At 53.3% G+C, this 108,345-nt stretch overlaps 1 protein-coding gene and 1 long non-coding RNA gene across 9 annotated transcripts; one reads left to right on the top strand and one right to left on the bottom strand.

The window, feature by feature from the left end:
- Positions 1-40,400: 40,400 nt before the first annotated feature.
- Ahdc1 (AT hook, DNA binding motif, containing 1) lies at positions 40,401-107,023 on the bottom strand. 8 transcript variants are annotated; one of them, XM_039110398.2, is made up of 7 exons: positions 107,006-107,023; positions 106,244-106,341; positions 63,617-63,798; positions 57,258-57,369; positions 57,087-57,124; positions 51,833-56,728; positions 40,401-41,782 (listed from the first exon to the last, which is right to left on the bottom strand). In XM_039110398.2, the coding sequence occupies exon 6, from the start codon at positions 56,652-56,654 to the stop codon at positions 51,876-51,878; it is 4,779 nt and encodes a 1,592-aa protein (XP_038966326.1). In that variant the 5' UTR covers positions 56,655-56,728; positions 57,087-57,124; positions 57,258-57,369; positions 63,617-63,798; positions 106,244-106,341; positions 107,006-107,023; the 3' UTR covers positions 40,401-41,782; positions 51,833-51,875. The 8 variants fall into 8 exon arrangements, with proteins under 8 accessions (XP_038966326.1, XP_038966325.1, XP_017449006.1 ...); XM_039110397.2 differs by lacking the exon at positions 107,006-107,023 and adding an exon at positions 106,573-106,704; XM_017593517.3 differs by lacking the exon at positions 107,006-107,023 and adding an exon at positions 106,573-106,704 and having other exon boundaries at positions 57,258-57,488; positions 106,244-106,338.
- LOC120102997 (uncharacterized) lies at positions 42,575-59,165 on the top strand. Its single transcript, XR_005505031.2, has 3 exons — positions 42,575-49,180; positions 56,828-56,899; positions 58,837-59,165. It is a non-coding gene; the product is annotated as an uncharacterized LOC120102997 (long non-coding RNA).
- Positions 107,024-108,345: the final 1,322 nt, after the last annotated feature.

Genomic DNA, 108,345 nt, shown 5'->3' with positions numbered 1-108,345 from the left:
TCCTAAGGATGCTGGGTAACTGTTTCTTTCACTCTGGTCACTGTGAACTTGAGTCTCCGGCTACCCACCAGCTAGACCAATATTCTTGTGGAAAAGTACCACCCGAGATATGGTCCACGTGTTCCTAGCATTCTAGAAATCAAGAGAAAAGAGATGACCAGCAGGTGAATTACCCAAACAGAAGCCAAATGAAGATCTCACTGGGGCCCTCTGTAGGCCAAGCTGGCCTGAAACTCCCAGGAATCCTCCTGCCTCCGCCTCCCCAGTGCTGGGATTAAAGGCGTTTACCAGCACACTGGGCATTTCCAGGTCTTTGATCAGGTCTGTCCACCGTTGGAACTGAGCTCTCACCATCAAAGACTGCTTTGGTGTGTATTTCCAAGTCTTTCCCCCTCCCTGAAGCTTAAGACTTCAAAAAGGCAGATACTGTCGTGTAAGCAGAGTCAACAGGACCCCGGTGACCACTGGATTGGAGTCTTCTGGGCTTGAATTGGGACACTCAGTCTGACGAGTGACTGTTTAAATCCCGGCGTGACTGTTAAGTGAAGGAGGGCAGCTGTGTAAATGACAGTGACTCTGGGATCAGACCGACCTAAGATGGAAACAGAACTCCAAACACTTTCAGTCTCTCTATGCCTCACTGACTCGTTCTCTAAAACGTGGACACCAGGGGCTAAGACATGGCCCCGGTGATTAAGAGCACTTCCCTCTCTTACAAACGTTCCAGGTTCGATTTCTGGCACCTCACAAAGTAGGTCACAACTGCCTGGTAACCCCGGTTCCTGGGACTATGACACCCTCTTCTGACCTCTAAGGGCACTGCATATACATGGTACACATGTATAGGTTGAAGCAAACATGCACATAAAATGAAACGGTTGAACGTAAAAACCACTGAGGGCAGTTGTGAGGGCTTGTTGAATTAATGGTGGGATGAATGGGTGGGCAAAGCTCCCAGCGGCCATTTATTCGTTAAAGGATTCACCCATCCAGTAGAAACTACGGAGACGGTTCAACGGGTAAAAGTGCTTGCTGCTGAGCCTGATAACTGAACTTTACTCCCCAGTTCCCTCCTGGTGGAAAGAGAGAATCAACATTCGTGCATAGGCCTTGGCGTGTTTACGCCATTACACATGTGTATACATGCACACACGTGCGCGCACACACACACACACACACACACACACACACACACACACACCAAATAAAAGTTTAAAAACTGGGGTTGGGGATTTAGCTCAGTGGTAGAGCGCTTGCCTAGGAAGCGCAAGGCCCTGGGTTCAGTCCCCAGCTCCGGAAAAAAAAAAAATAGGTTTTAAAAAATCTAAGCCTACAGATGTGGTGGTGCCTCTGTGATCCAAGTGCTCAGGAGGGGAAAATAAAAGGATTAGAAATTTAAGGTTGTCCTGGTGGTGCAGGCCTCTAATCCCAGAATCAGGAGGCAGAGGCAGGAGGGTCTCTGAGTTCTAGGCCAGCCTGATCTACAGAGCAAGTTCCAGGTCAGCCAGGGCTACACAGAGAAACTCTGTCATCATTGCCCCCCCCCCCCAAAATATAAGAAAGAAAAGAAAAGAAATTTAAGGCCATCCTCAGCTGCGTGGCAAATTTGACATCGCCCTGGACTACATGCGATCTTGTCTCAAAAACGTTTAAAATCACTTAGCACAGTGATTGGCATATGTCAGCAGCTATTGGGTGGGAATAATAGATCTGACAATGTTTATGGTTATTAAGCCCCATGTGGTGGTTCATGACCTTAATCCTTGTACTTGGAAGCTGAGGCAGGAGAATCATCTGGGTAATAATAAATTCAAGGACATCCTGGGAGAGCCTTTGTTTCAAAGCAACAGATCGAGCCTACTCTGGCATGCCTTAGATCCCACAACTTAGTCAGAGGCAGGCAGACAGATGTCTGTGAGTTCAAGGCCTGCCTGGTCTACATAGAGAGTTCCAGGACAGTCTGGGTTACACTGTGAGATGCTGCCTCAAACAGAAATAAAAATTGTTAAGATTTGTTTAAGGGATGGTGAGATGGCTTAGTGGTTAAGAGCACTGACTGCTCTTCCAGAGGTCCTGAGTTCAAATCCCAGCAGCCACATGGTGGCTCGCAACCATCTGTAATGAGATCTGATGCCCTCTTCTGGTGTGTCTGAAGACAGCTACAGTGTACTTGTATATAATAAATAAATAGGGGCTGGAGAGATGGCTCAGCAGTTAAGAGCACTGACTACTCTTCCAGAGGTCCTGAGTTCAATTCCCAGCAACCACATGGTGGCTCACAACCATCTGTAAAGAGATCTGATGCCCTCTTCTGGTGTGTGTCAGAAGACAGCTACAGTGTACTCATAAATGAATAAATCTTTAAAAAATAAATAAATAAATAAATTTTTGGGGCCAGAGAGATGGCTTAGCGGTTAAGAGCACTGTACTGCTCTTCCAGAGGTCCTGAGTTCAATTCCCAGAAACCACATGGTGGCTCACAGCCATCTATTCTGGTGTGTTTAGAGACAGCTACAGTGTACTCGTATCAGAAAATAAAGATAGGGGTTGGGGATTTAGCTCAGTGGTAGAGCGCTTGCCTTGGAAGCGCAAGGCCCTGGGTTCGGTCCCCAGCTCCGAAAAAAAAAAAGAAAAGAAAAGAAAAGAAAGATATAATTTAAAAAATTGTTAATATGCTGGTGTCCGCAGTGATGCCTCCTGCAGTAAAAATTAAGATTTGGGGCTTTAGTTTTTCCTGAGGAGATGACATAGCTAGCTAGGCAACTTGCTTTGTGAAAAGGTAATGTCACATATAGTAACAACATTAATAATGTCCAAGGTTTAATCAGCACTTCCTGTATGCTAGGCTTATGCTCGTGATGTTCATGTAGGCGTTACATCAGTCCTTACAAGTCTGTGGGCCTGTTTCTGTTTCCTCATGTTCCCCATGAGGCCAAGGAATAATGGAGGAGTTCAGTGCCTGGCTCTATCTAGGACATGCAGTCAGGAAGCACTAGCTAGGATTGAACCCAGCCTCCCTCTTCTACCCCAGGATTAAAAGATACCTAATGCTAGGAGCCGCATTCCAGGTGGCAAAGGTCACACCCAATGCCCCTCCCGGAGCTCTTAAAATGTCCTCAAACTAGCTGGGAGTGGTAGCATACCCTTAGATACCTAGTAAGAACCTGTCTCAAAAAAAAAAACAAAACAAAAACAAAAACAAAAAAACCCCCAGCAAAATGGAACCTCCCTTCCCTGAGAAGAGCAGGAAACAAACCCACCGAGGACTGGAAAAGAGCTCTAGTCACTGCACTCCCTTTGAATACTACCTTTGCTCCTCTGGGGCTCTAAAATCTCGGCCAGGTCATACCCATTCTTGGAGCCTCAGTTTCCTTATCTCTGAAATAGGGATGATTAAGCTTCAAGGCATTCAAGCAGTAAGGCAGGCACAAACTCTAAAGTGCGGTCCACCCGGGAGTTCCTGTCATCGTTGCTATGGGGACAGGAACCCTTTGGGAGAACAGCCCATCCGTCTGACAGGCAAAATTGCCACCTGTAGAAACAGACCAGAGATCAGTTCTTAGATGGGCCGCCTTTTACACAGTCTGGAGCTGGGTGCAGAACACCTAGGATCCCAGCACCTAGAGGCTGAGATAGGAGGCTGAGGTAAAAGGATAGAGTGTTGGAGGCCACTGGCTACTTTGTTAAGACTCTGTCTCAGAAAAGAACAAAACCACAAAACTAACCAGCCAGACAACCCAAACGTGCTTTCTGATTTTGGTCACCTGGGCAGAGCCTCAGTTTGCTTGTCTGTAAAATGGAGCGGTGCGTTAATATGGATCTTGTAGAGGGAGAGAAAATGCAGTGTGAGAATCCCTGAAGAGCCAGTGTGTCTGATGCAGAACTAGCACTGCCAGCTACAAAACAGAGGAGGGATCAAAAAGAATCACCTCTCTGCTTCCTGCATCACCAACCCTATCTGTAGGGAAGTGGGCGGAGAGCTCAATGCTCAGAGCCAGAAAGCCACTCCCCTTCCTCTGGCATCCTGGGCTCTTACTGGGTACACAGCGTCTGTCTGTCTGTCTATCTCTCTCTCTCCTCCTCTCTGTATCTCTGTATCTCTGTATCTCTGTGTCTCTGTCTCTGTCTCTCCTCTCTCTCTCTCTCTCTCTCTCTCTCTCTCTCTCTCTCTCTCTCTCTCTCTCTCTCTCTCTCTCTCTCTCTCTCTCTCTCCCCCTCCAGGCAAGTTCTTCTTCGCTGAGCAATCCCAGGGGGCCCCAAACCTCGGTTCCTGCCTGGCTCACAGGCTTCCCCCGCCTCCACAGCCTTAATCCGCAGCCTTTGCGCCTGCCGTTCCTTCCACCTGGAATGCTCTCGCCTCCCTGAGCGCCTTTGATGGGGAAGGGGGGTGCTAGAGGGGAAGGATCTGGAATGATGCACCCCTACCTACTCACTCTGCTCCCCCCTGCATCCCCAGCGGCATACCTGACCTCCCCCTCCCAGCGTGGGGGGAAGAGGCAGCTGGGAGGAGGAGGTGGGAAGGGGGGAATGAGAGAAGGGCCCTCCGTGGGGTTTTTCACCTGCTTGGAAGAGACAGACAGAAATGAAAGCTCTAGAAACTGCCTGCTGCTCTGCTTCGCTCGGAGGCCCCAGCTCAGCGGAGCCTCCCTGCCTTCCCACTATGCCTGTGTGCCACCCTCTTCTCTTCCTCCTCCTGCAGGCAGGTGCTCCAGGCAGGGAACAGGGGTGGGCGGGCGGCAGGATTAGAGAGACCGGGGTTCAAACCCCGTTCCTGCCACTTACCCAGCAAACAACCTTAGCCAACTGTTTGTCCTGCTTCCACATCGTTTCTTTAGAAAAAGGGACAACAGCCTGGCTCTTTGGGCTTTGGTAAGAACTAAGGAAGATGGCAGATTAAAAAAAAAAAGAAAAAAAAAGAAAAAGTCTATGACTATGACCGAAAGGCTCAAGGCAGAGATAATGTGACAGCAGTTGACATGACGCCCATATGTGCCTGGCACCGCTCAATGCCTTAAGGAGGAGGAGGGTCTGTGTCTGTCCTGACTCTGTTCCCTTGGTGAAAACATGTTATGTCTTCTCCTCCTGCCTTCAAAATCCTGCGTACAGCTAGGGTGTAACCCAGTACCGTAGCTTGTAGGAAAAGCATTTAGCTCCAGCAAGACCTGAGTTTACTCCCCAGCATCCATCCCCCCCAAATAAAAAGCCCAATCCTGAACTTGGCCTCCTTTACCGGTCTCTTCATTTAATAAGCATAGATTGCTGTCTGCTCCTGTAAAGGCTTACGCAGGGCACCGGTGACCCGGGATCAATCTACCCAGCCTCGGTCTGAAAGTGCCTCTTAATGAGAAAGAAGCCATAAGGAAGAGCTGACATGAAGCCGACTGGGCACGTAGCTTGTGCCTGTAATTCCTACACTTGGGGGTGGTGAAGGCAGGAAGATCAAGAGTTCAAGGTCATCTTCCTCGATTACATAGCAAGTCTGAGACCATCCTGGGCTACCTGAAACCTGCCTTGGAAGCAAGATGAGACAACTCCATGGTTAACAGTGCCTGCTGGCAAATCCGAGGGCCTGAGTTTGATCCCTAGGCTCAGCGTCGTCGTGGAAAGAGAGAGGTGATTCCTGCAAGTTATCTCCTGATCTCCAGAAACACACACACACACACACACACACACACACACACACACACACACACACACACTGAATAGGCAACATAATAAAGAATGCCTCAAATCCTAGCAGATTCCAGGCCAGCTGAAGTCTGAGGCAGGAGGATTGCAAATTGAAGGATAAGCTATAAAGTGAGTTCTCGATAACCTAGACAATATAATGAAATTTTACCTTAAAATGAAAAGTAAAAAGGGTGTGTGTTGGGGGGGGTGTCATTCAGTGGTGGAGTTTGCTTAGCCTACCTGAGTGCAGAATATATGCGCGTGCACACACACACACACACACACACACACAAGCAGAAAGAGAGAGATTTGAGAGAAGTATCCTTGCTTTGATGGCACTCTCTATGCACTCCTCGGGTAATGGGAGAGCCAAAAGCAAGTTAACGAGCATGCAGGCAGAGGGAATTTCCTCCACAGAGGTCTAAGGGCAAGAGGGAAAATGGTTTGCTGGGGAAAAGAAAGCCTCCACAGGAGCCTATGACTAGAGGGGGAGGAGCCGGAGGTTTGTGTGGACGAGAGTGCAGGGCATGGTGGAAGGTTTCTCTTTGCTTTTGTTTTGATTTACATGTATTTATCATAAATGGGCGTGGCCATAGCCTTCCGCCAGGTGGGAGTTGAACTCGGTCATCAGGCTTGGCAGAAGCAACCTTGCCCACTGTGCTAGATCCGTGGCCTAGCTGGCCTGATTTAGGTTTGTTTTTTGAGAAAGGGTTATAGTGTAGCCCTGGCTGGCCATGTAGTGGAGGCTGACCTTGAACTCTGGTCAGTCCCACCTCAGCGGCTTCCTGAATGCTGGGATTACATGCACGCACCACCTCCCTCGTTGGCACAAAAGGCCCTTAACAGGGATGGGCCATTGTCAAATGGCCCTTCATAAGATTTCTCTGAATATTTGGGGAGGATCTATTTATGGTAGGCATTCATTCATCCAGGACACTCATCAGGCACAGAAGCAGGCATGGGAAGTACACATAATTAAAGAGTCTTCAGCCGGAGCAAAGAGGACCGCATTGGAGGCCACCACTGCGGAGGCTTCTGATGAGCAAAGACTTAGAAAGTACCTGGCTCTCACCAAAAAGAAGGAGGATGAGGGGGAGGAGGAGGAAGAGGAGGAGGGGGAGGAGGAAGAAGAGGAGGAGGGGGAGGAGGAAGAGGAGGGGGAGGAGGAGGAAGGAGGAGGGGGAGGAGGAAGAGGGGGAGGGGGAGGAGGAGGAAGAGGAGGAGGGGGAAGAGGAGGAGGGGGAGGAGGAAGAGGGGGAGGAGGAAGAGGAGGGGGAAGAGGAGGAGGAGGGGGAAGAAGAGGAGGAGGAGGGGGAGGAGGAGGAGGAGGAGGAGCAGCAGCAGCCAAGTCCTGCACAAGGCAATAGCGCTGATATGAACATATGGGTGATGGCCCTGGGGGAACTTGCAGTGGAGAGACTAGTGATTCATAGAAAAGCAAGTGACAGCAGGAAGAGGAGGGATAGGCTAGGGTCAAACAATCCAGATCCTGTAACCTCTGGTCTGGAGAAAATGTCCAAGTGGGCAGGACAGTGAGGTCTCCCACCAGCCCCCTCTGCAGCTCCCACGTTTTTCTCAGCCCTGCTGAGCCCTGCAGGTTCCGAAAGACACACCAACCTCAGAAAGAATAGGAGGTGGTGAGGATGCGGGCGGGCAGGCGGGGGACAGGTCTAGGCCTCTTGCTGGAGCAGAGCCTTCTTTCCAGGGCCTAGAGCCAACAGGCTGGCTGGGAAGGCAGAGGTTGCAGGCGAGGATTAAGGAGCCGGTTGATTTTCTACCCAAACCAGAGCTTCTCTCTCTCTCTCTCTCTCTCTCTCTCTCTCTCTCTCTCTCTCTCTGAGGTTCCCCCCCAGCCCCTCCTCTTTTTTTTTTTTTTTTTTTTTAAAGAAGAATGTTCCTGTACAAGCACCCAGAGGCTTTTGCAGGAGGCAGCTTTTGGAGAGCTGGGAAAGCAAGCCAAGAAGCAAAAGGGAGGAAGAAGACCACGCCTCGCCTGGCAGATTCCTAATGGCCCAGGAGACCAGGGCTTTGCAGGGGGAGCTGCTGCGGGGGTGGGGGCTGGCTCCAGTAGGAGGGGAGGGAAGGGCAGGCAGAAGGACAGCCACTTGCTGGCCAGTGACCTTGGGTGGGATGTTGCTTGTTTCCCTCTGGTGTGGATGGAGGAGGAAGGCAGAGACAAGGCTGGCCGGCTGAGGTCACAGGAAGGCCCCTTCTTGCTTGAAACGTGATCTCTGGATACGGAGCCTGCCAACCTGCCCCCGACCCTGGGCCAGCAAGGATGAAAGGCTGCCTGTCTCCAACTTCCAGACACCCCCAGCAAGAGCAACCCCCACCAACTCCCCCCAAGTCCCCCCTCCCAAAACAGATCCAAGTGCCTCCAACTTGGAGGGGAACAAAGCTGCTGCAGCTGGCTGGAGCCAGTTGTTGGGCTCCCTGCCCCACTTATATCATCCCACCCTCCCTTCCTTCAGTTTGGTGGACCCAGAGAGGGCTGATGACCTGCATGAGGTCACACAGCAAGTTGGAGGAGCTGAGCCAAGACTCACCACAAAGTCTGGACTCCAGCTCCAGACTTCCTTGTCTTTCCCAGAAATCCCGCTGCTGGGAGGCTTATCCTGGGGACTTAGAAGGGTGAGGGGTGGGAATCTAGGGCCAGGAAGGGACAGTTCGGAGCCGGGTCTGTTTGAAGTCACAGCACAAGTTAATGTTGACTAAAGTACCTTGGTTTTGTTTGGGTTTCTTTCTTTCTTTCTTTCTTTTTTTCTTAAGACCAGAAGAAAATTCCAGGCCCCTGTTTAAGCCTGGACTTGCCCTGCTGCCAGGGAAGGAATGCAGTTCTGGCCACACAGCTGCTAGTGGCCATCTGCAGCCTCAGCTTTTGCTTTTCTCATCCCAGCAGGCACTGGGACAAAGGCCTCTTCTCAGGCCTGTCCCTTAAGCCCCCTAAGCCACCTCCTCACAGACAGACCTGCTAAGTCACTGTCCTCTCTGGGCCTTAGTGTCCTTTCTGTAAAATGGGGCAGTGTGTCTCCCTGACCCACTTCTCTGCTTTGAGGTTCGAAGAGGCCAAGTGCCAGAAACCCTGATTGTGCAGTTCCCTGACCCCCACCCCCATCCCGCCCTACCTCCTCTCTGTCCCTCTAGCCTCCAGACCTGTGCCCTCCTACCTTCCCTAGCAGCCTAGATCAGCTGACTCTCCCTCTGGGAAGCCTGTCCTTACCTCCAGTCCCTACCGGCTTCATTGGAATATTTATCACTGGAGTACTTAAATAGTTAAAGTGTGTCGTGGGATCTGCCTCCTTCCCTCCCCCGCAAAGGAAACAATGACAGTTAACACCCCGAGTGCTCACTCCATTCTAGGCATGTGTCAAGAATGTTCCCATCTTACAGATGACAAAAAAGAACCCAAACGGTCCCATCCCTGGCCTTAAGTCAGAGGAAGCTGAAGGTCAAGCCGGGACTCACCACAAGTCAGCTGCAAAGCCAGACTTCCAATCCATACCCGGGGCTGTAGCAATGTACCGCTAATGATGTCTCCCCAGCTCCCAGCCCAGCAGCCAGCATCCACTCAGTGATCCATTAAGTTGGCTGAACACATACACAAATGGCTGAGGAATGCACACGAATGTCTGGAGAATAAAGCAGCGGCTTCTTGGGTGAGCTAGGCAGGGTGGCAGGTGAGGGTCCCCACTCCGGAATATCGCAAAGAGCAATTGCCAGATTCTTTGTGCGGTACGGAAGCCACCTGGGATGTTACCTTTGACTCCCTCCCCCCACCCCCATTTCATCTGCCAGAGCCGACCGGTCCCCAATGGAACCCCAATGTTTGCTTGGTGTCTCCCCAGTGTACCCCTTCCCCTCCACTTCTTAACAAGCACAGGCTGGCCATGTGTAGCGAGGGAGGGTGACCTTGAACTTCTCTTCCTCCTCCCGCCACCTCCAAAGTACTGCAATTATACTCCATCAGTCCCTGCTTTTTTTTCTCTCTCTCTCCTGGAAGCCTGTGTGTTTGGAGAGTGGGGAGGGAGATGGAGGGGTGAGTATGGTTCCATACAGGTCCATAGCTAAGGGCTCAGGCCTTTATCCCTTAGCCCTAAACCCATTCACTTGATAAAACAGCTCATCGGCCTCAGGCAGGGCTCTTTCTCTTGGGTTTTTGTACCAAGTTCCTCCCAGCTGTCACTCTTTCTCTAAAGTGCACCCCTAAACTAGGCATAGCGGCACACGCCTTTTACCCCATGACTCTCAGGAGGCAGAGGCAGGAGGATCTGCATAGACCAGAGGAGCCTGGTCTACACATAGGGAGTTCCAGGACAGCCAGAGATACACAGTGAAACCCTGTCTTGAGACACACACAGACCCCCCCAAAATAAAATCAATAAAGTGCACTTCTGAATAGAGACTCGATCTCCACCTTACCCTGACTTAAGGCCAGTGATGGGACCGTTTGGGTTCTTTTTTGTCATCTGTAAGATGGGAACATTAATGACTCATTAATGGCTCTCCAGTGCCCTCTGGGTAAAACCATACTTCTCACCAAAGTAACCCATGCTGCCCATGACCTGGCCTTACCCCCTGCCCTCTCCTCAAGGCTCCACAAGTCCTCGGCTCAAACTCAGACAAGGTACCAAGAAGAGAGCGGATGACGAGGTCTTCCAGCCCCACCCCTGCCACCTGCCAGTGGTGGGAATTTGAAACAGGCTGGCTCCTCCTTTCTTAGTTTCTCCACCTCTGGACCTCGGACGAGGTTGGCACCTCACAGAGCTGGTGTGAGACATCAGTGACTGTTTTGGTCCCCAGCTGTCACTGTGTGCAATGCTTAGGGCTTCCCTCTGCCACCAAGAATATCCTTTCTTTAAAAACTACATGCGGGGTTGGGGATTTAGCTCAGTGGTAGAACGCTTGCCTAGCAAGCGCAAGGCCCTGGGTTCGGTCCCCAGCTCCGAAAAAAAGAAAAAATAAAATAAAATAAAATAAAAACTACATGCGATTTATTCAGTCTGTTTGTGCGGTGTGCGTCAGAGGACGTAAGTGGAGGTCAGAGAACACCCTGGAGTAGGCAGTTCTTTGTTTCTACCACGTGGGTCTCAAGTAGCCCAGGCTTTCCCTGAAACTTTAGGTCTAGAACCTAAAGATGACCACGAGTCTCTGAATCTTCTGCCTCCACCTCCCAAGTATGGGAGGCAGGATGGAGTTGAGTGTCGCCATGTCTAGTTCATGTGTTGCTGGAGAAAGAACCCAGGGCTATCCTAGGCAAGTGCTCTGCTCCTTGGTGTACATCTTCACTCTATTTCTTTCTCTTTTTTTTTCTTTTTCTTTCTCCCCTCCATCCCCTTTTGGTTTTTCGGGACAGTGTTTCTTTCTTTCTTTTTTTTTTTAAAAGATTTATTTATTTATTATATATAAGTACACTGTAGCTGTCTTCAGATACATCAGAAGAGGGCATCTGATCTCTTTACAGATGGTTGAGCCACCATGTGGTTGCTGGGAATTGAACTCATGACCTCTGGAAGAGCAGTCGGGTGCTCTTAACCGCTGAGCCATCTCTCCAGCCCCCGACAGTGTTTCTTTGTGTAGCCCTGTCTGTCCTGGAACTCCCTGTATATATCCGGCTGACCTTGAACTCACAGAGACCCATCTGCTTCTACCTCCTGGATGCTGGGACCACAGACATATGCCATTTCACCCAGTTCTGCCAGTGCCTTTCCTGAGTGCCTGGCAGAGGAGGGGATCCTGCAGGAACCCAGGTGCCTGTTGTCCTCTCGCTCTGGTGCAGGTTCTATTGTGTGGGAGTGGGTGGAGGAAACCCCTGGCTCCCATCTCTGCCAAGCTCTGCCAAGCTCTCTCTTCCCCTGAGAGGAAGACTGGGAAGAGGAGGGGGTGTCCAGGTGCCGAGCACAGCAAGTGGGGGCTGGAGCAGGGGCTGTGGCGTGGGTAGCAGCTGGCAGGCTGCGGCTCCTCTAAGACCAGGGCTAGGCCCCGAAGGACAGGTCTCACAGCCAGTCCCCACCTGTGTCGCTCCGCCTCATCCTGGCACCTGGATTAAATGACTTTTCAAGTGGTAAAACTGCATCTTGATTGCAAAGGGGGTAGAATCCAAGCCTGGCACTGTCTCTGCCGAGCAAGGAGAAGGGGGCGGGCTTTCTGATTCCTTTCGGTTGTGTTGTTAGATGTTGTGTTAGGCAATCCCTCGAGAAGGTAACTAGAAGTCATAAAGCCTGTCTTCCCCCTCACACCCCGATTTAAACCCCTTTCTGATGCCACACTACCCTTAGGAGATGAAGTGTCAGCTCCTATATACAGCAGGCTGAGCCCAGGGTGATCCTCTTGGCTTCGTCTGTTTTTGTTTGTTGTTGTTGGATTTTTGTTTGTTTTGAGACCAGGGTTTTACTGAATAGCCCTGGCTGGCCTGGAACTTGCTAATGAATGTAGCCCAGGTGGCCTGAAACTCAAGCACTTGTTGTTGTTGTTGTTGTTGTTGTTGTTGGTGGTGGTGGTGGTGGTGGTGGTGGTGGTGGTGGTGGTGGTTTTGAGACAGGGTTTCTGGCCCTGGCTGTCCTGGAACTCACTCTGTAGATTAGACTGGTCTTGAACTCAGAGATCAAACTGCCTCTGCCTCCTGAGCACTGGGAGCACAGGTAACCCCTGATTTGTTGTTTTGACAGAGGGTTTCTTGTAGGAGGACGAGGGCTTCAGGGCCATCCTGGGATCCCAAGTGCTAGAATTCCAGGTACTTGATACCATTCCTAGGTTCTTGCTTTTTTTTTTTTTTGTTTTTTGTTTTGTTTTGTTTTGTTTTGTTTTCTGAGACAGGATGCTGGTATGTAGCCCAGGCTAGGCTCAAACTCGTGATCCTTCTGTCATGGCCTCTGAGTGCTGAGGTGATAGTAGGCCTGTGCCTCAGGTCAGTGTGCTTGAAGCCTACAAGGAGCTTTGAGTCTCTCAGGTCACGAGAGTTCTTCCGAATGTCTTCTTTTTCTTTCTTTCTCTTCTTCCTGCCTCCCTCCAGCCCACCCCACCCTCTTACTTTCCTACCCTTTCACCAAGCCCTTAGGGTTTTGAGACAGAATCTGGCTATCTGGCCCTGGTTGGCCTCAACATTACAATCCTTCGGTCTCCCCCCTGAGAGCTGGGAGCGCAGGCATGCGCCACCTTTGCCTAACTCCATCTGCTGTGGGGTAGCAGCTGCACTACGTTTACACCCATGATTCACGGGGACTCACTATTGGTGCAGTGCGAGGCAGGGGCTGAGAATCTCTCCCGCTCTTCACACCTGTGCATTTCCTCCAAGTTTGGAATGTGCCTCACTTCCTCTAACAAGCCCCTCACACACATCACCACCACTCTCACGAGGATCAGGTCCTCAGTGCCCACAGCCCACACACTTTTACCCTAGGATTGTCCTTCTTCTGGTTGTGAGTGGACAGTTCTCAGTGTCTCATCCGTCCCCCCACTACCACCTCTGCAAGTTCAACTGCTCAGTTTCTATGGTTTTCCCCTCCCCTCCCCCTTCCCGTGTTGGAACTCAGGGCCTTATGCAAGCCAGGCAATCACTCTTATCAGACTGAGCAATATACCCTGGCCCCTGTAACTGTTTTTGCCAAAAAAAAGAAAAACAAACAAACAAACAAACAAAAAAAAACTGTTTTTAGAAATTACTTGGGCTTTTGTTTGCCTCCCCTCCACCACCCCACCCCCCCCACCCCCAGAGCTGAGGACCAAACCCAGGTCCTTCCGCTTGCTAGACAAGTGCTCTACCACTGAGCTAAATCCCCAACCCCTGCTGTTGTTGTTGTTGTTGGAGGTGGTGTTTTAATTTTGTTTTCTGAGACAGGGTTTCTCTGTGCATCCCTGGCTGTCCTGGAACTTGCTCTGTACCCTGGACGGCCTCGAACTCAGAAATCTGCCTACTTCTGCCTCCCAAGTGCTGGGATTAAAGGTCTGCACCACCTTGCCCTGCTTGATCTTATTTTATTTTTTAAAAGATTTATTTGGGGTTGGGGATTTAGCTCAGTGGTAGAGCACTTGCCTAGCAAGTGCAAGGCCCTAGGTTCGGTCCCCAGCTCCGAAAAAAAGAAAAAAGAAGAAAAAAAAAAAAGAAAGAAAAAATATTTATTTTATTTTATTTATTTATTTATTTTTATGGTTGTTTTATTCGGAGCTGGGGACCGAACCCAGGGCCATGCGCTTCCTAGGTAAGCGCTCTACCACTGAGCTAAATCCCCAGCCCCAATTTATTTTATTTATATGAGTACACTATCGCTGTCTTCAGACACACCAGAAGAGGGCATCAGATCTCATTACAGATGATTGGAATGGTTGTGAGCCACCATGTGGTTACTGGGATTTGAACTCAGGACTTCTGGAAGAGCAGTCAGTGCTCTTAACCGCTGAGCCGTCTCTCCAGCTCTTGATTTTATTTTTTATTTTTATTTATATGTGTGTATGCCATATGGGTGGATGCCTGTGGAGGCCAGAAGAGGGTGTCAGACGAGCTACAGGCATTTATGAGGCATCCAACATGGTGCTGAGAGCTAAATTTGGGTCCTCTGGAAGAGCAGGAAGTGCTCTTAACCACTAGGAGTGGTCTCTAGGCCTCAGAAACCCTTTTTAGGGAAAGATATGTACAGAAGAAAGTACACATTAAATACACATCTTGGGGTTGGGGATTTAGCTCAGCGGTAGAGCACTTGCCTAGCAAGCGCAAGGCCCTGGGTTTGGTCCCCAGCTCCGAAAAAAAGAAAAAAATAAATAAATAAATACACATCTTGATCAATTGTCACCCACTTAGCAGAAGCCAGACCAAGATACCTTTCCCTATTTCCTGTACCCAGAAGCCCCTTCCTGTCCCTTCCAGGTCTCATATAGCCTAGGCTGGCCTGGAACTGACTGGGACAGCTGAGAATGACCTTGAACTCCTGAGCCTGCCTGCCTCCACCTTCCAAGGGCTTGGGCCGACATAGTATGCCACCAGCATGGATTTATTGGTTGCTAGGCATTGAATCCAGGCATTTCTTCATGCTAGCCAAGTTCCCCACCAAAGAGAGGCATTGCCAGTCTGTATTCCAGTCTTTCATTCTTGTACTCCTCAGCACCAGCACAGAACCAGGAATTAGATGTCCTTGGGTTTATAGAATGAATAGATGGATGGATGGATAGATGTATGTATGTATGAATGAATGAATGAATGAATGAATGAGTGAGTTGGTGATACTGTTGTTTGGGGAGGTGTGTGTGTGTGTCTGTCTGTCTGTCTTGATTCTTTCTCTGACACTAAAAGTATTAAAAGGCACTGATACAGATGCTAAAGCCTGTTCTCTCCTTGAGGGTTTTGTTTGTTTGTTCTTGGTTTATGGTTCTTTGGAGACAGGGTTTCTCTGTGTAGCCCTGGCTGTTCTGGAAGTCTCTCTGTAGACCTGACTGGCCTTGAACTCAGAGATCTGCCTGCCTCTGTCTCCCGAGTGCTGGAGACGAATGATCTATCATACCTGTTAAGAGCTGGGGGCTTTTAGGAGTCTTCTTTCCCCCAATTTAGGGTTGGCCAGTTTGAAAAATAACACAGGTCAGGTAATAGGTCTGAAAGTTTTCGGTAAACAGGTCCTGATCTGGCCTTGAACTTGTCAGACTGACAAGAAGAGAGGCCCTACTGGGCAGAGAAAAAGCCCACTAAGCCTATCTGAGGTCAAGAAGCTGAAGGGAGCCATCTTGGAAATTCACCTAGTCATGCCCCTCTCCCTGTCTGTCTGCCTATCAGAGACGCCAGCTAACTCCTAGTCCCTCGAACCTTACTTCATCAAAGAAGGCCACATGGAATCCAATGCTCTTCACTTGTAGTCCCAGCTTGGTGTGGCCCCCCAAGGAGGTCTCTTCTGCTTTCTGGGTCTTAGTTTGTAGAAGGGAAGTTGGACTAATGATCTCCTTAGGGCTTTTCCAGATGCGGCCTCTGGAGCAAGACTAACCCCTGGGGTTCGGGCAGTACACCACTGGGAGTTACTCCAGTTTCCTGCTTGAAAATGAGGCCCTGAGGGGTTTGGAAACTTGATCTGTGAGCAGGGTCAGAACCTGGGCCTGAGAGTCAGGAGACTGGGGTTTGAGTCCTGGGTTGGTGTCTGGGTGATCTTAGCTCTGTGGCTTCCTTTCCTTGGCCTCTCAGACACAGAAGAGTCGGTGGGAGAATGGTTGAACCAGCTCCAGGCCTCTAAGTGTTAAGGTTTGGTTCCTGGGGAAGGGCAGTTAGCTGGCTCTGGGTTCAATTCTGCCAGGCACTGAGAGTTGGGGGGGAAACAAACACAGGGTGTGATACACCCAGGGGGAGGGAACTCAAAGTCTGGCCAGGGACCCAGTGTTCAGCCAGGAACCAAATGGAAACTGGATTGGTGATCCAAGTGATTCTCAATGGGGGGAGGGGGGCGCTGAAGGGAGGTGCTCTGGGGAGCTCTGAGTGGGGTAGAGAAGACCCCGGGGGAGATTTCAGAGGACACAGAAATGGCTTCCTGAGGGAGAAGATTTTTGAAATTGGCAGTGCAGCCTGTCCAATGCTGCTTCCCAGAGATGGGAGGAGGCAGGAAGAAGGAAATTGGGTCCAGGTGACCACAGAGCAGCAACTTGGCCTGGTGTAGGAGAGGTGGGGCTCGCCTGTGGGAGCTTGGACAACAGCCACAGCTGGGCCAAGGAGGGAAAGGGGGCAGGCCTAGCCTCAGCTCTGTAAAAGTACCATCTTCACAGGCCACAGATACAGTTACAAACGGAGGGACCTCTCCCTAAACAGCCTAGGGGCCTTGCCTGGCTGTCCTATGACTGTAGGACAGAGGTGAGGCGCAGACTTAAGCTCTGGTCCCTTGCCTCTTCTTAGCTCTGAGATAACTTCAGTTTGGAGGACTGACTCTTTCCAGCATTCCAAACCAGAGGCCACAAAGAGCACGTCTGTGTCTCATTTCTCAGGCAGATGACTGAGGCCAGGGGCTGCTGGCCAGATTAGGGGACGGACGTCTAACCAAGATAATGGTAACGTGCATGAAGCTAGAGCTAAAAGCTTGGCTGCCGAGGTTTGACTTTGGTCCGCATAAGCTGTGCAACTTCAGGCCAGTCTCTCGACTTGGCTGTGCCTCTGTTTCCTCGCCTGAAAAGTGGGACGACGATATTACTTCCAGGGAGTCGTTGTGAGAGTTAAATTAGGAACGAGCTGTGCGACTCTGGGATATGAAGAAACACTGCCAGCTCAGAGGCAGCCGAGTAAACAGAAGACTTTAAACGTCACTGTCGCTCTAGCCTGAGCACCGGTTCCTTTATCTCTAAAACGGAGCTGGTAGTTCCTGCCTTCTCAAGCACTCGTTACTCAGAAGGACACACTGTTCCTTACGAGAGCATGCTGGAGGCTCTTCTTCTCCTACACCCCCACTCCCTGCCCCATTGATTTCCTCAGCACCCCCTCCTGGTGAACAGCTGCCTTTGGCCACCCCTCAGGCCCTGGAATCTAGCTGGCAGTGTGGTTTGGACTAGGGAAGGGCACGCCCACGCCCCGTCAGCTGGCTCAAGGGCTCCAGGAGCCTTGGAATCCAGAGCTGTTTCAGAAGGGAGTGGGGTGGACTCCTGCTGCGCACCTCTTCCTAGCCTCTCAGATTCCTTATTCTGTGAGGGACAACCAGTGGAGATGGGTGGGAGTGAGGCCCCATGTCGCTCACTGCCTAGACTTAAGGCGCGATGTTAATTAAGAATAAATTAGGGCTGGAGAGATGGCTCAGGAGTTAGAGCACTGACTGGTCTTCCAGAGGCCCCAGGTACAATCGCTAACACCCACATGATGGCTTACAAGCGTCTGCAACTCCAATTCCAAGGGATCACACTCCCTCTTCTGGACTTGAGGCACCAGGGACTCAGTGGTATACAGACACACGGAGACAGAAACACCCGTATTCACATACAAATTAATAAACGTAAAATATTTTGTTCAAAAAAAATGGCTCTCTCCTCCTTTTCTTCTCTCTTTCTGTATGTTCTCGCTTTCTCTTCCTCCTCCCTCTCTCTCCCTTACCGTGGTGACCCCCCTGGTGTCCGTACTTGGGGCCAGTAAACTTGCCCAAGAGCAGCTTCACGATAAACCTGCACTTAATATATAAGTAGAGGACAAGGCTAGGAAGATGGCTCAGCAGGGAAGGGCTTGTATTGCTCTTACAGAGGACCTGAGTTCAGTTCCCAGCACCCACATCAGATGACACAACCTTTCTATAACTCCAGCTCTGGGGCATTGGACACACTGTCTTGGCCTTCATGGGTGCCTGCACCCAAACGCATACGGACACACACAATGCAGTTTAAAAAGGAAATAATCGAGACATGGGGCTCCACACATTTAAATCCCAGCACACAGGAGGCAGAGGCAGGCAGTCTCCGGGCCAGCCTGGTCTACAGAGTGGGAACCTCTTCTCTCACTCAAAATAAGTAAGCAGAGTGGTGGTGGTATATGCCTTAAATGCCAGCACTCAGGAGGCAGAGGCTGGTGGATTTTAGTGAGTTCCAGGACAGCCTGATCTATGGAGTGAGTTTCAGGACAGCCAGGGTTACACAGAGAAACCCTGTCTTGAAAAACCTATTAATTAATTATAATCCAATCAATACCTTTTGTTTGTTTGTTTGTTTTCTTTTTTTTCCGGAGCTGGGGACGGAACTCAGGGCCTTGCGCATGCTAGGCAAGCGCTCTACCACTGAGCTAAATCCCCAACCCCAATCAATAACCTTTTGAAGAAAGGACAAAGCTCAGCCCGGCACACAGGCACACAGACACTTGGAGACGTAAGGATATCTGCATTGTTTACCTATCTGGCAGTTCCGGAGGACAAATCCTTTACAGCTCATTTCGAAGGCGAAGAACTGGAGGCTCAGAGAGGTGAAGCTACTTACTCAGAGTCACACAGCCATACATACCTAAGAGCAGAACTAAAGTTCAAAATGAAATCTGTCTGATCCCAACTGAGCTGCTAGACAAGGGAGAGAAAAGCCGGTAGATCTCTGGTGGGGAGGCACTGATTCAGGAGTCAAGTACTGGGCTGGCTGTGGGGCCAATTTTAGGATGATGACTAGATCCACTCAGGGTGCAGTATGGAGGAGCCTGTCTGTGAACCCCTCTCCCAACCCTCTATGGCCTGAAGTTACTTATTCTGTGTACGTGTGCACACCAGCTTCTGGGTGCAGCCGTGTCCTAGGCTCTCAGAGCCCGAATGCCTGAGACTTGGACTGTGCCCTCCCAGGGGCTGCGAGTTTGGCGGAAGATAAAAGAAAACCTCACCACAGGTCTTAGTGGCAACCGCCAACCAGGGTTCGAGTCCCAGCTCTACCACTTAATACCGGCGGGAACCAGCACAGTCACTGTAGCCTCTCGAGGCTCCGTTTCATCTGAGTTAAGTAGGGATGATGCTAAAATGCTCGTGAGCTGAGAGGGCTCTGTTTTACTTTTGAGTATATGTGTATGGGTATATGCCCGCAGGACAGAAGAGGGTGTCAGATCCCCTGGAACCGGAGTTTGAGACCATCGTTAGCTGCCATGCGGGTGCTTGGAATTAAACCCACATCCTCTGGAAGGACAGCCAGTGTTCTTTTGTTTTGTTTTTGTTTTTTTCTTTTTTTCAGAGCTGGGGACCGAACCCAGGGCCTTGCGCTTCCTAGGCGACAGCCAGTGTTCTTAACTGCTGAGCCAGCTCCCCAGCCCCATGAGCTGAGCTGGAAGAATTAAATAAGACGATGGGGGAGGGGAACTGAAGAGATGGCTCAGTGGTTACGCATGGGCTGCTCTTTTAGAGGATCTGGGTTCAAGTCCCAGCACCCACATAGTAGCTCACATCTGTCTGTAACTTCAGTTCCAGGGGATCTGAGGCCTTCACACAGATGTATACGCAGGCAAAGCACCAATGACTACAAAATAAAAATAAATTTAAAAAAAATTTTTTTAAGATCATGACTGGACTGGAGAGATGGCTGAGCAGTTAGGAGCACTGACTGCTCTTCCAGAGGTCCTGAGTTCAATTCCCAGCAACCACATGGTGGCTCACAACCATCTGTAATGAGATCTGATGCCCTCTTCTGGTGTGTCTGAAGACAGCTACAGTGCACTCCCATACATATAATAAATACATCTTTTAAAAAAAAAGGAAAAGAAAAAAAAGATCATGACCGCAAAACAGACCTAAAGCAGCCGCCGAGAAGCAGCTATGCCCTATTCAGGGTTCATACCTGTAATTTGTTGTATGAAGGCAGAGAGGAGAAACCTACTGGGGTTGGAGAAATAGGATCAGGAAGGCTTCCTGGGGGAGGGGGCATCCTTGTTAGCCCTTTAAGTAAGTGGGGATGGGCATTCTGGGAGGAATGTACAACCTAGCTGGAGGCCCAGAGACAAAGAAAATGACCTGTTTGGGTGTGGCAGAGCGGAGCTGGCTGGGAGGAGCAAGTGGAGAGCCTGCGAGCTGGAAGGGCCTTTGGAGTGTTTCAAGGGCTGGGTTTCCAAGCTTGGACTTTGAAGGTAGAACTCTGCCAGTTTTAGAAAGCCAATGCTAACTGCAGCGTGGAGAGTGAACCGGAAGGGAGAGGCTGGAGGGCATGCTGGGGTCGAGATCGGAGCATACTCCCGGTGGGAACCCTCCCCCACCCCCCCATGCCAACCTCTGCCTCGGCTCTGACCTCTCCTACTTCCTGCTTTCTCAAGTGTGGACTTGTTCCTCAGCCTGGAACATCGCCCCCCCCCCCCCCATGTGCTTAGCTATCTCCTTGTCCTTCAGGTCCCCGCTGAGCAGCTTGTCCTCCTGGAATGCCGCCAGACACCCACCCCCATCTAGGTTAGCCGCCCCCACCCCCAGCTCTTACAGACTTGTCGCCTTCCTGACTGGACTCTGGCCTAGGGCAGGGACTATGCACCGGCCTTTTGTTGTATCCACCAAACCTGCTGTGGCTCAGTGCCTGGCACTCAGGGTACCTGATCTATGATTCAAGAAACGAGTGGTTGAGCCTGTTGGGGATAGGCGAGGTATCAGGAGTGCACGTGAGGAGGTCTGCAGCGGCTGCGGAGGTGAAGAGGCGTGCGCGCAGTAGAGAAGGGCAAGTGGATGATAACTCGGGTTTGGTTGCTTTCCCTCCTCACTTGGGTAAGCCCTGGCTTTAACCAAGATAGCAAGCGTGAAGGAGGGGTTGGCAAGAGGGAGAGGAAGTTGAGGAGGCCAGAAGGGCCTGGCACAGGCTCTCTCGAATGTTCCTGTCAGCCCTCTGGTGGGACCATATCAGGATCTGTCACTCAAAAGGTCCTCGGCATTGTGGGAACGGTCAATTGGTAGCACACTTCCCTAGCACGCATGAAGCTGGGTTCCATTCCCAGCACCACAGAAGTTGAGTGTGGTGGCGTTCACCTATAATTCCAGCCCAGGTTAGCCTCAGTTACATATATAATTAAAGTCAACACGGGATCCATAGCTCTAGGGGTAAGTGCAATCCTGTGTTCTTAAGAGGACCTGAGTTCAGTTCCTATATCAGGCATCTCACGGTGGAAGTGACTTCAGCTCCAAGGCATCTGACACCATTTCCTGGTCTCCTTGGGTACATGCACACGTGTGGTATATATTCACACACACACACACGCACGCACATTAATAAATCTAAAACAACAACCAACTTGCCGAGCCAGACACGGTAGCACAAGCTTTTAACTCCAGCATTGAGGAGGCAGAAGGAGGGGGATCACACACCTTTAAGTTCCTGTATCTGGGAGGCAGAGGCAAGGCAGACGTCTATAAATTTGAGGCAATCCCGGTCCACATAGGCAGCACCAGGCCTGCCAGGAATATATAATGAGAACGTGTCTAAATAAATAAACAGGTAAATAGAGACTGGAAAGATGGCTCGGCAGTTAGGAGAGTTGCGATGGACCCAGTTCAGTTCCCAGCACACATTTCGGGCAGCTCCCGCAACTCCAGCTATGAGGGATCTGATGCCCTCCTCCGGTATCTGTGGGCACCTCCATATAGGTGGTACACGCAAACTCATATAGGTGCACACACATATACATTAGAGAAATACATTTCAAAGTGGGATGTGGGGGAGATGGTTCAGTTGACGAAATGCTTGCCACACAAAAAGAGTCTACAATCTCAAGAAAAATGAACACGGGGTGGGGTACCCCAGGACTTGGCTGAATCTGTGAACTCCAGGCTCAGTGAGCAACCGACCCTGTGCCAAAAAAATAAGGTGCTGTTAGCGTCAGCAGCACACTAAAATTGGGGTGATATGGAGATTAGCATGGAACCCGGACAAGGGGGGGCAATATGAGGGGACAGAGATCGACAGCCACTTGAAGAGTAACCTCTGACCTCCATACATGTGAATACATACATGCACACGCCTGTGTACAAAATGGCCTCCTTCACAGCGGTGTCTCAAAAAAACAGCCTGCCTTCCTGCTCCTTTGTTTTCTTTTAAGGAAGATCTCACTCTATAGCCCAGACTGGTCTTGAATTCCTCCTCCTCCTGCCCCAGCTTTCCAAGAACTGAGGAGATGATAGGCCTGTGCCGGAAGCTCCCCACTTCTATTTATTTCATACTTCTGCCTCCCTCCCGAGATGAGAAGATTGGCAGGTTGCCTTCCTCCACGAAAAGGAGAGAACTTACTCGCCACCTTGACACTGGCAGGCTCCTTGACCCACAGTAGGATGCTCGAAGACCGTTTGTAGAAGACTTGTGGCTCGGTGAGTGGAGTGCTTGCCTACCACGCACAAAGCCCATAGTTCAGTCCCCAGCACCATGGAAACCTGGCGTGCCTGTGCCTCTGTTCTTGTTCGGGCTAGGGCCTTTAGTCTAAAGAGGCCAGAGGCTCCGTTCAGGATCATCCCCAGGTGCATTCCCAGTTCAAGGACAGTGTGGGATACTCTGGGATTCGTGAGCTCAACCCCCCACCCCCACCCCCTTTGTTTCAGAGAGAAAAAAGGAAAGAACGAGAAAAGAAAAGGCAATGAACTCAGCCTCCAGGGTGTCAGGAGCCATGGAATGCTCTCAAGGAAGGCAGTGTCAGGATTCAGCTCGTGTTTTAGAAAGCTCACCCTGGTGGCTGTGCGTAAGATGGATTATGGATTGAGGAGGGAAGGCAGGCGACAAGAGGAGGGGGAACTGAGGAGCCACCGGGGGAGACAAAGACACAGCACCTGAGGCTGGGCCTGAATGCCCCCTGCCTGTGAGGTTCTGAACCCCCTCCCAATCCTCCCCTCCACCTTCCAGGCCTGTTGTCTTGAGCAGCGGTGGGAAGGACAGGGCTGGCAAAACTGACACTCACTAATCACGGCCCTCACCCCAGAGCTGCACTGACTGTCTGGTCTCCATGGAGACACGGCAACCTCCGGCCACTTGTTAATGGCAACTCAACAATGCTGCAGCAATGAGGCCGTGTCTGACCGGTGTGCCCAACTCTGCACCATTCATCCCAGTTTGGGCCTCTGCAGAAGACCCCGGGGGTGCGGGAGTTGGGGCACAGGAAGAAGGACTGGTTGGCTGCACCCCTCTGCAGCCCCGCCTCCCTTGGCACTGCCAAGCAGCGAGGGCAGAGGCAGTCTCTGCCCTGGCTGACTCCTCCGCAGGGCTGCTGGGAAGCTGAGCTCATGCAGGTCACCCAGGCAAGGCCAAAGGGCTGGCGGGGGATGGTGAGGAGTCCGGAGGGGACCTGCCTGCATCCCACACACAGCAGAACGGAGGGGGTTGAGCCTCTCCTGCACCAACAGCCCTCTGCTCTGCTAGCCTGAGGCAGGGGCCCAATTGGGAACCATCTGTCCAGAACCTCTTCCCAGAGCACTGTCGCTCCATCGGAAATGCCACCATTAGCAATTCGTTCCATCAGGAGGCAGCATGGCTTAGCACACAAAACACTGGCTTTGCAGTCAGGCCAGCCTGGGTATAAAAACTTGGCTTTGTCTTTACCATTGAGCATTGATTTCTCCATCTGTAGGATGGGAACGATAATTGCGCATGTGTGTACATGCGCGGGAGGAAGTGCTACGAATGTTTCCTGGAGACTGATCTCCGATCTCAATACCTGTGCTTTCCATTACAGAAGCCGTCTGTCTTCCTTCCTTCCTTCCTTCCTTCCTTCCTTCCTTCCTTCCTTCCTTCCTTCCTTCCTTTCTTCCTTCCTTTCCCCCCAGAAGCCATTTCTTTTTGCTTCTTTTCTTCCCTTCCTCTATTTAAAAAAAAAAAAAAAACGTTTATGGGCAGGGTGCTAGCAGCCCACGCCTTTAATTCTAGCACTCTGGAGGCAGAAGCAGGTGGATCTCTGTGATTTGGAGGTCTACAGAGCACGGCACAGCCAGGGCTACATAGAGGAAACCCCTTCTGTGGTGGGTGGGGGAAACCCGAAAGCAAATGAACAAACAAACAAAAGGTTTTTTTTGTTTTTTTTTTTTTTAAGACCGGTGCGTTACCCAAGCCGATCTAGAACTAGCTTTGAGGCTAAGAATGACCTTGAACTCTTTCCTTCACTTCCTAAGTGCTGGGATTGCAGGCTTGTGCTACTGCGCCTGGCAACTCCGAGGCCTTTCTTTACCACCACAGACCATCTGGGTCCTCTTCCGTGCTTCCCAGGATGGTCTGTCCCACAGATGTTCCCTCCTCCTGTAGCTGTCCCACATTTGTGGTCCCCATGGACTGGGCTGGACACAAAACTGATGAAATAAAAAGGGAGGAAAAGGGGGGAGTCTCTCTGCCTTGTTTTCTCCTCCTCTTCCTCTCCCTCCTCTTTCTCTTCTTCCTCCTCTTCCTCCTCCCCCTCCTCCTCTCCCCCTTCTTTTCTTCCTCTTCCTCCTCCACCTCCTCTTCCTCCTCTCCCCCTCCTTTCCTTCCTCCTCCTCCCCCCCTTCCTTCTCCTCTTCCTTCCTTTTTCTTGTTAAGCACTCCATGGAGATGGAGGCCTCTTTCCCCCTCCCTTCCCACGGTTGTCCATCTGTCTATCCATCCCTCCCACAAACAAGAGCTGAGCCCCTCCTTTACACCGGGTCCTCGGAGATGCAGAGTCTACCTTAGCCTGCAGATAATGCAGGAGCCAGGCTCCCAGATATCAGGCACCCCACAGTTGGCTGGGGGCCCAGATACAGCCACCTCTCTGCACCACGTTTTCCCTCGAGCATTCCCTAGGCAATGCTGCAAGCAAAAGGGTCCTGGGAACTCATCTATGGCAGCTATCAGGATGAAAAACCGGAGGCCCAGGGCAGCCCAGGATCCCACAGCAGCTCTATTTTGAAGCTGACAATGTGGGCCTGCTTAGGGGGTGGCTTTTTGGCTCTCTGGATCCTGCTGACAGCTGTGTTCTCAGAGGCAGCTGGAATGCTGGTAGGAGGCCTGTCTGGCCTTTGCACCCTGACTCCCCAGGGCAGAACCAGGTGGCCCTGGTGGGGGCCCAGGGTGAAGAGGTAGGGAATGGGGATAGCTTTGAGTGCGTGGTGAGGGCGTGGGATAGCTGGGAGAAGACAAGGGAGGCAGTGCTGAGTCTAAAGACTGAATCAGGAGCTCTGATCCTATCTCAGCTCTGCTGTGCACTGACTGGCTAAACCTGCCTTTTCTTTTCTTTCTTTTTAACTCCTTAAAAAAAGGTGTTATTTGGTGTATATGTGTTTTCCTATACGTATGTCTGTGTACCATATGCATGTCCAGAGGTTAGGAGAGAACATGGACTCCTGGGACCTGGAGTGACAGACAGTTCTGAGCTGCCACATTAGTGCTAGGAACTGAATCCCAGTTCTACAAAAACAGAAGGTATCTCTCCAGCGTCCCCTTTTCCTTCTTATTTAACAAAGGTGGGCCTTGAACTCCTTGCAATCCTCCTGCCTCGGCCTCCTAAATCCTGGCATTACAGGCATGAGTCAACATGCCAGTTTGGATTTGTTTTCTTCTTAATGAAATGCCACTACCAGTGTGGAATGAAAAAGATTTGCCGACGGAGAGAGCTGTGCAAAGGTGAGAAATACGTATTTGGGGGCCGAAAGAGCTGGAGTCCACAGAGCGAGCCTATAGGTCCCTCTAGTTGCCTTCGTTGAATTGGAGACAAAGATTTGTCTGGTCCAGACTGTTCATTTGCTAAAGGAGGAACCGAGACCAGAGATGGGGAACAAGTCGCTCAAGGTCACACAGCCATTGTGGGACTAATGTGGGCCCAGAGCCCAAGCCCTACACAAGGTCCCCTGCCCAGCTGCACGGCTTGCTCATTCAGCCCCTCAGCGAGTGGGCGCAGAATGGGCCCAGCTTCCTTCCTGCCGCTCTGCCCGCCGTCTGCCACGTTGGCAGCCGCCTGAAGCCTTCTCGCCCCTGCTGCTGCCGCCGCTGCTGCTGATGCGGCATCAACGACCGAGACCAACCAGCCGCGAGTTTGCCCAGAGCAGCCAGGGCTGCCTGAGTCTGAGCTGGGGCAGGGCTGGCTGATTCTGCCAGATGGGAGGGAGAGAGGCAGCCAGTGGAGGGAGGGAACAAGAGCTGAGAGCTCTTCTCTACTCTCACCAGCCAAGGGAGGGAGGTAGACGGCTGCAGTTGGGGGCTAGGAGGCCGCAGTATGTGACAGTGAGGTTCAGACATCTGTCCGGTCCCTGCAGGAGCATGTACACACACAGACAGGACACGTGCGCGACTGCGCGCGCGCGCACACACACACACACACACACACACACACACACACACACACACGCCCCTGAAGAAGTGTATGGGGATGGGGGTTGAATCAATTTGCTTCAAGTGTGCAAATTCTCCTCCCACTCTTTGTCCTCCCCTTCCTCCTCCTCCTCCTTCCTCTTCCTCCTCCTCCCATTCCTCCTCCTCCCTCTTCCTCCTCCTCCCCTTCCTCCTCCTCCCATTCCTCCTCCTCCTTCCTCTTCTTCCTCCTCCCCTTCTCCTCCTTTTTCTTCTTTTTCTTTTGTTTTTTCAAGACAGGGTCTCTCTGTGTACTCGGAGATCTGCCTGCCTCTGCCTCCTGAGTGCTGGGATTAAAGGTGTGCACCACCACCGCCCAGCTCAAGTGGGCAAGTTCTGCTGTGTGGGCATTTGTGCAGCTCGGAGAGCTACTGTGCGTTTGAATAAGCCACGAGAGCTTATTCACACAGCTGTGTGTGTCCTGAGTTTGAATCCTGGCTATGGACACAGAAGTGCTGTGTCTAACCGTGCGTGCACCCGCAAACCCGTGTGTACTGTATCACTGACAAGGAATCCAGGCATATACAAAGGGGTCACAGTACATGAGCCTGATTATGTGTGTGTCATGTCAGGGTGTGTCAGGCATGGCTATGAACTTGTTCTGGTCAACAGGAGACTAGTGAAGTGATTATGAACAAGGCATAGCAGGGCTGTCTGCCTTAAGAGATGCTGTGTGAGGCTGTGGCTTGGTAATCTGTGTCTGGGGAAATACTGGGTAGCTGTGTGGGCTGGACCAAATGTCCAGGGGTAGGCATGTAGCATCTTTGTGGCTATTGATGGCGGTGGCACAGGGGAACAGCATGTGTCTGTGTATATTTGGCTGTGCTGTATGAGAGAATAGGAGACGGGATAGTAGTGATCGCAGCAGTGGGGATGATCGGTGGTGCAGTGCGGGGCGACACTGCTTGGGGCTTGCACTTCTTCCTCTGGATGGCAGGGCCTGTGTGTGCCTGTATGTGTGAGTCTGTATGTACTGTGTGATGGAAACCACGTGGGTCTGTGGTGAGCTAAGCTTAGATGGGGAGGGAGTCCATGCCTAGGTTTGTATTTGTCTGGGAGCCCGAGGTCCCCTGAGCTTCTACCTCCCGTGTACATAGGTGATCACTGTGTCCAACCCTGTCTTTGTGTGCTTCAGGTTGCCTGAATGTGCACACGGGAGGAGGACAGGATGGGAGGACTTGAGTGTGTGCCTGTGTGGGCCCCTTTAACGTGGCAAGTCTAAGAAATGTCGGCCTTCTTGGCAGCAGATCTGGGCTTGGTTCCACTGGGGGTGTCTGCAGAGAGGGGCTTAGAAGGGACGTGCTTGAGCGAGAGAGACAGGAAGGGAGGGGGGGCAGCCCAGCTTGGGGTTTCCAGGAGGGAAAGCCAGACATTGGAACTTGTCAACGCTACCTCCTTCCCAGCCCCCACCTCCTTGCTGCTGCCTCCCCTCCTGGCGCCTGAAGGCTGTTGGCAGAGGGACAGACAGACAGACAGTGCACACATAGACTGGCTCCATGGCACAGAGCCCAAACCCGAGCCCCTAAATACACAAGCCTGGATATGGAGGTCCAGAGAGGGCAGAGGAAGTGGCTAAATCTTGGAAGAGTATATGTGTTTATGTGTGTCGGGGACCAGGGGTTGCTGTTGGCCTCTGGCGCTTTAACCTAAACCAGCAGGCCTTGGAGGTGGGGGATGCTAGGGAAAGCCTCTGGGGAGGGGGCTTTTATGGCTCAAGCCAGGCTCTCAGCCCCGCTCCCTGCTCACACAACTGCCACAGTGTCTGAGAACGCCATTGCCTCAGGAATCACTCTGTGGCGCTGTCTGTTTTACTGAGGCAGAAGAGGCCCAGGGAAGGTCAGGGACTGACCCCAGGGTCATAGGACAGGATCAGGATGGGAACGTAGAGCTCCTTCTCGCAAGGAGCTGTGAGCATGGTCCACGAGCCAGATAGCCTTCAGGTTGTGACAAAGGAGGCTTTGTTGTTCCTGTTGTCCCGAGCGATGTGTCTATCTGCCGGTCGTCCATCTGCCGATCATACAAAGGCTGTAAAACCTTCTACCGGAGAGCCTGGTTCTGTACCAAAGGCTTCTAGAGAGGGAGGGTGGGATAGGGAAGATGCAGGAATTCAAGAAGAGAGGAAGGAGGGTGGAACAGAGAAGGAGCAGGAGGTTGACCTGAGCAGCAGGGCTCTCCCACACCACCATTAGCTACTAGATCACACTGTGTTTTGAGAGCATCCTGTTTTTCAATGGTGGGGGGGGGCGGGGGTGTCTTCTCCCTGAGCCCAATCCCTAAATCCTAAGGGCAGAAGGGTTGGCATCTTAGGGCAGCATTCCAGGTGTACACTATACCGCCCGTGTGCCGACCATGCTTGCTATGAGGCAGGGGAGGAGCTGTGGTGGGCAGTATAGGTGTGAACTTGGGCGTGTGCTGAATCAGGGCGTGTGGCTTCTTGGAACCTGGTTGTGGGTAGATGCATGTGAGGTCGTGAGATTATAAGAACTCTGTGTGCATGCGAGAGCATGTGACTATCAGGACTTGGTAGGAGGGAGGAAGACTTCAGGAGTGTTTGTGACAGGCTGGGAATGGCCGTGTGAGAATCGGCATGTTTCGTACCGTGTGTAGACAGACAATTTGGAAAGGTATCCACAAAAGTGTGGGTGCGGCTGGGTCTGCATGTCTCCTGAACGGCACGAGTGCGTGTGAAGCGTACAGTCGTGTGTACGGTGGTACACATGAGTCTGAGGTACACATGTGTTGTCTATGTGAGTCATTACATTTCTTTCTCAAGTACGTTATTTATTACCGAGTGTTTTGGGCGTGTGCCTGTGTCACTGCATACCATATGGAGGTCAGAGGATAACTTTGGGAGTTGGTTCTCTCCCTTCGAGGGATACGATGATCCAACGCAAGCACTCAGGTTTCCTCAGAGGCGCTTTTCCTCTCTAGCTGTCTCACCAGCTCCTCTAGAATTCTTAATTATGGGGAATGGATGCAGTTCAGGCAGATTTATGGGGTACTGAATATCAGGGAGTCGCTTACCCACAGCTCTGTATCTGGGGAGTCTGTTACCTGTGGATTCCCTATAGCACCTTGGGCAAGCTAAGTAAAGCACTCTATACTGAGCTACACCCCAGCAGTCGTTTTTTTTTTTTAGTTAGGCAAGGCCTGGACCACGCCTTTAGTCCTAGCACTGTGAGAGGCAGAGGCAGGAGGGTCTCTGAGTTCAAGGCCAGCCTGGTCTACGTAGAGAGACCCTGTCTCAGAAACAAAGAGACAAAAAGGTAATTACATTATTTTAGCATGTGTGCTCTGTGACATCAGGAACTGTCAGAGGTCAAATGTTGGGAGTCTCCCTTGCTGTGTGGATTCTGGGGTCCCTCAGGCTAGGTGGTAAATTCCTTTACTGCTGAGTCACCTCACTAGCTCTTCCGCACTCTTTAACTTTTTGAGACTAGGTCTCACTAAATTGCCTAGGCTAGTGAGGAACACCCTCTGTAGCTTAGGCAGGCCTTCAACTTGCAGTCCTCCTGCCTCAGCTTCCCCAGGATAACAGGTCTGCATTGCCAGGTCTGACATACGAATGGCTCTTTTGTTCTCTTCCTTCCGGACAGGGTTTCTCTGTGTAGCCCTGGCTGTCCTGGAACTCGCTCTGTAGACCAGGCTGGCCTCAAACGCAGATCCACCTGCTTCTGCCTCCCGAGTGCTGACTGACTTATGTATGGCTTTTTGAAACTTAACTTATTTTATATATTTATTTTCCCGTGTCAACCTCCCACGATCACCGACTCAGACTGCGAGGACGACAATTTTAATGGTTCGCTCGGTCTCCGGAATGAGTAGAATAAACAATACCCAGTTCACAGTAGGCACGGAGGGCTCACTTCTTGAATGGGTGGTGACTGAGTGTGCGCTTAGCTAGGTGTGAGAAATGTATGCGCGCTGTGCCTCCTTGGGTGTGTGAATGGGTGTGTGTCCAGATACGTGAGGTTTGTGTCACATGTGACATGTGAACTGAGTCGGCGCTCCGGTGCCTGTGTGTGTCTCAGCACGGAACTGTACACCTGGAGCTATGCCGTGACGTGGCATTGCCAGTGTTGGAGACACGGCTGCGTGTGCATAGTTCTGTGTGCATGTGTGTGGGGGCGGGAAGGCGCTGTCGGCTTCTCCCAGCCTTCAGCACTCACTCAGCTTCACCCCAGGTCGCCTGCTGCGAAATGTCAGTGGCAGAGAAGCTAAAAATATCCTCTCTCCTCCTTCAGCTCAGGCTGGGGCTGATGGAATTGTGGGGCCCCAGCCGGCCCCTTGGGCCCTGGGGGAGGAGGAACTGCTGGATGAGAGGATGGGACAGGGAGGGAGAGGAAGCTCTTTTCAATGTTTTCATCCTTCCCTCTTCTAGTTTTTCTAGACTCTAAAGCCAGGTTCCACATTCACCTCTTTCAAGAAGCCCTCCAGGCCGTGCCCCGCCCCAATCCTGTCACATGCTCATACGTGTCTCTATATGAATGTTCCTGAAGTATCCTCGAAGAAGATATGGGTCCATCATACTTGAGGTTTCTGGGGCAGGACCTCGCTTCCTTTGTCAGTCCAGAGACTTCAGAAGTTAGGGGGTCCTAACTGCATTCAGATAGGGGATCCCCAAGGGAACTGATAACACTGTCTGGGTACTATCTGCTTCCTAGGGCTGAGGATTAGGGATGCAGCTGGCAACATGTGAGTTCACTCAGCCCTGTTCCTGGGACTAGGACCTTCAGACTTCAAGGCAGATGTGCCACTATGGAGAGCTTGTGGGGCAGGGCGGGGAGGAGCCTCAACTCTGTCCTCACCACACCCTGGGCCGCCACATGTTTGTGTCTTGAGTACATGGGTAGGCTCGGGGACATGTCAGGGCCTGCGGTCCTTCGGGGATCATGTCTTCTCATCCGTTGGGCTCCTGGGTGTGTCTTCCTGTGCTGGTGGTTTCAGCCACTATCTGCCTGGGGCACTGTGGGCACTCAGTCGAAGGGCTGAGTGTGTTCTTGTGTGCTACTGTGTGCACGTGGCTATGTATGTGGGCTTTTTTTTTTTTTTCGTGTTCTTTTTTTTTAAGGATTTATTTATTATATGAGTACACTGTAGCTGTCTTCAGACACACCAGAAGAGGGCGTCAGATCCCACTACAGATGGTTGTGAGCCACCATGTGGTTGCTGGGATTTGAACTCAGGACCTCGGGAAGAGCAGTCAGTGCTCTTAACCACTGAGCCATCTCTCCAGCCCGTATGTGGGCTTTTTGTTTTTTGTCACACAGCCCTGTAAACACTGTATGAGCTGGGTGTATGTGGGAGTTGCTGGTATTAGCATTGGATACCTTCGATTTGAGTGTCCCTGGCCTTGAGTGTGCCTGTTGGATGGTCAATGCCTGTGTTTGGTGTCCATGTTTCTGTGTATACCTGTGTCTGTGTCTCAAACATTTGATGACTATGTTCCTGGGGGTGGGGGAAGAGAATGTGTGTCTGTGTTTACGCCTACAGGCATCTCTGTGATGGGTTGGATTGGATTTCTTCCCTTTTCTTTCTCTTTTCTTTTTTTTTTCCGGAGCTGGGGACCGAACCCAGGGCCTTGTGCTTGCTAGGCAAGTGCTCTACCACTGAGCTAAATCCCCAACCCCCTGGATTGGATTTCTATGTCACTATTTCTTCATTTTGTTTTGTGACAGGGTCTCATGTAGACCAGGCTAGCCTTGAATCCTCCATGAAGCAAAGGCTGACCACGTACTCCTCATCTTACAGCCTCCACCTCCTAAATGCCAGGACTTACAGGCGTGTACCTCTACCACTTTGATTTGTGACCAAGTGTCCCTCTGTTGCTGTTCTCTGTGGCACTGGCGTGTGGTAGCCTTCGGTTTTTTCATGTCTAAAGCTATATATTTTGAAATGTGTGTGTGTTTGCCTGCTTGTGCGTATGTGCACCGTGTGCATTATCTGCACCCACGTGTGTATACACGCGCCTTTCTATCTCTGTCACAGGTAGACACGCCCACAAAGGCCAAAAGAGGGCGTCCAATCTCCTGGAACTGAAATTACAGGCAGTTGTGAGCTGCCACGCGGGTACTAGGAACCATGCCTCTTGTGTCCACTGGCAGAACATCAAGAGCTCTTCACTGCTGAGTCGTGCCTCAAGCCGCCGTTTGCTTGTCTTATTTCTTAGTCTCTCCCTATTCTGTGTTGAAGGTCTTAGGGTTGTGTTTGACCCGGTACCTTTGCCCTTCCCAAAGCCTCCAGTCCCTCGGGTCTGCTTTCTTCTGCTCTTTCTCTGTGGACTGGAGATGGGAGAGATGTAAACAGGGCAGGCAGGCATGGAGCCGACGACAGGCCGGGTTGGGGCCAGGCTGCCGTGAGGGCCCTGCCTCAGCTTTGCTCCAAGCAAGCACTAAGCCAGAGCCTCGGTTACATGTAAACACCAGCTGTGTCAAGACAGCGCAGCTTCTTCTAGGTCAACAGACAGCTGTGGGGTTGCTAGGCAACCGCCTGCCCCCCCCCCATCAGGCTCCCCTCTCACTGCCTCTACCTGCAAAACCTCTGCTGGCACCCCAGTTCTACGGGGCCTTCTTTCACCCCCACGGCAGTTAGTATAGTTTGGACAGAGAGTCAGGGCAGCTCTGGGACTGAAAGCCAGCAGGAGGTGTGATTCCTTCCAGTGTGCCCACTACCCAGGTCTCAGCAGTCTTCAGTTCCCACCTCATCCTATTAGGGCCCAACTGGAGGGTCAAGGAGCAGGTCCTGAGAGATGGAAGGCCTATCTAGCTGTGGTGGTAATGAAGTACTCCAGCCCCAAAGTCACACGAGGCTTGGAGAGGAGCTGGAAGCAGGGGAAGGGTTCCACTATGTTGGCCTCTGACGAGATCACATGGAAAGACAGGAACTGCAGGGCCTGGGTCTCCCTTTCTTTTGCCCTGACCCGCCTAAGGGTGGTCGCCTTCTTTCCAAGGCTGACTTGTGCTTCCTGTTGCAAAGCCTGCTTGGCGCCTGCGCCCGCCCGCCCAGGCAGGTAGCCCCAAAGGACCAGGCGGTCACCATTGGGCTTGACTGGACCTCGAGGAGGGAAAGATGAAGCAATAGCGTCCCGGGACCAAGGACTCAGGATCTGAGTGGAGCGCGTGGGCCGAGGGCGCGCGACCGAGTGGCGACGGAAGCTGGAGGAAGGAGTGGGAGGAGTGGCCAGTGGGGGGCAGCTGTGGGGGGCAGTGCCCATGGCCGCCCATTAGTATGCGGCCGCGCTCGGCGCACCATGGCAACCGCTCCCCCCACCGCGCAGCCCGCAGCCTGGGGCGCAGTGCACACCTCTCCTCCCACAGGTGGTGGCGCGCACGGGTGGGCACGCACGCACGCACGGGCACGCACGCTCGGCCCTCCTGGCGCCTAGGGGCGCGCCCAGGGCGCCAGGTGCGCTAGAGCCCCTGTCACCCACTGTCACCTTATGGGCGTGTCTCCAAGTGAGCCCTGAGGGAGGAGTGTGTACCTGAGGCTGTTCTGCCTAAGTCCCTTGTGGGTTCCTCCGTGTGCCTCTGTCTCTGACTGCCCTTGAGGGTTGATGCTTCTGTGTGCTTCTCCCTCCTTACATCCTGTGTGTGATTTCTGAGTGTGCGAAGTGGACCTGTGTCCCTGCATCTGCTATCTTTGTGTCTGTAGGTCTGTGTCCCTGTGCATTTGTGGCTCTGGGGTTTTCTGTGTTTGGATGAGGATTTGTCTGAGGCTTTTTTCATGAAGCCTGTCTGTGTGAGCCACAGTATCTGGCATCCTTGTGTGCTTCTGGGAGTGAGTGTGCTGTGCGTTTAGTTTTGTACCTGTGTGTGTTCTTGTGAAAGTCCTCGGGAACCATTCCTGTACTTACAGTCCATTGTGTGTTCCTGTGAGCACTTGGAATGTGTATCTTGGAGTGTGCTCGTGTCCAGGGCTGCTGGCTCTTGGCCCTCCTGGGCTTCACTCCCTGCTGCCTGAGTGAGCCCACACCTGCTCTCTGAGTACTGGGCCCCTCCCCCCACCTGGCAAGGACAAGGAAGGACAGAGGCAGACATGGAGGCAGAGACAGAGACATAGAGGGGGACACAGAGCCAAGTAGGCTGGAGAGGTGGAGACCCAGAGTCACATGATCAGCCTCCTAACCCAAGACCCAGAAGAGAAACAGATGCCAAGATCCTGACATTACAGAGAGGGACACCCAGAGCCACACAGAGACCCAGAGCACCAAGTCCGGAATTACTGAAACAGAACAGAGATCAAGGATGTGGCTCCCCAGCCTCCCTCTCTCCCTCCCTCCTACTCTCCAGTTCCAGCCCCAGCTGTGCCTCCCCCACATACCCAAAGCATAGCTCTCCTGGCTCTGACTAGAACCCAGTCTCCTTCACAGTGCTCTCTCTCTCTCTCTCTCTCTCTCTCTCTCTCTCTCTCTCTCTCTCTCTGTGATCTGGTGTGATCTGTGCTGTTCTGAGCTAGTGCCTACCTCATGCACAGCCCTTCTCTATTACCCCTCCCCCCTCACCACATTTTTCTTTTTTTTTTTTTCTTTTTCTTTTTTTTTCGGAGCTGGGGACCGAACCCAGGGCCTTGTGCTTGCTAGGCAAGCGCTCTACCACTGAGCTAAATCCCCAACCCCCCTCACCACATTTTTATAGGGTTCAGATCAAACACACCTTCACACACATACCACATAGGCCGTCTCAAACTCAGGCACACACTCTTTTTTTTTTTTTTTTGGTTCTTTTTTTCGGAGCTGGGGACCGAACCCAGGGCCTTGCGCTTCCTAGGTAAGCGCTCTACCACTGAGCTAAATCCCCAGCCCCTAGGCACACACTCTTAAGAGTCCCTCTCTTTATTACATCTGTTTGCTTTGTGACAGCGTCCTCGTAGCATTGGCTGGCCTGGAGCTCAGGATAAAGCTCAGGCTGAGGCTGGCTTTGAACTCAGACAGATCCACCTGCCTCTGTACTATTAACGTCATGTTGGTCACATCTGTACAGTGGATTAGAACAGAGCCACAAGAGCAAGTCTCAAAGCTCTGCCAATCAATCCTTACAGGGTTCCAATCCCCTGCCATTCACGGGAAGAGACAAGACCAAACAGACTGTATATTTAAAGGAACACAATCCATTTGTCTCATTCACCATTGTGTCTTGTGTCCTTAGGTGTGCCTGGGCCAGTGTCTGGAAGCTCAAGAGTAAAGGATGATACGTGTATACACAGGAAAGCGCCACAGGCACACCTGAGAGGACATTTTTTTTTTTTTTTTGGTTCTTTTTTTTCGGAGCTGGGGACCGAACCCAGGGCCTTGCGCTTCCTAGGTAAGCGCTCTACCACTGAGCTAAATCCCCAGCCCCTTGAGAGGACATTTTAAATATGGGATGTGTGCACAAGTAGATGCTTGTGCAAATGCTTAGGACAATAGCTAGACTAGAGGTGACCAACTGTGGCTGCACACTGAAAATACTCCAGGATCTGGAGAACACATGCCCAGACTACACCACTACACCAGGCAAATAAATCCAGTGTCCCTTACTTTTGACGACAAGCAGCATTTTGTCATTTATTTAAAAAAAGGGGGGGGGCTGGGGACTTAGCTGGGGGCTGGGGACTTAGCTCAGTGGTAGAGCGCTTACCTAGGAAGCGCAAGGCCCTGGGTTCGGTCCCCAGCTCCGAAAAAAAGAACCAAAAAAAAAAAAAAAAAAGTTCTGTTAAAAAAAAAGGGGGGGGGGTTGGGGATTTAGCACAGTGGTAGAGCACTTGCCTAGGGAGCGCAAGGCCCTGGGTTCGGTCCCCAGCTCCGAAAAAAAGAACAAAAAAAAAAAAAAAAAAAAAAAAAAAAAAAAAAGAACCAAAAATCAGGGTCTCATAAGTGGCCCAGGCTGGCCTTGAACTTTCTTCATCCTGCCTCTGACTTCCTGAATGCTAGTATTACAGGCCAGCTTCTTGCTGAAGGACCACAGGCACTGCCATTTTGACAGTCTCCAGGTGGCTTCTCTCACAGGTGGCTAAGGACCACTGAACCGAATGGTCTGGAGAACTGAGATACAGGGCATAGAGGTACCAATCCAGCATTTTGGGGGGCCCTTTGTGATATAAACTTGGGGACTTGCTTATGCTAGGTTAGCACTACTGAGTAAGACCCCAACTTCTTGGTTTTCACACTTCTTTAACCAACATCACAGTGGACTGTAGACTCCCGAACCAGATGGTCAAGTCTGGTGTTACCATTTACTGGCTCGGCTGGTCTTTACAAATTACCTCTCTGCGCTTGAGGGTTTCTCGGGTATGTACTTCCTGCCAAGGTATTGGAGGACAACTTGCAGGAGTTAGTTTTCCATCCACTTCGTGGATCCGGGATCAAGCTTAGCTGTCGGGCTGGGTGCCAGAAGCCTTGACCTGAGTCACCTCCCTGGCCCAGGTTTCTTTTGTCTCTTCCATATATTTCTTTCTCATGACTACATTGCTTGGGTTGATCTTGAACACCCTACGTAGCTAAGAATCACCTGGAACCTCTGATCCTACTGCCTAAACCTTCTTAAGGTCTGAGGTTTCAGGCCACGCCTCTTTTGTGCATCGTTCAGGATTATACGGTGGCTTCACGCACACCAGCGAAGTACTATGCCTACCCCCGAAATGGTTTTAAAATATTCATTGAATCCAGGGCCGTGTACATGCTACTAGGCAAGTACTCTATCGCAGAGGTACACACTACTCTGTACTCGAGTTTCCTGTATGAATGATGGGATACTGTTGCAGTGAAACCCATGGTACTGTTGTGGAAATTATATATGCGTGTGTGTGTGTGTGTGTAATATGCTCAGGAAAGCTGATCCACACACACATACACACCTTATTTTGTAGTACTGGAGAATGAACCCAGGGCCTCGAGCTTGCTTAGCACGCTCTCATCACCGAGCTGTATCTTGGCTTAATTTTATTATAGGATGAACTAATTTGTAGATTTTGTTTTTCTTTTTTCTTTTTTTCGGAGCTGGGGACCAAACCCAGGGCCTTGCGCTTGCTAGGCAAGCGCTCTACCACTGAGCTAAATCCCCAACCCCTCAGATGTAATGTCTTTACATTGTCTAGGCAATGTCTTTACTGTTCTATTTGGGCTAGTGGCTGAATTTAGGGTATCTTGCCAGGCATCCCACAGAGTTCTACGCTATCTCCAACCCTTTTGTGTGTTCACATGGGCACACATTTGTGTTTGTGCTTCTAGGGGTCATCCATCTTGTTTTTGAGCTAGCATCTCTTACTGGTCTAGAAATCACTACGTAGGCTTGACTGGTTGTCCGGTCAGCCCCAAGAATGGACCTGTGTTCCCCATCTTCCCAATGCTAGGATTATGGGCATATACTACCAATTTATTTTTTCCTGTCCACATGTGTTCTGGGTGGGGATGAAACAGATTTTAGACTGAGTTATTTCCCCAGTCGCCATTTAAAAAAAATGTATGAAGGGGTTGGGGATTTAGCTCAGTGGTAGAGCGCTTGCCTAGGAAGCACAAGGCCCTGGGTTCGGTCCCCAGCTCCGAAAAAAAGAACCAAAAAAAAATGTATGTGTGTATGTATGTATGTGTGTGTGTGTTGTACATTGGTGTTTTGTCTGGAGGTAGATCTGTGTGAGGGTGTCAGAATTATAGACAGCTGTGACCTACCATATGGGTGTTGAAAATTGAACCAGGGTCCTCTGGAAGAGCAATCAGTGTTCTCAACCTCAACCATTTTGCCATCTCTCCAGCCACCACAGTCCCTAATTAATTAATACCATGGTATGTTTGTGGCAGCCAGAGGACAACTTACGGGAATAAATTCTTTTTCCCACGTGGGTTTCAGGGATAGAACTGAGGTTGTCCCGCTTGCCATCAACCACCCCTTTACCTGGTAAATCATCTAGCCAACATTGCTTCCTCCATTTTGTTTTTTTCTTTTTTTTTCTTTCCCCTTTTTTTCGGAGCTGGGGACCGAACCCAGGGCCTTGCACTTGCTAGGCAAGCGCTCTACCACTGAGCTAAATCCCTGTTTTTTTCAAGACAAGGGTTTCTCTGCGTAGCCCTGGCTGTCCTTGAACTGATCTGCCGGTCTCTGACTCCTCAGGGCTGGACTTAAGGGTGTGTACCACCACCACTTGGCTGTTTTAAAGACAGCCGTTGCTAAACTGCCTATCCGGCTCTGAATTTATTGCTTAGGCCATAAACCTGAGATCCTCCTGCCTCAGCCTCCCAAGTAGCGGAAAAGGTCTGAGTCACCAGGCCAAGCTAGGAACCAGGTAGTTTTGATGCATTCTGAAACCTAGGTTGTTGTACCATGGTTTTGGTGATGCCCCAACCTCTGAAAATAGAACAAACCTAATGACTTCTATCACTGGCTCACTTACCTGGGGAGAGTTTCTTTCAGCTCTTTCCTCAGGGGTTTTAGGGTCTGACAAACTCCATCCCCAAAGCTATAACCTCTGGTCCCTGACATACCTTGGAGTCCTCACCCATTACTAGGCAGTAAGCCTACCCCTCCACCCCACCCTATGTCCTTTTGTTCCACTGAGGATCAAAGCTTGCAAGAGCCAGGCAGGAGCTCTGCCTCTGAGTAACATCCTCAGCCCAGCACCTTCCCCTCTCATCTCTCAGGGCATTAGATTCTCACCAAGCCCCTCCCGTGCCCTCTGGCCTCCAAGCCAGAGTGCTGTTATCACTTCTCTAAGTTCCTACTTCCTCCACCCTAGTTCCTTTACTGTATACAGTCCCTTCACTGTCCTTCCTCTCCTTAAGATCCATCTATGCCGAGCAGCAACCCTTTCTACCACGTAATTCCCCCTTCCGGCACCCCCAGCACGTCTCCTCTGAGCCCTTAAGAGACCCCGTGAACTGAACCCTGACTACCTGAGATGCCAGCTCAGCCCCCCTCATCTGCCAGCTCCACCTGGCCAAGACTCCCCAGCCAGAACATGTGCAGCTCCTCTCTTCAGGCTGCAAACAGGCTTCTTTTGGGTTGGTCTATCCCGGCTATCCTGGGGTGTTTGTTTTTTGTTGTGGTGTGGACATCTGAACCTGGGGCCTATGCCTGCTAGGCAAGCATCATCACTGAACTACTACACCCAGCGCCCCCACTCCACAGCTCCCCCACATTTTCTGATGCTCAACCCTTTTCTACTCTGTTTTCCTCTCCACCCCACAGTTAACCTTGATCCACTCTGCTCTCCCAAACCCACGTGTATCTACTGAAGTTAGACCTACCTGGGCTTTCTCCTCCTGCCTCCTCTCCCACCTCTGGCCTTTGCACACGTCTTTCCTGCTTCAGAAATCACTCACAGTTCTGTTACCACCCTAGGCGTGGCTTTTTAAAAAGCTTTCTCCTCTGGAAAGCCCCTTCCCTGGCCTGACCTCTCAGCGGGTCTCGCTGCTTCCTGCCCCCACTTGCAGCTCCACAGGAGTCTGTCAGCTTGAGAGTGGTGTCCTCTCCCCACAGCAGGCAGGATGAGTAGGCAGGCCAGGGCCTACATGGTGAGGCTGTGTGGAGGGGCTGTGTAGCAGATGGCTTTCCCATCCAGCAGAAGATGGGGGCACGTTTGCTTCTCAGCGGGTTCCCCCTAGCACGGGCCTTGTTGCTAGGGGCAGGGAAGCTAAGCCACACGGGACATGGTCTGGTATCATTCTGAGTGTCACTGAGGAAGAGGAGCAGGGAAGTCACGCTCAGCAGAGCTTCATCATGAAGTGGGTCGTGGGAAAACATGCTTGTGAAAACCTACAGGAAACTCTGTAGAGTGAAGGAAATTGAGAGCTAGGCCTGCCATGCTCAGGGAGTGAGAAGTAACTGCCTCTCCTGACCAGGAGGTTTAGGCTTAGCTCTCCCTGTTCATCTAAGCTGGGAGGAAATGGGTAGCATTCGCAGTTATACACTTAGGGACACTTAAGTTATACAAAAGCAGATGGCTATGTCCCAATGAATGAGCAGACCAGGGCTGGGGACCTGGCGGGGACAGAAGAAGCAGGGACTACTCAAGTTGTACCAGGAAGTCAACTCACTCCGGTCCCAGAGATTTTTGGATTGTGTCAAAGATTGACGTTGCTGGGTGCAGTGGCACATGTGTAATCCCAGTTCTCGGAAGATGAGGCAGGCAGGTCTGAGTCTGGTCAGCCTGGTTTACATACTACATACAAGTTCTAGGATAGCTGGGGCCACACAGAGACACTCTGCCTCAGTAAAATGAAGATCGGCCTCTTAGGACCATGATAGAAGTCTGGAGCCTTAATGGTCAGGGAGACAGGACAAACAGACGTCGGGGTGGTGCTCTGGGACCTGAGGTGGACTGAGGGCATCGAGAGGAAGAAGATGGTGACCAAACTTACCATGGGACTCTTCAGGCAAAAGAAAGCATCTGTGGGAGCCACGGGATGTAGGACAGGAGCGGGGACGAGTCAACGCAATGTTTCTGATGTTGAGAACACTCACTGTTCTTGCATAGGACATGGATTTGAGTCCCAGCATCGGAATGACAGCTTATAGCTGTCTGTAACGGGGATTCCATGCCCTTTTCTGACCTTCAAGGGCACCAACTCACACATGCTGTGCACAAACATACATGTGGGCAAAACACTCGGAGTCTGGTGGGGGACGGAGATGACACCGAGACACTAGGCAGATGAGAGGACTCAGAGGTAGGGAAACCAGGAACATCCTGAGGTACTTCAACTCCCAGAAGGACCAGAGGCTGACATCACCAGTACAGTCCCACCCACCCTCATGTACCCTGTTTTACAGACACAAGTTGGTTTTTTTTTTTTTTTTTTTTTTTTTTTGCTTTTCTTCATTTCTTTTTAATACAAACTTGGATCTTTGGGTGTGTCCTGCCAACAAAAAACAACAACAGCAACAGAAGAGAAAACCCAAGAGTGAAAAAGGAAAAAAAAAAAAAAGAAAAAAAAAAAAAAAGCCCCCAAAAGAGGTTCTCCCTCCCCCCCCACCATGCGAATTTGCACACCACGGGACCACAGCAGGTTTACAGAATGCAATATACAATCCACAATTTATAATAAAACAGTATATACAATAAATAGGATATTGTTCATTTTTGTCAAACGACCTGTAGATAAATTTCTCAGTGCACACTTGCAGGGGCTCTGGACACCTCGAAGCCCCACTCACAACCTCTTGCACACGCTCTCTCTCTCGCTCTCGCTCTCTCTCTCTTTTTTTTTTTTGTCTTTTTCTAAAACTGTGTTTTGTTTTTAAGTTTTGTACATTTTAAAAAGTATTTACAATTGCTGGTTTTGTGCAGAAAGGGCTCACCTTCGGCTTCTGCGTGGAGGAGATGGGCAAGGAGGGGTCATGGGTGGGATATGGGGCTGCAAGGGGTGCAAGGGGCAGGTGGGAGGCAGAGGGGCAGGCGCTCCTGCCAGAGGATGCTGTGGACGCTGGGAGGGGTCTTGGCATTGGTCTTCTGAAAGCTGCAAAGAAGCACAGGAGAAGAGGCGGAAGTCAGCAGCAGACAGACACTCAACTCCAAGACCAGGGGGCTGAAAAGGCTTGGCTCAATTCCTACTAAACCTCGGGAGATGCTAACCACCATTGTTCCTTCTCAAGACAGGCCCCATGTGACTTTGGGCCTGTCTTGTGCTCTCCAAGCTCAGTTTCCTAATTTGGTGGTGCTTTTGTTTAGTCTCATGTAGTCCAGGTTAGCCTCAAACTTGCTGTGTACCAAGAGTAGCTCTGAGCTACTGATTATCCTGACTTAGCTTTCTGAGAATTGCAATTACAGGTAGTCTCTCCATCTGTAAATGCCCAAGAGATGCAAGAGGGACTAGAGAAGCTGGTCAGCCTGATCTACAAAGTCCCAGAGCTACATAGAGAAACCCTGTCTCAAAAAACAAAAACAAAACCATATACACAATAATGACAGGCTACATGAGGGTGTCAGGGTCCCATAGGAGTGACTAGAGTCCAGACTCTGGAGTCAGGGATAGCTAAGTTCACATGCCAGCGTCACTACTTAAAAGTTCTGTGACGTTAGGCAGGAGCTGCTTACCCACTGAAAGAATTTTGTTTTTGCCCATTAGACAGGGCCTCACCACAGACCTCTGGCTGGTCTTTAACTTGTTGAGATCCCACTTGCCTTTGACTACTACGATTTAAAGGTACCTGACACTGTGCCTAGCTTACTTTACTCATCAGCGAAGAGAGGATACTAGAAAGGCAGACACGGAGGCCCACACCTATAATCCCAAACACTAAGACAGGAAGATCCTAAGAGTTTGAGGTCAGCCTGGGCTGCAGTCAGACTGCCTCAAAGCACCAAACGGGCTGGGGACAGATTTCATTTAGGAGAGTGCTTGACTAACACGTGTGAGCCCTGGATTTGACTGACAGCATGGAATAACCAGGTGTGCCGTAGCCTGAGTGCCAACCTATTACCAAAATCAAACCAAGTATCAGAGGACGATAAAATAGGGTAATAGGGCCACCCCCGCCTAGGTTTTGTTGCTGGACTCAGTGGTTTAGGACAGAGAGGGATTCAACACAGATGTGTAATACATTGAAATTAACATATTAACTATCACTTTTATTATTGTCCTGGTGCCGGATGGGCTTTCTGAATCTGTTTGTGAGTATTATAATAATGCGTTTGTGTGGGGCTTGCTAGGCGAGCACCACAGGTGTGGAAGCTCGCTCCTATTTATTTGCAAACCACCTCTCTTCCTAGACCCTCATCACTGTGTCCCCAGGAGAGAGGAGATGAATGAAGGAAGAAAGAACTCATCCAACACAATACCATCTGTGTTGGTGGAGACACTGCCTTCCTGAAGCTTGCAAACTCCCCAGTCCCCACAGCCACTGAGGTACCTCTTTTCCATAGATAGTTCTGATCACGTGTGTGCAACTTATCTTCCCTACACAGACCACCAGCCTGGCCCAACCCCCCTCCTCCAGATCTACAGCTGTTGCTGTAAGGGATGAGATAGCTGGACAGCCAGCTTGGTCATTCCCAGAGCCCTGGGCCGTTAGACTGCCTGCCTTTCAGAGGTATGGGACTCTGGCTTCCCACCCCCAAATGTGAGACCATTTTCCCCAGAATCAGGAGCAGGGCTGGGGTGCTACTGCCTAAGTCTCCTTTGTGAGCCACCTGTCCTCCCCCACAGCCGCAGGAGCCAGGCAGCAGCCTCTCCCTGTACTTTCTTGGCTTGCCTCTCCGACAGGGCCACATTGGCATTCCGCTCAGCCTCAGCTGCTGTCTGCTGGGCAATCAGCCCCAGGGGTGACTTTTGTCCTCTGGTTGGACTAGCCAGGACACCCCTGAGAGCCAGGGGCACCAGGTGGGCTCCTGCAGGGAAGGAGAAGCACCCCATTTCGGTGATGAGGCCAGGCAGAGAGAAGCAAAAGGGAGGGTGAGGCTGAGGGTTAGGGCAGTAGATCTGTACCTCAGTGAGGGGTAGTGGGGGAGGACAAGCTAGTGTCTGTAAGGTGACAGATGTATCACAATTGGGGCAGTAAGCAGAAAAGCAGCTCTTGGAAGCAGGGGTGCTGCAGGGATGAATGTCAGCTCTCTGCAGTTAGGGTGACAAGCCCGACCAACCGATTGCAGAGATGAAGGGAAAGGACCATGACATGTGGGGTGCCAGGTTCAGCAAGCACTGGGGGCCTCAATCCAGAGGCTGACTTCTCTGCAGTTGAAGGACAGTTGCCAAGATGAAGAATCTTCTGGGTAACTAATGGGGACAGAAGGTGGGCTGCTGCAAACTACTTGGCACACCGAGAGTGATGAACCCCTGGCTTTGCCTGTTCCCCCAAGGGCCCAGAGTAAAAATTCTGCATAAATCCCCTTGGCTCCCACCCCCACCAGCCCTCAGCCATTGCCAGTGACCCTCTGCAAGCCAGGTCTCCATGGTGATCTCAGCCCAGCAGGCGGTTCCTGCCAGAACCTTCCCATGGTGCCTGTGGCCAGGCAGCAGAAGGCTTTCTCACCCTCAGCTAAGCTGCCCAGAGCACCTTACCCTTCCCTCCCACGGCCTTCCCAGCTTCTAGGACTTGGCCAGCCAGAGGCACAAGCAGAATCTGGGGGAGGGTAGTGGGTGGGGAAGAATCAAAGGCTAGGGCGGGGGTGTTCTTCATGCAGGGAGAGTGTTATGCTGGGCGGAACACAGACCTAGCTAGACTCAAGACCTGAAAATGGAACCAAATACTAAGTGCCAGGCAGCCCAGCTGAGGAGTTAGGAACAGGCAGAGGCCATAATAGCTCTGGCTCCACCCTAAAAAGCCTGCTGGGATGGAGGGACAGCAAAGCAGGCAGGCCCTGACCCGGGTAATCTGCAGGTAGATGGTGGTGCCAAGGCAAGTCCCGTGGGGCTCAGAAAGAGGCGGCACACTAAAGCCAGTCTGGGAAGGAAGACTGTAGCTCTCAACTTACTGCTGAGGACAGCGCTCAGCATGCTGGGACGGAACATGCATGCGGACCAATGGCGGTACCATGACTGATCTAAGGCTGGTCAGCATGTCAGCGTCCAGCTCCGCTCTCACATGCCTCTAGGATGCCTCCTTAGAACGCCTTGTTACCATAGCTACCAGAGCACTTGCCATTCCCCATTCTGCACTGCTCTCTCGGACCTGTGTGTGGTACCTCTCTCTGAACCCTCAGTTCCAGGATGCACCCGGCTCCAGGACACAAGCCACATCAGCAAGACTTAACCTTCTAGGGCGCCCACAAGGAAGCTTAGAACCACACCCACCGAACCCTCGCTCTAACAGCTCTAGCAGTTTTAGCGACCTCAGTGGTCTTTGCCTGGGGGTAGAGACTCAAAGTGCTAGGGATTATAAAGAAATCAAGCTTCCCGGAGAGCATTCTCTCCACTCCTGCCTCCTAATAAGCAACCCTGTACCACACCCACTTCCTGCTAGGGCATGTGCTAAGGCTTGACCTCCACTCCCTGGTCTATGCCTCCAGAAGCGGATTTCAATGTCAGACACAGAAGAGAGAGGCCCTTCCCCCTCTGAGCTTCCTTTCTCTTTCGGAAAAGCAAAGGGCTTGGACAAGTAAGTGATGAGACAGACCTTTAGGTGCTGCAGACACAAGGGTCAAAGGACAAATCGGTCTCCTGAAGACTAAGCTACTTCATTGGCATTTTCATGTCATTGCAGGCCTGAGGTACCTCAAGTGTGCTAGACATTTCTGTGGGGCTCAAACTACATCTGACAGGCAGCAATAACACAAGGGGTTCAGTGAAGGGTCATAGGAGGCTTCTAACTGAGACCAAAGGGGTCAGGGGTACAGAGGGTGTGTGTCTTCCTTCACTTTTTTTTTTCTTTTTTTTCAGAGCTGGGGACCGAACCCAGGGCCTTGAGCTTCCTAGGCAAGCACTCTACCACTGAGCTAAATCCCCAACCCCCTTCCTTCACTTTTTAAAATCTGTGCCTTGAACTCTGGCTCTGAGAACCTTCCTTTGCTGTAGGACACAGAGACCCACAGAACTTTCGGGTGGGACTAGACAGGCTTCTTACCTGCAGGCACCCAGCCTCCCCAGCAACTGCTGTGTGCACACATCTGGTCCTGAGGTAGAAGTCCTCATCCCCACACTTACTTACATCTGTACACCTTTACCCATATAGATGTCTCTCTGTGTGCCTCCCTCCCCGGAAGAGGCCTCCCCCTCTGAAAGCCACCTGGTCCTGACAACAGGCTCGCTGACACCCCCCCCCCCCACACACACTGTCCTGCTTTTAGGATTACTTCCTAAAGATTTAGGCACTGAGCCCTCACCCCTCTTTCTTTTTTTGGAGACAGGGTCTCTCTCTATGTATCCTCTGCTGGCCTGGAACTCAGAGCGCACATACTTCTGTCTCTAGCATTCTGGGATTAAAGGGGGCACTGAGCACCACGTTCAGGAAACCGCCCTTTCCTCTCTGATCTCCCAGTCTATTTCTTGTTCTTCACATAGACACACGTGTGTACATGTGTGCGCACACACACTTGACATATCCCCTAAATGATGAGACAGATGTGAGCAGGCTAAAGAAACTGATGGTGTGCTGGGGACATCTTAGAAAGGGCAGAGACAGGCGGGAGAACACGGTGGGTAAGAGAGGGCAACCCAAGCTAGGGCACATTCTGTAAAGACTTCTCTTGTACTCCCTTCCTGACTCGGCTGTGTGTGCGTGTGCACATGCGTGTGTGTGCACAGGGCTGAGACAGAGGTAGATGCTGGCACAGAAGCCCAGATACCCTCTGCACCATGGCAGGCATTCAGGTCTGTGTTCTGTAGACAGGAAGGCTGGAGAGGAAGGATGCAATCAAAAGGTGTGAAGCAAGCGCAGATGTGCGTCAATCAATTCATCCAATAAATATTTTAGGGGCTCCAAACACTGAGCATCTAAAAACGCTGAGCAGCAAGCACTTTGGTGGCCACCGCGGGCAGAATGGACTGGGGTGGGGTGGGCCGGAGACGGAGTGGGGCTCTAGCTGCTGAATCTCCAATCTCTCATTTGTTAGGCTCCATTTCCAGCCTCAAGGAAGTCCCTGCTGCCTGCCCTCCCTCCTCAGGTGGCTCACAAGGGCTGGTGAGGAGGGTCCAGTACCTCCCTAGAGGGTACTCGGGCAGGGTTTGGAACAAACACATTAGGCTGCTGAGCAGTGCTGTTTGGGCATGGGATACTGGCCAGGGCACGGTGGGCTGCCAGTTCACGGGGGCTGGACAAAGACTTCATCTGCTTCTCCAGCGCAGGCATTGCAGCACCAAAGGTGACAGTGACCGAGCTATCCAGGGAGACCCATATGCACTATAAAGTTATAAAGAAGGTTTTCAGATGCTTTGGGTGTGGGGAAGAAGACTCTGAACTGTGTGGACAGGGACCTAGCTGACCCAGGTAACTTCTGGAGGTGCCTAGGAGTAGGGCTGACCTCATCTCCACATCCCTACCTCTTCCCAGGAGGACTTGGTCCAGTGGCTAATATAAAAACACTGTGATCACTCTGTCCACCATTTCCCCAGGTGTGGGAATGGAATCCAGGGCCTTTTGTGTGAACAGTAGGCAAACACTTTAACAATCTGCTTTATCTCCAGCCCCAAGAAGAATCTCGAGCTTTCCAAATGCTTGAGGGCCACACCAGAACACAAGGCTCTTGTAGCAGGGAGCAGGCAACAGACACAGGAGGGCTAGCTTTGGTCAAGCAAAGGTCAGGGACGAGGGTTGGAGATGTGTGACTCACACTGCTTGAATTAGGGACCCAGAACTCAGACCGTGGGAAGGTATTCATCCACCCATCTACCATCCACCAACTAGATGCTTTCCCGTGAGCCAGGATGGGGTAAGGGCTTTACATGTCAATCCCCTTAATTCTTACAAGAGATAGAGATGCGGTGAATCACCAGGTTATGTGAGTCACCAGATCACCTAGTTGGTAAGGGGTGGAACCAAGTTGCGCATAGGGGCCTGTGTGTAGCCACAGACATGCACTCCTAGCCACTGCCTGCCAGTTTTAGAGGTCTGCTTTTACCAGGAATGTGGGGTGCAGAGAGAGGAGCAGCAGCGGAAGGTATGTTCATAGAGAGATGGCATTTCCAAGAAGCGGGGGCCTTAAACAAGAAGGCCTAGCCTAAATATGGCTACAGGGAAGGCAAGCAGTAGAACTAGAGGGTGACCTCAGAAAAGGGAGAAAAACCTGGTGCCTGGAGGAAGCAGGGCAAGGCCGGCTGAGGCCTGACATGAGACCTCTTGCTCAGAGCCAGAGGCAAGATCAAGTGACCTCTTAAGGATTCAAAACTCAGAGAGACAAAGCCCAGAGCAGCCAGGCCTGGGCATGCCTGCTGACCCTGCTGGATGGTGGCCTTGGAAACTGCCTACTGTTCCGGTCCAGCCCCAGCTGGTGTAACCTGGGAGGACCTGTGACATTTCTCTTGGCCTCACGTCTACAGCCAAGACCTAATAGGGAAGAGAGGCGGATTAGAGATTCCTGAATGTATCTGGTCCCTTTCCACCTTCTCATCTCTACTCCTGGGGTCTGCTGTGGCTGGTCTTTGGTTCAAGGGTCCCAGTATGGAGCTAAGTCTGTGTGGGTCTGCTTTTCATTTAGGGGATCCAAAAAGATGCCTGTATGGGCCCAAGACCCCCTTCCTTTCACCTATCTCTAACTGTCCTATCAGGTACAGTTCTCAGCAGAGGCAGGACACACATTCCCAACTGCCTGATCTTTCACCTCCCAACTCTCCGGGGACAGAACTTGCTTTTGCCCTTAGTTCCCCTGCGCAGTGCCTTTCCCTGGCTTCACAATCTCCCCTCTTCAAGCTCAGCTTCTTACCCCAAACCCACATAAGTCATTTAACTTTCTGGTACATGCCTGGAAGACCAGCACTCAGCAGGCTGAGGCAGGAGGAAGCAAGTTCCAGGTTAGCCAGGGCTAAAACATAGCCAGATGTCTCACAAAAACAACTCCCAGGGTTTGCCTTACGTGAGCTATCATTTTGCAGACAGGGAGCTGGGGATGTGGGTGAAGAGCAGCCCTGCCTCCCTGTTTCCTTAGCTCTCCAATGAAAGCTTAGAACATATTCTCTGCCCAGGATGTTGTGAGGACCCTGGGGCAGTGTCACACACAGGGACAACACACACGTGTACAGGACTTCTCAGCATAATGCCTGGTACCTGGGGTGCAATCCTTGCTTCTTTCCACCTCTGGGCACCCGCCATCTCCTACCAGCTGTTTACAGGTTCCCTGTGTTCTTGTTTTAAAGTTCCCAGGTCAGTGCTGAACTCCCGACAAGAGTCTTGTCTATTTTGTCTCCTCAGAACCTGCCACAGAATGAGCTCGAAAGAGCTGGAGTGCTGCTTCCCCAATGCCTGTTAGAGCTGCTCACTACGTGTGGGTGAGTGAGCATGTCCCTGCCCTCTCTGCTTAAGTCCTCTGTGGTTCCCTCTACTCTCCCCTCCTTGCCACTTTCCCCTCCGCATCTTCCAACCTCTCTCTCACAGGGTCTTAACTAGTCCTTGGCACCCAAAGGGGTGCCCTACAAGGAGGTGCTCATGTGGTATCCTAACTAAGGAAGGGAAACGGTCTCAGACCGTTTTAGTGTGAGCCACCATCGTAGCTGGCTGTCTGATCTCCTCTTCTGATGCTTGTCCTGTCCCACTGTGACTCTGCAATGGCTCCCTGTACATCTCACAGTGTCTTACGGGCCAGGCCTCTGCCAATCTGGCCCAGCTTAGCTTTCCTGCCTTTCTGTCCATCAGTTCTTCAGAGCCAACCCCATTCCCACCTCGCAACTCTACACAGCGCTTGCCGTGCCCTCTGCCCACAATGGTCCATCTTACCTACCACGCAGCTACTGTATTGTGATGGCAGCTGGAAGGTCTGGGCATCCTGTTGCAAACTACCACAACGTCCTAGTGGGCCCTGCACTATTCTCTTCCACACCTCTACCCAACGAGTGCTCTGTGCCATCCCGTGTTTCCTGCCTTTCCCTCTGAGGATCAAGCATCTCATCTTCGGTGCTTCCAATGGCTGATATGTGCAGGGGGAGGGCTGCACAGACGGCTCTGGGACTGCACACGTCCCTGTGAGGACAGCCCTGCTATCTCCCAGTGCTGGGTGGGGAACAGGCTAGAATGTGGGGCTGGAAGGCGTCCCAACTCCTCCTGCATTCAGGCCTAGCTGGGTGGTTCTATTATGCACTGTGCTGAGCTGTGACCTGCCCAAACGCCCAGCCCCCACACCCATTCATTTTCCATCCCAGAGTCTGGGAGGAACAGTTTTGGGATTATTTCATTTCTGGATTATCCATGAGACATCTCCCCTCCGGTGAGAAGGATCAAGGGTTTGACATTTTAAACCCTAAGCAGCTTCTCCCTTTGCCTGCCTCAGATCTGCAGCCCTGCTGCTTGCAGGGAGATGCATGGAGAATGCAAGGCCATTTTAATCTTGGCTTAGCTTCATTAGGAAGGAAGGAAAAAACACTGCTAAAAAAAAAAGGGGGGGTTGGGGATTTAGCTCAGCGGTAGAGCGCTTGCCTAGCAAGCGCAAGGCCCTGGGTTCGGTCCCCAGCTCCGGAAAAAAGAAAAAAAAAAAAATGCTTGAGCCATTGTCTTTGCCATGCAGACCTGTGAGAGACTCAGTATTAAAGCCAATTTTCTCAAACAGACGGGGAAACAGAGGCCAGGGAAGGGCAAGAGCTTAAAAGACATGTAGCAAGCTAGTGGCCACACAGAGAACTAGTATTCCCCAGAGCCTCTTGGCTCTCAGCAATGGCTCTTTGCTACCCTCAGGCACCAGGGCATCTGGGGTCTGGTAAAGCGGGGGTCATAAGTTTCCACTGACTTTTACTTCATCCAGGACCCTGAGTCACTCTGACCTCAAATGGCCTTTCGAGAGCAGGAATGACAAGCTAGTCCACCAAGAAGCAAGACACCCAGGAGGCTTTGGGGCAGCAAGAGTAATGAGTAAAGGTTTTAGTAAAGCTCTCAGTGACTCCTCTGCCAATGGGCTCATGGGGCCCACTATGTGAGAGGCCTCTTGCCCCAAAGTGGGACTAGCTGTGGCTGGACTCTGAAACAGGATGTTCTTCAAGAAGATAGTTCTTTCAACCCTACTATTCTCTTCACAGTTATTTGGGAACATTTTTCGACTTTTCAACACAGGGTTTTTGTGTAGCCCTGGCTGTCCTGGAACTCTCTCTGTAGACCAGGCTGGACTCCAGAGATTCACCTGCCTCTGCCACCTGAGTGCTGGGATTAAAGGTGTGAGCCACCAATGGCCCGGCTCATTTTCTGCCCTTTATTTTCCTAAAAATCAGACTTCAAACATGAAGGCATAGTACCCAAAAGCAAGTGTTTCTGAACAGGCAACTGGACTCTGGAGAAGCCCTGGCTTGAGGAAAGGGACTGGTTTTCTATCTGGATAGGCCCCATGGGTTGTATTTTCCCAGGGTGTAGATGGCAATGCTTATAGAATCTGGATTTTGCCCCACAGGGGTCTGACTAGCAGGCTGAAGACGTTTTTCTAAAGCATTGAGGGGCTGGGGGTTGGTGGGTGGTATACACCTTTAATTCCATCACTCAGGGGACATAGACAGGTTGAGTATGAAGCCTGCTAGGGCTCTGTAGTGAGACACCTGCCCCCCACAAAAAGCTTTTGAGAATAGGAGGTCAAGAAAGAATCCTATGGTTCATTCTGTAAAGTTCTTGCAAAGTAGCCACAACACAGGAGCCTGTAGAAGCCTGGGCGAACGACTGGCCCACTCCTTTCTTCGTCCAAGCACAAGACAAACGTCCTCCCTCCTAAGAGATAAGTGGTTTTGTGGTGTTTCTTGCCTAGGCCTAGAAAGAATGGGAATGAATGCTCGGTCTGGTCCAATCTCTGGCTCTACCGTTCAGTTTCTAATCTTGAGCCCTTTCTTCTTGATGGTAAAAATCTTATACCCTCCCTCGAATCTTTGTAGCTCTCCTCCTCATCCATCGATAAGCATTCTCACCCTCCCTAACCTCCAGGCTTCTGCCCGCCACACCCACATCCCCAGACTTACCCAGGAACAAAACCTCGTGGTCCAGTCGGCACTTCAGTTGGTACTACAGGGAGGTGACGGTAAATGTGTCCTCAGGGTGAGGTTCCGCCATGGGCCCCAGGAAGCCACTCTTAGGACCCCCACCCAGGCCAGGGTGTGTCTGCGGCATAAAGCCTGGATACCTGTAGGCAGTGTCCTGCAGGGGCAGCAGCGAGTCCCTCGGCACAGGGGACAGAGTTAAGTCACTAAGGAGTGGGCAGCCATAGCCAGCAGTGGCTGCAGCAGGGCCACGGGGTGGACCTGGGGGCCGGGTCATCTCCAATGGCTCCTTGTCGGCCTTGGGCGTGGCTGGTGGGCTAGCCAGGTGAGGGGCACTGAGGCAGACAGCCTCCGTCCTGCCCAGGAAGTCAGCCAGCAGCCCTGAACCCACCTTGCCTTCATAAGGTGGGCTGCGGGCAGCTGAACCTGGTGGGTACCAATAGGCTGTACCCTTGCAACTAGGGGACTCATAGTGAGGCTGGCCTAGCGGTAGGTCCCGGCAGCTCAGGTGGGCCTGGGCTGCATGACTCAGGCTAGCCCCCTGAAGACCATGCTTGAGGGGCTCACAGGCAGTCAGCTTTGAAGGTGGTGGCCGCAACTCTTCCTTGAAGCCTAGTGTCGGTGAACAGGTGGGTGAGTAGGCCTTCTGCAGGCCAGCATCAAACACTGTGGGTGGGTGGGCCAGTGGTGGGAAATGCTTGCTGTCAAGGTCAGGAGCACCCAGGCTGGGAGAGTCACAGTGGAAGCCTTGGCCAAAAGTGCCATCAGAAGGTGTGGATGGATTCATGGAGTAAGGTCCCATGAAGTCACAGGGATCTCGTTCTCCCACACCAAAGGCTCTCGACTGGGAGGGCAGTGGTGACATGCTGCTGTCCCCACTATAGTAGTCCAGGCCAAGGTCTGGGCTGTCCTGGAACAGTGGATTCACTGGTTGTGGCTTGGGGATGAACTTGGCTTTGGCCGCTGTACCACCTCTCTCCTTCTTGGCTGAGCAGGCCCCACTACCCCGGCCACCCCGAGGCTGCCGGGGTCCGGTGCTCCGTTTGGACGGATACCCAGAGGCAGTGGCTGAGGTGGATGTTGAAAAGCCCAAATGTGAGGCCTCAAACAGGTCCACCTTCTTCCGCCGGCCACGGCCAGGCTTTGAGCTACTCTGAAAGAGGACGCTCTGGTTCCAGTTGTAGCCGGGAGCAGATGATGCTTCATTCCAGTCCATCATGAGCTTCTCCAGGCTGGACAGGCTTGACTGGCCCTCACTGCTTGAGGCCTCACTGTTGGCACGCCTAAAACCACCACCAACTGGCTGATTGAACTGGGTGCTGTCAGAGGATGACTCGGAGAAGGTCTCGGACACAGCAGTCTGCTGCTTCACCTTCTGTGGCGTGTAGTTCGAGATGTCCAAGATCACATTGGGTTCACTGACGTGGCAGTCAAAGTTGGGATTGTAGAGCTGACTAAAGGCCTCCGAGGCCCAGTCCAGGCCTCCATACCCCTGCCGGAAAGGCCACTGAGAAGCCCCCACAAACTGCCGACAGTTCTCAGGTGAGGGCTGAAAGGAAGAGGAAGAGGAGGAGGCCGCAGAGGCAGCAGAAGCTGTGGTGCCCTTGGGTACCATGTAGCCACCGGGTGAGACAGTACTGGCTCGACTGTCACAGCGCAAGGGTGTGGGAGCTGACCCAGAGAAGGGGCCCCCCTCAGAGCTGTTGAAGAAGGAGGCCTTGCTGGGCGGTAGACAGGGACCCCCAGTAGGCGGCGGGGCATAGCCAGCACTGTGGGCGCTGCTGGGTGAGGCAGGAAGGCTATTGCCGCTGCCATAGGCAAAGCTGCAGTCCTTACTATTAGCACAGTCCTGGCCTGAAAAGGGCTTTGCTGGGGCAAACACACTTTGTCCTGCCCCATAGCCACCATACTGAGGTGGGTAGGTGTTGGCAGGAGGGTGGGTTGTAGGCGAGCGGGCCACAGCTGAAGGAGGGGGAGCCAGCTTTGGGAAGGTCTCAGCTGCTCGGCAGTCTGAAGTGGCTGGGGTTATCCCATAGCTTGTTGCCCGGCCTGGTGGAAAGGTCTGACGGGAAGGCAGGACAGGCTGGAAGGAGGGGTCTGTCCCAGCTCCACTGTTGCCCACTGCCACTGGGCTACCCTTGGCTCCCCGGCTTGGGAAGGTGGCAAGCCCCCGCTGAGCAGGCAGCGCACTGGAGGGAGGCCCTGCATAGTTGCCCGATGCCTTCCGGGACTCTGGGCGAGAGGCCGATAGGGCAAAGTCCAAGAGGTCAGAGGAGTCATCTGAATCAAGCAGGGACCGAAAATAGCCAGTGAAGAGGTTTTGGCGTTCCTGGCTGAGCTCCGTCTGGCCTGAGGGTGCACCAGCATAGTAGCTGCCACGGCCTGAAGCCCCACTCTCCAGCCCAGTGGAGGCAAAAGCCCTGGCCTCCGTCCCCTGGAAACCACAGTTTCGGCCAGCTTGCCCTCCTGGGTGCCCATGGTGAGGGGCCCAGCCACCACCCTTGTCCCCAGCCCACTCAGCACCGGCCTCCCCAAAGCCTGGGCCACTGGGCACCTGCTCTGGGAACAGAGTCCCATTCTTCCGGGACCGCCTCTTGCGCTTGGGTTTCCCAGTTACAGCATCTACCTCGCCTCGGCCCCTTTTGCGTGGATGCCCCAGCTCAGTGAGACCAGGACCCACAACCCCAGTAGCTGCCACTGCTACCACCTTCTTTTTCTTGCCAATGCCCTCAAAAAAGTCACTAAAGGAACAGCGGGCTGCCTTGGCTGCATGGCCTCCGCCCCTACCTCCAAAGCCTCCTGTCTTGCCTCCACGCCTCCGGAAGCCCTGCACCCGGTGCAGGAATTGAGAGATGCTCTGAGTGTCCGGGGCTTGGTGCACTGACTCAGGCTCACTGGGTGTCCAGCATCGGGGTGGCGAGCATCTCCCAGCACACTGGCTCTGGCGGTTCAAAAAGGCCAGCTTGGCAAGGACATCGGAATACTCAGCCTTACTGTCATTGGCGTCTGCTGCGTAGGACGGCTGCGGGGATGCCAGCTTTTGTTTCCTCCGCCGCCGTTTCTTCACCTCCGGCATGGCCATGGTGGCCGCTGTCACAGCGGCAGCCTCGGCAGCTACCACTGTTGGCTCTTTGGGTTTGCCAGGACCCAGCAGCAGGTTCTTAGGAGGGCGGCCACGCTTTCGCTTGAGAATAATAGGCATCTCACCTGGCGGGAAGACCACCACCACATTCCGGCCATTGTTTTTCATCTTCAGCAATGGGGTGGGCTCCGACGACACCCTCAGGCCCAGCTCCTTGCCCTCCACACTCAGACTGCTGCTCAAGGATGAAACTTTGTACGTGGTCTTGTTCCTCCGCCCTAGTGACACAGGGATCTTTGCCATCTTCACCACCATCCGCCGCACTCCCCTGCACTTGCCTTTGCGGGTGGGGACCATTGGAGTTTGAGAGGACTCTGGCTCCAGTTCAGGAACTGGGCCTGACAGAGCAGGAGGTGGTGGTGGTGGGGGCAGCGGTGGGGGTTCAGCCAGGGCAGCTGCCAGCCCTGTAGGCATGGGAAGAGGCAGCAGACGACCTTCAGGTCCTGAATCCACCTTCCGTCCCCTTCCAGCTTTCCGCCTGCGACACAGGATCTTTGGCCTATCAGTGCGCCTCAAGGCGTACTTGGGGTGGCCCTCAGGCCCAGGGGGACCATGAGGTGAGCACAAGTCCAGGCGTAAGGGCTCAGCCAGTTGGCAGTGTCCCAAGGATTGCTGGGGCTCTAGACGTCGACCAGGGACATCCAACAACTTGGGCAGGGGGTCGAGGGCCTGAGGGTCAAGGAGCTGGGATTCCAAGGAGTCAGGTAGGGTGTCTAGGGCCTGCAGAGTCAAGCTCGGCAGTCCCAGAGGATCCGCAAGAGGCTGCAGGGGTGGTAGTTCCAAACCTTCTCCTAGAGGCTCTAGTGCTTGTGGGTCTAGGAAGCGGGGCTGGGGGTCCAGGAGCTGCGGCTCAGGCTGTGGTGAAGGAGGCTCAAGGGCTTGAGCCTCCAGGAGCTGGGCCTCAGGGCAAGTAAGGGAGGCAAGTTCACTGAGGATGTCAGCGTCTGCCAGCTCAGGGTAGTCAGGCCCATCTGGCTCAGGCTCTGGGGGCAGACCAGTGGCCGTGGCTGTGGCTCCAGGACCATGGCCTTGGCCAGGCTGGGGACTATCCCTGGGCTCGGGCTCAGGTTCATAGAGGGGGTGGTTGGGCCGCTCTGGCTTGGCGTGAGGGGTCGCACGCTCCTCAGGGCTGCGGATGCTATTGGCCAGGCTGGGTGAAGAGAAGAAGCTGTACTGCAGGTCGCCGGGCGGTGGAGCGGGTGGGCGGCTCAGTCGCAGCCCGCCGCAGTCTAGATGCACACCACTGTGCTGCAGGTCCTGGGACAGCCGTGTCAGGTCCTTCATGATGTCAATCAGCTGCACCACCGGATGCAGGTTCACACGCCCGTTGTCCCAGTGACGGAGGGAGTTGTTGTCTGGGGCCGGTGTGGGACAGTGGGCCTGGGAGACAGGCCGGGCTGCCCGAGGGGGTAGCAGGTCGTCTCCCTTGGCAAGGACTGGTGGACGCCGGGAGCTGGGGTCCCGACGTGGGGGTGGGCGTGGGTTCTCGGAGAAGGTATGGGTGGAAAAGGCCTTGTCAGGTGGGCTGGCAGGGGGGCGGGTGGGAAGCAAGGGCCGGGGGGTTGGGGGGCCGCCGGGGTAGTACTTGGGCTCTCGGAGGTAGTCAGGAGAGCTGCACACGGCACTGGAAGTCACAACCAGGCCCTGGGGCTTCACACGCATCCTGACCTTGTCCTCCTCGGGCCGCCGGGCGGGGCCGGGGCTGACATGAGGGTGAGAGAGGCCGGGACCAGAACCTGCCGGGGAAGGAAAGGCAAGAGGTTCTTCACTGAGCATCTATATCCTAATATCGTGCCCCTGAACCTTATTGATCCTATTTCCCCTCTATGTTCCAGCCATGGCCCAAATTGCTTGCAGGTCTTCTGTCCTGTGTACATACTCAACTCTTCCTGGGCCCCGGCATCCAGGTACGTGACCCACTCCTACAACTATTAGAGATGGATGACAAGATCCCCGTATCTTGGAGAGGGAGGACTAGTAGCAGAGCAAGATGGCCACACTACATAACACTAGACCGAAAACTAAAGAAGGCTGGAAAGACCCATTCACCACAGCGACTCTCCTCCTCACCCTTGGTCCTCAGGCTGCACTCACCCTCGGCTCTGCCGCCTGGGCTGTCACACTGGATATCTCTGTGGGCAACAAGACACGATCAGAGTTGACTTCCCCCAAGATTATTCAGGGTCCACACTTAACCCCCGCTATCCATACTCGCCCTGCCCCTTTCTAGATGCCACCCAGCTCCCTCAAGGCTCCCCATCTGACCTGGTAAACAGAGGGCCCCCGTGCTTGGGGACTCTGCCAGTCGCTGGCTGTCAGCTGAGGGTATTGTGGAGCAACTTCGGCCTGAGCCCAGGCCTTGGGGTGTGGACAGCGCCTGGAAAGGACCACCGTAGCTCAGGTTTAGTGAGCACCTACTGCACGCCAGGCACTGGGCTGGAAGCTGTCCAGGCATTGCTTCATTTGATTCTTCATACCGATCCTGTGAGGTAGGGGCTATTAATAACCCCATTTTGCAGATGAAGAAATGGAGGCTCAGACATGAACCAACTTCATTCATTCATTCATATGCTCATTATTTATGGGATTTCTACTTTGTACAAGGCCTGGGCAGTCAGACATTTGAACAGGTAAAGCCCTACGTGACTTAAGAATCAGTGGATGGATTAAGAGCTGCAAAGACAAGTGAGGAAAGTGCCTGGGGACAAGGATCTGGAAGTCACCAGGAAGGTGGCTATAAAGACCCTGGCACCTTTTACTGCCACCACCACCACCAAGCACTTTAATAGACTTATCTCATCTAACCTCCCTGCCATACACAGGTCAATCGCTATCCTGCCCACTTTTGAAGAAACCATCCAGTAAGGGCTCCAAGTACCACGAAGATAAGCCCATCTGCCCTGTCCCCTGCCGAGTAAAAAAAGAAAGCTCTGTGAATCCACAACAGTTCTGTTCCACACAAGTGTCCAAAAAGACGGGTTTTGTTGTTGTTTGCGCCTTGGAGTTTTTGTTTGTGACATTTAAAAAAAAAACAAAACAACTTTTTTGTTTTTTGAGGGTTTCTCTGTATAGTTCTGGCTATCCTGAAATATGCTCTGTAGACCGGGCTGGCCTTGAACTCACAAAGAGCCACCTGCCTCTGCCTCCTGAGTGCTGGGACTAAAGGCATGTGCCGCCACCACCCGTCTTTTGTATTTTTTTTTTTCTTTTTTTCGGAGCTGGGGACCGAACCCAGGGCCTTGCGCTTGCTAGGCACTGAGCTAAATCCCCAACCCCGTCTTTTGTATTTTTTTAAGCTTATTTTCATTTCATGTGTCTGAGTGCTTTGCCTCACACGGCTGCGTGTATACACCATGTACATGCCCTGGTACCCACAGAGGACAAAAGAGGACACTGATCTCCTGATTTGGAGTTACAGATGGTTGTTAAGCCATCATTCGGGTGCTGGGAACTGAACCTGGATCCTCTGCAAGAGCAGCCAGTGCTCTCGACTGCTAACCATTTCCTGAGCTCCTATCTTATTACAGCTGTGTGAGCGTGCACACACACACACACACGTGCTTGTGGACTAAATGCAGGTTGCTGCCAGGTTTGATGATCAGCACCTGCACGCACCGAGCTTTCTCAGCCCCGTTTTCTTTTTTTTGGTTCTTTTTTTTGGTTCTTTTTTTTCGGAGCTGGGGACCGAACCCAGGGCCTTGGGCTTCCTAGGTAAGCGCTCTACCACTGAGCTAAATCCCCAGCCTCTCAGCCCCGTTTTCAAAACAAGGTAGTGGACAGGGGCTGCTCCAGGCATGTGCCACTATGTCCGGCTCTCATGCAGTTTTTTCTTATTCTTTTCTAGGTCCAAGAATGATGCTGAGGGAGAAACAGTGTCAAGAATGTGGAAAGGGACATTCTCTTGCACCCCTCACCTTCCTCAGTCTCTGAAGTTCCCGTCTCTCCTCTTGGAGCCCTGTCCACTTCACCTTCCTAGGATTTATCACAACTGTAATCAATTACTTGTGTGACTGGCCATTTAGTGTGTGTGTCTCCCTTGAGACTGTGGGCTCTTCAGGGGCAGGGATCGCATCTGTCTTGTTTACTGCTGTATCCTCTGACCCCAGAGCCTGGGCTATGGATGCTACGTAAATATTTACAGAGTGACTCTGAGCTGGTGGGGGGAGCTGGGACTTAGATCTAGGTATGTTTGACTCCCAAAGGAGCCTGAAGACTCAGAGCTGAGCAGGGACCAGGACCTCAGCGAGCCACATGAGCCCCAACTTTGGAAGGAAGGTCTTAGGAAGCAGCCACTGATCACTGCCTATTGTTTGGTCCTGACTTAGAAACTCTATGGACAGGTTGCCATATTGCCCAGTGCTAGCCCACGGGGAGAATGGAAAGCTGAATGAGGGAGAAGACACTGGGAAAGTACATTCTTGTGGGCCCCTGTGGTAGGCAGCAATCAGCAAGTCACTGATGGTTCTAAGCACCACCAGGGAGGGCAAGGCTGTCTGTTCTGCTGGCGGCACCTCTCAACATCTGGAAAGGAATGTAGCCCATAGGAAGAGTGTGCAGAACTTTGCAGCCCACACGCATGACCCACTGAGTCCTCAGAGCAACCCAGGAGGCGGCCATGGTTTATTATCCTGGAGCTGCAGAGCAAACGGGCCCAGAGCCCTTTGAACCTTGCCTGAAGCCACACAGCTGTTCAGAGGCAGAGATCTTACTTCTTTTAAGGCCAAACCCCCTTTCTCCTCTCAGCTCCTGCAACAATTCTTTAGCCACTTCTGGAAAGGCTCCTTCTAGAGCTGTGGTCTAATTTAAGGCTGGGAGGAACACTGAAATTATCTAAGCCATTGGCTTCCAAACCCTGAGCTCGGGGGAGCGGAGGAGCTGTTTAACACTCCAGATACCCAGGCCCTAGTCCAGGAGGGCCTGACTCACACATCTGAGGGACATCTGGGAAGCTGTCCTTTTAATCTGCACCCCCATGCTCCCCACCCCCCGCCATGAGTACCCTGTGCTCTCTTCCATTTTACAGGAGAGGGAACTGAAATGGAGCGACTAGGAGACTTCACTTGAGGCCACAAATGGCATATGAAGGGACCTTCTGCTGTCCATTCATCCAGGTTGGTCTTTATTTCTGTCCACTGTCCCAGGTTGTATCCTTTCCCCTCCTCTGTACCTGCTAACTCAAGGCTGGCGCGCGCGTGAGCGCTCTCTCTCTCTCTCTCTCTCTCTCTCTCATGCCTAAGCTGTGGACATGCACCTCCTTTAGCTCAGCACTGCTCCCCCTCCCCCAAACACACATATGCACATATACACCCATGAGATCTCTCAGCGTAACCTGGAACTCTCTGTGTGCACCATGCTGGCCCAACAGCAGCTGGGCAACGAAGGATAACCTTGAACTTCTAATTCTCCTCACTCTGCCTACCTACACCATGTACCTACCACACTACCACACCCAGTTTTTGTGGTGCTAGAAACTGAACCCAGAGTTTTGTGCACAACAGGCAAATACTCTACCAACATGGTTACATCTCCAGCCCCCCTACCTTCTTCCTGGGAGTCAAGATTTTACTTGTAGTTGTGGTTGGCCTGGAAATTACTATGTAGACCACACTGACCTCAAACTTGCAGCTATCCCCCCCTCCTGCCTCTGCCTGTGCTAACGACACACGCATGTACCACCACACCAAATGAACCTAGCTAGCACTGTTGTTCTTGAAGAGAGAACACCTTCATAGTGTGGAAGCAGCCAGGCAAAGGTATACATTTGGGAGGCAGAGGCAGGCGGCTCTCTGAGTTGCAGCTGAGCCTGGTCTACGGTTCTAGGACGACCAAGGCTACATAGTAAGATCCTGCCTCAGAGCTCAGAGTCTAGTGAGTGAGTGGCTTGACCTAGCTATTGGAGATACCTACCAGGAGCCCCACTCCTTTCTTGCTGTGGGTGGGGCTGGCCAGGCCTTCCTGCTTTAGAGACCTCCCACTTGGGGCCCAAGGGCGTAATCTTGGCAGAAGAGACAAACCTCCTCTCCAGTGGTTGCTTCTGCTCCACCCACCCATGAAGACCTTTGGCCACATCCTCCTCACTGTCCACTGCTCTTTTGCAGCCTTCAGGATCTGAGGGAAGCAGTTGGCTCCCTTCCCCACCACACCCCAACAGGCAGCCATTCTCTTGGCCTCTTCTCAAAGGTACCATCTAGCCCAAGTCTGTGAATGAAAAGTCAAAGGGTCCTCTGTCTGCTTGTCTGCTTCTGGGTCAGTGTCTGAGCTTGCCCACAGGGACACCAGCTGGCTAGGAGGGGGGCCCCAACCTGCAGAGCACAGTGCCGGGAAGCGCCAGCCCACATCCTTGATCCCCAGCCCCACCCTCCCCCACTGTGGCTCTGACCACCCCACCCCTTCCCCAGCCCTCCTCCCCTCTCACCCACCCCTAACCTCCCCTGGGGAGCCAAGCTGCCAGCCCCAGCTCTCACTTCCGGCCTCATGACCCTCTCTCCAGCCTGCACGCACTCCCCCTCCCATTTCCCTCAGCGGGTTTGAAGGCCCACGGATGTCCTTAGTCTCTTAGCAGTGGGAAACATGGCTGTTCTGAAACCTCCCTCAGGACCTCTGTTCTCCACTGAGGCTTTACCTCCCAGGATTGCCAGCCCCCTTTCTCTCAGGAACTTCATATATCATCCTCTTGGTCTTCCCTTCCTTTTAGCCCCTAGTGCCCACCTAATATGCAGATCTTCTAGCAAGTAGAAACTTGCCCCAGATCATAACAAGGAACCAGTCACTTACTTTGCATTTAAACGTGAGCACAGAGAGGCTTAGTCATGCCCGTAAGGACACACAGCCATGCCAATCAGTTTGGCTGTTGTGTAAGTTTGGTTCTGCCAGGATCCTCTAAAGCAAACTGTTTCACCATCCAGAGAGTCAGCCTAGCCTGGCTCCTCTAACTGTCTCAACTATCACTTCTAACCTCTTTCCCCCTAGCTTGTCATCAAGATGCACTACCTCCCCTGACCACTAGGTGTCCCCTTGGAGCCACTGATGCCCCAAGGGGAACTGGTACTGCCCCGCCCCCCGGCCATCATCTCCCCCCACCCCAGAACTGTACAGCACAGCACTGCATACCCCACCCTACCCTATCCCCAGTCACACAGAGCTTCTTTGTACAGCCCCCGCCCACCCTCTTCCTGTCCAGAGTGGGGCACCTGGCAAGCAGGTCTGTTCCTGAACCGCCCCCTGCCAGCCCCTTGCCCCGGGTGCCAGGTGTGTAGGCGCCACTGCCAGCTCGCACTGAACCCGAGGGTCACCCCATTGGCAGCCCTCCCTTCCTCCCTCCGAGGTCACCCAGGGACTGTGCTTTCCGCCCCACTCCACCCCCATCCCCTCCTGCCCTTGGCCCTTCCAGACTCCTGTCCTTGTCTTTCCTTCTGTCTCCCAGAGGACTCCCTCTTCCAGTACCACTAGCACCTCCTCCCACCTCTCTCCCGCCCCCGCCCACGTCCCTCCCCAGAGAGAGAGAGCCAGTTCTGCCCCGCCCCTCGCTGCCGACCAGGTCGGAAGAACTCCTCCCCCTGGAAAGTCACTGTTGAAAAGGAAGTGACTTCAGCAGTTTGGCCACAAAGCTGGGCATTGCTGAGCTTGGCTCAGCCCAAATCCTGCCCAGCCCACCTCCAAAGCACAAAGGGAGCCATGTGCACATGCCACCTCACCTTGTGCCCAGGACCCTGAGCACACACCAGACCCACCCAAGGGTATTTGAATCTTGGTCCACTAGCAGCACCCTGTGTGATAGACAGCCCACACCTGCACAGGACCCATATCCTGCAGTCCCCACTACAGCACACAGGTGAAGCTCTTAACTATTCCCCCGCCTAGGCCACTTATGTAACTCTTGCATACATAGCCCTGTGCACTAAGGACAGAGAGCGCTACACACCTGCTTGCACACAAACCCAGCACCAGTACATTTACAGCCTCACATCCTCCCACAGCCCTGCCTTCCCCACCCTTCCCATCCCTGGAGGCCCAACCCCCATGCAGACCTCAGGAATGCTCCTTTGGAAGCTGGGTGGGGTTCCCAGCAGGCTAAACTCTAAGGAGCTTCCTGGAGCCTGAGGCTTCATGTGTCAGTTCAGGGAGTTGCCTATATAGGGCAGGGCAGCCCCACCTGGCCTCCGAGGCTGGGAGCCTGGGTGGGCTAAACCTGGGCCATGAGAAAGATGGGTCCTACCATGCTCCGCCCTCTTGCCAGCTGCTGGGCATGCATCACACCTGGGATACCAAGCCTCCTAGTACCTCACCTTGGCCTTCCAGCTCTCTAACTCCAGATAGGTGTCCTGGGGAGGTCAGCTGCACATATCAGACATGCTGGCTTCCACCTCTGCCCTGAATCCTGGTCACTGTCACAGCCCATCTCTCCGCCCAGTTCTCCAGGTCATCGAGGCATAGGGAAGAGTCCTTAGGCTAGGAGGCAGGATGCTAAGGGACTCACTGTATACTACACGAGCCTCTATTTCCCTCTCTGGATAATGGGGAATTCAAATAGGCTAGCCAGATTAATGTTTCTTCCTTCCTTATTTTTTGCCTAAGCTAAGAGGAGATCCCTGTCACACTGGCCCAGGCCCGACTTTCTCAGTTACCTGAGCAGGGACTGTAGAGGCCCAACTCAGCAGGAACGGTCTGTCTCCACCACCATCAGCTTCTCCAGGGCAGTCGCTGCCCAGGCCTGAGCAGTGCCCCTCACCTGGGACCCTCTGCACTCACTCAGCTGGGTTGGCTCTGGGGTCCAGGCCGATGAGTAGACAATCAGACAAGCTCCCATCTGTAGACACAAACACAGCACACCAAGGATAAGCACGGATACAGGATGAGCTGAGGCAGAGAACGACTGAGCCAAGCAAGCATGTTCTGCAAATGCCAGTCCAGTCCAGCCCTGACTTCATCCCTACCTACAACCTACCTGCTTTAGTTCTTTAAAAATTCAATGACTTGGAATGGAGAGAGAGTTCATGGGCTAAGAGCACTGGCTGCTCTTGCAGAGAGGACGACACCGGTCCCGTTCCTAGCGCCCACACGGCAGCTCACAGCTGTCTGTAACTCCATTCCAGGAGATCTGACATCCTCGCCCAGACACACACTAATGTCCATGAAATATAAATAATTTTAAAAAATATTTAATTATTATATTTTAAATGTTTTGCATGCCTAGTGCCCACAGGTCAGGAGAGGGTGTCAGGTCCCCATGGAATTGGAGTTATGAGATGTTGGTAAGCTACCCCATAGGTACTGTGAACAGAGCCTAGATCCTTGGGAAGAGCAACAAGTGATCTTAAACCCTGAGCCATTTCTCCAGCCCCTGGTCCCTGTTCTCACAGCCCCAGGCTCTTGCTGAGAAGCAGTACCTTTGCATGTCTAGATACTCACACGTGTGCACAACTGTACACCACAGAGACTCGATTCCTTATGCTGTATACATCCTGAATGACTCCCCATTTTCCCATCCCTAAAAATGGGGACCTACATCTCATGAACGAGAGGGAAGGTTCTAGAGAAGCTGGGGGCTGGTGCACACTTGAGTTGCTGTCCCTAGAGGTAAGTGTGCTCATTACCATGAAGGTGCACATGAAGCTGGCGCCTGCCCAACTCCAGCAGCAACTGGATAGGCCTCTTGTTCTTGTTTTTCTGAGACAGGGTTTCTCGGTGTAGCCCTAGCTAGCCTGGAACTCAATTCTGTAGACCAGGCTGGCCTGGAACTCCTTGCCTCTACCTCCCGAGAGCCAGGCTTTAAGTGTGCACCACCACTGCCACCGCCACCACCCTACTTGTTTTAATAACCATGGCTTTCCTCACCACTCCAGTTTCCTACCCAGTTGTCTGCATTAAGGCCTGGGAGAGCCGGGGGAGAGGAGGGGATTTAAGAACCAAGCCTCATGGGGCTGGGGATTTAGCTCAGTGGTAGAGCGCTTGCCTAGGAAGCGCAAGGCCCTGGGTTCAGTCCCCAGCTCCAAAAAAAAAAAAAAAAAAAAAAAAAAAAAAAGAACCCAAAAAAAAAAAAAAAAAAAAAGAACCAAGCCTCATAGAAGTTTACAGGTTCTGGTTACCTGGGAATGTGCATCCGTGAGACTCAGTCAGCTGAGTAAATACACACGTCTGTCTGTGGGTTGCTGGGTCTACTCTGTCCATCAGTGTGGTCTCTGTGTTTCAGTGTGGATAGCTGAATGCTTAGGACTGTACATGGGAGAGGGCTCTGGTGTAGCTCAAAGGTACAGCCCTTGCTAGAGTACAAGATCCTAGGTTCCACTGCCAGCACCACAAAAAAATACATACAGTTCACACGCATGGGATCATGAGTTTGATCAGTGGTGGTTGGTGTGTCAGCTGAATCTATGTATCTATCAGAATTAAGTGTCTTCACTTTATACTTATGGCTATGCCCACCATCTAAATTTCTATTCTGCTCATGTCTCTGTGTATTTAGCTGAGCCTGTGACAGGTGTGCCCAGCTGTGAGTGTGTCTGTGTGTACATCGTGCCTGGCTCACTGAATCTCAGTGTGTCAGGAGCCAGACTGGCTCCTGCCTGCCTCAGAGCTCTTTGGATGTGTTCGGCAGTAGGGTGGGGGCGGGTGGCTTATCCTCTGCTGTCCCTGCAGGTTTCCAATCTCCAGGCCTGTGACTGTAGGCGCTGGTGTCACTGCAGATCAGCACTGCCTACCTCCTACCTCTGCCTTTCCTTTCTGTGGGCTTTCAGGGTCACGGCATAATGGCGTGACTGGTCACAGTGTCCCTGTAGGTTTGTTTTGCCATGGTCAGCATGTGCTTGCGGGTGTGTTTGCATGTGCAGATTTCTATGACCTTATCATTGTGAGTATGTGCACACCGTGTATTTGTGTATGTTGGAGGGTCCTTGTGTTATCCCATTATGTATCTGTGCCAGGATAGCTGAGTGTCAGTGTCAACACGTGTGAGAGCTCTGTGTGCCTGTCAGCACAGTGGTACCTCGGCGTTTGTGTGCTACCTTTGTGAGGCTCTGTGTCACTGTGTTTGTGTGTTGTATGTGCCATTCTCTCCTCCCTCCCTCCATCCCTCTCTCTAGAGTGACTTGAGTGTTCGTGCGCTCTCTCTCTCCCTCTCTCTGTCCCTCTGAGCAGACAACTCCCCAAGCCTGGGTTAGGGACAATTTATCCACAGGCAGAGGAGAATTCCAACCTGCCAGAGCCTCCCTCTGATCCATCCGTTCCCTGCTTCCCTGTGGTTGGGTGGGCATGGTGGAAACACAGCCTAGCTGCTCTGAGGCCTTCAGGGAGCACACCCACTTCCACAGTGTCCTGAGCCCCTGCCTCACCCCAGTAACTAACTGGTCCCCTTGGCTCAGCTAACCTTCCACCCTCTTCTCCTTCATAAGGTGGGTGGGTGAGGGAAGAGTTTATATGAGGTCTGCCAGGCTCTGGGGGCTTAGAAAGCTAAGGAGCAGCTCTGCCCTCAGAGCCCCCATATCCTGATAGTCCCCAGTTGATAAATGCCATCCCCCAATAAATAACTAGGGAGCATTCAGCTATGCCCATTGCCATTGCAGGGAGAGGATTGTGGTGGGGGAATGTGGCAAGGGGGGAGCAGGGTTGGGCTGGGACTAAGGCTCCCTTCACGGTGCTCCAGGCACAAGGCAGAATCACATGTTTCCCATTAGCTGCTTTGGCCTCCTTGTTCGGGGGTGTTGGCTGGGGGAGATTTGTTCTGGTTGCAGACACCAGCAGAGACCACACAAGAGAGAGAAGGAAGGGGGGTTCTTTAGCAAACACCAGAGGCACAGAGGAAGAGAGAAAGAGACAAGGACAGAAGACAGAGGCCGGTAAAGAGAAAGGTGAACAGAGACTGTGGGGACAGGGACAAGGAAGGAGGCAGGTTGGGTTAGGCAGGCCCCAGACAGAGACTGAGTTCAAGCCAAGAAGGAACCAGTGAGAGAGGCAGAGAAGACAGCAGTCTGACAGAGACTAGGCTGATGAAGGAGAGCCTAAGGAAATGGTGGAGTGGACAGAGTGGGACGTTAAGTGAGGGCCTCATGGGCTGGGAAGTGGATGCCCAGGCGGGTGGCTGGTGAGGGCAGCCAGTGCCTGAGCCTCCCGCTTGCTGACCCTCAAGCCTCCGAGATAACAGACCCGAATAGTGCTGACTTGCGGTTCAGAAATCCAATATCCTCCGCGGCGCACTAATCGACTACCTGAGCCCCAGCCCGCGTGAGCTGCCCCGATTAATCCTGCGGCTCCACAGCCTTAATTAGTTTAACAGTTTCAGGGGCAGAAGAGGCAGGCAATAGGGTCCTTAGGCCCATCGGGACACAGCCCTCATGCAAACCCTGTCGGGTGCACTACCTCCTCAGACACACACCTGCCTAGGCCCCAGAGGCCCCTTTCTCACACTACTTGAAAAACACTGGGTCCTTTCTCCTGGGGCACAGTTCCAAAGGCTGGTACTTGGGTCAGAAGGTAGGTCATGCAGCACTAAGACACCCTTCCCCCAACCTCCCACTTGTCTGTGCTTAGGGCCACAAGTGTTTCCTCTGGCCAGCCTTTTGGGGGCCCTGTGGCCCACATGGGGAAGCCCCACCAACTGCTAGCCACACACCACAGGGTAGTATGTAGTCTCTTTAGGGTGAGAGACGGGCTCCTACCTCACTGACAACATCCCAACAGCATGAGATACTTATGCATGCCACCCTCAAAACAGAAGACAGGCACACAGTCACCGAGAATCCTCCCAACACCAAGAGCTGAGCACACAACCTGTTGCTTCCTTCAAAGTGTGAGATGGTCATATCCGATACCCCCAGATGGCACAAGGCAGGTATCCAGTCGTCACTCCTCACAACAGTGTGACTACCTAACCAGGCACCTCTTACCCATTGACAGGATGTGGGATGCAGAGAAAACCTGTCACACACAGTGAACCAAAATAGTTCCCGCCATGGGACACAACTGTGTCCTTCTCAGAGTCCCCTATCTAGACAAGACATCCACCTCTGCCTGCTCTGGACAGGTGACAGCCCACCCACATCCCTATTCCAGCACTGTCGACAGCATGGGTGGCACTGTCTGTCCTCTGCCTGCAGGAGCGTCACAGCTCACAGGGCATGAATGTCACCCCAGCAAGAACCGGGCACAGCCACACCACGTTGCCTCAGTGACAAATGCTTCTGGCCCCAGGAGGAGGTGGAGACACTCAGGGATCTGGGTGTGACCTTGCTCCCTGGACACCAGGAGGGGAGGTACTGTGGCCTCCTTCCTGCCTGGGTAACCAGCAGTCAGGTACTGAGAAGAGACTAGGAGAGGAGCTGCCAGGGCACACAGAAACTGGGAAATGTCACCTTCCCAAGCTCCCATTCCATTTCTAATCAACTCAAGGGTCCCATAGTGTCTGAACTCCCTTTGCTAGAAAGGTTGTCCCTCTCCACAGTTCAGGCCATAGAAGTGGGGATAGGGACAGCAGGACAGAGTCCAGGAGCATGACTCACTAAGGAACAGGCCCAACCTGCTGGCCAGAGTGGTGTGGAAGGCTGGGAGCCAAGAGGCCTGGGTTCAAGTCTATGCTCCTCCCAGGCCAAGTTGGGTGACCTTGCAGCAGCAGCCCAGCCTCTTTGGCTGGGGAAGAGAGAAGGGGCGGGCAGCAGGTTCCACTCCCCGGTTTCTTCAAGGACCCTCATCTCTTGACTCCCAGTTCCCCATCTGTAAAGCTGGCCTCAGAAGACCACAGAAGCCAAGCAGAACAGGAAGAGGAAAAAATAACGGAGGCGCTGGGGCTCCCACAGATATCGGCTAAACTAGTGCTAGCAGTGGAACCCTGTTTCCACTGCCCGGCTTCCCACATGGACTGTTTCTTTAAGGCAGCCTGAGATGTGGGGTGGGGGTGTTGAGGTGTTGCTGGATATAGGACAGAGTGCCTTAAGCTAAAACCATGGAGTCGGATACAAGTCTGCCCAGCCCCCTCACCTTTACCCTCAACCTAACTTGGACTACCTTAGAAACTTGGACTGGAGCAACAGCTCAAAGGGAGGGAGGACACACTCAATTCCCCTCCCGTCCCCATGACCCACAAGAGCACCTGCTGCACAGGACTAAAGGATCCCAGACTACAGTGTTCAAGGCCCCCTTACTGTAGGAAAGTCCAGAGAGGGACAGACCTAGCCTGAGGTCACACAGCCAGAACTTTCCTCAGCAACATTCTCAGAACAGAGTCCTTCTAGCCCCTGGGGGTGGCTAGAGCTAGGGGGCCCTGGGGGACTTAGCAAAAAAACGTGGCGACAGATGGCCTGCCAAGGCAGCGGCGATCTGGGCGGCTGGCAGGCATGCTCGCTCCCGCGCAGGGAAGCAGCTAATTTTAGCTGAGGCCTCCATGCCAGCTTTGTTCCCCCCCACCCACCCGCCAAGGGGGCCCAGCATGCTTTGCGTGCAACCCGCCTCCCCTGGCACCCCGACCCCCCCTACCTGACCCCCTGGTGAGTAGTGTCCAGACCCCAGGGTTCTAGAACTGTCTGCTAGACTAGGCCTCACCACACCCTGAGGCCAGGGCTTCACCCCAGGGCCTGGCTCCCTACCCTACTTGCCCAACTCGTAAGCTCATTCATTGGAGGAAGATGACAAGAGGAAGGCCAGAGGCCCTTGTCCAGCCTGGGAGGGCTGGACAACAGGGGCTGCCAGCCTTGTGGAGAGGTGGACATCGCCTCCCACTCGGCACTGGAGGAGACAGGACCTTGATTTCTCCAAGACTCTGGCTCTGGACTGCAGTCTTCCTGGTGCTGTGAGCAGTGAGTTGCTTGAACCTTTCCTCATTCCTCATAACTCTTTGTTCCAGGAACTCAGAGTACTTTACAGTCACGGAGTATCAGGTTTGGAAACTGAGGCATAGCCTGAGAGAGCCATCATATCGGGAGCAAAGGACAAATCTTAGGAATCAGTGTGGCCCAGGTACCCTACAAGACAGCAGGGTTCTTGTCTAGCTCAGCCCCTGGAGTGTTCCTTTGGGCCACTTAGGATGCTAGAAGGTGACCAAGTAGGGAAGGTCACTTTGTAACTGCAAAGGGGGCCTCAAACTCTTCATCTGGGACCCCATTTTCCGCAGGCTCTTTAGTCTTAGACTCTGCCCATTTCACGTTCAATTACATGTGCCCAGTGGGGCACCCAGGCATAGAGTTCCTTCTAGAAAGGAGCTTTTCTTTGGGGTGACCCTGAAGGGCTACCCTCAGCTCCCTGGCTGTTTATTACGAGTGAGATGACCAAATAGGGCTCAGAAAAGAGTCTTGAAAGAAATCTGAATTTAGAGAGAACCGGTGAGGACAGAAAGGAGGAGATAAAGGCAGAGAATCAGAGGAAGATCTTGGGGGCAAGAAAAACAGCCTAAGGAGAAAGGAAGAAGGGAAGGGATGGGGAACAACTGGGGAGAGAGGTAGGGAGAACATGACAGGGGAGACGGCAAGAAAAAGACTCAGGAAGAGTGTGAAGAGGAGGGAGAAAAAGACAAAGAGAGAGAGAGAGAGAGAGAGAGAGAGAGAGAGAGAGAGAGAGAGGGAGAGGGGCAGGATGATGCAGAGACAAAGACGCACACAGAGGGAGAGAGATGGAGGAGCTTGCCACAGACAGGCCTAGGCACAGCAACCCAGGGAGCAGGAGACAGAGGGACTGACACACCCAGAGAGACAAGGGGAGACAGTCAAGAGGGTGAGATGCGCTCAGAGAATGGGGTAGAAAGAAGGGGGAGACACTAAGTGATGGATAGAGTGTGGGGGAACAGCAGGAGCAGGCAGGGGTAGAGGGAGGGGCGTGAGCAGGAGGGGAGATGTCGCCAGAACTGGGGGGGACAGAGGACAGAAATGGAATGTGGGTCTGGGCATGAGGCTCACAGATGCATCGGCTCTGGTTTCAGCTGGGGCAGTTGGCTGCTTTGGGGGGTGGGCAGGGCTGTCAAGGGAGGGGGGCCTGTTGCCATGGAGGCGGGCACGGCAGGGGCACAGTCTGCTGGCACTTGGAGCTCTGGGCATGGTAGGGGGCTGACTAAGGGGGAAGGGGTGTGTGTGATGAAGAAGCCTCGCCCCTACCCTCAGGGCTCTACCAGGAAGGAAGTTTCCAGAGAGCAACTGGAAGATGCTGGAGTGGAATGGGACTCTGGGGCCTTGCCCAACCCCAGGGAGGCACCCTTCCCCAGGTCACATGTGCCATCCCAGGGTTCCACCTGTGTATCTCAGGATGTCCCCTGGGGAATCTTCCTCTTCTGTCCCCTCCAGTCTGGCTGAAGATCCCACATGCTGCTGCTGCTGCTTTTGCTTGCAGGGAAGCAAGATTGTGAATTCAGGATCTGTAATCCTAACGCAGAGCCCAGGCCTACCGGGCTCCAGTTGCCAAGGCGACGGTGGGTCAGAGGGCAGTGCAGGGCGCCCGTTCCTCCAAGTCAGAATCCCAATTGTTAAAGCCCAAGAATAAACAGCTGAAGCTGCTGTGGGGGGGCCGTGAGGGGGGGGTGCTGAGGTCTGCATCGGCTCAGTGTGGTGTTGTCAAGCGAGATGTCACTAATTGTCTGAAGAAACTGGCTGAGGCAGCTCTTAACTGCTTCCGTGCCACCGGAGACACCTTGGCTGCTTGGCCTCCTCCCTGGGGCTTCCCAGCATTCCACTAGGCCAGCCTGTGGGTGTGTGTAGGGAGAGTGCTGGGCCAGCATAATCTCCACCTCCCTTGCACTGAACCCCCACAGACTGGCTCCCAACACTCCTCTTTGCCCAACTTGGTACCTCCCACCTGCGAGCTACATCTTTATGTCCCCAATCACTGGGCTCACAGTATTTCATGAAGTCCAGAATTGCTTCCCTTGGCAAATGTTCTCTTAGCTGCCCCCCAACATGGTCTCCTCTTCCCCTAGTCAGAGGGTCTGGTACAGATGTGTGGAAGGCAGAGAAAGACACACCCAGTGCTCTTCTGAGGAGGGGTGGGGTGGAGCTGTCTCCCTGTAGCTTTGGCTGTTCTGTTCCCTGTGTGGCTCTGGGCATCTTTCTTTCCTCAGTGGCCTGACCCATCCCACGTCTGTAAACCTATTCAGGAGTTCCCAACCCAGGTGTGAAAAGATCACACACACAGAAGGGGCAGTGTCTAGTACACAGCAAACTGCCTCATGGTTAGCTGGGATTATCAGTACCTTAGCGGCTATCCCTCTGTAGATGTGGTGCTAAGAGCGAAGGTAACGGGAGGGGGTGTGGACAGAGGTGAGGACAGAGTCCGGGATGATTTTCTGCAGAAAGTAGTATCTGGTAAAATGAAGATAGGAACTAGAAAAAACAGAGACTCCCAGAAGAAGTCTTGTTAGGATTGTTAAGCTGGGCCTACCTGTGGTCCCAGGATCCCTGTTCAGCCTCTCCCATCATAGGAAGTGGGGGATGCCTCTGAGGTCTCCCCACTCCTAGTCAGTCTAGCCTGTTCTAGCATCTCCTGCTGACTCCACCCGCTGCACTCCGGAACTCAGGAGATCAGGCAAGGCTCCAAGAGGATAGTGGCTCACACCTGGAGCGATGTCTCAAGGAGGGGGGCAGGGCTTTGGGCGCTCCAGCTCTTTCTGGGGACTTCAGTGCAAGTCTCCCCCTGCCCAGAATGGAGAGGGAACTCAGAACACCCACATCACTCAGATGGATACCTGTGGGCAGAGTCACAGTCCGTGGGCTGGGATCTGGGCTCAGAAACAGGGGATCCCCTAGAGAGAGCCCAGCCCAGCTCGGGGCTGAGAACGGACAAAAGGTTACTTGTTCCCAGGATGCCTGAGCCTTCTCAGACATCCCTACAGCCACACTCTGGGGACACTTACACCCACAGAGACACACAAAGCCTGCCAGGGTGGAGTTGGAGGGAGGTCAACAATAGGTACAGCCAGCCCTAAACCAAACCAACCCTTACCTCACCGAAGGCCTCACCTCACTGTATTCCAACCAAGTCTGGTAGCTGCGGCCCCATAGCCTGAGGTGCCTGACAGAGACAGACCCAGCCAGTCTCAAAGCTACCCTCTCCTTCCTGTGTCTCTAGCTTACCAACTTATCTCCGGCTAGTCTGGCAGCTAGTGAGATCTGTTATCATTCCTTTTATTTTTGGTAGTGCTTGGAATTGAACCCAGGGTGTCAAGCATGTTAAGTGTCCTTGGTTCCGAGCACCACCACAGCCCTGCTCACATTACATCTGACTGACTCTGCAGACAGGTAAAGGGTCAGGCTAAAAGCTTGTTTTGGTGTCATGAGTCCCGATCTCAATACTAAGAGGCAAAGATTTGAACTAAAGCCAGACTTGATTTAAGAGCCCAAGTTCTTGCATGTGTTCTCTCTGACCCCTGTCTATCACACTGTCTTACAACCCCAGCACTCCACCACATATACGACCAGACAGCAGAGACATGTCTGATGGAGGTGTAATTCCCCATCCCACACACATCTCAATGCCAGTCTAGCACCGAGCTGGTAATTCTAAGCCATCGGTGTCTGTGCTGTCCCTCTCTATGCTGGCCTGAGGAATCACATCACAGAGAGCCAGAGCATGACCACCTTTAACATTTCCAGCAGGGTCACCTCTAACTCTAACCCCAGAATGACAAAGCACTCTACCCAGGCTCTGGTGCCTGACCCCATGGATCTGGACACCCTCCCTCGTCCCCCCAGCCCCTGATGAGAACAAGTCTAAACAAACTCCTTCCTGGGGATGTGAAAGCACCTTTCCTGAGGGAGGTGATGCTGTGATCCCAGAGCCTAACTAGGGAGAAGGATCGGGTTACTCTCTCCCTAGCTGGGCCCTGGACTCCTTGGGGCTGACCTTTCACCTCAGCCAGTCCTGGACCCAAAGGGGGGAGCCCAGGACTCACCTCCTTTTAACCCTCTGCATTCCTTATATGGGCTCCTGTCAGGGAGGGGGGAGTCTATAGAAGCCTAGGCCGGCATGCCAACCTTTCTCTAGCCTCCCGCCCTCAGCTTCCAGTTTTTTAAGGAGCTTTACAGAAGGCGCATCCCTGCCCCCTGACCATGCTGCCCTGCTGGGATCAGATACCTCAGCCCAAGCAGCTGAAAATGACCTGGGCTATTTTTCGCTCCAGGATCATGTTGCAACTCCCCCTTGAGCTGGCTGCTTCCCACACCTCTCCAGACCATCACTGCCCACCCTCATCTCTTGCTCAGAATCACTGACTAACAGGATAGGAGGACTCTTAACTGGCCTAAGCTCTTCAAGGCAGAGGCCATGAGGAGCCAGTCATGGGGCTGGGCATAGAACCAGGCTCCCTGGGTTCCCGCCCAGGTCTCTTTCTAACTGTTCAGCACAGCCTGCTCTGTACCCTAGATGCCAAAGCCTCTGACCCAGCCAACCTCCCCCAAGTACCAGAAAGTCACTGTGGAGACTCTGCAGGCTACCCACAAGTCCCTGGGCCACGCTGCATGTCAGAAACTGCCTCTGCCCCCCTCTTCTTCGTTTAGAATTGGTTATCAGGTCTGTATACCTATGCCACAGACTCTCCGACCTCCCTGGAAGGTCTGAGGTATATAAAGTGGGAGAAAAGACAGGGAGACTGAAGCTTGGAAAATGAGAGGGGAATTCGAACGTTAGTCCCAGCTGCGCCGTGTCCCCAGCTTCTCGGTGGGGTTCACCCCCACCCCCATTCCCACCAACTCCCTCCAGGCCTCTGCCCCTGCCCCCTCATCTTTAAGCTCCAACCCTCCTGGGAAGGAATGTGACTGGTCAGGTCTGAGCTGACCACAGTGGTTATAAGGCAATAGACACCCCTCATACTCCCATCCCCCCCACCTAGGGGAGCTCACATACCAAGGTGGGGGGCAGTTTAACCCTTTGCAGCCTGGTTTACAAGAAGATAGGTACCATCCTTTGGCCAGCCCTAGATATAATGGCTTCCTGGAGGGTAGAATGTGTTCAAGCAATAGGATGGGGTCATCTGCCCGCCTGGCTGGCCCTCATTAAGAAATCCCTTGCTACCCTAAATGTTTAATCTCATCTCACGTGATATGGGAAAACAGCCAGAAGCTGGTGCTGAGGGCAGAGAGGAATCTTCACGAACCCCAACCTCAGGAGTCCCTAGTCTGATGGGAGAAATACAACCCCGCCCTGGGGAGTCTGTTGGGGGAGACCAGGCACAGAAGCTGGGACAAAGAGCTGAGAGCAAGAGAGAGCCCTGAGCTGCTACACCAGTGGGAGGAAGCCAAGGCAGGCAGGAGAACAAGCCAGGTGGGGTCAGACGGGGCAGGCCTCCCGGAGGCCCCTAGCCCTACACCCCTCCCCCCAGGCTCTGGAATCTCGGGGGTCAGGGCTCAGGGACAGCTCCACCCCCTGCTCCCCTCAGGCTCAGGAATTCCACCAGCAAATGGGGGGGGGGAGCGCTTCGGACTCCATCCAAGTTGGCTCCCGCTGGATTGGGAACTGCAGCTCCTCCTAGCCCCCACCTCCACCCAAGCCCCTAAGGCTGGCCCCCAGCCCTCTTCTCTCCCCCTGCCTGGGCTGGCATAGTGTGTGCCAGGCGCTGGCAGAAAACAAACCCGCCGGGGTGGGTTTGCAGGGAGCGGGGTAACCTTGACACAGTTGCAGCCGTCGCTAATGGCAGACACACACTCCGCCTGTTCTGGGGGGACTGTTGCCGTTGCTAGGAAACCGGCAGCCGCGTGAATGGAAATGGGTCAGTAAACCTGGGGAGAGATAGTGTGACACTCGAACCACTGCAGCTGCTCCAGCCCACACCGAAATCCCTCCTCTTCAATATTTATCACTCCTGCCTGGGCCCTCAGCTCCTGCCAGACTGGCACCAGCCTGGCCCTCAGGTTCCCCCCAAGGCCTGATAAGGACGGAGGGAGAAAAAGCGATGGTTGGGGTTGCTTATCCACTGTTGGGGTGGGAGGTGCCTCGGGATGGAACTAGTTCTGGAGAAGACTGAACAGGAAACAGAATCTAATCCCACGGTGGGGAAGGGGTTAAAAGGTCAATTCACGCCTGTTCCTGACTTAGGCACTGTGGTAAAATTACAGTGAGTGAGCGGCCTAGGCCTGCCTGTTACCTACACTGGCACTAGGAAGGGCAGATTTCCATCCTCTCTTACCCAGTTTTGGGACCTCCCTCTGGGTAGGAGTAGAAGCACCCAAAACATGAGTCAGACTGATTGGCAGCCTGAAAATACCAACCGATAGCCTCATGCGATCAGGTGGCATCCCAGCAGACCAGGGGCTGCCTACTCTCTTACCACACACACCTCCATCCATCGACACACCCTCCAGATAGTCACTGTTCAGGAAACCTTGACAACAACCCCACACAGGATCCCTCACAATAGAACTACCGCAATTCAGAATAGTAGCCTTCAGCTCAACTCCCACCAAAAGTGGGCGAACCTATGGGTAGGCCAGACTCTCCCCCTACCCGTGAGGCTGGAGCCTGTTCAGCACAGACCCAAAAGCCAACTCCTCTAGCTTAAGTGTGTTTTGTTTTTCTTCCTCCCCCATGGCCAGCCTCCTTGTCTAGAGCACACCCTGATCCAGCCACTGGGACGACTCTCTTGGACATACATCCCGCAAGTTAGCAGCCCCATGCCCAACACCCCATCCCTCTGGTCCCTGACACATTCCTTTCTTCCGGAAGCATGCAGCCTCACAGCCCTGACTGACACAGGCACTTATTCTAGAGCACAGCCCTCCCCTCCAGAAAACAGGAACACAGAAACCCTGGGAGTCAACAACGCTGCTCATTTGGGTAACATGTCCCCTCCACCCACCATGACTTCCATCAGAATCCCTATAGGGTGTGTTTCTGTAAGGAAGGCACTCTAGCTTTCTGGGAGGTGTGGGGGATACCTTGACAGGGATCTCCCAGTCGGCTTGGTTCTCCGTGTGCTATCTCCTAGGATACATCAGTCAACACAGGCTTGGAGCCTGTCAGAGCTAGAAGGTGCCTGAGGGAGTAACTTATCCAGTCTGTGTCAGGAAGAAGGGAACAGAGACACAGAGGAGAAACTGCCTGCTCAAAGTCACACAGCCTAATGGTCTTTTTCAGACCGTTACTGTGAGCCTCTGTGGGTAGGATAAACTAGCTGGATATGTGCACGTCTACTTTTTTTTTTTTTTTTTAGATACAGGGATTCCATAGCCCTGGCCATCCTGGAACTTACTCGGTAGACAAGACTGGCTTCGAACTCGCAGGAATCTGCTTGCCTCCGCCTCCGGAGTGCTGGGGACTAAAGTTGTGTACCATAACTGCCGTGCTTGCATGTCAACTTCTGATGGGACCTGTTTTACAACCTTGTCGCCTACTCCATGACCCTGTTCAGAGTGGGCTGTGCTGGACTTCCTGGTCCAGCCATAGGGCAAGTTCCTGAACTTTGTAACAAGAACCCCAGTGCGCTCAGCTAGAACCCAAAGAATTCTCTAGGCCCTACACCTAGCATTCAAGCGAAATCTCTTAATTTCCAGGGCATCCATGTCTTGTATTATTTACCTCTGGGATGATGAGTTAGATGAACTCAAGAGTTAGGTGTTCAAGGTAGATTTATCCATGCCTAGTATTTGGTGGTGTTGGGGATTTAAACGCAAGGCCTTGGGTTTGGTAGGCAGTTCCATCTCTAGCCTATTCTGCAGAAAGGCTCACTTGAGGTTCAAATCCTCAAGTTGACAGTCAAACGGAACCTTTGTTGTTTGAGATAGGGCCGGCCTCGCTGTGTAACCCTAGCAGGCTTCAACCACTCGGAGATCCACCCGCCTCTGCCTCCTAAATGCTAGGATTAAAGTCCTTCAACACCAGGCTCTACTGAAAGGAATCCTGAGCTCCTTCCGGTATGCTACTCTTTCTCAGAGAAGGCCAATCAAACGGAAAACAGAACCGGGGTGGATGGGGGTGGGGAGGTGTGAACAACAGGTCCAGGTGTACTTCCTGAGCTGAAGTGGAGCCTAGGGGAATTTGAATTTGAATCTGCGCATCTGGCGGTGGCAGGGTGGAAAGAGCAAGGAGTCCCAAAGGAAGAATCCTACTGACCTTAAGCCTGCCTGGGCTACACCTGGAGAAGCCACGCTTTGTGCTCTGCCAGCCCCACCCCCCCAACGGAACAGTGGGAGCATCCGGAGACCAGCCCCCACCTTGGGCATCAGTTTCCAGTCCAGACTTAGAGCAGGCTGGGGAGGAAGGGCTTTAATTTAATACATTGTGTCCAGAACTGGTTTCCAGCTCCCAGCACTTAAAAGGTCTCTTGCCCTAGTGTATATCTACCCGAGCCTAACAGTAAGCATGGGTTTAATGAATGAACACTCAATGAAGCCAACGGCGTTCCCTCTCCATCCTTCCCACGAGACACTGATTACCTTGGGAAGCCACTTTAGGCAGGTCCGGTGGAAGGTAGATGGGATAAGTGCTCTAAGAGCGGCCTCTATTCTCCTCAAAGGGACTGCCGTTACTCAGGTGTCCTTACTGTGCGCAGGCACCGCACTAAACACGTGCAACTCCAAGCCCCACAAGGCCTAGTTTTTCAGAACAGGGAGAAGGAAGCTCAGGAGTAAAGAGACTTGCCCAAGGTCACTGAATAAATAGTGCAGGACAGTGAAAGACTCAAACCATGCCTACCACTGCTTCGGTTTAACGTGGTGCGGTGAGTTCGGTGGGGGCGGGAGTTGTAACTGGCCAAACGGTTCATCCGCGCTTTACCAAACGGTACTGGAATTAGGCAAAGTGGTGGGGAAACTAGTCTCTTAACACAAACGCGCAGCGCACACACACCCAACAGTCCAAAAAAAAAAAAAAAAAAAAAAAAAAAAAAGCGCCCTGAGAGGTCACTTACCAACTCCCCTGGCTTTCAGAGCTCCGGCAGACGGGAGGCCCTCCCTCCCGGGTCCCTTTTCTGGACTCCCTGACCTGCAAGGTGCAGAGTCACGCCCCAAAGCAAGCTGCTGCCGGAGTTGGGGAACTCATCCAGGATGTTCCCAGCCGTCCGCGGTCCACCGGCTCGGGAGGTGCAAGAGGAGGGGGGTCTTGAGAGAGAACCGCCTCGTCTGCCTCCAGCCGAGAAGAAGTCCTTCGACGCCTCAGCTCGAGCAGGAGGCGCGGGTCTGCCGGCCGAAGGAATCCGCTCCCGAGTTTTCCCGCCGCCGCCCCTCGAGCTACCTGGCCGCCCCGGTGGCTGCGCCTGCGCCCCCGCCCCCTCCCCAGGAGGCCGCAGGGCTTCTGACTCCGGCGGAGGTGACGGGCCGAGAGGGAAACCAGGCGGCTGGGGGAGGGGCGTTGCCTGCACCTGGCCCCTGTCCGCCGCCCAGGCCCGGGAAGGGCGGGCCTGGACCCCCGCCAGCCCCGAAGGAGCGGCGGGGGAGGGGAGCCTCCCGCCTTGCCCGGGGGAGGTCCGGGACCGGGGCGGGGAAACCTCCCACACCACCGGAGCGGCGGAGACGCGTGCGAGGGTTCGGCCGGCTCGGCGCCCCCTTCCCGAGCCGCGCTGGGCCGGCTCCCCCGGCCGGTCGCGCTCTCCAGCTGCAGGAAATTCCAGAAGCTCTCCATCATCCGGCACTGTGCGCCGCCCGGGCTGCCAAGGCTCCCCGAAGGAGAGCCACATGCCGGCCGGCCGACCGACCGCGCGGCCCGCCCTCGCCCCCACCCAGTCCCACTCGGCGAGGCAGCCACGTAGCCCGGCCCGCCACCCCTTCCCGCGCCCCGGGAACCGCGGAATGCGTGGCAGCCCCGGCCGGGGGCTATTTTGAGCGGGAGGGGAGCGGCCCGGCCGCGGTGTTTTCGGCTTTTTCCTGGCCCCGGTCCCGCTATCCGGGGCCCTCGGCTACCCGCGGAGGAGGGACACGTGGAAGGGGAGGGGAGGGCCGCTTCGATCCGGCTCCGGGCTGGGGCGGGCCCGGGAGACACCCGGTCGGACTCGCTTGCTCTGCGGGCCGAGCGGCGGGATTACTAATAGCGCCTGACACAGCCGGTGGCTCCAAGGCGCCCGCTACCTGCACGCCCCTCCTCCGGTGAGCGCCCGCGGCCCGGGCACTCCCTCCCCAGCGGCGGACTCAGGCCTCACTGGATAGCGCCACCAAGCACCAGTGGCCAATCACCGGCCTCGATTTCCTTACCTGTGAGTTAGGATGAGCTACCCGGCTTTATTTGGAGGGTACCTCATTCACTTTTAGTGTGCGCCTTTTCCTGAGCAAAACTTTCACTTTTGGGGGGGGGGCGCTTATTTTTTTCCATTTATTGAGAGGGATTAAAGAGCCCCCGTTTTCAGGGGAAAAGTCTCTTACACCAAAACTGTGTTTTCATACAATACATTCACGTCTAGCGCCTACTCAATATTAGAGGCCAACAGCATGCGCACTGGCTCTGCATTACCAAAAAACATTAGCTCCATTAAGGCCCCAATAAAGATAGTGTTTTTGCTGGAGGAAACTGAGGTTCAGTTAAGTGACCTGCCAGAGGTTAGACAGTGGCACAGCCCAAACTCAGACAAACTAGCTTCGGAATATTAATTACTGACACGAGACAAACCCTTAAACAGAGGTGGAAACTAAGGCCCAATGTGTCACTCAAAGTTCTTTTGACTAGTGGCAGAGTAGGCACTCAATAGAAATCTTCCAACTCTTTAGTACCCTGCTGCGACTCTTGAATCTATTCAGCACCTGCTGTGGGACGGCTAGGGGCTCCCCAGATAGTGTCTAAAAATGGGTACCAGGGGTTGCGGATTTAGCTCAGTGGTAGAGCGCTTGCCTAGGAAGCGCAAGGCCCTGGGTTCGGTCCCCAGCTCCGAAAAAAGGAAAAAAAAAAAAATGGGTACCAAACTGGATGTCCAAGAGCCCAAAGACTGCAGTCTGCTTTCAAATGCTTGTCTCAGACTTCTAGGCCTCTGAAGTTAACTCATTTATCAAATTCTAGACTCAACCCAGCCTCGAGGTAAGGGGTGCACTGCGGGGGGGTGGGGAGGGGCATCCTTACAGAGCCTAGAGCTGCTTCCTGCTCCCTACACACACACAACACATACACCCCAAGCAAGGAAACACAAAAGGTTGGCAGTCACATATCACCCCCCCCCTCCCGCCCCGGAAACCTGGCAGTTTATTTCTGTCCCCGGGTCCCCTGTTTCCATAGAGTCAGTCCAGGAAGGCTGGCAGCAGCTGGCTTAGAGGGGCAGAGTTTCTGCTCCAAGGGTCCAGCTGCCATCCTGCCCTCCCCCACCTACCAGGCCAGAACGGACTCCAGAGTCAGAGGTGACATTGGGATGAAAGGAAGGAGCTGAGAACCAGTGCTCAGAGGTGGTGCCAAAAAGCCCAGAGAGGCCTGGAGCCACAGGAGAGGTTCCACATGGGGCCAGTCAGTCAGAACTCTGAGGGAGGGAATCCTTTCTCCTCAGCCCACAGCCCAGGTGCTGTCTCCTGCTGGGCCAGTCTATACCGGTGCAAATTGGTTAAGGGTGTCACCTAGCACTTCAACCCTATTTATTCCAGATTACTCTGGCTCATGACTCCTGGACCCTAGGTCCCCAAGAAAAGGCTGCCACCTGTCACACGTGGCTTTGGAGTATTGAGAACACTGTTATTCTGAAGTGAGAAATGCTGTTAAGTATAAAATACACAGCGGATACTTTAGTCCTACTATTAAGAAAAGGAAGATACGGGGATTGGGGATTTAGCTCAGTGGTAGAGCGCTTGCCTAGCAAGCTCAAGGCCCTGGGTTCGATCCCCAGCTCCGAAAAAAAGAAAGAGAAAAAAAAAAAAAAAAAAAGAAAAGGAAGATACCTCAGCAATTCTGTAACGATTACAGGTTGAGATGATCCTGTCTTTGATGTGCTTAGTTAGATATGATACATTAGTAAATGGGTTTTGCTTCTCTTTTCCTTCTTAGAGCCCAGTGGCACATGTCTGTAATTCCAGCATGTGGGAGTCTAAGAAAGGGCCTTACGCTGGAGATGAGGCAAACCTGGACTACATAATGGGTTCCAAGCCTCCTTTGCGACAGTGACACCCTGTCTTGGAAAAAAAAAAAAGTGGGTGCATGCTTTTAATCTCAGCACCAGGGAGGCAGAGGCAGGTGGGTGATCCCTGGTGAGTTCCAGGCTAGATAGAGCAGTGCAGTAAGACCCTGCCTCAAAAAAAGAAAAGAAAAAAAAAAGAGAGATGAAAGACAAAAAAAAAAAAAAGACAGATATTAGAGAATTTTTAGTTCTCGCCACTGTGCTTTATTAGACTGCCCTGTTCTAGATCGGATGGTGTTCTGGCTTATGACCAAAATTCCGCCAGCTCCAGATCATTATCTGTGGGTGATCACCCACTTCCCCAATCCAGACCACAGCCTTATGCAAGGGGTCTAAATCTCAACGCCCCATGCTCCCCCATGAATTTAGACGAAGCCAGAGATTTTTAAGTATTTTCAGCCACTGCTAATGTTTGGTTGTTCTTGCTTCTTTTTGAGACATGACTCTATTCTGTAGCCCAGGCTGGTGTGGAACTCACTGCGTAGCCCAGGCTGACCTCAAACCTGACATTTCGTGCCTGGACTTTCCTAGTGCTGGGAAAACACACTTGCCTCTAGTCCAAGGTCACCTTCCAGGTCGACCTGCCCGGTACATCACACTTACTTACTTGCTCGGAGATCACTAATATTAGTTTAAAACCTGCACATCCTTCAGAAAGAATAAGGCTTTTCACCAGGAGGCGGCAAATCACAGCCCATGGGCCAAATCCAACCTGTTGTCTATTTTATAAGTGAAGTTGACTGGCGCACAGCATAGTCACCTGTTTATGCGGTGTCCCAGACTACCTTCAAAGTACCACGACAGAACGAATGGCCTGACTCTTTACAAATAGACCTGTTCTTGACAACCAAGTACATTTCCCCACAAACCCATAATTCAGCCTGCCTAGCCTAAGCTCTCTCACTCCTCACTGTGCTTCTAGGCGGAGACAATGAGAACCTCGTGTGGGTCCCAAGCAGCTTGGGTTCCAGAGCCCACTGCGATCTCATCAGATGACCCCGGGTGTCTTCTCTGGAATGGAGTCTCTCTACTTCTACATTCCCCTGGAGAGTTCAAGGCCCGTTGGCCGTTCTCAGTGGCCTTGGCACAGGGAGGGCGGGAGGGTAGATTCCAGAGACAGCACTGGAACTGAGTCAAAGGGTCAGGGATAAGGCCGTCTCTGCCAGCCAGCTGAATATAATCAGGTCATGAAGTTAGAGTAGCCTACACAGCACCCTTTTCCCAGCAGACTTCCATTAGCTGTAGGCCTCTACAAGGCAGACTCCAGAAGCCAGGCCAGAGGGCTTAAAAACTCTAACTCCCATTCTCCACCTCAGATCCCCTGATGCCTCTCATGCCTCAGGGCTAAGCTGCCACTGATGCTGCCCTTTTCCCTACCCCTGGCTCCAACTTCTCCATGGCTTTAAGAATCCTCCAGGCCTGTCCTGGGCCCTGCCATTCCTCCCCACTTGGTCCTAGAATCCTGAGCGTTACAACCTTAATGTCCGGGCTGACAGACTCAGTCTTACCTTCCAGCTGTGACCCTGAGCAGTCACTCGGCCTCCTCGGCCTCCTCAGCCACAAATCAGAACAAATAGGCTTCACGAAGCACCAGGCCCAGAATAAGCACTTAGTGCTTGGTGCCGCTCTTACTCACGCTGACCCTCCAGCTTAATGCACGGATTTTGTCACAAAATGTTAGCCAAATCATTCTTATATTTATCCGGAGAGAAGGCCCTAGCTCTGTCATCTTCTCAAAATGGATCCGTATCCCCAAAAGTTAAAAATCTAAAATGAGAAAAGAGGTACAGACAAGAAAAGAAGGGGCCAGTGTTAGGAAGGACCCAAGGCCAATGTCCAAGAGTACGAAATCTCAGGTCTTATTTTTTTCTGCCAACCTAAATGTCTCTGGCCTGACCTCATCACATACTCAGTGTGGAGGTTTCTTGGTGGGCTTCCCATGCCCATCTCCTTCAAAGACTCAAATCCCATCTCCTGACTGTCTTTGCCTTAATGCTGAGGACAACATCAAGACTAGGGCCTCTGGCCTGACAATTCAGTAGGCCTTCACAGCCAGCCTGGGCCTGCTGAACACTTCACCCTTCCCTCTCATCTGAATACCACCCACAGACTCACTCAGTTCTGGACACATTTGACCCTGCTGGCAGATCACCCAGGCCTCAGGCCTAGCCGGTTGCCCCTGCTCTGCCCTTAGAGTTAGTCCTCAGTCCAGCCTCTCTTAGCTCACCCTGAACAGACCAGGCTGAAGTGTACTGACTATACATACTCCTGGCTCTAGGAAGTAGGCCACTTCCGGAACTATCCAGCTTGGCCCTGTGTCTGGACACTGGCTTTACCTTAGTGTTTCTCTTGTCTCTACTCCACTCTCATTGTCCCCTTACCACACGGACCCTCAGGGAGTCAAGGGCTAGTCAGGTTTTTTTTTCCCTTTGAACTTCAGTGTCCCCACCTTACTAATGGGGACAGCAATTATCTACACCTCACATTGATAGTCATGAAGGATAAATCACTTGTAAACTCTGTGTGTGTGGGTATGTGTGTGAGGGGGTGTTCTAATAAAATTTGCAAAAAATTCTATATAATTACCACAGCCTCTATAAGTTTATTTCAAATTATCATCTGTGCCAAGAGTGATGGTATGCATCCAGACTTCCAGATACCCAGGAGGCTGAGGCAGTAGAGTGGCTGGCCAGGAGTTCCACAGCAGCCCGGCCAACACAGTGAGACCCTTGCTTTAAAAAAAAAAAAAAAAGATCCAGCTGGGCGGTGGTGGCACACATTTTAATCCCAGTACTTAGGAGGCAGAGGCAGGCAGATCTCTTGAGTCTGAGGCCAGCTTGGTCTACGAACTTAGTTCCAGGACAGCCAGGGCTACACAGAGAAACCCTGTCTCAAAAAACAAACAAACAAACAAAAATCATATATTCGGGGCACCCTTGCAATCTTGTGTTCTCTAGGTGCCACGCTGCTTCACTTTCCTCCTTGGTACTTCTAATAACCTTCTAATAAACTACACACATGCACACATGCGCGCACACACACATACACACACACACACACACTCGTTCTGTTTGTGTTGGAGACGGTCTCACTATATAGCTCAGGTTGTCCTTGAACTCATGATGTTCTTTCCTTAACCTTCCGAGGGCTAGGATTACAGATAGATGCCACCATGCCTAGACAGCTAACAAACCATACATTCTACCTGCCTTTGTGTGGTCTACTCTCTGTGTAAATTCACTGAAGGGAGAGTTTTGGGGGACGCTTTGTTAATACATCAGTTCTGTTCACTGCTTTGTGTCCTAAAAGAGCCTAACCCCAGATACGCATTGTGTTACCTGAGGACTGAACTTATGTCTGCCTGCCTGTGTTCCAGGTACTATACTGCTCTCGGCTTATCTTGTACTAGGGTCAGGTGCTTCAAGGACAGTGGGCAGGAAGCAGCTTGGTTAGGTGAACTCTAGAGCCTACCCAGTCAATGGCTTTGCTGTATTTCCTTTCCTGATCATGAGCTAAGCCTCTTACTGTCACCCCTCAAATGCCGAGGCCACTAGCCCTCCCAACCCTTCCTCACTGGGCCACTTCTTCCCAAGGCTAGTGCTTGGGCCCTGCCTAAAATGTTATGGGCCCCCATCTCTGTCAACTCCACCCTTAGCTTAAGCCCCAGCAGTCCTGGGAGCATTCCTGCGGGATCACATTCCACTCTCCTTTACCTGAGCTCACAGCAGGGAGCCGATACAGACTCAGTCTGATCCCTGCTTCCCAAGTTCTCACTCAGTCTGATCCCTGCTTCCCAAGTTCTCAAATCTGTGAGTCAAGCTCTAGGAGGTCAATGCAGGAGGACTGCAGCAGTCTAAATTCGAGGGCAGGCTGGACTTCGAAAGTCAGTCTCTCTCCCTGCTCCCTTTTCGAGCAAGAGCATGCATGTGCATGTGTGCGCATGTACATGCGTGCACGCACGCACGCACGCACGCACGCACGCACGCACGCACGCCTGCCTTCTCCTCCTCCATCCCTTCTTTGCTCTTCCTGTCCCCTCTCCCTCTCCTGACAAGGGATTCCTCCTCCTCCTGCTGGATCAGCTCTACCCCCACCCCAGCCCCCAACTAGTTTGAATCTTTGTGAATAAGAAATGTAGCTCGAGCCAGCTGGTGGTGGCCCATGTCTTTAATCCCCACATGTAGGAAGCAGAAGCAGGCTGATCTCTGAGTTCCAAGTCATCCTGGTCTTCAGAATGAGTTTAGGACAGCCGGAGCTGTATAGAGAGATTTGTCTCCAAAAAGGGAGGGAGGGAGGGAGGGAGGGAGGGAGGAAAAAGAAAAGGTAACCCCATCCCTACTACGTAGCTTTTTCCTTTTCTTTGTTTCACATGTGCGCGCGCACGTGCACACACACACACACGTGTGACTTTCTGATTAGCTGTGTTACGTGGGGGGTGTCACTGTGCCTCTTGGAACCCATTTCCTACCTGCGAATGAGGGTGATACACGCTCTACCTCCTGACTGTGGCGCTCCACTCTAAGCCCTTGGTGAACACCAGCCCACACTGTGACATTTTATTGTGTCGCTCATCTCCGTCCAAAGAGCGTCAGCCCGCTCAGTTCTTCCTTTCTGAATGGCCCCCCTACACACACTTCTTTCCAAATTATGATGAAAAGAAGACAGCTGAAATGTTCAGCCCCTTACTATCTGTAGTGGTTGGAAACTTGTGTGGTACCCAGGAGGCTCTCTCTGTATTACTTGTTAAATTAACTAAATCCTCAACTCTCAAAAGGTGGGGAGAGCTACTACTACGTCCATTTTTCTGACATCAAGGCCATGTACCACAAGTCTATTGTCTGTGTGTGTGGATGCCTTCAGAGGCCAAAAGATGGTACTGGGTTTTCTGGATCTTACGTTGTTACAGATGACTGTGAGCTTCCCCAACATGGGGATTGGAAATTGAACTTGGATTCTGTGAATGAGCAACAAGTGTTCTTAACCCCTGAGCCATTTCTCTAGCCTCATGCCTAGGATTTAAAACCCAGGCTGTCCAGCACTAGGGCTGCCACAGCCCTCCTTCCACCCTTGCCATTCCCCTCCTCCTGCGCTCTGGGGTGGGACTCTCTCCTGAGAACCATTCATGCACATCAATGTTATTCCTCCAGCGGGACAAGGGACTTTCTGAGAAGAATAGATTCCCCTGGACCCCCTTCTGGTAGCCACCAGTGCAGCAGTGGAACCACGGTCCACAAAGGATCCTTAGCCAGGGATACCTGGTGCTATCTACTCCTGGGTCCTCCTACCTGACCTTGAGTCGTCGTGGGCTATCTCCGCCCTTTCAAATATTTGAGATGGTGAACTCTGCCTTTTAGCCTAACTGGGAGGCTCAGAGCTACCCACTAACTTAAAGCACCACTCTGAAGGGTAGAGGGAGAAGGATAACAGGGTGGTTCAAAATGAGAACCTTGATTACAGGATCCCAAAAGTTCAAAGGCACTGGCTTTGTAGGACCTTGAACAGATCTGAAGCTCTTCCAAGCCTTGCTTCCGGGATGCGGGATGTTGTTCCCCTGCCCGATACCCCCTACCCCCATCTGGGAGGTAAGTTAAGGAGACTTGCCTAAGACTGTGTGAACAACACCAACCCCTACAGATACCCACGCTTTCAAGTTTAGTTTATAAACTACGAACCCGAAGAGATCAACAACAATATAGTAGAATGCTTACAATATAATAACTGTAACAAAAGTGCTTAAAACTTATGAACTGTCTATCTCCAGAATCTTCCAGTTAATATAGTTCTGGACTCCAAGTGATCACGGTTAACTAAAAAGAAAGAAAACAGTCCATGGAGAGCGGAGAGGGAGGGAGGGAGGCAGACGGGGTATTAAACAAGGACAACAGAGGTGAGAGCTCTGTGAATATCTACTTGCAAAATTCTGAGTGTTTGCTGAGTAAAGCGGAGGGTGTGGGAGCAGCTCGGTGGGACAGAGCGTGCTCAGTGTGCACGAGGCCCTGGTTTCAATTCTTAGCACCAGATTTTTTAAAAAGTACTTAGGGTTTGGGGATTTAGCTCAGTGGTAGAGCAGCGCAAGGCCCCCTGGGTTCGGTCCTCAGCTGGGGCGGGGGGGGGGGGAGGGGGAGGTTGGGGGAGTGGGAGGGTAGGGGGTGGGGGGAGTGGGGTGGGGTGGGGGAGATGGGGGGGAGTACTTAATGAAAGCAGGGCTCTACTTTGCCATTGAAGGTTCTACAGTGCCAGGGTTCTACAGAGCACCTCAGTCCCAAACACGGGGGGGGGGGGGGGGGGGGAGGGGGGGAACTCAGGGAAATAGAGAAGCAGCAGGAGCCTCGTCCACTGTGATTCTGCTGCTGTCCCACATCTTCCCAAGCCAGTGGTCCTGGCCTCAACCTTCTGCCAACTTCTAAGAGGTCTCCAACTGTTAACCCTTTCCACCCGAAAAAGGTGACTGCCTGAATCCAGGTCTTCCTTCTCTTAGTTGCTATGCGACCTCAGGCAAGTCACTTGGCCCTCTCAGAAGCCTCACTTTCTTCATGCTGACCAACTGGGGTAATCCTGTCCCCTATCACTGATAAGGGACTGAGGTCATATCCACAGATGTGTCAGAGGAGCTTGGTCATGCTGGAAATCTAGAGGTCTGGCTGTACATTGAGTATGTCATCTGACCACCAGGTAGGGCGGACAGCTATTAGTAAAAACTGACATCCTCCTGCCTCAAAAGTTCTCCAACAGCCTCAAAATACCACCCAAAGCATGTTCCCTCTTACAACCCCATGGAACCGAAACTGTGTATTGAAGAATACAGGCAGGTTCAACTTAGGCTTCTCAGGGTCACAGAACTATGCTTATACTCCATGCCAGTCTGGAAGGGAAAGGGGTTGGGAGAGCCCCCTGGGGAAGAAGCAGGGGCCATGGAGGACACCCTGAGATAGGAAAGGTAAACGGGGAGACCTGTTCCCCAGAGCCCCTCTTTTCCCCAAAGCTAACCCAGTTATCACCTGGCCAGGCCTTCTACCCCTCTGAAAGGCAAGAAGAACCAGTGGCAGCAAGTTAGAATAAGAGATTAACTCCGTTAATTAATTAAAATAAACAGCAAATTAAATACAGTAAAATTAAAATAGCACAGGAAATTAATTCTCCCAGCCCCACCTCACAGGTGAGAGGCTTAAAGGGCCCCTCACAGCCTGGATCCAGGGCAGCTGAGGGGGAGTATGTGTAACATATCACTTGCCTTACACTACTACAACCCCATCCCTAAAGATCACAGCAGAGCGTACCTCCCCAAGACAGTCACCTGCCTCTTTGCCCCAAGAGGATTCCTGACCCTTGCTCCTCGGCCAGTGGAAGGAAGGGTCTTCACACAGCCCAGGTCAGAGATTAGACAACTGTGTCCTCCTGGGCACATGGCCCTTGCCCTATATCCACTGCCAGTCAAGTTAGAGCAGGGTGCAAGAGGGACCAACATAGGCCCTCTCTTTTGGGTCCTCTCTAGGGCTTGGAGTCAGATTACAGGAAGTCCTTTGTCTTTTGTGCTGGGCCCTGGCCTCTCTTCAAGGTGCCTAAAATCCCTCCTGGAGACTCCTCGCTCACTTCCCTGCCACAGAACACCCAGAGAAAGCACTACTGAGAACCCGGGCCAAAGATGTTCACTCCAGTTGGCTAGCCCAACCCTTATGATGCCAGTTTCCTCCCACACAAGATAACAGCTTACCTCACATATGGGGAAACTGAGGCCAGGGCAAGCATGCGGTGGGCCCGAAGCTGACTCTCAGTGGCCACATTTCATGTTACCTTAGAGTCTGAGTGAAGTCCAGCTCCACACTGACTGACCCCTCTCCTCTACAGCCCCAAGCCACAACTCCATCACCTTGTGGCCTACCCAACGGTGGATGAAGGACACCCCATTCTTAGTTCCTGCCCTCTGGCATTTGATGACAGATAATGAATGGTTCTACCTGGAGCTCCTCCTCCAACCCTGGCCTGCTCTGATTCTACCAGTTCACCCCTCGCTCCATAGGCCACTCAGGGTCCTGACCCTTGCCTCCTTTAAGCAATCAGGATGCTCCACCTGCCAGGGCACTTTCTACCATCTGCCTGATAACGTTATCAGTGGCGCTGCCCCAGCACCTGGCATGGTACCCAGCACTCAGTAGGTGCTGAGTGGATCTCCTCTGATGCCCTCCATCACATCCAGCTGATATCTGACCGGACTATTGACTGGCTATCTACAAGCCCAGCACGAGGTCCCCTTTTCACAGGACAGCCCCTGCTTGGAGAAGCCTCACAGCACTGATCCTCCTCGTCTGTAGGCGAGCTTCCATTTCTATGCTGCAGGCTTCTACGTGAGACCAGGAGCAATTCCTGCCTGTACTGCTCAAACCTCCCAGTCCCGGGCAGCCCGTGATCCCAGGGAGCTGAAGCAACACCGCAGGTTCCTGGGCTATTCAGTGAATTCTGGCCTAGCCTGAATTACAGGGGGGAGACCTTATCTGAAAACAAGATGGCCAGGTCTCCTAGCACTCCGGAGGCAGAGGCAGGCGCTCTGTGAGTTCCAGGCCAGCCAGGACTATACAGCGACACCCTGTCTAAAAAAACATCCAGAGGTTCATCTACAGACAAGGATCAGTGTGCTTCCAGGTTCAAAGCTCTGAGGCCTCTCTGAGCAAGGGCCATCATGTGACCAAACAGAACCAAACTTTCCCAGCTCTTTGCCTCCATTCTGCCCCAATCCAGATCCCGAAGCTAAAAGCTTTGTCTCTTCTTGTGGCTCACTGGACAAAATCTCCACTCTCTGAGTCGGGCGGCCATTGGGTGTCACCTGGATTCTGCCCTCTCTGAAGCTCTCCGAATTGTATGACACCCCCTCAGCACCTCAACTTCTGGCTCCCCTAAGGCTCTGTACACTCTGTTCCCTCTAGCTGGACCGCTCCTCCACAGCGCTCCTGTTAGGACTTCATACATATCCCCCAATAGCCAAGATCAAGGCTTACCTTCCAGTCTAGTAGAAAGAGAGAGAAGCAACAAATTGCTAGGTTGGTCACAAAACTTGGAACAAGAAGAGCCTAGGCCTGTCTCTGTCACCAACCTCCATGGGCCCATCAACAGTGTTCAAGCAGTATGCAGTATGTGTCAAGCGAATGAGTGCTCCCATACACTTGTTGACTAAACAGAAAGAAAAAAAAAAAAGACAAAAGAATACAAGGCCGCAGTACACAGTATGCAGGGCTGGAGGTGGAGGAGAGACTGAGGCTAGGAAGGCCAAGGACGGAGTGAGGAGAAGTGACAAAAGCCACGAGGGCCTAATCTACAGCAGGGCTCCACTCCTGGCAGCGGGGAGTATTTGTGGGAGACAGAGGAAGGAGTGTAACGGGAGGCTCAGGAAGTGTGTGTGTGTGTGTGTGTGTGTGTGTGTGTGTGCACGCATGCGTGTGTGAGAGGTGACAATACACGCGTGTTGCATTCTGTGAATTAACCTGTGTAAGAAGGCAAGGAGGTACTGGGGGGGTGGGTGGGAGGAGGGAAGCGCTATGCAAGGAAGCCATAGGGACTGTGGGCCTGCAAAAGCATCTAAGTGAGGAAAACTATGTATGTGTGCCTACAATCCCCACAGAGAGGATGCTGTCTGTACCTGACTGGAGTTGCTCGTGTCTACAGGAAGGAGGAATGACTGACGAAGACAGGGGAGGAGGAACACGACTGAGGGGGTGAGACTGCAAGGGGGACTGTTGTAAGACTGCATGGGAGAAGAGGGTGTCCCTGTGAGTGTGAACAATGCAGAAGTTTGAGAGGTGCCAGGGCTTCTGCGGAGGGTGTGGCTGGGGTGGCCTCTGCCACAGGCTTAGTGCCAGAAGTGGGGGGGACAAAGGTTGGGGGCTCTCCTGGAGCAGAAGATTCCTCAGAGCCTCTCAGGTGCCAGATCACTATGTTCCTCGGCAGGGAGGCTGAGAAAGAGGCCCAGATGTGCGAGCGCCTCCACATCTGTCCACAGCGAAACCTCTGGGCATTTATTTGTCTTTGTCTATGTCCGGGGTGTGCACGCCTGTGCTTGTGTGAGCCCTGCCAGCCATGTGTCTGCGCTTGTCTTTGTCTGTATGTATCCAGGGCCTTTGTCTGAGAGTGTGGCTGTGGGTCTATGCTTGTCTGGGTGGCAGTGTCTGGTTTTGTGTGTCGAAGTTTATCTGTGTCTATAGGTTACCGTGTGTCCTTGACTGTGCGTGTTTAAGGGCTGCATGCAACAGACCTCTTGAACTGCTTGTTTGTATTTGTAGAGCTGGGTGGCCTTCCTCTGAGGACTCACTACTTTGAAGCTTTGGGTCTTGAGGCTTTGGTGTATCCGAGAGGGTGCTAGTGTGCGAGCCGTGCTATGGGTTGTATGCAGATAGCAATGCTTGTTTGTGACTGTGTGTGTGTGTGTGTGTGTGTGTGTGTGTGTGTGTGTGTTGGGTGTGAGGGGTTTGTCACAGACTGGTGAGCAAGTTAATCTCAGACTCTGTGACACGTGGAATAAAATCACGCTCCCATAATGGGATCATTCGTCTTCCTGTCCAAAGAGAGAACCAACTCTTCACCCTCCACCCTGGGGGAGCCAGTGGGGCCAGGGCCAGCCCCCAGCCCCCACTCAGTCCCCTTCTGGCCCTTGGCATCCTACCCCCACCCCCTCCCCTGCTGCAACAGGCTCATTCAGCCTCCGGAGTGCTCTGGTGCCCACTGTGGACTGGGCAGGGCTGCAGGACATGTGACTGAACCTTAGAGGCCTGTCCTGGGCCCCCCAGCCCCACCCACTGCCAAGGAGGGCTCTGCCCCAGATGGGAGAGGGGGGGTACAGGAAGGAATCTTTGGGCCCCTCCTCCTCCCCCCGGAGGGGAGGGATGAGCTGCAGGCCCAGCCGGGATTTTCCATCTCTCAGCAACAAGATTCCTGGTGAGCAGGCTGCGGGGTTTGGCAGGGCGCCTGCTGGAGACCCGCCTTCACCCGCCAGGACGCCTGGGTCCCCAAGGCCCAGCAGCAACGGGTTCCCTGGGGAGCTGAGAGGGCCTCAGCACTGCAGCCTACAGTTGCCTGGGCCTGTGGGAAAGCCAGACCCCATGCCTTCCAACCAAAGATGGCTCCCCAGCCCCCACCCCCCAGGCAAACCACCACCCTTCCTCTGGCCTCCTTGAAGCCTGCTTTCCCAGGCGGGCTACCAAGCACCGCCCTAGCCTGACCTCAGCACACACCCTGCTTGGGTTCTAGGGCTCACCTCCAGGTCTCGGGGCCTGCAGGACAGGGTTATGCTTCTCTTCTCAAGACTGGGGGAGGGAGGGATTCTCAGACTAAGACTCTGAGTCTTGCATCTGTGAAATCCTCTTGGTCTCAGCTCTTCCGGACTGAGCTGAGCTACCAGCTGGGGAAACTGAGGGAAGGACGCCTTCTGCATTCCCTACCCACCACAAGGCGCCGGAGGCCTCTTCATTTTGCCTAGCCACAGTGCTGCCTCCCTGTCTTTCCCGTGAGTGTGATGTCAGAGGGGTAAGCTTTCCTCAGAGGTGGAAGTGAATGGGCAGGTGGGCTCTCGACTCCCAGCAACACAGGATGAGCAGCCGGAGAGCAGGTTTGGTAAGAGATTAAGGTTGAAGAGGAACCAGAGGCTCCAAGATTTATGAGGTTCATTCTTCTCCCTCAAATTCCCCTCAAAGTCCCCCAGTCCCAGCCTGGTCCCTCCAGGGTTGTGCTGTGGCCCCAGGCCAATGTCAAGGCCCCAACCCATCCATCAGCTTGTTGCCAGGGAGTTTCCACCCCAACGGGTACCAAAGGGAGGGGCTTAACTGACACTAGGGACTCAGATGGATGGGAGGGGGCATGGCCCTAAAGAATTGGCCAACAATCCTGCACCCTCCCAAGAGCTGGGGGCTCCAAGCCTCTAGGGAAGAAACTAGGCTGCTGGGCTGCTGGGTGGGACCCAAGAGGCGGTGCCTCCCAGCTCCACTACCACGCTAAGCCGCACCCTTTCAACAGACCTGAAGGCCTGGGATCCTGAGAGGCCCTACAGCTCATTGGGGTGTGTGACTTTAGGTGGCTTCTATTCCCCTCTGGGCCCCACCACACATTACAGGAAGTGGCTCTGATAGACCAGGTATTCTCCATTCAGATCAGCCCCTTCAACACTTAGCACTTCCCTCTCTCCAGGGTGAGGGAGTCAACAGAGTCTGGACCACATGTGGTGAGATGGCCAGGTAACTAGCAGAAAGAGACTGAAGTCACCCAGTTATGTTTGAAAACAAAACAACAACAACAACAACAACAACGAAAACCCAACAATTATTCTCCCTCCTGTGTCTATTTTGTGGATCAATGAAACTGAGACTCTGGGGGGTGGGTGTCTGCACACGGCTTGGACATTACCGATTACCGTGGTTTAGAGGACAAGCTACAGGGGCCCAAATTAAAGCCCCAGATGTACCCCTAACTTGTGTGAATTCCCATACGTTCTCTCAGCCTCGGACTTTGCATCTGTAAAATGGGGCTGCAGGGCCTCCCTCACAGGACTGCTGAGTCCAGCCGAGTAAAGGCAGGCATAGGGCTTGGCACAGTGCCTGACACACAGTGAGTGCCTGAACAGTGGCTGCTCTCATAACTGTGCCCTAGTACTATATTAACATTCCAAGTGGCCAGAGGTGAAAGCAAGGAGGGATCTGGATGTGACTGGAGGATGAAACCAACCTTCTTAACAGCTTCTTTTTTTTTTTTTTTTTTCTTTTTGGAGCTGGGGACCGAACCCAGGGCCTTGTGCTTGCTAGGCAAGCGCTCTACCACTGAGCTAAATCCCCAACCCCGAAACCAACCTTCTTAAGCCAGGTTGGGACCCTCAGAGTCTCAGCCCAGGAGGGCCAGCCAAATTCCTGGAAGCCCCTCAGCTGTCTCCCTTATTCGTTAAGGGCTTCTCATTAGTGAGCCCGGGCACCTGCCCCTCCATGCGTAATAAGCCTCATTAGTATCTTAGCCCCAAGCTCTGAGCCCAGAGTCTATATGTGTGCACACGCATGAGGGTAGGGGGGCCGCAACAGGCCACCAGCCAGGAGACGGCATCCTCGACAACCACACCCCCTGCCTGTCATCCACAGAGCCCGTCACCACCCAGCTTGTCACCTGCCTGCCTCACACCCGCACCACCTGTCACCCACCCAGGCTTGTCACCCACCCAGCCCATCACCTGCACCACCTGTCACCCACCCAGCCTGTCACTGAAGCCGCCTGACAGGCATCTAGGTGGGGGACAGGAGATGGGAAGAGAAGCCCACAGAGGTGTAGAGCTGGGGGCCCCAGAGACCCTGTGGGACCCCCACTTCTGCTCGGCATCCTGCAGTATCGCCATGGCAACCTCTCAGCCGCAACCACTTTCCCAAACATCCCCCGCCTGCCCCCCCCCACCCAGGCCCTGCTCTTAGCTGAGCTAAGGCTCAGAAGAGCCTGAGTGACAGGAGAATGGGGCGGGAAGGAGGGGGTTCATCTGCTGGCTGGCCTTGACCATCCTCTCTGCCTTTGGACTCGGTTACTCCATCTGAAAAATGGAGGGGCCAGAAGGTGAGGCCTTTGGAGAGCAGGCCATCCCTTCCCCAGACTGGATTGGCTGAGCTGACTGCCAGTTAGCCTGTGAAAGCTGGGAGGTGGGACAAAAGGACGAGGGGGTTTCTGGGCTATTCCATACTCCTTAGCCAAGGTCCCAATCCAGAGTGGCTAGGCCGCTGACTCAGGCTCACACAGCAGGAAAGAAGCAGGCTGGAGGGGAGAGGGGCTCTGCCACAGGACTGCTAGCTAGAGGTACCACACTGCGTGACCCAAGGTGACTAGGGGCAGGCTTGGCTCCTACCGCTGAGCTGCATTATTAATGAGACTCTAAGGTGGGAGTAGAGCAGCTGTGACATTGGTCCTCAAGGGGCTCATGCCATGCATGGTGGGTGGGACGGTGAAGACCCGATGCCTCCTCAGGAAGGACTTGAAGAGTCCCTGGTTCCTTTCAGGGCTGGCTGGGGCAGGGGCTGCAGTGGCCGAGGGGCAATAGCCTGTCCTCTTTCAGAACACCGCCCCCCATTCCTCTCCACTCCTCCAGGCAGGCAGCGATAGGATTACTTCTGCTTGACTGCCCGCTCCACGGGGTTCCGAGACCCTCCTGCCTGCAGCAATCTTTAAAATTCCTCCAGCCCAACCTCTCTCCCTTTCTCCCCGCAGTGGTTGCTCCAGAGTCTACCGCAGTGTACCTACTGCTGCTGCCACCACCAGCACCAAGCAAGCAGGGGCCCAGGTCCCTTGTGCCAAGGACAAAGACAGGCCCATCCTCATGGTGTAACCCCACATCCCTCAGACCCTCTCTCCCTTGGGACTGACCGATCCCACAGACCACCGTTCCAGCAAGGGGCAGGCATACCGGCTGTACCAAGGCGGACTGTGTAGGAGCATACCTGGTAACCGTGGAAATGCCTGCCTGTGTCTGGAGTGCCAGAGCCTGGCCGCCCCATCTCACTTATGACTCCCTTTTCTGTCTCACCAATCCCTGGGTGGGCAGACAGCTGGGTCAAGCTGGTGCCTGTGACTCCCAAGGGCACAAAGGCAGGAGGAGGTGGGCCCTCTCAATTTTTTAAGGCCCTAATGTAGGCTGCAACCTTGGACTTGCTAAACTGGGACCCAGGCAATATTTTGGGTGCCCCCTCCACAGCAATATAGCTGCTTCCTCTTTTAGAACTTGGGGGTCAGGGAAGTCCTCTATCAGCCTTCTCTAAGCAAGAGATACCAGAGACCCTCAGGAGAGAAGTGAGTTTGGGGGGTTGGGTGGACGCTGTAATACCCATACCCCCACCCCAGTCTCTCCATCCTTAAAGCAGGCAGAAGCAGCTCGGGCTCTAAATCTCTCCCCTCTCGCTGCCCTCTGAGGCGGATTCTGTGCATCTGTAATTAGGGGGTGGAACAGATGGTGGAGATTCCGTTTAAAATCTCGCATCTAGTAAAGTAACCTTCACTGTCGGAACTAACTCCCAGGGAGACCGAGCCCCACAGCCTAGATCTGTAGGGCTCATCAAGCCTGCACTCTCCCCCTCCCCCTCCCAAAGCCCCGTCCCTCTCAGGTATGGGTGGGGGAATCTGGCAGGGTTGAGAAGTGGGAGTAACTTCCCCTACCCCGGACATGCATGCCAGAGCCCAGGCAAAGCTAGGTACTCAAAGAGTTCTTGGCTGAGAGTCCAGGGTGACCAGGTGCCAAGTGGCTCTGCCTATTCCCAAAAGGGGCTCAACCCTCCAAGCTTAGGCCAGTGTGTCCACAGCCCAGGATCTGGGGGGCAGCTTTGAACCAGATGTCCAGCCTCACTGTCCAGGAATGAAAGGCCTCGGGCAGTGAGGGGTGGAGATGGCTCCCCAGGCAGAGGAGGCTCTGGGAAGTGGAGGAGGCTTGGGCAGTAGACACAGCAGTGCGTGTGAAAAGGCTGTCTCGGGGTAAGGAGCTGGGTGGGGGAGGGTGTGCTGGAATGTGTGGCTGGTGGGAGTGAGGGCTGCCTAGAAATGAGGCTAAGGCGGGGTGTGTGACAGGGTATCATGGGGTGCCGGGGAAGCTCAAAGGGGCGAATGGGTCAGGGCGGCGACTAGGCAAGGCTGTGCATGTTATAGACAAGCAGAATGTGTCTGGAGAAAGATGTAGGAGTGTCCGTGTGCCTTTCCAGGGTTGAGCCTAGAATCAGAGCTAGGAGCGCTGCTAGGGATCTGGAAGGGGAAGAGTGGGAACCTGTGAGGAACGTCAATGCTTGCACATGCATGCATGCTACGGAAGGTACTAGAAGCTATGAGGACATTTGGAGTTACCCGAGAGCTGAGGCTTTGTCTGTAAATGAGAGAAATGTGGATATGAGGAGCTTTTGGTGTGTGTGTGTGTGTGTGTGTGTGTGTGTGTGTGTGTGTGTGTGTACATGCACACTGGGGAGGGGTGTTTGAGAAGGTGTAGGGATTCCTGCCTATCTATAGGTAGGCAAAATTTAGCTAAGGGTAAAGGTGTGTGTAAGGGAGATGTTGGATGCGAAATCTGTGCACGTGAGAAGGCATGGGGGCTGTAGGCAGGTCTTGGGTATACTGACAAAGTGTTGAGGTTGAAGAAGGTTCTGATGTTCTGGAGGATGTGTTAGAAGCTGTGTGTTGGGGTGTCTGGGAGTCATAAAAACCAGGGTTTGGTTGTGTGCTGTGTTTGGAAAGAAGATGTAGCAATATTCCTGGACAGGTTACAGTGACTTGAACTGGGTATGGATGCGGGCGGAGGTGTTGGGGCGGAAGTGGGGCTGAGACTCTGAGAATGTTGCAGGAGCTCCTGTTTTGAGGTAAGGAGATTGAGTGTATCTGAGGAGGTGCCTTAGAACTATGTACAGGGAGGGCAAGTACGGGTCCCTGGTATCAGAGATACGAGGAGGTTTATGCGGCGCACAAGAGGGAGGGTAGCAGGATTAGAATGAGGTTCCTGGTGTTTGAGGAGGTGTTCTGGTACGAGGGTAGCTGTGTGGTGTTTGCATTTGGGGGTGTGTGGACTATGTGCACGTGAGACAGTTGGCTATCAAAGAGCTGCCGGTGTTGGGTGGCTGTGTGTAGAAGTGTTGGGGCTGAGTGCTCGTAGGTACATTCAGCTGTGATCTGGAGCTGTTAGAGATGTAAGCATACACTAGGGGGCTTGTATATTTTAGATGTAGTGGAGGCTACAGTTAGAGGTCCTGTGCTTGGAGGACTATTAGGGAACAGTAGTTAAGGGGAAGGGGATAGGCTTCTAAGAAGATGAAAGGCAGGGGTTGGGGATTTAGCTCAGTGGTAGAGCGCTTGCCTAGGAAGCGCAAGGCCCTGGGTTCGGTCCCCAGCTCCGAAAAAAAGAACAAAAAAAAAAAAAAAAAAAGAAGATGAAAGGCAGAGTCCTAGTCTCTGGGGCTCACCTGGGGACTGCACCCCCACCCCAGAAACTCCCTGCTTTGGGGTATCTGTACTAGGACCACAATGTCCATCTGTCCCCACCTGTGCCTCGGCTGCGGGAACAGAGCTACCTCTTCGATCCTTGGGGAGCAGCAGTGACTCTTAGCCCACCCATCTGCCTTCAGATGGTCCAAGCAGAAGCCTCCACCAAGCTGCCTGGAGGGCGTCACCATGTTTGAAGAGGCGCGGGCTGCAGCTGGGGAGAACTACACAGAAACAGTCCTCATAGAGGCTCCTTTGAAAGCCACTGCCACTGGGCAAGAGGAAACAGGAGGACAGGATAGGCATGTCTGTCCTTGGGCTGCCTGTGTGGGTCAGTGGCCAGCTGCAAACCCCCTGGTAGCCTCTGTCATGTTTTTAGCCTGATTGTCTCCATTCAGGTAGTACCAAGGCCTTGGAAAACAAGCACCCATCCAAGTCGGGACAGCGGGCACATACTGGTACCTGCGGCTATACCCTCAGCTATGCACACCCCTAAGTCCAGACAGGCACCCACATCCTTCCACATACAATGTGCAACACGGCACCATTCTGTGTGCAGCTCGTCCTTGGGCCCCCAGACTTTTATGTATATATGCACACTGCCATCGAGCTACTTGTCTCTGTAAAACCCGGGACAGCCGCGCACTACCTTGTCAAGGCAACCTGAAGTCAAGGTTTCTTCTTTCTTTCTCTGACGATACTGGAGATTGAACCCCAGATTTGATTCGTGCATTCTAGGAAAACCCCACACCCAACCCCCGTCACATATGGCCCCAGCCCCTCTCTGCACACCCTTGCCTCGTAAACATGCATCCACATTGATAACTACACAGTAGTTTCTTACACACACACACACACACACACACACACACACACACACACACACACACCCCATCACATACACACCGTCATACCCATGGCCCCTCTCACACATGCTCAGCCTTTCTCACATACTCCATGATAGACAACAGGTTTGCATACCCATACACCCTTACCAGGTAACTCCTTCCCACTCTCCAATCCTCCAGACCGAATTTGTGTCCAGGTTAGCCCCTGCCTGTGTCCAGGTTAGCCCCTGCCTTCCCTGCTGCCTACCCACTGAACAGGTAGATCCTCTACCAGCTGGGTCAGACCGGGCCCCCCTGTGCTCAGGTATGACTCTGACTGTGTTAGAGTTTGGGCTGTGACAGCACATCCTGAGACCTGTCACCGCCTGGATGGCTAAGGAGGCACAGGCATGTAACCTGTTACATGGCAAGAAATCACAAAATATGTACAGGTGGGAGCCTCAGGGATTCATTTACACAAAGGAGACATCCTTGGGTGAGTTAGTGAGCAAGAAGGGGTCTTTGCTGAGAGACAGGAGAGCCATACATTCTGTGTGGGAATGGGGGTTAGGAGAGCATCAGCAGTCCCCCTCCCCAACAGAAGAGCAGAGAGGAAGGGGCTGCTCAAGGCTTCGCTCGCTTCCTTGCCCTGACCTCCTTTAGCAGCTGGAAACTGAGCTGGGGGTAGAAGGAATGGAGACTTGGCTGGCCTGGGGGTTTGGGGAGGGACGAGGCAGAAAACACCTTCCAGATTCTCATCAAATTCCTGTTTGTGGTTTGTAGCCTCCAGTCAGTCTCTCTCTCTCTGTCTCTCTCTCTGTCTCTCTCTGTCTCTCTCTGTCTCTCTCTGTCTCTCTCTCTCTCTCCCCCCGCCCCAGGGTTTCCCCCTTTCTTTGTCTCTTCCTGTTTCTCAGTCTCTCCCCATCTTTCTCTGTGCTTACCCCATCTCTGTCTCTCCTCTGCCTTTCTGTTTTCCTGACGCCTCTCCCTGCCGGCACCTCTGTCTGTCTGTGTCTCCCTGTCCCAGTTCATCTGTCTGTCTCTCTCAGTTCGTCTGTGCGTGGGTGTCTCTGTCCATCTGTTCTACCACCCATCTGTCTGTGTTAGTCCTTCTATAAGGTGCCCTCTCTCTCTCTCTCTCTCTCTCTCTCTCTCTCTCTCTCTCTCTACCTCCTCCAGGTCAGCAAAGGCCTCTCCTGGCTCAGGAGGTGGGGAAGGAGAGAGAGAGAGACCAGCTTTTGGTTTCAGCAGCAGACTAGATGGGGGACTTGAGGCCTGCCAGCTGCAGAAGCCGCCCCTCCCCTCAGCTTCCAGGCCAAGGGTCCCAGAGCAGAAAAAAGATAGCTGGGCTTTACCTGCAGCTGAGTTCATACAGGGCTAGGCAGGGGTCTCGCTTCACCCTCATATCCCTACTCTCCCCTAAGCCCACCATTCTTAAGTCCCAGGCAATGGAAGACACACAGGGACCCTGGGAGAGGCTAGGCCTTAAGGGAAGGAGGGGCTGGGAGCCAGGGCTTCCTGTCAGCTGGGCAGGAGGGGCTCTTTCCCTCCTCCTTTCCAGGCAGTCTCTGGGGACCTCTTCCTTCTCTGGTCCTAGCTGCAGGCACTAGGGTTATCCTGGCAGTTCCTGTCAGCTCCATGAGGCCGTTCCTACCTCCTGTCTGCCTGCAGGGATATGGGGTGGGAGGGTCACACTAGTGTCTCCCCAGAAACAGCAGAGGCTGGTTTGGGCTATGTGTGGCACTGGTTCAGTGTAGGCACTGGCCATTCAGAGAAGCACAAAGCAATGTATCTACCACCTACCAAACCACATCTACTCCTCCATACACACACACACACAGTATCTTAGTGCCCCTGCCCACTCAGGAGCCCCTACTGCAGTGGCACGCACCCAGAGATCTGCTGCCTACCTTGCATTCCCAGCAGGCTCCAACAGTGCCCCAGCACCCAGCCTTCCTCTTAAGAGCGTACCTCCCAACATCCTTCCATGCTGCTGTGTTCCCTCCACCCCCCCCTCCAACAGTTCACAGTTCAAGTCCCACAACTGACAGAGAAAATGGGGCCGAAGAGGAAGCCATGGGAGGACACTATCATCCTCCAGGGACCCTGGGGTCAGAGCAACAATGAGACTCATCAGAGAAGGAGTTACAGAAGGGACAGAATATAGCTCCTTCCTGACCCACCTCAGGCAAAGTCCATATTGGCTTTACCCTGTAGTGCCACTGGGCTGGGGCCAGGGGCTGGCTGCCTCCCTCCATGGCTCTCCTTGCCCCTGGCTGGGCTATTTCTCGCTCCCCCTTCAGAGCAGCCCTCCCTGCCCTCTCCCTCCAAGCTCTGGCTCTTAAGTCCTCAGCTCTTGGAAGCCTGACTCACTGTTTCCCCTCTTCTCTCCCCTCCCTCCCTCACTCTCCTGGCAGCAGTGCCTCCCCCTCCCCTGAGGGGGGCTCTGGCCACAAGGGTGCCTGCCTGCTCTTCTCCAATGGGCTCCAGCCCCCCTCTGTGCCAAGGAGGCCCCCTGCAGCTGATCTACTTCTCCAGCTACAGAGAGGTAGGATACCAGAGCAGGAGTCCCAGGCTGGCCTTGCCACAGTATCTGTGGCTCTGGGCGAGTGGCTCCTCCTCACTAGATCTGCATTCCTTCTGTCAAGCACTCGGTTGGGGAGGGGGATATCTCAATGGATGATGACAGACACCTTTGGGGTGCTAAAGTCCCCCACTTTTATAACGTGGGTGTTTCCTAGCACAGGGTGCCTGCCAACCTGTGGAGTAACCCACCTAGCCCAGGCCCCGCCCACAGGTCCCAAGGACTCTGTTCAGCTCCCAGACACCCGAGGGCAGAGAGGGAAGGCTGCTCTGATGCTGGAAGTCAAGACCCCCGGAATCCTCCTCCCTCCCTCATTCTATCGCATTCTTCCCTCTTCTCTTTCCCACCTGCCCCCCCATTTCCCAGAGACATTTGCACTTTTCTTTCTATAATTCACCCGCAAGCCAATCCTAGCCCTCAGTCATGGCAGCGTGGCCCGCATCTGGATACAGGATAGAGGCAGTGGGAGGAGCCCAGGCCCTCGGAGGTTCCTAGGGTCCACCACTGAGCCCTGAAAGAGACCCTGGCATTCCTTGCCTAGTTTCTCTCTCACTCTCTTCAATAGGTTTGGCCTCTTATCTTTCCCACTCCTCAGCAGCATGTAGCTACCTGGGTCTCCTCCCCCCACCCTACTCTGTGTGTGTTGTGTATGTGTGTGTTGTGTGTGTGTGTGTGTGTGTGAGCATCTGCTGGCATTAGCAACAATGTTACCCTTGCTTCATCTAGCAGTCGCTAACTCCACCACACCTAGGCTTTGCCCCTTCTCTCTGTCCCAAGAGATCCCAGCCACCAGAGATAGAGCTTGGCTCCATCCCATAATAGTGCATCTGCTTGACCTCACCCAGCCAGACCAGAAGGGCCAGGGCATCTGGTACACAGGCACGGCACCCCTTGGTCTTGGGAGACTGGCAGAAGACAAGGAGCTCGCTCACGCTCTCCACCCCCTCTCTTCCCTCCCCCCTACCGAGAGCAGGCGAGGATACACACACACACACACACACACACACACACACACACACACACACACACACACACACACACACAGGCTCATAAGTAACCCTGGAGGTGGTACAGAAAGCAAGGAAGGAGAATGACCAAATCCAGGTTTGCTTGGAGGAAAGCCCTGTCCAATGAGGAACAGAGACACGCTTCAAGCTGACATCCCACTGGGGGCTCTACCAGTGCACCCACCAAACTGTCTTCTGTCAGGAACAGTCTGCCCCAGTTACAATCAGCTGGAGCCCCCACCCCTTAACATCTTTCAGAATCCAGGTCTAACCTTCCTTCATATTTATACCTCTATTTAACTCAGCAAGCAGGAGACCTCTCCCCGACAATAGCTAAGCACACGGCCTGGGGGGAGGGTGTTGCCCCCCCATCACCAAAGGCCCCCATCAGTTAGGCTGGGGAACAATATAAAGTAATCCTGGAAGCCTCACACACTAAAACTGAGAAACTAAACTGTTTACCCACATTACCAGGGGGCGTCAGGGGCTCCCTGACCCTGAGACCTTGTTTCAGACCCCCCCAGCCCAACAACCATAATAAACAGCGAAGTCTTTCTCTATGACAACAGATTTCTCTGAGCCCAACGGCTCCTTCCGTCACTACCTCAGCCATAGATCACATTAAAAACTCACAGAGGGCAACTTAAACACATCACATTTGTTTCTCTCTATATTATTTCAAAAGTAACGGCATTAAAAATGGATTTTAGTACAGAAAATAAATATCAGCACGTGGGCCTGCAGCCCAGGCAGAGAAGAAAGCCCACCAGGGGACTGTCCCTGGGGGAATAGGCACAACTTAGGCACTGGCCGGGAAGGTGACTGAATGGTCAAACTGCACCCTGGAGATGCCTAGGGAGGGGGCAGTGTCTGCCCCACCTGAGCACCTGCTCCGATGCCAAACCAAGTGGGAGATGAGTCACAGGTTTGGGTTGATGCCCATGGTCTCCCAAAGCTCATACCCTCTCTAGTCACTGCCACCTCTGAAGGGTGGGAGCTCTGGGGCCAGAAGTTCACCAGTCTCTGGGGATTCCTCCAGCTATTGACACAGGAGAAATGAATTCAACTTACTATCCCGTTTGATTTTCCATTACAATGAAAATAAATATACATCTGCTCAAAGGAAGACGTTTTAACAAGTGGCATGCATGTGCTACCTCAAGGGTCCCTCCACAGCTGAACACCACAGCCCAGCCTGCCTGCTCCTCCCGTGCTGGGAGGGGGGTGAACAGACTGGTAATCTTTCACTTACAGCCCTGGCTCACACAGCCACACACACCGGGCCACACTGAACAGGAACAAGTCAACAATAGAAACACCCCAAATGCCCCTGGCAGGACTCTGCCCAGGCCTGGGCTCCTGCCCCTGCCCTGCCAGCGGCAACAGCAAGAGCGGACAGAATGTGGCCACCCTGACCCGGAGGCAAAGCTTGTCCTCACACCCTGAGCTCAGCCCAGGGAGCTGGGGCCAAGTCCCGCCTGACACCAACTGGTCCAGCGGGAAACGCCTGCCCAGCCAGACAGGCACAGGCCCCCCAAGGGTCCCTCCTTGTGCTCAGGGACCAGGCTGGTGCAGCCCAGCCCTGCCTCCCAGGGTGACGCCTGGGCCCAAATTCAGCTGGCCCTGCCAGTCAAGCACTGGTGCAGAACCGAGGGCACCAGGCTCAGCCCCTCCCAGCCCAGCCCCAGGGCCCCCAAGCTGGGAGGGAGGGGAGACTCCCCACCCCTCCACATCTGGCCCTGGCCCCTAGGGTCTGCGGTAGAGAATTCCCGCCCCCGCTTCTCTCCCTCCTCCTGCTCTCTGCGATCTGTGCCCGCTGCCCGCCTCAGGGACAGCCCCAGCTCCCGCCTCCGGCCAGCAAGGCCCACATCCTTCCTCCCTCAGCTGGCCCCTTCGCCTGGCAGGAGGCTGGGGGGTCAGGCTGCTGGGGAACCCTCCCCCCCAGCTCCCATCAGTCCTCATCCCCAGCCCCCAAACTCTGGGTTGCTGTCCCTTTTCCTGTAGAACAGGAAGCAAGGTTATTTCCTAGTCTCAGAGCCAGCCCCCTGCCCCTTTGGCTCTGTCCAGGGACCCAGACCCAGCCGGGGAAGGCGCCCTCAGCCAGAAAGCAGAGATTCAACAGCTCACCCCAGCTCCCGACCTAGGGGGCTGACAGCTGTCACTCAGCACCCCACCCCCTGGGGAAGAGGGGGCCGATTCAATCAGAGCCCTAGAGGAAACGTATTGATACACGATTATTTATTTATTTATGCAAAAGTGAGCCGACTTTGTTCGCCAGGTAACCGGGCACGCGGCCCAACCCCTCCGGCCAGGCCGCCCCCAAATCCCTCCTCCGCCCCACACCCCCTCCGGGTCATTAGGTCCCCGCCCCTCAACTCCCAGAGCGCCAACGGAACCTTGGGATTTGGGGGCTGGAGGGGAGGGGCTCCTCCCTCCGCAGTCTCCCCTTTTCCCAGCGCCTATCCTAAAATCCAGCCTTGTTCTCCGCTCCCACGGTCCCCCTACATCCCACCCCCCCCCCACATTCTCAGCAAGCTGGAGAGCAAATTGCAGTTTTAAATCCAAAGGCGGAGGGAGGGGGAAGGAGGAGGGGGTGCGCGGCAGCGCTGGGCGCGCACCTCGCCCCCGAGCCGGGGGAGCCGCGGGGCGGCCAGGAAACCCGAGAACCCCCCCTCCCCGCCCCCCCTCCCCGTCCACCTCCCCCTCCCCCTTCCCGGCGCTGCCTGCCAGGCTTCGAGCCGAGCCCAGCCGAGCCGCGGGCCCCGGTGGAAACAAAGACCGATCGCACCGCGGGCACCGCAGCCACGGGGTCCGGCGGACCGGACTGGGGGCGCTGGGCCCCCCCCACAGTGCGCTGCACAAAAGAGCCTGGCCGGCCGGTCCCCAACGGCGTCTAGAGCTGGGGAGGAGACGCTACTTACCGGAGTGCTGGGCTGCCGGCTCCGTGGGTCCGAGCCAAGCGAGGGGTTTCGGGGGGCGTCTATCTTCCGCCGGCGACAGCAACACGGGCGCCCGGCTGCTGGGAAGAGGAGTCGTAGAGGAGCCCTGAGCCGCCTGCCGTCGCTGACAGCATGGCTTGCGCCTCGGCTCACATTCTCCGCCGCTAACTCCGCTGGACACGGCCCCCCGCTCCCGCGGCGCCCCCCCCACCACGATTACTCCTTCGCTATCTGCGCCCCACTCGCTTCCCCAGCCGCTCACACACTCTCACAGCCCTGGACACCCCCGCCCCAACCCCCCAATTGCAAACCTGGGAGGGAAGGCGCCCCGCGTAGTCCTCCTGCTCCTCCTCCGCCGCCCTTCTCCCTCCCGCTCTGTCTGTCTGTCTGTTTGTCTGCCTGTCTCTATTTCTCGCTCTCTCTGCCTTTCTCTGCTCTCCGAGCTGGGTGGGAAAAGGAAATGAGGACAGAAAGCAGACGCTGGCTTTGGGTGGTGGTAGCTGGATTCCCTCTCTCCCTCCCTCCTCCCTCCTCCCCTCCCTCCTCCTGCCTTCTGCTCTCTCCGCTGCGAGCGAGGCTGAGCGCAGCCTGGCGGGTGGCTCGCTCTGCCCGCCCGCCCGCCTGTCTGTCTGTCTGGTCTGCCTCGCTCGCTCCCTCCCTCCGTCTCTCGCCCTCGCCCTGCCTGCCTGCTTGCCTCTCTCCGTCTCCGCCGCCGCCGCCGCTGCCTCTGCGAGCTCGCCTTACCTTCGCTGCTCACCATCCGGAACCCCAGGGGGGGAGCGTGCGCAAAGCACGCCGGAACTTGTAGTCACCGCTCCGCCGCTCCGCGCACTGTGCGGGCGGGGCCGCTCCGGGCTGCTCCGACGGCGCGGCCCGGAGCGGACCCTGTCCGGGAGTATCCCCGGCCCGGATGAGTCCCGTTTTATCTAGGACTGCTGATCCTCCTCAAGGGTTAGGAACATTCCCGGCGTTCCGAGGCCCCTACTCGGGGCTCTGGCTGCGCCAAGGTTGCGGGTGGTAGCGCAGGGGCGGGGTCTAAGAATGAAATGAGTGGAATCGGGCATCAGAGGATGAGCCAAAAGAGCTGCGACTTTCTGGGGTGTCCCAAACACGTTGAGAGGGCCCATGGAGAGACGGGAGGACCAACGCTCACAATTTGGGGACGTTTTTCTTTTAGGAAGAGGCTTCTGGCGAGAAAGCCACTCTGGAAACGCCAGTCTCCTCCGCATTTAGTGGCCCTTCGCCCCAAACTCAACCCTGGATTTAGTTCTTCCAGCGCCTACTTTTTATTGTCGTCCACTGGAGGCGAGGGCGCAAAAATCCTGGACAATTTATAGATACCATGCCTTCTCCCGAATTCGAACAATTATTTGTGAGCGGAATTCAACAGTTCTCCAGCTCCTGCTGCGGCGTGGGGGCTGGGCGCACTTTCACCTACCTCCTCTTCAGGTCACATCTGTTCTCCAGCCCCTGGCTCTGGGCCCCCTGCCTTGCCTATCCCACAGATGGGAATGTGCGCCTCTGAGGAAGGCTTTGTTACCCCAGGGAGGTGGCTGGACAGCTCTGAAAGAAGTGCCGCGGCTGCCATTTACTGAGCACCCGGGCACCACGGGGCCCTTGAGCCTCGCGACAACACGCCTTCAAGACCTTATATCTATTTTAGATATAAGAGTTCTGAAGCTCAGGTGTCCCGATTAGAACGTGGTGGATCCAGCATCTGGCTAATTCCAAAGCTCACTTACTTAAACCTGGGGCGATAACAGCGATGATCCCCTATCTCTCTCACCACCACCCTCACACACACCCCCGCCCCTTTACTGTTGACTTTCTTCCCCGTGTCTGTGTGTCCTCCCTTGGCACTAAGGTAGACAAGTGTTAGCTGAGGTTTACAGGATAAACAGATGAATAGCATGGTCACTGCCCTGCTACTTGGTTACTTACTGACTGGATCTGAGCTGATCCCAACTTCTTGGCTGTATCTGACATTCCTTTGGCCAGTGTCTGCTGGCTTAGTCCATCTTGCCTCATGTCCGGGGCTTCTCTAGCAATGTCTTTATTCCCTGGTCCACCTGCTTCCGATGCCT

The sequence above is a fragment of the Rattus norvegicus genome, chromosome 5, assembly GCF_036323735.1.
Source record: "Rattus norvegicus strain BN/NHsdMcwi chromosome 5, GRCr8, whole genome shotgun sequence".
Lineage (NCBI taxonomy): Eukaryota > Metazoa > Chordata > Mammalia > Rodentia > Muridae > Rattus > Rattus norvegicus.
The sequence above is the reverse complement of the archived record's forward strand: the minus strand, read 5'-3'. Positions and strand labels throughout refer to the sequence as shown.

Coding starts and splice junctions, on each gene's coding strand:
- Ahdc1 (XM_039110398.2), bottom strand. CDS start 56,654: ATGCGTGTGAAGCCCCAGGGCCTGGTTGTGACTTCCAGTGCCGTGTGC.